Genomic DNA, 123,156 nt, shown 5'->3' on the forward strand with positions numbered 1-123,156 from the left:
ACTCACCAGTTTACAAAGGGCTTTCATATATATTCTCACAAGAACTCTATCATCCTGTGAGGGAAGTAATGGTACTAGGCTGTCCACCATTCCTAAAATTCACACCTTCCTCACACCCCACTCTCAGAATCCCTGCTTTGCTTAAAGACCCAGCCCAGAAACCTTAAGCTTTCAGGACCTCCCCAGATGCTTAGTGCTCTCTCCATCCAAAATCGCCCTGTGTCTATATTGTATATATTTGAAAGGCAATCTGGTATGTAGATAAGAAGCTGGGATGATCTGACATCAAGTCTTGCCTCATACATACATACATATATATATACATATATATACATACATACATATATATATATGGACTCAGGAGGAGAGAGTGAGGCTGACAACTTTGAGCAACTCTGCTTCACTTAAATTCAATTCACTCAAAAGTCAAGACCACCCTCATGATGTCATCAGTCCTCTTGGAGAATGAAGGATAAGTAATAGCACCATGATTAGTAAGTAGCAGAACCAATGATGGAAATTAGGTCTTAATTCTCCTCAAACAAGACACTCCATCTTTCAACATTGATTTTTCACTGGTTTTCCCCCTTCCTGAAATGTTCTTTCCTTGTTCTACTTCCTGGCTTCTTTTAAGTCTCAGCTAAATCCTACTTTATGCAAGAAGCCTTTCCCAGTACTCCTTAATGTCAGTGACTTCCCTCTGAAATTAGCTCCAGTTTTTTCTGTATATATCTTTTCTTTGTACATCATTATCTCTATTAGATTGGCAGCTCTTTGAGGTCAGGGATTATTTTTGCCGGCTTTTTTTGTATCCCCATTTCTTAGTTCCTGGCACACAGTGAGGGCTTAATAAATGTTTGCTGATGTGACTTGACATCTGTAGCAGCAAGCACCCTGACACATCCAGGACAGCCTGCTGGCACAGGTTCTTAGATCTGCTTTTTTAAAAGGAAAGCAACTTTTGAGGTGTCAACAATCTTATTTAATCACATGTACTGACAGAGAAAATACAAGCAAGAAATAAAGGCCAACAGACAGGGCTTCTAACTGTCTGACCATAAGCCATACATACATCACAGAACAACAGACAGATCCAACTGTCTGACCATTATATACAGACGTAGTTACCAGACAGAGAAGCACCAACATTTGGGCTTTCAAAGCAGGGGTGCTCCTTAACAGCTACCCAGAATCTATCTGGCACAGAACCTTTTTCCAAAGAGTAAACCCCCAAAGCAAAACCTCACCTCAGAGTATTTATACACTTTTCAAAGCTGGAGGGCATCACAACCCTCTGGACCGAGAGCCTCATTAACAATTAACATTAAGAGATGTGGGTCTTCCTACAAAACAAGCCTTCCCTGATCAGGCTTCCCTGAATGGGCTCCATCTGAGACCTATTAATAGGCAGAAAAGATCTTTAACTCTCATTAATATTACAACATACAACACCAGGTCCAGTGCTCTCTGTTCCAATGAGCTCCCCCTTCTCTCTTTGTGATATTTTGTGCTCCCCATTCTTCCTGACTTATCCCAGAATTTCAGAGTCACAAGAGACTTCAGAGCCCACCACCCAAGCTGTACCTGAAAAGAAGACTCATTACAATATACCCAACAAGGGGTCATCCAACCTTTGAAGCCATCCAGTGAGGGGTGACCTACTACTGAGGCCCACATCCTTCCAAAAATCATCTCGAGGGATTCACTCAATGTACTTCTTTTATTTCTTTTAATATCTTATAGATAATAGCAAAGCAGGCATTGTTATCCTTTATTCTCCCTACATGACCAGCCTACCACCTCTTCCCTCCACATATCACTTTGAAGACACTTTCGCATCACATTTTGGATACGATTCATCACTAATAATAAACTCCAACCTCTTTATGCCCACCAGGTGTTTTTCCATTGCTTTTTGGCGATACAGAATTTTGATTCTTTGGAGATTATGTTGTTTCATGATTTATTACCATATGAACGGTATCACGGGAAGAATGCTGGGTTTTTTAAAAGAATTCATTTTTGTTTCAGGGAACAGTGGTGTAACTGGGTAATTGCCTGAACATGTTTTCCCCTTTTTCTAGGTATCAAGCTTTAAAAATTAAAAATGTCTGCTTAGACACAGGGTGTCCCAAAAGTCTTAGTACAGGTTAAAAATTTTATAGTGTGAAACTGCACTAAGATTTTTTTGGACATCTATATTTGCACTAGTATAGAACTTCAGTGAAATGGTTTTGTTTTTATTCTTATCATTTTTAAGTACACACTTGGTAGCTTGGTAACCTGACCAACAAAATGTTGCATAATAAGATGATAATTGGATCTGTGTTCAAATGCTGGCTATGCCACTTACTTCTTTAATGACCTTGGGCAAGTTGGATGGCTGGATGGGAGGGGAAGCATAGTCTCATCTGGTATTCTGAAGCCTGCTAGATTTAGTAGGCTACTGGAGTTTGAGTTCATTCACTTGTCATTAAGATGGATCCAGTCAGAGCAGGAGTTCCAAAGAGGAGTAGATTAATTTCCCTAGGGCCTGGTAGTATTTTTTTTTTCAGTAGTTAAGACTGAATGAACAATTCCAGATAGAGAAAAGTAGGGAACTTTTGCAGGTACCTGGCAAGGTGGTTCAGGATGAAAGGCTCTCTATTAACCATAGCTCTGTGAGGGAAGTAGTATGAGTGTAGTTATACCCATTCTCCAGATATACAAACTGAGTCTCCAAAAAGTTAAGTGACATGCCCATAGTCACATTACTAACAAGTGTGAAAACCATTACTTGAACTTCTGACTCCAAGTTTAAAATTTACAGAACTAAAATCACAAAATCATTAAACAGAATTGGAAGAGACTTCAGTGGCCATCCAGCGTAACCCATTGTAATAGGAATCCTACTGCCTCTGATCGAAGGCCTCAAGCAATAAAGAGCCCTCCCTAGGAAGCAGTGCATTCTACTTTTGGACAGCGAAAACTGTTAGCAATTTTTCCCTGACATCAAGCGTCTGTTTTTCTCTTTGCTGTTCCCCAGCTCGGCTCTCCAAGGTCAGACAGAACAAATCAAATCCCTCTTCCATAACAGCCTTCCAAATATTCAAAAACAACCATATCCTTCCTGAGACTTCTCTAAATTAAAACATCTCAAGTTCCCACAACCAGTCCTCATACGCCATGAGCTCAACACTCTTCCCTTCTGACTCTGAGACCTAAATTTGAGTTCTTAATCTGACAGCCATGGCACTTCCTAGCAGTGACCCTATGTAAGTTACCTCATCCATCTATATATCAGTTTCCTGATCTGTAAAATGGGAATAGTAACACTTGTACCCTTTATATTACAAGGTGCTGTGGGCAGGGTCATAAAGTTGCATTATTAAAGGTGTAGAGTGCTTATGAGTGGTTTTTCTCAGTGGCAATTTTAAACATTCTCCTGACTGCTTTTGCTTATGCTATGTGTTAATGTAAATTACTTGGTACACTCTTCCTTTATGGATGATAGGAGGTAACCTTTAACTCAGTTTTTTTCTGATGGCTCACAGTGTGCCCATTAACAGAGTTTAAGCAAATGAGCTTTCTCTGTACTGAAGAATTTTACATTGTGTAATACATCTGGATATTCTAGGTATGTTTTTACCAAAGCAAAGGGAAGAGAAGGAGGAGAAAGAGAGGGGGAGAGAGAGAGAGAAAAGGGAGGGAGAGAGAAAGGGGAGGGAAAGGGAGAGAGAAAAGAGGAGAGAAAGCAGGAGAGAGGAAAGGGAGGGAGAGACAGAGAGAGCAAAAAGGGGGGAGGGCAGTAACAAACTTCCCATAAGAGCTTGAACATTTAAAGAGAACTGTCCATTTTTATTAGCTGTGCCTTGCTGGGTGATATATAATACAGGGTGTTGTATACCAGAGCTAGCTCCAAATTTCTCAAAACAGATTCTCCACTTAACGTATGCCTTGGTTTAAAGGGTTTTCATTTTGCTCTCCCATCACTGGGCTCATTCTGTCTCCCTTGCTGTATAAATCACTTGTCTAAGAACAGCCAGTTACTAAGAAGTCTCAGACCAAGTTAGAGATGGCAGAAAGTTAAGGTCATACACACGGTATTCTGTAACTGGGGATTTATGTGATGGAAAAAAATGATGACATGAAAAGTGGCCTTTTCACCTAACTTAGCTGTTAGAATTAGAAAGAGCTAGAGGACTCAAGATCCTTCACCAAGAAGAGGATCACAATAGTATCACAGGCCTGGTTTTGATCGTTTTTAGTCATGTCGGACTCTTATGACCTTATTTGGGATTTTCTTGGCAAAGATGCTGTTTGGAGTGGTTTGCCATTTCCTTCTCCAATTCATTTTACATATGAGGAAACTGAAGGAAACAGGGTTAAGTGACTTGCTCAGGGTCACACAGCTAATAAGTGTCTGAGGCCAGCTTTGAACTCAGGAAGATTTGTCTTCCTAACTCCAGGTCTGGCACTCTACCCATCATGCCACCTGGCTGCTCCATTGTATCATAGATTGAGGTCTAGAAGGGACCTGAGAGGTCATCTAATCAATGCCCCATTTTACAGATGAAGACACTGAAGTCCAAAGTGATCCAGTGACTTGTCCAAGACTACATAGCCTTTGTTTCAGAGTCAGGATTCAAACCCAAGCCCTCTGCCTCCCAATTCTGCCCCAACATCCACTGGGAGAAACTGGCTTCTATAACAAACAAGCCCTGTAGAAAGGGAAAGAAGAACAAGGAGACAAGGAGTTTCCCAAATTAGAACTGCAACCCAATGCCAGGCAAACAATTCAACACAGGTGAGAGCCAAGGTCACCAGCCCAAGTCAGCAACAAGATAACAAAAACAGGTTAGTCTAGAGACATCAGCAGTTTCTCACACTATCTCCTGGTGTGAGCAGCAGTGACCCACAGACGGTTCAGGAGGAAGGCCAGCCAAGAGCAGGGCCTACAGACCAGTCAGTGAGCCCAGAAGCCCAGTCAGGAAGTAAAGAGGTCAATAAAGGGAAGTAAAGACAGACGGACAGACAAATAGATGGACAAATCTTAAAAGAAAGAGCCCTTTGCATCTTTTCTTCATCAAGGGTCAGGGTTTTTTTTCACTACATATCCTCCAAAAGCTTATTGGAAAATTGTAGCTGTTTTCTCTCTCATTCCCCTGAGATTTGCTGACAACATTTCAATTCCCTTGCATCCACTATAAAAGCCCTGAGATATAAAAGTGTGGTAAGCAAAGTCTCCCTGTAATTACATAGCTGGCTAGGCCTTCTCATTACTCTGGTAACAGATCCTGAGATAAACTGCATTAGTTCAAACCCCCTTCTCTCCTAATCTTAATTTATTCTTTTCGGTTCTATTTTCTCTGCTCACCATGTATCAAGCCCATCCCTACTTAGGTTAGGAGTGATGAGAGTCTGGGGCCAGTGGAGGGGCCTAAGGTCTAGGTCCTTTGCCTGTCGAAGGGCTACACTTGAGGACCTAGAGGGCCATATGTGGCCTCGAGGCCCCACATTCCTCACCTCTGGCTCTGGACTAAGGCTGGGGAAAGATAGGCAGCCACCTAAAAGTATCACATTCAGGAAACACAAGTGGAATGCAGTTTATAAATGCCCATGTTTTCAGTGTTGTCATAGTGCACAGATATTTATTTTTTGATAAGTCAAATCTCATATGGCTTATAATAAAGCCTGAAGGCCTCCAATTGACAGTAACACACACAAAGTACAAATTTCAAGCCTCCCTGGACCCAGAAAAAAAAGGTTCACCCTGTGTCCAACCAAGGAGGTGACTAGAGTATCAAACATCTACAAGCAGCCACAAGTTCTTCCAGGTGGAAAACAGTGGTTTTATAAATAGCATGTTAAAGTACTTGCAAACCCCCAGGAATTTTCTCTAAGTTGCTGACCTTCTTGGGAATGACATTCCTAGGAAGTTCCAGGAACACTGGGCAACCCACACCAGTTCTGGGACCTGACATAAAGACCATTGAATGGAGAAAAATATTTCACTCAGAAGCAAAGGAGAAAAACAAGTCAAGCTGGGAAACAAGAAACGAAACTGGAATGAAGGAAAATGAAATTTAGAAACTAACTGTAGAAAATGAATAACGAAGACCAAACTGCTACAATTCTGTGGGAAGGGATAAGTGACCTCAGGCCAGTGTCACCCCAGGGTTTGGAAAGGGTGTGGAGAAGGTGATGGGTTAAAAGGAGCTAGATTATATCTCTGCATCCCTTTTCCTCCCAGAATTCCAAGTGGTTTATGGCCCTCTAAGTTTGTTTTCTGAACACTGCTGCCAAAATATTATGATAAAATATACAGAGCCATGTCAGATAACACATATAAAATATTCAAATCCATCTTTTTTCTATCCCATGGACTGCTGAATGGGCATGAGACAGCCATCTGGTCCATTGTAATGTAAAACAGAAAGGACAGCTAATGAGTTTCCTCCGATGGGCCCATAAGGGTTTCTGTAAATATCTCACTGCTACCCATTCCAGTCATTCTGGAGAACTAGAAAGTATGTGCTCCAGAACCAAGCAGGTTTCAATTTTGACCCTGAGATTAAAGCATAGCAATTACTCTTCCAGAGCTAAACTGGCTATATTTCCCCTTGAAGGTTCTAGAATTATCCATGAGGGGCTGGGGGAAGGGAGAGTCTTTGATGCTCTCAGCTCACATCTCCATTCTGGCATGTTTCTCCCATTTCCCAAACTGTTCACTGCCAATGATTAATACCCTGATTCAATATGACCAGTCTGTTATCGATTAGTTCTTTTTATAAAGGGGATATTTATTTGCAGATATAGTAAGAATAGAGGTACAAAGATCCCCCCCAAAAAAACCTGGCAAGGCACACTCTCCCTTATACCATTCTCTCCAGGAAAACACTATTTCCCAAGGGGAAATTGGGGAGGGGGGGCATTTCTGTTCTTGCTATCTTGTTGTTCAGCTGTTTCAGTTGTCTGATTCTTTGTGACCCCATTTGGGGTTTTCTTGGCAAAGATACTGGAATGGTTTGTCATTTCCTTCTCCAGCTCATTTTACAGATGACGAAACTGAAGCAAATAGGGTTAAGGGATTTGCCCAGGGTCACACAGCTAGTAAGTGTCTGAGATTAGATTTGAACTCAGGTCTATCCTGTATCCAGGCCTGGCACTCTATCCACTGTATCACCTACCTTCCCATTCTTGCTAGTTCTTCAAATAAATATCTCCTCTTTGAAAGTCAAGAAACAGTAATTGGTTAAATTGAAATAGAACACTAATCACTAACAGGTTAACAATTGGGAGTGGGGGAAATAATGAGAATGAAAGCTTGAGCTGATAGCATTAATATACCCCACAACCTCTCAGGAGTAGTTCTAGAACACTGAAGGGAAGACATAGCCAGCTTAGCTTGTATTTCTCTATTTGTTTTATATCTGTGAAGTAAATGTCCCTTTTGTAGCCCCATCGAGAATTGTTCTCATCATGCACCCTGCCCCTGCTCCTTTTGGTAGGACTGTACCTTGACCAGAGGTTGCAGAACCCTAGATCTGGTCCATTTCACAATGAGAAAAGCGAGGCCCTTGGTATATCAGCCTCAGAAGCATAACTTGAACTATCATTCTCTGACTTGAGAGACAGTTTGATTTTTGCTGTGCTAACCATTATTACAGGAAGAGCAGTGTCCCCTTCTTGATAGCTCAAGCAAGCAGAAACTGCTCATCAGTCCTTCTGCCCCGTGGGATGAAGAGCTTGACTAGGTTTCATGGCCAAATCAGGACATTCTCTGACCTCTCTGTTTCCCCTGAAACCCTAGAACACCTTGGCTCTCTTGGTGAATTCATTTCCTGAGAAGCAGTGTCATTTGTTTGCCCAACAAACATATTGAGTGTCTGCTCCATGCAATGAACTGCGTATTCTGAGAATGAATTAGCTCATCTGTAAAATACTTCCAAGATCCCCCATTTAGGAAAAGACCAAGGGGGATATAAGGAGCATCTTCATAAATCTGAAAAGTGACCATTTACAGGATGGTCCTCTATCATCAATAAGAGAAAACAGAGTTAAAGGTGCAGTATGGGGGGTGGGAAGGAGGATTTTGTTGAGAACGGAGGCTGTTACAACAGTGCTACAAGTTGTCAAGGTAGTTGTCCTTCCAGGGGGCGGGAAATGGGATATTTAAAAATATGATCTATTCTCTTGAGTCTAAGATGTGAAAACACACACACACACACACACACACACACACGCACACACGCACACACACTTTATAGCCCAGCATATAAAGTTAACTCTTGACAGTTTCCCAAGGTACTGATGTTTTTCCTGAGGGATTGCTGTCACCTAGTGGCCATTGCTGCCAATGAAAACCTAAGCTCTCGCCAAGTACAAAGAACCCCTATGCAAACAGCACCCCCCACACACATCTTTTCCCTTCTCTCCCACCTCCTCAAATCTGCATATGTCCCTTTATGATGCCCAAATATGGCAGTGTGAATGCTGCCTTCCCACGGGAGTGTGTGCCAAGGGTATGAGCCATCCAGAATGAGAATTCACTGCTTTTCCCTTGTACAGCAAAACAATGAGCCAGACTGTTTTCTGAGTTTTAAATTGTACTTTCTCCTAAGGTGATGACAACCCACCATCGCTAAAAGTGCCCACTTGGCAATCTTTTGGGTACTGCGCAAAACAATGTAAATTGAAGAGATCTTTGCTACATAGGAACAGGTATTTTGGTTAACTCTGAGAAACAGACCTGTTAAAAGCATTCGGGATAAGCCTTTGCTTTCTCTCTATCAGACTCAGAATCAGAGGCCTTACAGAGAGAAAGAACCTGAGAGATAATCTAACCCAAGGATTCTTAATCATTTTTTGTCAGAGACCCCAAAACCTGTAGGCTCCCCTCTCAGAAAAATAATTTTTAGTGCATAAAATAAAATACATAGGATTACAAAGAAACCAATTATATTGAAATATAATTACTCAAAAAATTAAAAGCGAGTTCACAGACCCCCAGGTTGAGAACCCTGATTTACAGCCGAATCTCATTTTATAGAGGGGGAAACTGAGGCCCAGAGAAGGTAGGTGATTTATCCAAGGACATATACATGATAAGCTGCAGAAATCAGAATTTGAACACAGGTGCTAGTGAAAAACAATTCACTGCATCTTAAGCCTTCCAAGGAAGCCCACAGATCTGCATTCTCTTTTAACAAAGTGAATGGCAGAAAGGAGGGGAGAAGGGAGAAAGAGAGCGAGAGTAACATCACTGTTTTCTATATTTAAGGATGATTCTGACTGTTGCATTTGCAAGGGTTTTAATGGTTCTTCACAGTGATTTCTAAGCTCACACAGCCTCCCGCTTTGTTTGCAACAATTATCTGCCAAGTATGGTATTTCTGACTGGCCAAGCTTCACTGTTCTCACATGAGAAAGCACATGGTGTGCAGTAATGAAGCCAAACTTGCATACAGATGTGCCACATCCCACATCCCTAATTGCTGTCCTTAAAAAGCATGGATTAAGGAAGGAAAGTCATTCGAGATGAGATCACAGAATCAGAGGTGGAAGAGACCCCAAAGGCCACCTGACCAAACCCACACCTGAGCCATTTTCCCCTCAGGAATGCACCTGGGTCCTCATCTAGACTTTTCTTGAAGACTTAAGGGGGGATGGGGTTTACTACCTCCTAAGGCCTCTAACCATTAATGAAGTTTTCCTTAGATCAAGCCTAATTTGTCTCTTCAATAACAATCACAGAATGAACTTTCAAATACTTGAATATTCTCAATCTTTCAAGTCTTCTTGTTTTTCAGCCATTTCCAATTCTCTGTGACCAAGTTTTCTTGGCAAAGATACTAGTGGTTTGCCATTTCCTTCTCCAGCTCATTTTACAGATGAGGAAACTAAGGCAAACAGGGTTAAGTGACTTGCCCAGGGTCACACAGCTAGGATGTGTCTGAGGCCAGATTTGAACTCAGGAAGATTTGTCTTCCTTACTTCAGGTCAGACATGCTATCCACTGTACCACCTATCTGCCCTTTTCAGGGTCTATAAATTCTTATTTCATACCAACATCAACTTAATCTTTATGTACAGGTCTAAAGGGAATAGTCTGTGCTTGGTCTAGTTACATGCCCTTCTGCCCTAAGCCCTGACTGACTGCCTAAATAGATAATGTGGAGAGAGTCTCAAGATACAGAAATCTTCAATAATATGGTTACATAAACTTTAATAGTAACATTGACATGTTCCATAGGAGAATTTATACCAAACAATATAGTGAAATTTCATATTAAAAGAATCATTCATTAATTATATTATGTAATAATCTACAGTGTTTAACTCATGTGTTTGCTGCTTAGTTAATTAAGTACAGAGATTATCATCAGTGTAAATAGGTGTTGAGTTCCTCAGCCATAAAAAAAAGAAAAACAGAGGACTTGGCTCAGCTAGTTTTTCTGCTCCTGGACTGATTGTGGCAAAATGTTAGGAGATGGTGCAAAGATGCTAAGAACTACACGGTTTTGAGAATTTAATTGAACTGTTAGTGTTCTAAATGAGACATCCTTGTCCACTGACCGTCAACTTGATATACCCATGACTGGAGGAATTAAATCATATTAATATTGACATTCTATCTATGCAACCAGAAAATGTATAAGAGGAAGCTTATATGGTTCAAGGATAGGATGGTTTATAGGCTCCACTGGGAGACACAGGCAAAAGAAACAAACAGCAAACATTCTTAAATTTATTGTTTATTTTTAACATTCTTTTTTTTAAACTTGGCATTCCAAAAACTTTCTCCCTTCTACCCCTCTACCACCCACTGAGAAGGCAAACAATGTGACATCAATTATACATGTGAAATCATGCAAAACATATTTCCATATTAGCCATGCTGCAAAAAAAAGGAAGGAAAATAGGAGCAAAAAAATTATACTTCAATGTGTTCATCATCATTTGTTCTCTCTTGGAGGTGGATGGCATGTTTCATCATGAGTCCTTTGGAATTACCTTGGATCACCGCATTGATCAGAGCAGCCAAGTCTTTCCTTTTTGATTATTTGCTGTTACTGTGTACAAAGATCTCCTGGTTCTGTTCACTTCACTCTGCATCACTTCGTATTTTCCCAGGTTTTTCTGAAACCATCCTGCTGCTCATTTCTTATAGTACAATAGTATTCCAACACTGGGCAACTAGGTGATGCAGTAGATAGAGTGCTGGGCTTGGAGTCAGGAAGACTCTCTCAGAGTTCAAATGCGGCCTCACACTTACTATCTGTATGACGCTGGGCAAGTCACTTAATCATTTGCCTCAGTTTTCTCATTTATAAAATGAGAGCTGGAGAAAGAAATGACAAATCACTCCAGTATCTTTTGCCAAGAAAACTCCAAAGGGGGACATGAAGAACTGGACATGACTGAATGACAAAACTTGAAAGACTGGAAATATTTGAAAATCTGTTCTTTGAGTCTTAGGTTGAATTCAAGAGGCAAATGGGGTCACGAAGAGTTGGACATGACTGAAATGACTGAACCACAAAAAACAACCAGAAAGCTGGTTACAGTAGTCTAGGTGTGAGGTCACAAGGACCTGCTTTTCCAGATGAGGAAACGGATTTGCCTCCGAGCACACTGCTAGTGTGAGTTCAGATTTGAACTCATGAAGATAAGTCTTCCTGACTCCTAGACCCAGGACTCTAATTGCTACACTTAAGGAACTATTGGAATGAGGATCCTTAGTAGAAGAAGGCTTAAAGAAGGCCAACATGGTGGCATATCTGCTGTACTTTTTCCTGGTTGTTATCAGGAAGGCCACACATTATGGACATGAACAGTGAGTTGTCAGTCTGAGGTTGCTGGGTGACAGTCAAAGTTCCCTTGAGGCTTGGGGTGTTCTAGCTACAGGATTCTAGGGGAACCGGAAGCTATATGGCTGAGAATTTGGGGTTTGGAAAGGGGAAGGAGTGTTACCTATAGCCAGGTAACATCAGGGGACCCTTCAGTACTCTATAAGAGTGCTCCAATTTCCAGAAAAGTGAAAAGACCAGTGAGTGAAGGTGTATCCTTGCTTAGGAGGAAGTGGGCGGAAGACCCCAGTTTAGGTCTTGGTTGTGGAAGTTAGTCAGGGAAAGGGAATTGTAGACATGGACATTATGAGTTCCTGACTTACAGTAAGTGGCTCGTGTTTTTGGTTATTGTGCAGGGCTAAATGGAAGCCCTTGGAGGTAGCTAAATGAACTCATATAGTTAATATTTAAATGCTACGGAGGAAAGGCAGCAATATTTTCTCCATAGCAATGGAGATGGAGGGTGGAGTATTACACTATATAAACTCCCCTTTATAACAACCCTACATAAACACAGTAAATTATCAGGAGTTATTATTCTAATTGGTGTGACCATTCCCGACCTTATCAACATAAGAAAGGGCCCTAGGTCAGCGAGATGAGGGTTACTGATTTCATCAGTCTTTTCTCTGATCTCATGACTGACACAAATCAGCAGTTTGCTATTGCCCAGATCTCCATCATGTTGGATAGATCCTTTAGTTTTTTAAGAAGACAAAAATCACACAAGATTACGTGTGGATGGGCTGTAGCATATAGAACTGTCGCTGAAAGGAGTGCCAGCGTCCTTATCGTGGACCCACTGAAATGACATACAACCTAGGGCACATTTGTCATGTGGATCTCTGGCATTTCATGAGATGTGAATATAGTAGGTTGTGAGAAAATTTTAGTGCTGCCGGCACCTGATGGCTTAACCCTTTCATCTCCCCAGCCGTTCTGACTGCTAAATGCCTGCCCAGAGCTCACTACTCCAGGTAGGCCCCAGCCATGTTTTATTCTTTGCTATATTCCAGCTGTCTTGCCTTGGCATTCACCACCCACCTACCCCAACTCCTTCCACACTCCAGTTCTGGAATCACATCAAATTATACTGTCACTTCTCCTGAAAGGGGTACACCAATCTGCTCCCCCTATGGTTCCACTCAGAAACCCAGTTAATTTTCCAAACTCATTTCCCCTCCTGGAATGGAAGGTCCTTGAGGTAAGGACTACCTTCACTTTTTATGTCAGCCAGCCTCTGCCCATAGCACTTAATGTCTTTCTTCAATCGTTCCAGGGATGCTTTTTGCCTCCAAAATATTAACTGAACCTGACAACTTTTAGGACAAGAATGTTGGTTTGACTTTCTTCAATAATTTCACCAGCTTCTCCTTCATCCCACCCAGGGACCTTCCCCTCCACCAGGATGGATGAGTTTCATCAACATATTCCATGCTTATGTCAGAGAGCTGACACAAAATGCTTGAAACCTCTTAGGCTTCACTGATGCATCTTGTGTCTCTACATGACTACTGCTGCTGTTGCAGTTAAGAAATACGGCCAGCTGATAGACTTAGCTCTTCTCAGCAATGCAATGCTCTAAGACAATGCCAGGACTAAAGATGGAAAACGCCACACGCATCCACAGGAAGAATGGAGTCTGAATGCAGATCAAAGCATACTATTTTTTTTCTCTTGTGGTTTTTCTCTTTGGTTCTGATTCTTTACGTGACTAATGTGGAAATGTCTAATGATTGTACATGTATAGCCTATATCAGATTGCATGCCATGGCGGGGAGGGAAGAGAGGGAGAAAACTTCAAAACTCAAAATCTTATAAAAGAAATGGTGCTAAAAAGAGAACCTAGCTGTCTCGTTGCTCAAATGGAGGATTAGTGAGGTCTTCCACTTTGGTGAGGTTACCATGGACCTAAAATCAGGTCTTAAATCTGCAAGTTCAGAGGTTCAATTGAGTCTTATCGATTTAACCAGGGGTGATCAAGGCAAGGGTGAAACGATTTGCATTAATAACCAAACTCAAGAGTGGTAATTTATTCATTTACAATGAGACATCTAGCATGATAACTGATACTGAACATTTGCACAGAACAGTTACGCTCTTCCTCAGAATTCAGACCAAATGATATATCAATAGGTGAACAAGGGCTATGTCCATCAAGCTGCAGTTACCTGATGAACTCTCCTCTACTTCTTTTTTAAAAGAATCAATACTCACTGTTTAGAATCAGAACATTTCCCTCCCCAGGAAGCACTTGAGACCATATGGGATGAAATTTTTTTTTGGTCACAGCAACTCCAAATCCAACTACTTTAAAGCAGAATCTGGAGATAACTGAAGTGGCATATCAACCCAATTCAAATCAACTCTTGTTAAAAATTTACTTTTATAATTACTTAGAAGACCATCTGAGCTCATCACCATCCCACTTACAAGCGCAGCTACTTCTGTAACTGGATAAGTGGATCCACTTTTATTTAGCATGGTCAGTACAAAGGACACTGGATTAGGAATTCAAAGACCTGGATTCTGGTCCTCTTTCTTTCCATTACTGGCTGGGACAAGTAAAAATCATCTCTGCACTATATGCTGAAGAAACCCATTTTGTCTCTCTCAAATAAGACTGTATATGAAAGTGTTTCATAGGTCAAAACATCAAGCTGGGTTTTGCTGGTTGTTCTATTTCAGAAGGTCACTTTTTCTGACCAGGTTCCTAAATTCTAAGGTTGTATCTAGTTTGGGGCCTTTGGCCTCTGTACGCTGGCAGTTATATTTGTTATTGCCACATAATTTGTTATTTAACATATATAACTCATTTATCCAAGAAGATAAGCATTTGTCTTATATCTCCATTTTCTAGTATAGTGCTAAACAAATAGGCACATAGGTAGGGCTTATTACTGATTCCACTAATAGAAGGAAGAAAAATGGGTCCTTTCATCTATCATTTCTTTTTAACAGGAGGAAGATATTTGTTTAGCGAATATCAATTGTCCTTTCACAGTTCCTTAATGACAATAAACAGTCCTTTTTAAGCTATTTTCCCAGAGTGGTCATGGATGCATCTAGTCTCTTCTCCACAATGCTCCCTTCTCTTTTCCCCTACCTACTCATGACTAGTCATGGCAGATGGTCAGATGGTTGTCTGAAGATGAAGCTAAGGGAACTAATTCTGGCAGTGAACTTTCCAGGTGATCTCATTAGCTCTAATCACTTAGGAACTGAGGCAATAGGCAAAGTGTCTTAAATAATTTGTACCTTAACATATAACATCACAGGACGATTTGGGTTTTAATTTACTGTGACAATATTCAGTTACAAAACATCTAGTGAGGGTCAAATCATTACTTTGGTTGGATACAAATATATTCAGGGAATTGTGTAGGGCATGCAGAGATAGAAATTAAGAGTGTTATTGGTTCAAGATCCTAATGAAATACCATACTAATGCTATGCCCTTTCCCTATTACTTGCCCCTCCCTCCCACCACCCAATAGGCATTTATTACCATTTTCTATTGCAGAAACTAAATCTGCATAAACATGTACAAATATTTAAACATGCAAGATAAAAACAAATTCCAAACTGGAAGCCTGATCTCGTCCTAAGCCTCTGAAGCAACAGCAGAAGACAGCTAAGGGCATATAGTCTGGGGGAAAGGAGGATGGGAGCAGGCTGGCACTGGAAGCAGAGGAAAAGTTAATTTGTGACCCATCTGTTTCTCCTCAAGTGCAAAGTGGCAGATGTTCTTTCTAAGCATCATTAGTATACAGAAGCAGGAGTTCTCAGTAAATTTACTCCTTATCTCCTGCCTAATATTTCCTGGGCAGCATTAAACTGCAATTAAGCATATAACAACATGGCTTATAGAATATCTTTGTAACTTCAAAGTATCTTAAAATTTGGCTATCAACTTGCTGAGGTAGGTAACTCTTCTATATACATCTATGGCTTTGAGAAAAATCTGAAGCTGCACAAGGCACAGGAAGATTGAGTGACTCCCAAGCACTCATGTTGGTCCGTCAGGCCTGGGGAAAGGCCATACAAACTCAAGTTTTAGCTACCGCTTGGACTATGATCCAACTCATTTTTCCATAAGCAGGTTGAACCTTGAAACAAGATAGCAGCCATAAATTTGTCATGGTTTTCTTCTCCATGGCTAAGGTAGTTATAAGTTCTCGCTCCAAATCAGCAGTTACATTACACAAAGGGACACTTTTGTGTCCCACAAGGGTATATTATGTACAAAGACTCAAACTGAGAAGTCTCTTTTTTACAGTAATTACATGCACACTAGACTAGTCATATGGACTAAAAAGCTCTTCAAGCACAGCATCCTGTTCCTTTGACAGAAAACTACAGCTTTCAATAATTTCTAAGTAAATAATATACAGAACAAGAAATCGGAATACTAATAATAACTTTAGTTATGCAGGCCAGAATTTAAATATTTTAAAGGAAAAGGCAAGGGATGGAAATCAATACCACCAAGTAATGTAAACATATGACATGATGAGTTAGCATTTCGTTCATTTACATAATACAATATGATAGATTTTTAGCTTGCTTTTTCACACAATTTCACATGACATACAGTGGAGGGCAAAAAACTTAAATTGTGTGGCTTTGCTTGCTATGTTCTCTTTGGCAATATTTGTACCTTGCTGTCATTATGAAATGGCACTTATATATCAATAATTATTCTAGCAAATCGATACTGCAGAGAAGCCGGTGTTCTTAATAAAACTAGCCCCCTCTTGTCTGTCGGCTGACTTGAGAGCATCTCCAGTAGGCCGGTCAAACTAACAAACCCCAATGCTTCTCCACAGCCAGCAGCCAGGGAGAAATCTCCTTGTGTTACAAATCCAAGGAGGGTCCGGGAGCAATGGCCAGTGACTTCAGGGAGAGGACCTGGCCACAAACCAGGAATTCCCTCTGTACACACTATGGCTCGACGCTGTTCTCCTGCCACATCTTGGGCAGCCCCTCCTTTCCGTATCTGCTCATTCTCCATTTTCTTCTTTTTTTTTTGTTTCTGTGCTTGGGCCTTGAATGGGTCGCTGTGTCTGGACTCCTGAGGGCCACAATAAAGCCGATCTTCATTTAGATGCAAGATGTCATCTTTTGATGGGATGCAGATCATGGTGTGTAACTCTGGGTTTCCCTTTTTGAGCAAAGATAAGCCGACCCACACCAGGGATCTTGGATGGTCACGTAAGATGGACAGGCACGTAGCCCTCGTCAGCTCCTGCTGATACATCCTGGAAGCTCGGAGGGCTGCTCGATTTCTTCTAGCAATAGGCTGGCACCAGGGTGCTAACAACTTCAATAATTTCCTACTCCTAAATGAAGTCAAAAACATGTTGCAGAATATTTTATTCAAAAAAAATTAAACAAAAAATTCAAGTGTTGCCATAGATAGCTAAATTTTTTTAAAGTTATCTGTAGGAAAATATTGGTAATTCTAAGCCTGGAAAACAGTATACATGTATTATCTTATCAATAATTGAATTATTTCAATTAAAAATGTGGAAGGAGACACTTACCACTTTAAGAAAGAAAAGAAGCTGGAGGGAAGGAGGGATTCAGGGTGTAGTGCAGGAATTCTTAACCTTGGGTTCATAAACTTAAAAAAATATATTTCTGAGAACTGTATTTTAACATGGCTGTTTTCCTTTGCAACCTTCTATTTTTTATTTTATGCATTTGAAACCCTCATTGACAGAAGGGGTCCAAAGGCCTCACCAGACTGCCAAAGGAGCCCACAATACAGAAAAGGTTAGGATCTAGGAGGTGGTGGTAGACGTAGTAATAATTAGAGAGGAATAAGGGTTAGAGGAAGAAGGAGAAAGGAACGTGGGAAGTGTGGAATGCCTGCAAGAGGAAAGGAGTGACTGTGATAGAAAACAAGTGAGGTATCAATGGAAAACTGTCCTCCATAATAAACATTTAACATTTTTGCCTGCTGAGTAGAGAACAGGCAGAAAGCTTACAAGTACTGTCTGAAGATATGTTATGTCATAAGTAACAAACAGCTATCCTAAAACCACAAGGATAAAGAAAAGTCATGGTTTTGTAAGATATCCTTTGTAATATAAAGACAATGTGGAGTTACAAGGACACTACCTTAAACCCAGAGTCACAAGAATCAGAGGATTTGCTTAACCTAGTGATTTAGAGCAAAGCATGGACAAAGCCCATAGCTCTTCTTCACTGGCAGGTACTGTTACGTGTGAAAACAGGATAAGACATGTCTCTCACCTCAATTGTACCTATTACTTAGCAGAAACTATGTTTGTTAATGTTTATTTACATCAATATTTTCATTACTAAAGTGCTATCAAGCAAAAAACTAGGACTTGCTAAATGATTTCACTTTGCGCTCAGGCTCTGGACAGATACAACTTATAAAACGAATTAAGACAATTAAAAATTGACTTGTGTGAATGCTCAATTCATAATCTAGATAAGTTTTTAAATCTGAATGGATCATCAAAATCCCATCTGCAAGTAAAAAAATTATATAAAATTACAAGGTCACTTACCTAAGAACACAAAAGGTGCTCTCTGTTCCACCACTGTTACTTCCACATACTCCTTCAACTGTTGTGTCTTTTGCCACTGCAGCACCTGGAGAATCAGTGTCCATCATCTCTTCTGGCTCTCCTGGCTTGTCTTCCAAAGTCTCAGGATCACAAGACAGCTGTGGCCCCTGCTCATCCTCCGCATCACAGAGGTCTTCTCTCCCGGGATCACTCTCGGTATTTGCCAATGAACAAGAAGGAGATACAGGAGACTCTGCCTGAGCTGTACTTCTTGATTCCCAATCGCGAACTAACTGTTCCCAAGGACATCGGAAAGGTGACAAAGTACCATGTTTGATGTAGTTGGGCCGCTTTGCTGGTGGGTGTCTAATTAAAAATAAAGTTAAACCAATTTGCACAAGGTGGGATTGTCCCAATGTCACAGGAACCACTCAAATAAAAATCATCTTCATGATAACAATTCACCACCTAGTCTGTGTGCTGAGCACCATACTAGGAAATTAAATAGCCCCTGCACTAACCGAGCATATTCTACTGGGGTAACCAATATTTACAAAGTCAATATGAAATAACAGATGGGGGTGGGGCAGATGGGGGGGTGGGGGGAAGCTCTTATCCGAACTGATGCTTGAGCTGAGCTTTGAAGGAAGTTGGATATTTTGAGAAGTAGAGGTGAGGAGGGAGTGCAGTTCAGGTATCTGTCTACCTCTGCAAAGGCAGAGGAGGGAAACGGAACACCCGGAACAAGGAGCAGCAAAGCAAGTCAGTTTGGCTGAGAGAAAGCAATGTGTATGTTAAGGGTCTGGAAGGGTAAGCTCAGAACAGACTGTGAATGACAGTCAATGCCAAGCAGGGGAGTTTACAGTTTATACTAAAGGGCGGTAGGAAGCCACTAAAACATGATCAGACCTATGCTTCAAGAATGGATTTGGGGGGGGAGAGAGAGAAGAAAGAGACAAGGCAAGGAGGATCAACTGGAATTGGGAAACATTTGCTGAAAGGTGATAGAGTCTTGGATCCAGGCACTCTCTTTGCAGAGATGGGGATGAAGGAAAGCTACAGCAATGGTTTAAAATGAGAAGAACTACATCCATGAACTTACATGCTAAAGACTAACTGATTAAAACTGTTAGAATCTTTGAACCATCTAAGTTCAGCCCAGCTGTTGGTTACCATAGCCTAACAGGCATTCTGGAAAACATGCCTGGCTCCTGGGCTGACCTAAGGGATGGGATCTGAAACCACTTACAGCCCCTGGATGCATCATAGAGATTAAACTGGTCTTAGAACTAGATGGACCTCTCCAGGGTCCCCTGAACTAAAGCAAAACAAGTCTAATCTTTGGCTTTTCCAAATCTGAACAGATTAAAAGCAATCAACAATATGTACTAGCAAAGATATTTCACACTTTTGTTTGGACCCACAACCCATTGGCCAGACTAAAACCATGATGACCTTCAAAGGTCAAATGATGAAACACCTTTTATTATGGAGCACATTTGCCTGACTGCTAGGTTAGGATTTACTACTAGGCTAAAGATACTATCTGTGTCTATTTCTATCTTCAAATAGAATTTTAACTTTTAGCTAACCTCTCAAAGCAATAAAAAAAATGTTCTCCCTCAGCCCAGAACAAACTGATCTAGCTGAAATATCCCCAAACTCATTTCCTATCATTACAAGAGAAAAAAAAGCTGAGATGTACAAATATACACACCCTTCAAGGTCAAGACACTTTAAAATTCTCCATTTGAGTTAACAATTATTCATCTGAAAGCTGAATTTCTTTTATCACTGTGGGTCTTTTTTCCATGTTTCAAGCTGACTTTTACAATTTCTCTGCTTAATACAATGGAAAATGACTACGTAGGGCATGATGATGATGAACATCACCAGTACAACCAAGGAACCCAGGGAAAGGGCTCTGAACTACTCACATATACATATAAAAGTAGATGAGAAATTTGCTGTACTCAATTATATATTTTAGAATTTACTTTTGGGTAGCATTTACCTCAAAACAAACAAAACACATACACCAATTAACAACTAAGTGCCTTCAGTGTTAGCTGACCAATGAGTAAATCCATTCCTTAATTAAATGTGAACTACATCTAAAGTTAAGAAATTTTCTACCTTTTGTATTTTTCCAGAAGATTATTTTCTTGTTCTATGGCAAACAAAACTCCAGCAGGGCAGTCTGGGAAATCATCAGGGATGCTAGGTGCTCCCTTATACCGAGAGTGCATAAGAGCTTCCTTTAATCCTCCAACTCGTGCACCATGATAGATCTAAAAAGAATATCCAGAAAAAACTGTCACTTTACCCACCTAACAAACTGAAACATCATGCTACATATAATTGCTTCCAAAATGTTCCTACTCTTACTTGGTCAGGTGAATCTCTCTTGCTCTAAAGCTGCAACATTTTGAAACTAATGATCAGTCTAAAGGTACAAATTTCAAAATGACTTTCATTTTTTCCTAAGCATGATCAGAATGATAATTAAAACCAGCTCATCAGATAAAAGATAGTTGTAGCTTTTGTACATATTTTAGCTGTGGATGCAAGTAAAAAAGACACAGTCAATAATTTTTTTAAAATTAGCTTCTATGCCAGCTAACATTTTTGAGGCTGTATTGCCAGAGTTTCAAAAGTATGACATCTCTAATTTATAAAAGGCCAATTTGGAAAATTTGCCATATTTATAGAGAAGAGGGTCCTGATCACCTCAACTTACTAATCAGAGACTGGCTCCATGAAATAAGGACACTGTCATTACCACAAAATCCTTAGAGCCAAGAGCAAAAAGACTGCATACAATGCCTACCACATTTTCAGCATTCAATTTTTACTACAAAGACATGTTCAAATATTTTCAAATAACCCTAAAATTCAGATTCAGAAAATAACTTACAAAAGGAATCCAGAAAGCCATTCCCCAACCTTTGGGAAGTAAAATATCCCAGCCACTTCCCCATCCTAGTCGATCTTCACCAGTTACTTTCCCTGGTTGTTGGATCAATAGTATGGGTATCTTGGATTCACGGTGGCCTAAATTAAGTTGTGACCCAGGCACCATCAATTCACTTCTCATCTGGTTTAACTCCTGAGATGAAAGAAAAGAATTCAAGGCAAGGACTCGGCACTCCTTTAAAGAATCAACAGGATGATCTGATAGTCAAACAATATTTATTAAGTACCTACTACGTGCGAGGCACTGGAGATATAAGTACAAAGAACTAAAGAATCTCTACTGACCAGAAGCTTACATTTACTCTAAGGAGATACAATACATATGCAAATATACAAATCATAAAATTAATAAATAAAAATATATGGAAAGTAAAATTTAAACACGAGGTAGTTTGGGAGGGAAGGCATTAACAGTTGGAGATATAGGGGAAAAGGGTAAACTTCATGCAAAAGATGGCACTTGAGCCAGGTTTTGAGACAGACTCTTCAAGGTAGAGGCTGAAAGAAGACATTTTGGGCATAGGGACAGAAAGGGCAAAGGCAAGAAGTCATGACATCAGTCATGACGAACAGAGAAGGCCAATCTGTTTGGAAAAGGGTGAGGAGAGAAGAATCATTCATGGAGATGGAAAGATAGGTTAGGACCAGAGTGTGTAGGACTTTAAAAATCTAAACGAGAGTTTCTATTTGACCCAACAAGCAATAGGAAGCTACTGCAATTTGTTCAGTAGAGAAGTCATACAGTCAGATCTATCTACACTTGAGGAAAATTACTTTGGCAGCAGAGTGTAGGACATACTGGAGTAGAAAGAGATTTAAAGCAAGGAAATCAAGTAGGAGACTTATAATAATCTAGGCAAAAGATAATGAGAGTCTAAGGTGATAGTTTGTTTGAGTAAAGAGGTTTCAGGAAAGTAGTTGTTTGAGTAAAGAGGTAAAACATATGGTATAACAAAGACAGAAATAGTAATTTTTGATAATTGACTCAATTATTGTGGGGTGAAGCAAAGTGAGGAATCCAGGATAATAGTAAGGCTACCAACCTGGGAAAATGGAAGGATTTCATTCCATGTCTGCTTCTGACAAAAACGAGAGAAGTCTGGGAGATGGGATGGTTATGACAGAAAGACAGAGTTAAGTTTTAGACATTTTGAATTTAAGATGTCTCTGGGACATCCTGTGTGAAATGTTACAGGACTGGGGACAGATACAGGTATCTGTGAGTTATATGCAAAGAAACAGGAGCTGAATCTATGGAAGCTGATAAAGTTGCCAAGAGAGAATGTGAAGAGAGAACAGAACAGAATCTGGGACAAAATCTTGGGGTTAGTCATTAAAAGAGACTGAGACAGGGAAGAGAATCAAGAGAGAAGAAAGACTATCCAGGAGAAAAAGGCAGTCAACAGAGTCAAATGAAGCAGACAGGGTAAGAAGAATGAAGACTGGAAAATGACCAACATATCTGACGATTAAGAATCACTGGCCCCTTCAGAGAGAGCAATGTCCACTAGGTTAGTCAAGGAGTGAGAGAAGGTGGAGGTTGTGAAAGCAAACAGCATTTTCAGAGAATTTGACTAGGGAAAAGAAATATTACACAATAACTGGAGGGTGTGGCAGAGTCTAGGGAAAGCTCAAGTTGCTTCTTCTGGAATAGGAATTTGTTATTTGACAATATCAGAGTGATAGCATAAAATTATCTAGATGAATTAGGTAAGAAAACTCCCCAGAAAATTAAGGGGCAGAGGGAAATGAAAAAGAAAAAAAAAATAATTTTAGTTATCTTTGGATACCCTATTACTTCATTTTATATAGCTAAAGTAATTACTTCTGTAAAACTACATGAAAGACCAAAAAAGTCACAGGTCCAAATTATTAACACTCTTTCTAGATTCTAAATATCGTAGCCAAGATAAAAGATATTATAAACTTTACAGGTAATGTCATCCAAACAGCAGTGCCTCTAGATGGTGCAGTGGACAAAGTGCCAACCAAACCTTGGAATCAGAAAGACTTGCCTCTGAGTTCAAATACTACCACAGACACTTAGACCCTGGATGAATCACTTAATCCAAATAGCAATCACCGCATTTTTGTTCTACACTGAAATTCTATTTTTTGGGGAGGCATGGAAGGGGGAAAGAGGTCACAGTGTAGACAGGACTGCTTTCAGATCTACCATTTCATAGGTTTTAGGAACTTCTTGTTCAGTCATTCCAGTGACCCCATTTGGGTTTTCTTGGCAAAGATACTGAAGTGATTTACCATTTCCTTCTCCAGCTCATTTATAGATGAGGAAACTGAACCAAACAGGGTTAAGTGACTTGCCCAAGGTCATATAGTTAGTAAGTGTCTAAAGCCAGATACGAACTCAGGTCTTCCTGACTCCAGGCACAGGGCTCTATATCCACTGTGCCCTCAGCTGTCCTCTTACCTAAGCAAAACTGGCAACTTTTTTGCAATTTATAGTCAGAAGAGTTGAGAGACACTAAGAGATTTAAACCATTAGCCTAGAGGGTCACAAAGCCAGCACCTGTCAGAAGCAGGTAGAAGGTGGCTTTCTATCTACTGTCATGCTATTTCCAGATGATAATGAGCTAATAAAATATAGGGTGGGCTGCCTCAGAAGATGGCAGGTTCTCCCTCAAAGGAGATCTTCAAGTAGAAGCTGTATGACCACAGGCTGAGCCAGGAAGTATACTTTTCTAGGGCATGGATCACACTAGATGCTGCGTAGGGTCAAAACTACCTTACACTTTTTAAACTTAAGTAGTTATTATTCTAGAAAATTAACAATTTGTAACTCAAAGAAATAAGTAAAAGATCTCTAAATAAACTAGAACTTAATCTTTGAAAAATGCTTTAGTTTCTAAAAAAAAAAAATCTATTACTTTAAAGATCATTTATAGAAGTAAATTAAAATTTACATACCACTTCCTTTACAACAAGCCCATGACATAGATAATAAAAATTAATTACACTTATGGAAAATTAATTGAAGTTTGCAAAGAATTTTGCATACACATTGCATGTGCTCCTCTGTATTTCCCTAAATGAAAAAAAGGAGGAACCAGGCCCATGCATAATAATGGAGTCTCCTATTACCATGGCAAGTCATTCCAACCTGTTAATTTGCTAAAAGCCTCTAAGCACATTATTTACCTTTTCTGAGATTTGATTCTCTGTGACATTCTTACATATATCCTGGTTCCAGATATAACTATGTGCACACTCCACAGGCACACCCTCTAGGCGCAGTTGTCTAACTTTTTCATTATCTATGGAGGGAAAAAAACACACCTTTCAAACCACACATTTTCAATAAATATAACAAAGTGAAATAAATGTTCAAATTCTACAGTTGCTTATAAATGACAAACTACTTAAAGTGTTGTGTTTCTGAAAATGCCTTCATTTTAGAAAAATTTTGTCAACAAGAGCAGCTAGCTACCACTAAGACTGTTCATTTATTATCAGGATTGACTATTTGTGGAACGGCAGATGACTCTGAATTTTCTACCCCACCACCAAATCAGGAGGTCAAATAATACAATAACTCAACCCTAAGTTACTTCTAGGTAGTTATTTGGCTCTGCATTCATGAAGGCCAAATGCAACATGAATCTATTTTTCTAGTCGTTCCTATTTTGCTAAGGTGGCATGATCCAATAACTAGTATTCTGTGCTTTTTAAATCTTTCCTAGGAAAAGTATAGTAAGTCAGCAGGCATGGGAGAAGGAAAAGAGGAATGACCTATTTCATGTCTTTAGAAAACAAATTTTTTACTAAGTTTAACATCTATACTCAGCATATTCCCTGTGAAACACTTTAAAAGAGCTCAATAGAAAGCTATGTACCTATAACCCTAAAATGAAAAGTACCCCAAGGGAGAGGTTGGAGAAAGGTAAGAAAGACTACTTGGGACTTTTTCAGCAACACAAACACACAGAGACTGTTACTCTTCCAACTCTTTCTCTATAAAATGGTGAGAAAAAACACAAAAAACTTGTTCTCAAGTATTCTTTTTTTAAAAGAAGGAAAATTTCTTAAGTTTTGCTTCACTGGGCTGAGAAACTGAAAAAATGATCCACAGTTGATGTTTGTTTCAAGCTGTAGTGCTGAAATGTTGGCACAGAGGGAAATCATTCAAAGCTATGGATATGGGAGGCTTCTCGGAGCTCTGGTGGCTGGAAAAAAAATAAATTGGAAGCAAAATTGAAATATATTTCATAATGGAAGGCAATGAGAGAAAGACTGATGAAAAGCCTACTAGATGTCTAAGTTCCCTGCAGGCAAGAACGGTTCTAGTGCAATGTAAACACTCAAAACATTAACTATTCAATTTTAGGTAACGGGGCTTACTTAAATTCAAGAAGTTCCGCTCTAAAAGGTAACAAAACACATTTCAAAATCTTCCTAGTCTCCCTGAATTTCTATGTACTGGTGCTATAAAGATAAAGTTAGACTTCATTTGGTCCAGGCTACCCATAAGATATGGTTACTCCTTGGTTTGTGAGAATCATAGGAGACCATTCAAACCATTTTCAAACACTAAAGACAACTGAAATCAATCATTCTTAAAAGAAGTCTTTTAAAACTTCCTTTTAAAAAGGTCTGTAGGTCCTTTAAGCTAGTTACGATGGCTATATTACTAAATTAATCAAATTTAGTAAATTCAAGGCCTATACTTGCCCTCCTATAAGGTCACAAACTATAGTATGTCCAACTAAAAACTTAACTTAGGCCTCTTCTCTCTTAAATTATACTCAAGAATCTTCTGGTTAACTGGAAAATCAAAACTGTGACTTACAGACAAGCAACCAAGAGTAGAAAACAAATTTTTATTTTAAAAGAAAACTAAATTAAGTTATTTCAATTAAAATGATTTTTTAAAAAAATCTAAACTATTAGTCTGGAGAAGAAAATGGATTTAGATAAAATAAGAAAAGTAAAAGGAAAATAAGGAATTTTTTATTTCAGGGCCAAAAGACAAGCAAGATTGGGTTCTTAACACTCATTCTACTTTTAATATACAATGAAGTTAAAATAGTCTGCCTGATAAAGTAAGTTTTTTGCAATGGAATTTAGCCAAACTGCAAGATGGGGTGTATAAGCTCAGATGTCCCTCAAAGGGTCAGTAAATTCATGCTCTGAAAAGTATTTGCAAAAGTAAAAAAAAAAAAAAAGTGACTTCTCTAACATTCTGACAAGAACCCCTTCCATGGTTTGTGGGGAAAAAAACAAGAACAAGAGGGACAAATAAAGAGATCATAATCTATCAGTACAGCTTAAGTTGAATTTTTAAAAGATAAATTCACCAGTAATTTGTAAATCTGCATTCTAAACACCAGCAAGAACCTAAAAAAATTCTAACATTAAAAAACTCAGCAAATACAAAGAAAGGTGCTAACATAACACAAGCCTACTTCATCATATTTAAAAAAAAATTCAATTGGAAAACTAATTACCTTAAATGACGAAAGCGGTCTTTAAAGACTGTAACATTATATAGATATGCACAGCCAAGGATCAGATGCATTACGCAAACACTTGTGAAGCATCTCAGGACACAAACAAACAATGACTTCAAGCATTCGTGTTACCTTCTATTTGACATGTCTATTTTTGACAAGGCCTGATTCTTGTCTGGATCAAGATCTAAGAATCCAGCCGAGACAGTCAGGTGATAAGGATTTCAAGTTCTGGACAATCATGAAGCTGCTCAAACTTCAGGAAGCTATCTCACAGACAAAGACCAACATTCTAGATTTCTAATACTGATTCAGCAAATTCCTCTTGCTAGAGTCTTACTGATCTTTCTTCCTAGAAGATAAAGTGTTGGAATAAAATCTTTACTCTTTAAAAAATTTCAAGTACTGCAGATAATTTGTGGAAAAACTGCTTCAATGAAGTAACACCTTAAATTAGGTCTTGCCAAGTTGAAAGTCCATGGCAATGTAGCAGGATGGAGATAATTATATTTGATATAGGCTTGGGGTTTTTGTAATTACTTTTTTGTAATCATTTTTTTGCAGATATATAGGCAGGATAAGTCAGTCAGTCAACAATCAACATGCATTCAGTAAGTGCCTACTGGGTGCCACGTACCGTACAAAATTCTGGGGGTACAAAGAAAGGTAAAAACTATCCCTGCTCTCAAGGAGTCCACAGACTAATGGGCGAGACAATATGGAAACAACTATGTATATCCAACTTAAATACAGGATACATTAGACATAATCAATAAAGGAAAGGCACCAACTGCAATAAGGAAAGGCTTCTTATAGAAGGAAAACTTTTATTAGGTACTTGAATGAAACCAGGGAAGGCAGGAGTTAGAGATGAGAGAAAGAATTCTAGGCATGGGGAACAGCCAGTGAAAAATCCCAGAGTTGGGAGATAGAATGTCATGATTCAGGAAAAGCCAGGAGTCCAGGGTTTCTGCATCTCTGAGAAGATGGAGGAGCAAGGTGTAAGAAGACTGGAAAAATACAAGGTCCAAGTCATGAAGGAGTTTGAACATCAGGCAGAGGATTTTATATTTGATATTATAGGCAATAGGGAGTTACTAGAGTATATTTGGTAAGGAGATGAGACCTGAAGCAGAAAGTGACCTGTAGATTCTTGCAACAGTCCAAGAAGGAGGAGATGAAGTCAGAGGAAAGAACAGGGAGTATATAAGAAATGTCATGAAAGTAAAATGGACAGGCCTTGACAACAAATTGGATATGGGGAAGGGAAATGGTAAGGGTGGTGTGGGTGTGTGTCTCTGAGCCTGTGGTTCCTCAAAAAAGACCATAGTAACTGTCAGCAAAACTTCACATTTTGATTCAAGCCTTAAAAAAAATCATGAGAAATGGATAAAGTTATCCTTCATGAATAGATAGATGAATTGTCATTCCAGACCACTGTCTTTCAAAGAAACAACTTACATTCACTGACTCATCAATCACGATCTGATCCTAAAACTCTTCTTTTCCAAAGAGCACATCTTTTCTTATTCAGTTGTGACAGAAAGGAGAAACAGAAGCAATAAAATATTCCTCTGAAAATTTCATTCAACACACCTGTTTTAATTCAACCACTTAGACATTAATTTTCATTAATCTAAGAATAAATTTGATTAAATTACAGTCTGAATAAATGAGATAGCAAATTTTGGCAAGTAATGATAAATTTCTCTAGACAGGCTTCGGTTAGTATAAAATTGAAGTTAATTTACAAAACAAACCCCTCACAACTCTTTCGTGCCAAAATACTATAAAGGAAAACATTAAACCTCAGCACCTGGGTTGGCCTTGCCAGGATTCGAACCTGGATCATCTGTATGTCTAAACAGAGGCTTCCACTGAGCACAAGACCAGCTGCGGGTGCAAATCCCTTCCTTACAACTAAAACCACTGACAATGCTATAAGTGAGGTTTTCTTTTTTAAGGACAAGTATTACTTGACACTAAAAATATAGACAAATCAGGAAGAATGCACACAAGCAATAAAATAGGTCTAAGTTGACCAACAAGGCTTTGTATTCTAAGGAAAACTGGGGCATATTACCTTGGCATTTTTCTAGACTGGGCAAAGCCTTGGACTTCTTCTGAGGTAAATTTACTCGAGGATCTCCAACGGTCAGACCCAGAATAGTACCTGCTGGAATTTCTGCTGGAGATGCTATTCCTTTAATGAAAAGGATAAACTTAACAGAAAGTTATTCATATCTATGTTCATTTTGATCTTTTAAGACTTTCTTATGGGCTTCCTTTCTCTAGGTCTGACAGATGAACAACTCTTGTTCTTTCACTTTCCCACAGACATTTTGCAAAACTAAAGTATTATGTGCAAAGCATCACAAATACTATGAAAGAAAATGTTTAAAAAAATTTCACAATGCAATATAAAAACATTTTACACTGAGACCTAGTATGGGCAAAATAAGAGAATGCAGCGCTTGTACCCAACATAATATCCAGGTAGGTTTGAATTACTTAGTGCCTAATTGCATAAATCTTAGTTACAATTTCACAATGACAGTCACTTGGAAATAATTATTAACTACACCTCACTCATGTTTACAGACCTCTAGAGTTCTCTCCATACAGCACAACCAATAGCTAATTAAGACAAAAATCAAAAAAACCTCACAACTTCAACTCTGAAGTACCTATATTTTTATATATGTACAATTTCAAAGAGCTAATTATATCTCTTAAATAAGGAAAGTAGCATAAAAATCAACTTAAATTTGCTGAACTTTCTAATTTTAAATTAACAAAGAAATATTTAAATTAACAATGAAATAGGTCCTTAGGACACAGAACCAGCCTAAAAGTAACGTGTATGTGTAAACTCTAGAAGCAGCCCCACTCCCCCTCCCTCATTTCCCCTCTCATATACCTCCCAACAATTCAAAAATGGCTTCTTGACGATGATGGACAGAAACACTATCAGGATTCTTACAGGTCTCAACCCACCAACTGTGAGGTACTGTCTCTGCATCTTCTACCTCCTAAAAAATAATAAATTCTATTATCAGGAATGATAACATAAAGCAGATCTTTAACTTCCGTGTTGATTATGAGGACCAAATTTGTTATTTTTTCTCTTTTTTGTATTGGCCAGTAAATTGACACCATTCCTCTAAATAACCACTAATTAATGCTCAATTACTAATGAAACTTAATTTCACAATTTCAAAAGATAACAAATACAGCTAATTAAACAAGGAACTGGTGCTATATCCTTTTCAAGATTTCACATGAGGAAAAATGTGTTAGTTTTTACACTGAATTCATTAAACCATTTTGGCAACTGATAGAAATCAACTTTCATTTTTTACATATATATGTATAAAAGCATATATATATTTTTTAAAACAAGGTATTAAAAAGTAGTCATCCTTTTCTCAACCTCTCAAACTTTTATAGAATATTCTTCTTAAAGCTGAAACATTAGTTAAAACAACTCATTACTGTTTTAAGAAATCTTAAGTCTAAAAAAGTTTACTATAACACTAACAAATTTCAAGTATAACACAGAGACACTTCAATGAGAGTATGATAGAATTCAAAGTTCAGCACAATTATTTGACAGAGAAACATGACAGGACGGTAGAAAGAACACTGGATTCAGAGTCCAGAGAGACTTGGGTTTATAATCCTGCCTCCAGTTGTCTCTGCATAGTTATGGAATAATCCTTCACCTGATCATTTTTAATATGGGGATAATAAGCCATATATTCTCTTACAGGACTGTAGTATCATAAAAGATAACATATGCAAAATGTATTGCTTTACAAAGTTTACGGTTATGTAAAAACCAAATATATTAAGCTCATCAAAGGTTCTAAAAGCACCTCAGATAATGGGTTGACCTCCCAAGAATAAAGAGCCTGAGCCTACATTATCATCTCAATCTGATCTTTATGTAAGATCTATCCTTTCAGTCCCTCTCACCTCTCAGTGCTTCTTTAAAATTCTCTGTAACGGTAACCTTGTCCTTGCCAATCCGATTCAGAACCATTGTCAAGTCAGATCAATCAATCGGTGACTTTTATATACACCTCATGGTTTAGAGCAGTACAATGTGTACTGTTGTATTTATATTCTAGCTGGAATAATAGGATCAGCTATAAGCTAGTAGCTTTTTTATCTGCCTGTAGGTTAAAAAGTACAACTTATCTGTTCTAACCATAACTGAGTTCAGAACAGCAGGAAAAACCAAGGCATTAAGAAGTTATCCGACTTACCAAATTTATGCACTGAGTCACTGAGAGACGTGACTCAAAAACTAATTTCCTGACCATACCTACCAAGAAAAATAAGCCAAACTAATCAATAATAAAACACAAGGCCCAAACACTTATGATGTTATTTTTCTAGATTTACTTCACTAGGAGAAAAGGATGGTAAATAATAAAATGCAGAATGAGAAGTTTTATTAATTTTTAATACACTATCTTTAATTTACTACGATGATCATAAGAATTATGAATGCATATATTCTTACAGTATAGACAGAAGCAGTCTTCAGTGTCTCAGTAAGAATACTGTGAGACAGTGGACCAATTAGTCGATATCTGTTCATCTCCATTGTCAGATCACTAAAAATAGAAAAGAGGATAAGGCTTTAAATATGAATTGCTATCATAAACAAATTGGAAAACAAACAAACCTGGAGAACTCTTTGCTGAGAATGTCCTAAGAGTCTGGAAAAAAGCAGCTATATACCTGATCACAATGCCAGTAGTTGAGGATGTCCAAGAATATGGTTGAAATGGATTTCTAGTTCCATCACCCACAATTTTTTTCACTAGATTAGTATGTTTTTCTCCATCTTCCCTCTTTCTTTTCTTGCAATTCTCAGTCTGTTTAATGTGGCTTTTCTCCTCATGTGGTGTCAAAACTACTTCAGGAATAGAGGCAGCTGCTTCTGGAGGCTGTACACACTGACATACTATTTTTAGTTCAGTTAATATGTCCTAAGGATAGAATTTAGAACATTTCAGTGTTAATTTAAAATTAGAAAGTTGGGCAAACTGAAGTTGATTTTTATGTAATCTTTCTGTCAAAAATTTACATAAACATTTACTATGCATCCCTTAGGCAATTTATCAAAAGTATTTTTATGAAAGTATCAATAATCTGAACAGATAAAAATCAGTCAATAAACTAGCTTGAATAAATAATGCAATTTTAAATTGGGAACACGAGAATATGGAAGAAAAGATAACAGTCAAACCACGAAGAAACTCAACAAACAAAATCACCAACATTCCTGAAATGGTTTTTCACCAAACAGCACATATTCAGCACCCAAATACTATAGTGATTTTGTTAAATCAGTGCTTGTGTTATTTTTAAAGATAAATCTCCAAAATAGACATGTTTTAGCCATCTTCTTTAAAGCTTATTACTGGAAAAACCAGTTCTTACTTCTCAGTCAATATTTACGATTCTATGAAATATCTTTGGTTTCTGTGTATAGACTCAAATACAGGACATTCAGCCAGGAGTGTTTAAATATCCCAAGTTTTTGTAGTATCTATTGCCAATGGATGCTATTCTAAATCATCTACTAGAGATTAAAAAAAAAAAACCCACATCATTTTAAGCTGATAAAAAAATGAAAACTTACCTGTTTGAGAGTTGGATGCGTCCATAACCACAATTTTCTATTTACAGGAATGGTACTAGTGCCACCCTCAGATTTCCAAATAAACGTGATGGGACCAAGCATTTCTCCAGGATATTTATCAGCCCGATAAAGGACTGAAGAACCTTGCCGTTTCCCAGACAGACAATGAACTGCTGCAAAAGTAAGTCCTGAAACAATAAGATGTACAGAATCCTCATTATTGCCATTTGAGAAGATAACTTTCAGTATAGTCTCCTTGCCTAAGCTCATTCTGGTAAAAGCACCAGAAATAATTTGATAGCTGTCATAGCTTTCTTTAGACTATAAATTCTCTTAGAATTTACCAGATGCCAAGTTTTTTCACATCTTTGTAACCCCTACAGTTGTGTGTACATCTAAAATATGTGAGCCTTAAAAACATTTTTATCTACAATGACTACACTCGCCTTTAAAGAGTGGGGTAAAATTTTTCCAAAAAGATCTTTGTAGGTACTGGCTGTTCATTAAAATTCTGTTAGAGAAAAAACTAATTTTTTCTATTAACTCTTCAAAACAGTGAAGTAGCTCTACCCTATATAAGCTAAATGTAGCTATATAACAATTATTACCTGTGTCTACGCTACACATTCGAGACAGTGCCTTTAGTATTTCTTCCTCTTTGCCATTTAACTCCAGACAACAGTAGTATGATAAATCCTGCACACAAAAGTGAGAGTTCAGTTAAAAAGATAGGTTTACGATTTTTTGATGAAGTAGGACTCAATGGAAAGTAAAAGCATCTTAAAGTCTTAAACCTCTAAAATTCCAAGAAGATGAATTGCTTTCATTACCTTTGTAGATTAATTATCACTCTGAAAAGATTTCAACTTAAGACCAGTAAATGTTTTTGTACAATGAGAGCAAATAATTCACATTTATAAAATTCCAATTTACTATTTAAAAAGTGATTTATATTGTGTTATAAACCACAATACTGCCTACTTCACATGGTTATTTTAAGAATCAGATGAGATAATAGATGTGAAGGAAAGCAATTAAACTAAATTGATCTCTATGCAGGGTATTAGAAGGCTGCTGCTTCAAAGTAGATTCCTCCCCCCAACCTCCCAGAATGTATTCCATGTAAATAAAAATGATTAGGCAATTCCTTGGTAGATACTCAAAATCATTTATTCAAAATTTGGGAATTTGAGAAGACTTTTTTTGAGGTGATCAATGATTTTTACCCCATACTCCCTGTTTTTTACAACCATAACAATAGATAATATTTATTGATACAAAGGATTTTAAAACTTCAAGTTGGTTAAAAATTAACCAACTGATTGGTTAAACACCAACCCCCACACATTCACTTAGACACACACACAGACACACACAGAGACACACACACACACACTTCTCGAAATCTTATATGTACAATTAATCTACTTTAAAAAAATAAATCAAGCCAAAATATAAAATTGATTTTGACTTGCTCCAAATTTGCAGAGTCCAAACTAATTAGGTTTTTGTTGTTCAGCTGTCTGACTCTTCATGACCCTATTTAGGATTTTCTTAGTAAAGATACTGGAGTGCTTTGCTATTTCCTTCTCCAGCTCATTTTATAGACTAGAAAACAGATGCAAACAGGGTTAAGTGACTTGCCCAGGGTCCCACAGCTATTAAGTATCTAAGGTCACATTTGAACTCAGGTCTTCCTGATGCTAGACCTGGCATTCTATCCATTGTACCACCTAACTGCCCAATGAGGTTTTGCCATACTCCCTTAATTCCCTAAAAAGTCTCAGACAATACTAAATAAAAACAAAAGCAAAGGAAATGAAAACCCAGCATCATACCTGGAGGAGGCAATGCTTCGTCATGGCTCTATAGGAAGCTCTATAACTCTTAACGGTGGGACTCTCCCCTAAGCAGTATCCCCATTTCTTCACCATATGGAATCTTTTGGCATGCCAGATGTGAGTTTCTAACCACACATTCTTTTTTTGTCTCCGGTTGAATTCCAAGAGCAGGTTTAAATGACATCTCCGAGCCTTACGACATTTATTTTTTGAATGTTCCTTCTTCAGATGCTCTGTTTTCTCTGCCTATGTTATCAAAAACATTCATTTTTTTTTCAGAGGTAGTTTTTAAATCCCAGTATAAGATGATGACTCCCACAATCTTATAACAATGTTAAACTACACAATTTCAAAACGACTAGGTTTGAGATTAAAATTTTACTTTTATATGTCATATCAGCCAAAGCTTTTTGTCTGCTTCTTAATTTGTGGCATTCTTTGGAAAATTTGATAAGTAAAAATCATGTTCTCTTTCTCTAAGACTTTATTTCTAGTAAAACAAAAAACATCACAATGATTAGTCCCCCCAAGGGGGAAATAAGGGATTACTCACTGACAATCTAATGCTATCCACTTTGAATCATAATGCTTACAGCACAAAACCACAATTTAGGTTGACACCTGGGGCTACATCAGGTTAAAGAACTTTGGTGATAAAAAACAAAACCATTTTTATAATCGCAAAAAGCTCAAACCTAAGACTATGAGCAAAAAACTAATCAAACTTGTACAAGCTTAAAACATTCAGCCTTTGAACTTGAAAGTAAACTAGGCTCTCCCCATGGACCTCCTCTGCCATATCTAGAAAAGAACAGTAGAGTTCAAAAAAGCTTTAAAGATCAATCAGTCCAATCTCTTTATCTAACAGATGAGAACACTAAGAGGTAAGTAACTTTCCTAAAGTCATATGGCTAGCTGGTGGTAAGGTTGAGATTTGGCTCTAGTTCTATACTTTAACGTAAAAATTTAATGTAAAAAAAAAAAGAGGTAAAATCAGCCCGGCCACCAGCTAGTTAATAAAGCAGCAGCACTAAGTACCTAAATATATATATATATTACACATCCATACAATAAACACTTGAACAGTACTTACGGCCTCAACACACAAGTATAAAAACTCTGCAAGAGCTGCAAAAACATCTACCAATTGGAATTTCTATTCCAATCTTACAATGCCCAATTCTTTCCTAGTTAAATCAGAGTTGTTTTAAGGCTGTCCGGAAGCTTCACTAACCTCCAAGGCCACTTAGGACTCTTCCACAAACTACTCCTTAGTGCCCTACATCACGGCACTAAACTAACTGGGCTACGCTTGGCAGTGTACTACCTGTATGACCTAGTATTTCATTTCTTATGTTCTGACACCATATTTACCTACTGCCAAATAGGTTCAAAATTTGGCCACAAATATAAATTTCCACTAAGGGGTGAAGGGTAGAAAATCAAGTATCACCTAAAAGGCAAGGCAGAAAAGTCAAGCTTCAATATGAGCAATAAACATTTATTAGGCATCTTTTCTGTGTGCCAAAGATACAAAGAAGAAAAACAGTCTCTCGCTTCAAGGAACTTAGGATGGGAAGACATCATACAAAAGGTAGCTGAAAAGCAGGGAAGAGGTAGACAAAGGTACCCTATACCATGGCACAACGATGGTCAAGTCCACAGCAAGCAATGTAGTCAGGAGGAAATGAAGAGTGAGCTGGGTTTCTGGGCCCACATTAAATGAAGGCTTTGGGGGGAGTTTTTTGCTCTGTCCTCCAACCCTCCACAGAGGGGCAGAGGCAATGGGTACTGGTGAGGTGTGAGTACCAAAGCTGAAGCAATTTTAGAGACAATGAGTTTCCTGGGGGAGGGATGATGAGGGAAAAGTGGAATCAAAGCAGCCCAGCTGGTGGAAAATGAAGGAAGCCCGTAGGCCCACACTTCCTGGTACTTTAAACCAGGGTTTCTTAAACTTTTTCCACTTGCAACCCCTTTTTACCCAACAAATTTTTACGTGACCCTAGGTATATAAAATTGATATACAAATTAAACATTTACTGATAATAAATCAAAAAGAAATTTATTTTAAAATAATTCTTTGGTATACATATAAACTTTACATTTATAAAAGATCAAAGTAAATTTACATATTAATGAGACAGATGTGCTTGTTTATTTTTACATAAATGAAATTATGGTGAAATATTTGATACTGCAGGACATAGAGTATCTTCGATGTTTTTCAGAGTTGATAGATAGTTTGATTTTATAATCGTCGATGCTATGTTTGGAACCACGGCTGCAATGAAGTCTTGTGATGCATTACGGGCAAGCATGATGAGAAACACCTTGGATTCATTACACATTTGATTTTGAATTAATTTTTGAATTAATTTGCAAGTTCAGAAACCTTATTCTGTTACCAAATGTTTCAAGACCTCCACCACATTCAGTTATGTGGCCCCATATGGGGTCACAAACCATGGTGCTTTAAACCCCTCTTCTGTGAACATCAACAACTGTATTAAAATCATACCTCTTTCTGAGCAATCTCTCGAAGTCTTCTGGGAAGGCGTTTCACATTATGGCTCATGGCCCTTCTTCTCATATGTCGGGGCAGAGTTTGAAACACTAGTGAATTGGAAGATTTCTGTGTCACTGCCTTCAACATGGCATTAATTTCAGCAGCTCGGGCTTGTGCAAAAGTAGATGCTGCAAAGAAAATCGCACTCTTAGAAAGTAAAAAGGTAATACAGGAAATACCCACAAAATGGTTTATTTGCTTGATTCTTTAAGACAAAAGGAAAGGTAAAGTTTCCAGCAGTAGAACTAAACTTCCCTAAGCCGTGCTGCCTAGGACAGACATGCTGTATTCCACTTCCCTAAAAGTACCTACCAGTTATATATTTAGGGATTTCCCGAGTAGCACCTTGGTGTCCTCCTCTCCATCCTGCTTGTCCTTTGCCTTTCTCTCCTCTGCACTGACTCTTGGAAGGCTGTTCATTCATACAAGATTCAGAAGGTACGTGTGTCAATTTTGGCTGCTGATGCTGAGGAGCTCCAGAATCAGACTCTTTAAGATTGTCAAAAAGGAAAAAATGTAACATAATTTAGTATGAAACTAAATATCTCAGGCATAAAAGCTATCAATCACTCAACAATATTTACTGAGTATTTATTAGGTACAAAACACCATTCCAGGCACTGTAAGGGATCAGAGACAAAGGAGACAAGATCTCTGCCCCTACAGTCCCACAGGAGCATTTACAGTTAGGGCACAGGAAGCATGTACAAATAATCATAACAAGTATATGACTGCCTTCAAACACGGGGAGGCTATCATGTAGAAGAGGAATGATGCTCATTCTGTTGGACCCCCGATGACAGACCTAGGAACACAGGGTCAAAGCTTCAGAGAAGCAGATTGAGGCTTGCTGCGAGGACAGATTCCTTAACAATTGCTTTACAAGCTGTCCAAATGTGGTAAGTCCCTGCATTCTTGAGGTCTTTCAGGGAGGCTGCCTGATCACTGCTAATCACAAGGTGCTCTTCATAGAACTGTGAGGAATGACTCATTTGAAGCCCTAGTCTATTCCAATCAGGATTAATCAGTTTGATACTTTACATAAATCATACAGGGATAATTAGATAAGACAGATTCTTATAATAGGTCTCAAACTTTAATCCAACACTCATCACTTGTTTACTAGTTGTGAAGCTCACTTGTGCAACCACAAGAATGCTGACAAAGATATCTCCATCATGTTTTGCTCAAATTCCATGTCCAAACCCAACCACAGTGTGATGCTTGTTTCTTTGGAAACTTCCCCAATTTATTTTCATACCTCCAGACTGCTCTCTCATCCAATATGAGCAGGTGACCATCTTGTGACTACTTAGTCACTGAAGATGACTCTTGCCTTATCCATCTTATGACCACAGAGATGTCCTGTGCTTCGCCCAACCTGTGACCTCCCCCTTCTCCCCTTTCTGATATACCATTTTTTGACTGATACATCATTTCTGATCCTCAAAACAAGGTTTATCAGCCAATGGGACTTTGTATTTTGTGTTGCCTCTCCAGAGTGTGCAGGTATCGAACCTAGTTTCAAACACTAAAAAAAACAAGGTGCTGGGAACCAGGGACATCTCAGATTGTGAGCAAGATCTGAGGTCCACTTCGTTAGAGGGGGCCGTGGACCCATGCAGTGCTATTAGTTTAGAGTTCTACTTTGTGATGAAGAAAAACAAAGAAAGCTCAAGAGCACAGCAGAGTTTAGGGGAAAAAAAGATCTAAATAAGTGAGATGAAAATGTCTGTAGGTCAAAGAAATCAATGGAAGCTAAAGCTACCAATAGTCAAGAACTATCTGATGAGTCAATGATCTAGAGAAGACAAGAGAGGATGAGATCCTTTGCCTTCATACTCTTCATTTCCCTCACTCCGGCCCCTTGGGTCCTACTTCTCCCTTCTTCCCTTAAGATTCTACTCTCTTGAGTTATAACCCTAGATTGGTACTAAGTAATATTTACAACTGCTAGTAATAACATTAAAATTTTATGATCATCTTTACTAGTGAAAGAAATAAGTATCTGTGTCTACAGTATGTACTATGGCTACAAAGAAAAATATTAAAGAGTCTCTGTCCTGAAAGAGGTTACATTCTACAGGATAAAAACAATATATAGCAGTTTAAAAATGCACATTATACTTACAATTTAAGCAATTTGTTATTTATATAACACCTACCAAAACAGTCTGGCATAAACAACTCAATCTAAATGGAAATATACAAATAATACCTTGTTTTTGATATTGGAAAGACTTTTCATTTCCTTTATGATGTTTCACTCCTCTCTCTTCCACAGTTCCAAAACCTGAAGATAAGGTCACATTGACTGGTTGGTTTCTCATTTTCTTGGCATGTTTCTTTTCTCTTGCATTAGACATTTCTATAAAAGAAACATCCATACACTACCGTAAGATCAAGTGAGAATTTACATAAAAAATCAACACATGTTAGAATAATTTTACTTAGAATGACCAATAAAACTTGATTTAACAATACAAATATTATAATGGACAGATTAATGATTTACCCAAAGTGATGCCAGAGAAAATATTTAGATTCTTAATATTTCTTTCGGCAAAATAGCAATATTGTATTTACTGAGTGCAATAAGGTTATACAAAGAACTGGAACTTCCAGCAAACATTCCATGTTATCTACATACCACTGTTTGCAAAGTGCAGTGAAGTATTAACTAAAGGTTAACTACATTTAAATTACATTTCCTTTATTATTCCAAACATGAAGGAAAAAAACTGTATATGACATTACGAACCTCTATTATGTAAGTACAATGTCTTCTAAGTATAAATGTTTTATGGAATCTCTATCTTTCTTTTCTCCTTTTTCTGGTATATAATTATCACTATTCCCACCAATCCCCCATCATCTCCTCATTCCACCTTCCCCAAATCCCTTCCTTGTCTTTCAGCTGTTTTCCTTTACAACACCGTAGTCAATGTATAAATTGCTTTTCTAGTTCTACTCACTTCATTCTGTATCAGTTCATGTAAGTGCTTCTAGGTTTCTCTGAAAATGTTTTTTAAAAAAATCATTTTGTACAATACTAACATTTGTGTACTATTATTTGTTCAACTATCCCTCAACTAATGGGCACCCTCTTTGTTCCTGGTTCTTTGCTACAACAAAAAGCACTGTTACAAATATTTTTATGTAGAGGATCCTTTCCCTCTGATTTCTTTGGACTATATAGCTTTATATAGCATAGTGTTATTGCTGAGTCAAAAGCTATGTAGTTTAGTAACTTTAGGGTATATAGGTTCAAAACTGTCTTTCAAGAATGGTGATACCAATTCACAGTTCTGCCAACTGAGCACAGTTCCTCCAACAGCTGTCATTAATCTTTTTTTCATCACTGCCAGTCTAATTGATGGAAATGAGGTAGACTCTCAGAAGTGTTTTTGCATCTCCTATTGGTGATTTAGAGTATTTTTAATTTGGTTGCCAAGAGTTTGCATTTCTTCTTGAAAATTCCGTTTGAATGATCTGACCATTTATCTCTTGGGGAAGTGCCCTTGTTCTTATACATTTGCATCAAATCCTTCTAAAACATAAAGGGTCTTTATCAGAGAAATTAGCTGCAAAGATTTTTTTCTGTAGTTGACTTTAAAATTTAGCTGCACTGATTTTATGTAAATAATTTTCAATTTTATGCAATCAAAATTGTTCATTTTATTCTCTCTATCCCCTACTGGATCAAGAACTCTTTCCCTAACCAAAGCTACAGTAAGTATTTCCTTTCCTCCTACTGTAATATCTGACATGACTTTTCATATCTGGATTGTCCTCCTTTTGGAGATTATTGTGGTAAATATCTAAGCTGTCAGTCTAAGCCTAATTTCTGCCAGATTGTTTTCCAGCTTGTCTAGCAGTTTTTGTTGAATATTTCATTCCCGTAAGTGAATGTTCTTGAATTTATTCATCACATTCTATTTACTCCTCTTCCATTGCTTCTGGGTTCTGTGTACTTCATCTCTCCCAGGGATCAAATTTTCTATGTTTTAACCTGCACCAAGTAGTTTTAATGATAATTGCTTTGTAGGTTATAGTCTGAGATGTGGTACTACAACTCCCCCACAACTCCTTTTTCTTTCCCATTCCCCTTCCCCATTATTTCCCTTGCTTGAGGTTCTTGGCTTAGTGTTATCCCCTGTAAGGTTAACTTCTGTATACTGTATCTTTATCTTCTAGCTACAGATTTATATATACTGTCTCTAGAAGTTTTTGCTTTTTCTTTGTATCCCCAGGGCTTCAACACAGTATATAATGTTTAATAAATGTTTACTGATTTTTTTTCCAGATTAATTTTAGTATTTTGTCAAGTTCTATAAAGTAATTATTTGTTAGTGTGACTGGTATAGCACTAAATCCGTAAATTACTTTGGTTAGTAATCTTGTGTTTTTATTATACTGACAATCCAATCATGAGCATCTGATATCTCTAATTTTTTAAGTCTGTTTTTAAAGTGTTTTACAACTCTCTTCATAGAATTCCCATGTGACTTAGTAAGAGGACTTCTGGATACTTTAAACATTTGCATTTTCAATCAGCTTCTCTGTTTGGTTTCAACTCTCAAATACCATGCCTTTCTCCAGGATAAACTCATCACCAGAAATCTCATCACCATGGAGATTAACTCAGTTTTTATATTCAGCACCTTCTCCACTGTCTTTCTCCTCTGATGGAAGGCTGGAGGGCAGTGCAATAAATGCCTCCCAAAGCCTTCCTTCATAAAGGGCTCAGAACTTTCCAGCTAACTTCTCATTTCCCATCAGTTGAATTATGTCCCCATTCTAGGTTCTTTTTTGTATCCTCTGTACTCAGAAAGGTGCCTGGCATGTAGAAGGGACTCTGATTAAGACATTCTGCAGTTACTCTGAAAGGAATTTCTTTTTCTATCTCTTCCTGTCGGGTTTAATTGGAGATATACAGAAAGGCTACTGATTTTTATGGGCTTGCTTCATATCCTACCTCTGTGATTAACTATTTAACCTGAATCTTTAGGATTCTCTAAAACATTATAACATCTACAAAATGTAGTAATTCTGCTTCTTCTTTGAGTGTACATATTCCTTCAATGTTTTCTTATTGCTGATAATTTGTGTAGAACTGTATCAAATAACTGCATTCAGCATGGACATCTTTGCTTCATCTGTGATCTCACTGGAGATTACTACTTACCAATTAAAAACAATGCTTGTTCTTCAGCTTCAACTTGCTGTATTAACAGTCCCTTTATTACTAATGTCTTAAAAAAGTTTTAAAACAAAAATGAATGCTGTTCTGTAAAAAGCTTTTTCTGCATCTATTTATATAACTGTGATTGTCTTGGTTTTGCTATTCTTATGTTTACAATTTTCATAACGCTGAACCAACCCTGATTTATACCGCAAGTATAAATTCAAGCTGGTTCTAGTATACAATCTTTTTTAATATGTTCCTATAGTCTCTTTGCTAATATTTTACTCAAGAGTTTTATAATGAGATTCATTAGTAAGACTGGGCTATAATTTTCTTTCTCTGATCTCTCATTTAGATATGAGGTCCATATTCATCTCAGGAAAGGAATTTGATAGGATTTCTTTATTTTTGCAAATAATTTATGTAGTATCAGAACAATCTGTTCTTTAAATAAACTTTAAGATTCACTTTTATGGCTGTACAATTTATTTTTCTGAATTGGGTTAAATTCTTCATTTCTTGCTCTACTAATTTGGGTGCTTTACATTTCTATAAACATTATTAGTTTTGTTGCTACATAGTCAGGCAAAAAAACTTTCTAATAACATCTTTTATTTCCTCTTCATTTGTGATTAATTATTCATTTTTTTCCATATTCATGATCTGGTCTTCCATTCCTTTTAAAAAAAAATCTGATTATGGCAAAGATATGGGAGAGATGGAATACTAATTCATTGCTGGTGGAATTGTGAGCTGATCCAACCATTCTGGAGAGCATTTTGGAACTATGCCCAAAGGGCTACAAAAATGTGCATACCCTTTGACCTAGCAATATCGCTTCTAAGACTGCATCCCCAAGAGATCATAAAAATGGGAAAGGGTCCCACACGTACAAAAATAGTTATTAGCAGCATTGTTTGTGGTGGCCAAAAACTGGAAATCAAGGGGATGCCCATCAATTGGGGAATGGCTGAATAAATTGCTGTATATGAATGTAATGGAATACTATTGCACTATAAGAAATAATGAACAGGAAGGCTTCAGAGAGGCCTGGAAAAACTTATATGATCTGATGCTGAGTGAAAGGAGCAAAACCAGGAGAACTTTGTGCACAGCAACAACCATAGTACGTGAGGATTTTTTCTGGTAGACTTAGAACTTCACTGCAGTGCGAGGACTTAAAAAAATTTCTAATGGTCTTTTAAAGCAAAATGCCTTCCACATCCAGAGAAAGAACTATGGAATTCAATTGCAGAATGTAGCAGATCATTTTCTTTTGTATTATGTTTTGGTTTGTTATATGATTTCTCCTATTCATTTTAATTCTTCTATACAACATGACTAAGGTGAAAATGTATTTAATAGCAAAGTATGTGTAGAACCTATATAAAATTGTATGCCGTCTCAGGAAGGAAAGGGAGATGTAGGGGGGAAGGAGGAGGAGGGAGGGAAAAAAAATCTAAGTTATATAGTAGTGATTGTAGAACACTGAAAATAAAAAAAAAATTTTTTAAATCTGATTAGCTAAGCTTACCTATTTGAATAATCTTCTTTTTAAGTTACTTTCTAAGTTTTACCAATGCAATGGTGTTTTTTTTTGCTTTCAATTGTGTTTTTCTCTTTCTTGATTTGTAAAATTTCCATTTTTCCATTCAGCTGGGTTTTACTTGGTGCTTTTCTAACTTTTACTAGTTATACAAATAATTTAATTGATCTGTTCTTTTTTGCTCATGAATGTTTAATATAAAAAAATCTTCCCTACAGACTACTTTGAGTACATCCCTCAAGTTTTGGTATGCTGTCTCAATGTGGTCATTTTTTTAATGAAATTATCTCATTTTTATGACTGGTCTTGGACCAACCAGTTCTTTAGTATTGGTCTACACTTGGGTTTGAATGCTTTCTTTAACTGGACATCACTGTAATTTTCATTGTGTTGGAAGTCAGTAAAGGATAAGTTTAAAATTTCTTTCTCTGAGTTTGCTTATGCCTTAGCTCACAAAAAATTTTTGTAAAGATGCCACACACACCACAATCATGATCAATGATCACCAGAGACACTACTTATTTATCTTTCTGTTAGGTCTATTTAGCTATAAAAATGGTACACTGAAGTTCTCTATTTAGTTTTACTGTCTATTCTTGTCATTCAATTAACTTTTCCTTCAAATATTTAGACACTATATCATTCAGTGCATATGCATAGTATGCAATAATACCATGATTTCATTATCTATGGAGTCTTTTAAGTAGAATAGTTTCCCTGTTGATCTTTTATCCATATTAATTTTTACTGTAATTGTTCTCTGAGATGAGCACTACCCTGCTTTTTAAAAATTTACCTGAACAAAGTAAATTGTGCTAGCCCCTCATTTTTAACTTAATATGAATCTTTATATTTCAAGTGTGTTTTCTGTAAAGAATATATTGTTGAATTACACTAACCACTTTTAAAACTGACCTATTTAGGCTGTCAAAAGAATTCAATTTACGTATATGATAGGGAAGAGGTAAAAATGGACTATTTCAATTCTTTATCATTTATCTATGTACAATAAAAAGAGAAAAAATATTGGACTATTCTTGACTATTGAAATATACCTAAATTTTGAGGTTGTAAAACAAGAATGGAAGAATGGAAAATATTTACATTTAACTGTGATAGTAACATTTCATATTTATACAGAATTTGATTGTGAAAAACTTTATATATACAAAAAAATCTCATTTGATTCTTACAACAGCCCTTGGATGTAGGTGCTACTGTTATCCTCATTTTACAGATGAGGAAGGTTAAATGATTTACCCAGAGTAATACTACTTAGTGTCAGAGGTGAAATTTGAACCCAGGCCTTCCTGACCAATTCCAACATTATCTACTACATTATGATACCTCTCATGAAATGAAACTACACTGTCATGAAAAAGTAAACTTGGCTAGAACTTATTTTATCTGAGGTAAAGAGCCACTTTATCAAAAAACAGAAAAAACTGCTTATCTAATATTATGACACTAATGCAGCCTCCCTTTAAAAATAGACTGAAGGTGGCCAGGGAGCATTAGGATCTGTTTGGAGTGGGGATGGGTATGAGGGTGGGGGTAGGGGTGGTGTGGTTGGTTATGAACAACTGAGGACTGGGTGACAGGGCACAATTCCAGACTGTTCTCCAGAATGGCCACACTAAGTCAGAGCTCCACCAGCAGTGCATTGATGTGTGCCAGTTTTCACATAGTCCCTTCCCCTTTTTGGTAAACTTTGCTGATCTGATGGATGTGAAATGGCACTTCAGAGTTGCTTTATTTGCATTTTTCTAATTATAACTGATTTCAAACATGGAGAAATTGCCTTGTTTGGTAGTTTTAGGAGGAAGACATTCAAATGCTCTAAATCATTAATAATTAGAGAAATTCAATTTAAAAGAACTCTGAGGTACAACCTTACACTCATCAGACTGACTAACATGACAAAAAAGGAAATGACAGATACTAGAGGCAATGAGAGAAAACTGGGACACTAATATACTGCTGGTGGAATTGTGAACTGGCTCAACGATTTGGAACTACACCCAAAAGGCTATACATCAATACCATTACTAGGTCTGTATCCCAAGGAGATCAAAGAAAGAGAAGAAGGACATATATGTATAATAATATTCATAGCAGCTCTTTTTGTGGTGGCAAAGAATTGGAAACTGAGGGGATGCTCATCCATGGGGGAATGGCTAAACAAGTTGTGGGATATGATTGTGAGGTAATACTATTGTGCTATAACAAACGATGAAGGGGAGAGTTTTAGAAAAAGCTGGGTAGACTTGTATGAACTGATGCAAAGCACAGGGACAGAACCAGAACAATTTACAAAGCAACAGCAATGCTGTAAAGATAATGAATTATGAAAGACTTCCTCCAACAGTGACCCAGCAGTTCCAAAGGACTCATGATTAAAAAAAAAAACAGGCTGTCTACTTCCAGAGAGAAAGCTGGTAAACTCTGAGCACAGACTGAAGCTTCTTTTTTGTTTTTAAAATACAGCTAATGCAGAAATTTGCTTTTCATGTCTTCCTATTTGTAATGGGTTTTGTATTTCTTGACCTCTCAAAGGGGCGATGGAAGGGAAGAATCTGGAATTGAAAATAAAACTGAATTTTTAAAAACGTGTACGCATATTTTGCCCATTTTTTGAATGAAGAATGGCTCTTATATTACTAGAGTTTTACAAACTCACTCCTGCTCAACAGTAAAACCAGGCGGCAAAGTACAGAGAAAGCTAGTCCTGGAGTCGGAAACACCTAAGTTCCAATTCGGCTTCAGATATTTCCTGCGTGACCCTGACCACCTGTAAAATGGGCATAATAACAGAGCCTAAGTCCCAGGGTTGTTGTGATCGTATTGGTCAAGTTTGGCAGATCCTAAAACATTCTCTAACTCAGGAGCTGTTTGAACGGTGCCTGGGGATGGGGTCTGGGGGGCCTCAGTTGGTCCGGGCAGTCTGAAGTAGAATCAATCAACGTTTAGCGCACACCTACTACGTGCCGCTTGGAAGCGCCGAGGAGGACAGACAGCGGTACGTAACGAGCTACACGCAGAACCACGAGGGGCCGACTGGGAGAGGGAGGGGAAGGAGGTGGTGACGACGGGGACGGTGCGGGCGCTGTCCGAGGCTGAGGAGACCAAGCGCACAGGGTGGGATCCGGAGTCGGTCAGCTAGCTGACCGGGGCTGCCGTCGGCACCAAACGAGACGGCATCCGTAAAGAGCGCGGCCAAGCCCCTGCCGGCCGCAGTCAGGGCTACGCAGACACGCACTATCGTTGGGAGTGCCGCGGGGCAGGCTGGGGAGGCGGTCCTGGGGGCGCGGCAGTCTGAGGCCGGGGGGATGCGCGGGCCGCCGGGCCGCTCAGATCTCAGACCGGGGGCTGAGAGGTCATGCAGCGCCCCCGGCCCGTTCTAGCGAGGGGGATGCGGAGGCCCACGGGGTCACTTAGAAATGCACACGGGGCACGTGGTGGGTGTCCCACAGAGGCTCCGCCGCAGTGCGCTCGAGCGCCGGAAGGGCCCCCGCCTCCACGCACCACGGCTCCGGCCCTGAGCCCGTTTGGGGTCGGAGCCGCGCAGCGCGCGCAGGGTGTGGGGGGCAGTGCCGGGCTGCGGGGTCCCAGCCTGTAGCCACAGCCCGAGCCTGACATGACCTCGCGCTGTTCCTCCTCCTCGCTAGCCCAATCTGCCCGTGGGGCCCAACCCCTACCTGGAGCCAGCGTTCCGCGAACCACCCTGGGCCCAAACGCAGCAGCTTCGGGTCTCGGGAGCCGGCGCCTCCCCAGCAGCGTGCACGGCAGGTAAGATGCAGAGCGCATGCGCCCGCAGAAGGGCTTCCTCGCGAGGCTCGGCGTTCCTGGGTGACTACAACTCCCAGAAGGCTCGGAGACTCCGCCTGTGGGGCGTGTTCTTTCGGACAAAAAGTTGATTTTGCTTGATCTGGGTGGTCTGGCCAAGGAGAAGAACCTGCCGTTAGCGAATCTTCTCCACTTTCCGTGCTCGTTTCACCTGGAAGAAGCTACAGAAGATACAATTCAGACATGTCGTCCCTGATTAAGAAAGTGATCAGCACAACGAGAGCACCGGGTGCAATCGGACCCTACAGGTAACCACGTGTAGGGAGGGGCTTGTGTGCCCTCCGCGGGGGCGGTTGGAGCTGAACAGGACCCTTTTTACAGATGAGGAAACTGAGGCCCAGGGAGGGCGTGTTACACCGCTGCTCCGTGGCGTAGCTGGGCTTGGAAGGCAGGTCCCTGCTGTCCAGCGCCATCCTCTGTGGCATCAAATGCGGAATATAATTTTAAACCTGCTCACTAACCGTTATATTTAGAGAAGTTAACAGAAAACAAAGCCTCTGGAAATCTTGATTACATTACTGTTAAAGGATTTTGCATACTATTAATGTGCTTCCCGCATCCAGAAAGGAAAGGTACTACTACTACCACTACCCCCACACTTCCCACCCTAGCATGACCACCAACGAGGATTTCTGCGGGCTAGCCGCGGGTATTTAGGCAAATTCGGATGCACAGAACATTAGGGCTGAAAGGTAACTTAAAGATCTTCCTGGCTTGAAAGCACAGGCTTGTAAATAAAGAGGTGTAGGAACCAGAACTCCTATCTGGTCGTTTAGACTTCACGTTCAAGCCATCTCCCACAGTGCTGCGAACTTTGACCGATTTCCCTGTGTCTCTTTTTAAGCCAAGGGTTCTTAATCTTTTTGTGTGTCAAAGACCTTTTTGGCAGTCTGCTGGACCCTTTCTCAAAGTAATTTTTTTTTAAATAATTGAAAGAAATGTTAAATGTTAGTTAAGAGTTTAGTGGGGCAAAAATATGGTTTTTTTCCCCATACAACTTCACAGATTCCCAGAAATCTATCCTTGGAACTGAACCTGTTGGCTTGCCTTGGGCTTTTCCGCTACCTGACCAAAACAGTTCTATGCAAACTGAGCAAGCCTCTGTTGGGCAAACTGCTGCAGGACAAGCTAGGCAAATAAGGGTGACAAGTTTCAAAAATTTAGTAAACCTAACAGTATAATAAAAATGATTTATTTAGTTTTTAAAATCAGAAGAATTTCTACTTTAAATAAACATTAATTGTTTTTTCAAGACCAGCAACTGTGCTAGGCACCTTGATAAACTGTTTTTAAACATGCAGATATGTGGTGCTCACTCTTACAGATTGTTATCTAAAATTGTAGTAATCAAGTTTTATAATTATCAGTCCATAATCAGTTGTTGCTGACCACAAGATGTTGAATTTTCAATTGGTCACTGCAGCTCATGCAACCCACTAATGTGTTGAGTGTTAACTAGATTTTATGGAGCCAGTCTCTAACCTGAGAAAGATGAAAACTGTAGGCCAGAGACTGTGCCAGTAGTTAGGTAGTCATTTAATAAATTAGTTTCTTATAAGGAATGGATTTGCAAATCAGCAATTCTCCTGATGAGAATTCTACCTTTCTGAAGTGAAAATAGAGATTATATACATAAATCACAAGTAGGAAGAGAGGCAAAATGCAGATTACAAACAATCAGTTCTGGAGTCCTGTCAGGGTAATGCTGCTCAAGTCCTTGGGCATCTGTTACTTAGCGTATCATAGGATCAGAGTTTTGTGACAGGAATAGGTTCCACAGTCTTTGACTCCCTTTACTTCAGGTATGCAAGCAGAAGGATGCCAATGATTGTGAGCTTTGTCAAGGTTTGATTGATCAATTAAAGCTGTATTGTGAGTCTGACCCACAACCTGGAAAATCAGCTCTGGAGAAAATTAAATTATTAGTATATTTATTACACATATCATATAGACCAATATGAAAATTATAAATTCTTTCTTCATCCCTCTTTTCTGCCAAAAAAGGTCAGAATGACCCTTGAAGGCTGATAATATTCACGAAACATGATTTTTGAAAACTTTCTTGGTTATAGAAATTTGCTATAAAAGGAAAAAAAAGAGAGACAAAGTTATTATATAACAGGAAAATTCCCTTAACTCTGTTTGATTCCAGACCAGTGTGATGTTCACAGTGCCTAAAGAGGCCATGAATATCCAGGTGCAATTCTGAATCACAAAATACAGACAGAACCAAAACATTTATTCAGATACCATAAAGCCAAATCCACTGTAGTGACAAAAATCTATACACAATAACAATGCAGAGAACAACACTGGCCTCAAGCCTTCCTTCCCCCTGCCAGGCTTCCCACAAATCAGCTCTCTTAAACAAATCACAAACAAGCTCTCTCACTCACACTAGCCAGCTGCCTGCTTGCCTGCATCCTTCCTAGCTCTGGCTGCTCTCATGACTAACTTCCTCTCAGCTCTGCTCTAGCTCCACCTCTTCCTGTTCTACACCTTCCTGTTCCACAATTCAACAAGCTCCTCCCACCACAGGCACCATGTGTGACCCAGGCAGGTCTCATGGGCCTATTATTGAATGGGAAAGATCTTCCATTTAAACTACCTTACAAATGGGGAAGTAAAGTCAGGAGGGTCCTATCTAGGCTGTGTCCTAAATCCTCACCACCTTTCCCAGGTACAGACATCTATCTTGGCAGTCCTCAGACTGCAGCACATGCCATTTTCTATCATTGGCTTTGGGACAATTCAGACAACTCTTCCTGAAATCAAAACTCAAAAACAAATTACAGTCCAAGGAATTTTTCCCTTAGATAACACAATTTTCATTAATCACAACTTAAATCACAACTTAAAGAGTTAAGTACAACATACAAGTGAAAGAAAAAAACCTGCTACTTCCATGAACATAAAGAGATTAAGTGGACATTAGCAAGGGGGAAAAAAGGCTTAGTTCATACATGGAGTAACTGTAAACCTTAGCTCACATGTGGTTTCTGAAGTTGGTGGTCTACATCAACTGTGGTCGTCTTCTCATCCTGGGCATCTTGGAACAGCTGTCCACCTCAGAAGTCAGCTGCTTCAGATCCGTTTAATCTTTAATGTCAGATCACCTGTGGGTTCTGAAATCCAAGTGAGCGGTACTGCCTTTTTAAGTTTTCCCAGATGGATCCAGAACTCCACTTCCCAGAGGTTGGCTGCAGTGGGGATTTGTGAGCAGGACTTCCAAGGGGCCTTCTACCATGGTTCCAAGGAGTGTTTTTGGAGATGGTGTTTCCCAGTAAACTCAGTCACCAGGTTGGATGAGGGGCGGAGACTCGGTTGGAATTTTTTAAGAATGGGACTGTGAGACAGGTTGGTAAGTCTCTGATATTATCTGAGTCAACCCAATGCAATATTATAGGAGGGAATCTTTGGCTGCTATACTTACCACCCACGGGTACAGTGTCATTGGGTGTCCTGTTACTGTCTCATAGGGACTGAGTTTATGGGAACCAAATGGTCTAGACCTAAGGTTTCACAGGGAAAAAGGTAGGGCATTGGGTCTGGGGATACCTAACTCCTCAGAGAATTTAGCAAGGGAGGTTTTAAGTATTCCATTAACTCTTTCAGCCATTCCTGATGCCTGGGGGTGATAGGCACAATGGAAGTGCTGAGTAATTGGCAGTCTCTAACTTGAGAATGATGAAACAGCAGGTCAGAGACAAAGTGCCAGTAACCAGGTAGCCATTTAATTAATTAGTCTGATTATGAGGAATAGATTTGCAAATCAGGAATTCTCCTGATCAGAACTCCACCTTGGTGAAGTGAAGAAAGATTATATACATAAATCACAAGTAGGAAGGGAGAAGGGAGGGGGGAAGGTGGATTACAAACAGTCAAGTCTGGAGTCCCGTGGGGGTAATGCTGCTCAAGTCCTTGGGGGTCTGTTATTTAGTGGGCCATAGGACCAGAGTTCTGTGGCAGGAACAGGTTCTACAATCTTGGTACGTAGGCAGAAGGATGCCAGTGATTGTGAGCCTTATCAAGGTTTGATTGATCAGTTAAAGCTGCATTGTGAGTGACTCACAATGTGAAAAAAGCAGCTCTTGAGAAAACTAAATTATTAGTATATTCATTAGTATGTCATATTAATTAATATGAAAATTATAAATTCCTTTCTCATGAAGCAGCATTGATCTTCCATAAGGAAAGGAGTATCCACACTGCTGTAATGAATCTTTTGACTTAAACTGTTAGGGCTTTACATGTTATCTCATTTGACAGAAATCACTTTTAACTATTAACATATTCATCAGACTGCACCAGCCAAAATTCATTCTTGAATTTTTTAAAAGTATACTTCAAAAATCAAGACAAGTTGTCAGGTCACTCCATTATATGGAATCCTGAGGCTGGGTTTCATGTCACCCATATTCCTTTTTTTGTCCTCTCAAGTTTATTATATCATTCTTAGATACAAGGTTTAGATAGAAATTTTCCAGAGAATTTGGGTTTGGAATATGACCCATACCGTTAATAGAGTATATATAAGAAAAATCATTTGAACGCACCTATACGCAGTGGCCAAGAAGTGACAATTTATGTTTACTATTACAGATTAGGTAGACTGCTAAATCACTGCTTCACTTCTGAGCCACTTAAGACTTAAGTGGTCAAGCTAATTATTAACCAGATTATTCACTAGGCCTGTTATTAACCCACTTACACTTTTTTGGAGTTTTCCTGTGGCATTGCTTCTGTTTACCATGTTCCAGTGACATTGGCCTACTTACCATTCCTTGCATTGATGCAGCAGAGGCTGGCCTTGCACTCAGAAGACCAGAGTACAAATGCTGCCACATTTATTAACTAGCTTTAAGATCCTGGTAAGTTACTGAACTCCTCTCAGCCTCAGTTTTATCATCTCTAAAATGGTATATGGGTCTCGATGCTCCCTACCCCCAAACCTTTCATATACTTTGCCCTGGCTTCCGAAAAGCCTTAGTTCAAATCTCACTTAAAGCAGGAAGTCAATTTGCCACCCCCGCCACTTCCCTCTGGGATTGTCTTCTATTTACACTGTAGCTATCTTGCACATGAATAGTTATTTGCATGTCGGGTCTCCTTACCACACTGCATGGCACCTACTAATCACTTATTCAGTGTTTTTTGACTGACCTGGTATGGATCTGCTAAAAGCACACGTGTTTCTGCATCAATACATGTAAGTGTATAAGGTGTGCACGAAAATGATCATCTTTTAAAGAAGTACTAAGATCTGGACCTGGGTCTTCATCTAACAGCAGGCATTGAGAAACCATGCAAACCACAACAGCCACCCAGGTTTCCCATCAATTCCGTGGAGATGCTTGCAGTTGGTTGTCTTGGGAAAGTCAGTTCACCAAAACACCTTCTTGCCTATGCCACTGTCTACAAATTCAAAACAAAAGTGTAAGGCAGAATCATACTGTTGTACTCTGCTGAATTGCTCCCAAAATGTAACTGGTAGTTTAACATCAATACCTTAGTCAATGAGCCTCAAGGGGCTAGTTTGTGCCAGGCACTGTGACACTTAACCAACACTTCCTGAAGGAGTCTCACAAATCCCAGCATTTTAAGGACAGTTCTAAAGATTAAGGCAGTGCAAATATGCTTCTCACTTCAAAAGTTTGAAAATACACAAAGGGATTAAATGATTTGCCCAAGGTCATAAAGCAGTAAGATATGATACATAATGTAAACATTTGACTTAAGTTGTAAACAGCCTGCTGTGCAAGCTCCATGCGAAGTCACCATAATATTTCTAAGGTTAATGTAAACTTATGAGCTGACTGTTGACAAGATGTCTTCTTTGTGTGCCCCTCTATAAATTAAGTGAGCAGTGGTCAGTGAGGTGGGGGGATGGGAATGCCGTGCTTCCCTCTAGCAGCCCCCATCTAGGCTTAGGGAGCATTTGTGGAATGTATATGCTGGTCTCAACTTGCCCCTATGGAGAATTAGGGAAGTGTTGGAGGAGTTGGTGCTCTTACTTCTACTCTGGGGGGAAGGGGAAAGCATAATAATACAGTAAGAATATAACGAGTACTCCTCTGTGTGGTAAAAACTATTTTCTTAGTAAGCTTTCAGACTTTAAAGTATAATATTTGATTGTTTCCATTACAGTCAAGCAGTACTGGTAGACAAAACCATGTACATCTCAGGACAGATAGGCATGGATGCTTCAAGTGGACAGCTTGTATCAGGAGGGGTTGTAGAGGAGGCAAAACAGGTAAGTTACTTTTTATATTTGATTTTTCTTTTCCTTTTTAATACTGAGCAGATCAGAATCAGTCTCAGTGACATCATTTTCCATGTTTTGGAAATATCCTTAGCTAAAACTGGCTTAGGTTTTCCACTAAAGACCTGCTCTTATGCTAGCAAAGTGATGCTGAGTTCTCAGGGCTATGAGGGCAGAAGAGCCAGTTCAAAAACAGTTGTGACAGATCAAAACAGACTGGATGAACTGGATGTGTATCCCAAAACTAGCCTATCTAGATTCAGAGCCTCAAAGAAATGACTCAAGGCCTAGTGAAAATTGACTGAGTGTAGTGACAATCTTTGCAGGGAGAGAGTGGCTCAGTACAAGACTCTAATAAGGAGTCCAGAACCTAACAACAAGACCTAAGAGAATGTGACTTCTCATTGGTTTGTAGTAGACAATTAAATGGGATGCTAATAACTCATTTTCTGGAAAGAGTCTGAAGTTCAGACTAAATAGTTCTACCATGTAAAGTCCTTGAATAGCAAGTCAGTAAAAGATTTAAGTTAGTGGCAACTTTTCTGCATGGCATCAACACCTTGCACCCTTCTGCCTTGTCTTACAGGCCATTATAAACATGGGGGAAATTCTGAAAGCTGCTGGCTGTGATTACACTAATGGTGAGTTTACTGATATTACTTTGTAAGTGGCTCAAGGGCAGAAAATTAGGAGTTGCACATAGGGAGACCATATTACTATTGAAAGATCCAGTTTTAGACCTTCCTGATTGAGGTTCATCACCCTGGGAATTCCAGCTCACCTTGGTGTTGATCTAACAGTGCTTCTTAAGCTGTAGGTCTTTATTCCATATGGGGTTTAAAGAGTGCTTACACCTCCCAGGTGGAAAAGTTCAAGAAGCCCTGAATTCTAAAGAACCTCTGTAGCTAAAGAGTTTTTACTTTCTTCTTTCTACACTATCACTGATCCTAATTCCTGAATCCCAGGAACTGAGCTGTACCCTAAGCTTTCTTGGTTCTCTGGGTTCAATTGTGTTGTACCACTTAGTCTTTAGTTCTACTTTCCCTGTTTTTCTGCCTATTTCAGACATAAACTCCCTCTTTCCCTTCTGCTCCAAATCCCATTAACTACAGATGACTAAAATGGGTTTCTGGAGGCTGTTTACAGAGAATATACAAACTGAACATTAACACATCGAGGTGAGATAATTAAAAGTGGGTATTGACACCCAGTCTCAGACTAGATGATATTTAAACTTTCTAAGCTGTTCTCTGAAGCTCCAGTTGCCCAAGTCAGTCACCCTCTACCTACCATATTGTCTGCCTTCTGTGGAGCCTCCTTCTTTGATGCTGACTTGGAGTGCTCTGGATCAGATTTATTGGATCATTGCACAATTCACAACTCAGATGATCAGAAAACCTCTTGAATTCATGACAGACTCATGTGTGTTCCAGACATAGTCTTAATTAACTGCCAGTCCCTCCTGGTTAAAAGCAAGGAGATAAAAGAAAAGATATGACAGTTTTTTCTCCAGAATTTTAATAGAGTTCCACCCTGAAAGTATACAATAATAAACTTATGGGTTGAAAGAATTTCCTAACAATTAGAGAGGTCCAAAAGAAGAAAATGGGCTGCCTCACAAGGCATTGAGTTCCCTGTCACTTGAGATTTTCAACCAAGGGCTGTCATTGGACCTTTTTGTTCCTTTGAGTTGCTCTAGCATGCTGTATAAATTCCCTTATTAAAATCATTTTTCTCTATGAAGCATTAATGTTACTTTTTAATGGTTAGTCTATTCATATTTCAACATCGGAAGGGGCAGAAAAACATTTTTCTGTTTCCAGAGTAAGTTCTGGGTCAGATTAAATATCTTATAATAACAACTATGTCTTCTAGTGGTAAAGACTACTGTTTTGCTGGCTGACATGAATGACTTCAGTGCTGTTAATGAAGTCTACAAGCAGTGTAAGTAACTTCTTTATTTCTCTTTTATGTGCAGTATAGTAATGGATCATGTTTAATTAACATTTATTGACCAATATGTATTCAGCACAGCAAAGGACAATTAGGAGACTATTAACAACTATCAAAACTGAACTATGTCTGTTTCATTTATAAAATCTTTGTAAGAATGATCTATACACGTATCAAAGATGTTCTTGATGAAAATATGAGAAGAGAACATGTAGGCTTTTGCCAATAATTCTCTATAGCAAACTTAATGTTATAATCTCAATTTTGACTAAAAAGCAAAACAAAGAACATACAACCTGCTATGATTGTTGGTTACACAGAGAAATAGTTACAACTGACTTGGTAGAAAAAATACAGTCTTCAAAGTTTTATGAATATGTTAAGATATTCAAGATCCCTTTGTCATTGTAACCTCAGAGACAACTAACTTCCATAAGCCTCCAATAATTAACATCAAGCAAGTCATAAAATAGGCAGGTGTATCTTCCTCAAAGGAATTAGACGTTTTCACATCTAATGGGTACAAGTACCTACATGGAAGAGAATTTCCCTCCATGAGTGGAGGGCCTTGTAACCACAAACAAGGTGGAATTTTTCTTGTTTTTATTTTGAAATTCATTTCCCCAGCCTCAGGCTAAATTGTAAACATCTGAAAGATTAATCTCCTTTGACTTTAGGTATTGAGGCTCTGGGGCTCTCTTGCCTTTGGGCCCTGAGGCAATGAGATGCTGAGTCTTGGAGCTGCACTTGCTGTGCATGTGGGCTCTCTGCTCTGAGCCAGTCAGATGCCAACCAAAACCTTATGTGAGCTGGGAGACTGATGTTGCCTTGGGGCACACTCCTGAGAACTCTTGATGTCCTGAAGGAGACTCTGGGTAGCCATTGTTAAGGGGCCCCAAGGCTATGAATGTGAACCTAGAAGAGGAAAAGGAAGAGAGGAGACAGTGAAGATGAAAAAGAAAACTGGAAGGCTAGCAGTGGCCCCAGCAGCAGAAGCAGCAGCAGACTTGCTGATGGAGCCTCCCAGTTGTGAAAGTGAATTGAGCTGAAGGCCAGAGACCCACACACTGGAAAGAGGCTTAGCTTAAGCCCCTTTTAAGAGCTGTTTCAAGAAGCCTCGGTGCTTTGGTGCTGGTGATGTGTGTAAATATTGTTCTTGCCCTGTTAAGGTTTGTTTTCCCAGAGGCAGAAGCTGGGAGCAGGAGCCCCTGGAGCCTGCTGTCAGGCAGGAGCAGGGAGAGCTTGGAATGGAGCAGTCCCTTCCCAGTGAGCTGAGACAAGGAGCAGGAATGGAGGATCCAGGCAGGAACCAGAGCTTTGGGCCCTCAGATGTGGAGGAGGAGCCACAGGCTCTGAAGTAAGCCCTGAGTCAAAATGAAAACTTTGCAGCAAGACAGGAGCAGTGAGAGAACCAGGTGGAAGCCTGCAACAGCAGAGTGAGGAAAAGAATACACACTCAAGAGGACTTTACTTGGGCACTCTCTTTTGATTGAAGGGATTGTAAACTATTGTGACCTAGGGTTGGAGTGTGTGGTATTCTCTGCTACCCCTAGGGATGTGTTGTGCTAAGGAAGACCCTTGCCTGGGACCCCCTGATTGTGTAAAAAGCATAAGGTGGGGGGCATGCTATGTTCTATACTGAAGGCTATAATATATGCTGTCTACCATGTTACAGACTGAGTGCTATGTTTTGTACTGAATGATAGGTTTTGTTTAAAGTTATCTGGCCACCCTGGTGATAAGTTACTATGCTGGTACTGATTGTGAATGTTATGCTTTAGTTTCTTGAATAAGGTTTAGTTTTGAATGAATAGAGTACTTATTATACCATACAATTAGCCATCAAGTGTGCTGTGTAATTGGCATTACAGTCCTACAGAATAGTCTTTGCAGAGGCTGTCATGCTGATTGCATGAAACCTTATAACACTACAGAGGTTCTTAAGTGAGATTCCTGATTGTTCAAAAGACAGCAGTCTAACAATTAGTTTAGAAACAACTAAGCTAATGAAGAATGTCCATGAAATGCATTGGATAGCTAATGCTTTGAATTAGTACATCAGCAAATACACTAGAAATGGACCCTGTATATGGAAAGTAAGTTGGATGCACAATTAAATATGAGGAAGAAAGTGTGCTTTTTTATATTTGGGGAAATTATGTGGTACTACTTTTAACACAAGCTACTATCCAGTGGAAAAAAAATCTTTTAAATCCAAATGTTCTCCTGAAGAAGCTATATGATTGTGAATCTTCAAATACTCAATCTCTAAAGAATCAAAGTTATAGTGATCTATAAAGGTATTGGAGAGGGACATGATGAGCACAGATTGACTATGGCCAGTTTGTAGTGATAATCCAAGAAGTAATATAAGGAATGTATTATCAAGGAAATGTGTGCTCTGAAAATGGAGTGGCCTGGTCATTGCCAAGAGCAAGGGATAACAAATAATTAGAGTATAATACAGCATCCCACGAAAAACAAAAAGACCTAGAAAAAGAACTCCAGCATATTTGATGGATCATTTATGGAAGATCTGCATGGGAAATAGGATAAGAAGACATGGACAGGTTACCACCTGCACCAAAAGAACTTCAATTCGGTGAGATCAAAAATCCACTAAACATATTAAAGAATTTAATAGTAAGCTGTGTCCGACCTAATTGCCATGGGCTGCCTGGGTCATCTTACCGATATCAGGTCTTCGGTGGCCAGCCAGATAAATGAATGAGAGAAAAGACCTCCAGAGTCAAACAGAGGTGTAGGCTTTATTCCGGATCTTAGCTGCATGTCAGCATGCAGGGTGAGTTCTCCCCATGAAGCCCCCTTCTCCTTCTGGAGGAGAGAGGAACCCTCCCCATCTCAGTATGTAGGGCTAGTGCTCCCCGCGGGAGCCCCCCACAGGAGCCCCCTTCTCCCTCCCGAGGAGCAAGGAAAAAGGGAACCTCAGGCTTTCTTGTCCCCATTTAAGCTCTCCCAGCCGCATAGTTCACTTGTGGACACTGTGCATGCTCTCAGCCCCTTAGCCAATTAACAGGTGTGCTGAGACCACGGACCAATCTCAAGGGTGGGATGCTCTCCCCAGCAAGTTTCCACTGAGAAGAGGTGGAAAAACGAGATAGCTCGTGTCTCACTCCTCAATTCCCAGATGTTCCCTGGGGGGCCTCGTGAGAGCTCAGCGGTTTCAAGAGCCCTCACCTTTACCTGACCCGAGGCCATTCACGTGAGAACCGAGCTTACCCTAATAAAGCTGGAAGTGATGAAGAGCAAGGGAAGGGTGGGATAGCATAGAAAGAGTAGACTTGGTAGGCAGTGGTCAGTAAGACTTACTGAGTTTACAGTACTAGGGGGCACATCCTAAGGATGGATCTGGAAGTCAGAACAGTCGTCAGGATTAGACTTACAGATTTGGGAGTCATCTGCATAAAGGTACTGACTGAATGAGATTTCTAATACAAAGCATTCAGACAAAGGAAGCCAATGTTAGACTCTTAAAAGAACATCCACTTTAAGGAGTTGGCCAGAGGATGAGAAGGGAACAAGAGAGAGAAGTGTTAGAGAAAAAGTTAGGGAAAAAGCAAGCAAAGCAGAAGAGGAATGTTACTGAAGCTAAGTGAGAAAAGAGTATGCAGGATGAGGGGGCAGTTGACAGTATCTCATGTTACAGGGAGGTCACAATGTAAGGACTAGAAAAAGGCAATTGTAAATTATTAAGTCATTCATGACCTTGACAGAGCAGTTTCAGTAGTGGTGGCAGCAGAAACTAAAATTGAAGGGATTTGAGGAAAGAGAGGATATTGAATAAAAGCATTGTATATGGATAGCTGCTTCAATAAAATTGTTAGAGAAGGAAATGCAAGAGGCAGGATTATGAGCTGCATAACATAGAACAGTCCACCAAAGGTATTTTGGGGTTGGAAAACCTAAGCATATTAGTAAAGTTTGTGGGAAGGAGCCAGTGAAGGTGAATGAACAGGAGAAAGTAACTGTTGTTCAAGTACAGTGCTGAAGACCTGAGGGAGCATTAGGGTCAAGGGCATAAACTGAAGGATTTGTCCCAGCTAATGGAGATAGCTCCCATCTATGTCCAGATGAGAGAGTGAATGATGCCAAGAGGAAAAAAGGGAGGTGGAGCTCTTTTGGGCTACTTCAGTCTTGTCAGCAGAGCAGGGATCTATGTCATCTTTGTGGCAGGCTTTGAAGTTGTGGCTCATGAGTTGAGGAAAGAGAGCTTTGGAACATTGGCAGGAAGAAAGTGTCATGTGGAGGTAGTGTGGCACGGAGGACTTGATTGGAAATAAGACCACCTGGATTGGAGTCCCATTTCACATTCTTAACAACTCTGTGACCATGAATTAGTAGTCACTTAACCTCAGAGCTTCAATTTCCTCATCTCTGAACAAGAAATAGTAATACTTCTACTATCTGCAAGGCTGCTGTCAAGTAAATACTTTGGGAACCCTAAAGCACTAGATAAGCATGGGCTACTATTATTCTGCAAACCTTCAAGTGCTATACAAATATTTGGTGGTGAAATAGAACCCTAGACTTGGAGATAGGAAGATAATCCAGTCTCAGACACTTACTATGTGAACCTGGTCAAGTCCCTTAACCTCTTTATAGCTCTGTTTCCTCATGTGTAAAATAGGGATGAAAAATAGCACCTACCTCATAGGGTTGATCAAATGAGATAGCACACTTTGCAAACTTTAATAATGCTAATTATTATTATAAATATCAGCTATCATTGTTATTAGTAAGAATTGTTAAGCAAGCCTGGCTGAATTTATGAATTTTAATGGATGAAATTAGCCCAATTTCTAGCACTGTTCAGCACCCCAGAGGAGAAACAGAGAAATTTGAGAATAAGAGTTGCAAAGGAATGAGGATTAGCAGGTTAGGAACAATAAGTAAAGTGAAGGGATTATAGAGTAGTGATAATGAAACATTAAAAGTTGTAAACCACAGGGTAAAGGCAAGTGAAGCCAGAGTAGAAAGATTAGAAAAACAGGGAGAAGTCAAGGGATCAAAGCTCATTACAGAGGCAAAGATTAATTTTAAAGTGACAGAGTTGTTTAAAAAAATGCTAGGTACTCAGGATTAGAAAGCAGAATTTCAAAGTTAAGCTTTTTAGAGGTAAAGTGATTCTATAAGTCATTTCCATGTTCCTATGTAACTGAAGTGGGGTAGGAAAGTAAAGCATTGGAGGTAAAGTTGAAGAAACTGGGAGGTCAACGTGTTACTTTTAAATTTTATGTCTTACACAGTTACAGTGTACAGGTCTTATTTCCCTTTATTAAACTATAACCTCCTTAGGGAAAAGAAAAATGCCTCATTGACCACTGCATACCAGAGTATCCAGCACAATGTCTTGCACATAGTAGGGACTCAAATTATTTTTTTTTAGCTAGGGGGAAAGGGGAAATGAATGTCAAACTCAAAGATCAGTTTCATTAAAAAAAATATAATGTCACAGGGTTCAAAATCAAAAAAACTTTTTATCTTTTTATCAGTATGTTGAAACATTTATAATAGAAAAACACTGAATCACAGTAATCATGATGCAAAGTATTTTATGTAATGTTCTGTATCTGAAAAACAGTCTTGTTTTTCCTGTGATATACTTAATAAGATTCTTTATGTTTAACTAGTGGGTTTTTTTTTAAATGTGTCCTAGAGATATCATCTGTAATTGTTTTTAATCCAGATTTCAAGAATAATTTTCCAGCCAGAGCTGCTTACCAGGTTGCTGCTTTGCCAAAAGTAAGTTATTTTTAACATGAGACATTATTTTACAAATGAATTTCTACATTATATTCTGAGTACTCACATAATATTAATTGATAATTTAAAAGAAAAAGGCAATTCATGCCCTTTGGGGGAGTGTATTACCCACTTGATGATATATAACATATAGAGAGAGGGAGCACTGGATTTTATTTCAAGGATATAGGGAACTCATAGTAAAGTCAGGTCCTTCTACCAAGGTATTTTAGCACTTCTCTGAAATTTAAGTCTTAGAGACTTATTGTGTCATTTGAATATTACCCCTTATTCCCATATTTTCTAAACCAGCAGTTCTCAGAGCATGGTCCAGGGACCCTGGCAGTCCCTGAAAGCATTTCAGGGGGGCCATGAGGTCAAAATTAAGACATTTTCATTTCTAGTATGGTAAATATCAATAGATATAACCACAGAAACCAAAAGCTCTTTGGGAGTGGGGGCTTCTCAGTTTTTGAGTATTAAGGGGTCCTTAAACCAAAAATTTGAGAACTTTTGCATTTCACTCCTTATGCTTATATAAATGATAATACCTATCTCAAGTTGGTTGTGAAGTTCAAATGAGGTATTTGATATTTTAAAGTGTTATTTTCATTTTAATAAGGTATTGCCTAATGAATGACACAACTGGCACTAGATTTCACACTAGATTGAGGCCCAGAATAACCACTTCAATCTAAAACAGTGAACTTTGTTTGGATAAAAGTGACCTACAAGTATAATATATCCAATCTCACTCCTAAGAGCTTTTTATCATCTTATGTGTCTTTGATTTTCAGAGTACATTTTATCTTACATCTCTCAGTCTGGATGTGTTTTCTCCTTGTTGGGTCAGTCCTTGGATGGTTCTGTCCTTGTTCATATATGTTTATTTGCTCTTTAGTCTGTACATAGAATCACAATATTCATTTCCCTTCAAGGATGGTCTTCTCACTGAATTTACTTAAACCCATCTCCAGCTTAATATCTATTTTCTGTCAAGAATTTTACTGCTTTTCTTTTTCTGATTATTGGGCATATTAAATGCCATTACACTTGAGACAGAGAATACTGGAATACCACTGTAATTTTTTTAGAATGATGAACTTTATTCATTGGTACATAATCTCCTATAAGTTGTTTCGTTATTTTTCCCACAGGGAGCACGTATTGAAATTGAAGCCATAGCTGTCACAGGACTTTCCACGTCAGTACTATAAGTCATGTTCTCCACTGTTTTGCCAGTTACATTTGGTGTGGGATAAATGACTAATTTACTTCTAATTCTTGAAATTAATGTTGGAAATTATAAGCCTTAATGAAATGCTATGGAGGAATTTCTGTTATAGGAATAACATATGAAGTGAATATGAATGTAAACTAAGGATTTGATGGAGAATACTGTTATAATGCAACATTTACAATATATATGTCCATACTATTGAAAGTGAAAGGTGAAGTAGAGAAATTACAGCATCTCTCTACAAAATTAATAAAAGCAAAGGGCAGCAAGAAATGAAAAAAAAAAAAGCTTTTCCCCAGGAATTGTGGATTGTTGTATCTGAGAGGGAATAAATAACATTTTTGGAATTAAATTCTACTAAATTCATTATCTGAGAAATGTTTGACAGAAATTTTATAATTAACTAATTTTATAAGCAAAATTAAACAAAAATCATTTTATACGTTAGTCCAATTTGTTGCATGGAATGCCAAGGATTTAAAAGTTGCAAATTCCTCAAAACACTCTTTACTTCCTGTTAAAGAATTTCCCCTTTTGAGCTAATTGAAATTCCAGGGTATGTAGCAGAGATAATGGAAAGAAAAAAGTTAGAAGTTAACGGACCAAAAATTTTTAGATGACAAAATGCATTTTTCTAATGGAAATAAAATGAAAACATGAACATTTGCTGTGTTGTAACATTCATTTTGGAAACATCATTATTAAAAATAGCTCAGCAAACAGAATTTTGGTATGAAAGGTTTCCATGAGGTTTCTTCATCATCGTTACCATTTACCAAATACATATAGTGACACTGTGCCACAGATTTAAAAAGCCAAGTAATAGGAGTGGTTCTTTCTATACAGATCATGGAAGCTATCAAGATAAAAAGAGAGCAGATAATTTAGGAACTGGCAGAGAATGAGATCAATCAGTAGACGTTTACTTGACACCTAAGCGCTCAGCTGTGCTGGGGATAAAAAAAAAGGCACAAACAAAACACTCTTTGCCCTCATGGAGCTGGGCAGTCTAGCTGGGGAGGAAAACATGTACATTTATGGGTAAATAAAAAATACGCAAGGTAATTTGGGAAGGAAGGTGCTAATAGCTACAAAGAACTGGAAAGACTTCACAGTGGGGCCCCATCTGGGCCTTGAAGGAAATCCAGAGAATCTGAGAGGTTGAAAAAGGGGTGAATTGTAGGTATGTGTTTGCCAGTACAAGGCATAGAACCAGCAGATGGGAGTGTTGTGTAGGGGAAACAAACAGTTCATATTTGATCCTAGAGACAAAAAGGAACCACTGGAGTTTATTGAGCAGGGTGAGGAAATGATTAGATCAGTACTTTAAAAAAAACACTTTGACAGCTGGGTGAAGAATGGACTGGAGTGAGAGAGGACTAGAAAAAATGTTCCTAACACTTCGGCTCTGTTTACATCAGCAAACAACAACAAAACAAATGGAATTTACAGTTGCTGAAAGGGAAAGATTTATATTTCAAGGATAAACTATTTTTTTTCCAAACGTTTCTTTTTCTTTAATTTTTTAAAACATTTTTAAAGTTTTGGGTTCCAAAATCTATCCCTCCCTCCTTGTCCTCTGAGATAGTAAGCAATCAGATATAGCCTGTACATGTACAATTATGTAAAACGTTTCCATATTAGTAATTTTTTACAAAAACACTCAAAAGGAAAAAATATAAAAGAATGAAAGTGAAAAGTAGTATGCTTCGATCAATATCTGTTCTTTCTCTGGAGGGAGATAGCATGCTTCATCATTAGTTCTTTGGGATTGTCTTGGATCACTGTATTACTGAGAATAGCTAAGTCATTCACAGGTATTCATTGCACAGTATTGCTGTTACTGTGTACAATGCTCTATTAGTTCTGTTCACTGTGCATCAGTTCATGGAAGTCTTTCCAAGTTTTTCTGGAATCCTCCTGCTTATCATTTCTTACAGCACAATAATATTCCATTAAAACCATATACCACAACTTCTCACCCCCCAGTTGAGTCTCTGCAGCACAGGTGGATCTGGCATTCTTTGCCAGCAAAGGTTCCCTAGATCTTCCTCTGCTCAGACACCCAACTCCCCTCACTTTCCTGGGGGTACAAGTTCCTGTGGCTGGGGCCAAGACAGCCTTCCAACCCAGCCAAACCCAGGCTTGCCTTGTTGTTTAAGGGGTTCTAGCTTGGAGGTTTTTTCTCTTCAGAGCAACCAAACACTTCCTGGGATTTTCCTTCAGATCTTCTCAGATTGTCCCAGGAGAACCTCTGTTCTGCCCCTCCTGTTATTTATTTCTACAGCTCTATGTTTGCCCTGAGATGCTATTATTATCTCATTTCTGCTGGAAATCTAGATAGCTTGGAATTTTTTGACCTAATCCATCATCTTCCCCAGAATCCTCTCCAAAATTTCCTGTTTTCTGCTTTCCTTATAACTTTGTTTGCATTGGTTTTGTTTGTGCAAAAACTTTTTAATTTTATATAATCAAAATTATTTTACATTTTGTAATGCTCTCTATGTCTTCTTTGGTCTAAAATCTTCCCTTATCTATAAAAAAAAGAGAAACTTGTAAACAGCAATCTAATATAGAGGGAAGAAGTTCACATGTCAAAGAAGGCAGAAGGGGAAAAACTATATTAGGTCAGGTTGCAAATAAATCAGCCAGCACAGCAGTTTCTCATACATTTAAAACTATCCAGGTCATGCTTATCATAAAGTTAAGCCAGAAATTCTTTAACCCTTTAACTGTTAATCATCTGGGTTAAATTATTGGAGGTTTCAGCTAAATTCTACACTTATAAGGAAAGCCTCAGCCAGTGAGGTTAATTTTCAATACAAATAAAATGGCTACAGTGGAGCCAACAGAAAGCAAATCGACAACTCTCATGACACAGAACATAGCCTTGAGGTACAGGTAGGATACATTATGCAGGCAGTAACCAAAGCTAACATTTATATACTGCTTTCAGGTTTGCAAAGCACTTTACATATATTATTTCATTTAACCCTGACAATAGTCCTGTTAAGTCAAGGATGACTGGTATGATCACCCTCATTTCACAAAAACATGGGAAAACTGAGGACCTAATTGGTTTGCCCAGGGTCATACAACTAGTAACTATTTGAGACAAGACTGAAAGTTAGGTCTTCTTACTTCCAAATCCAACACTTTCCACTATACCACCTAGCTGTCTCTGAACCAACAAAGAACCTGAGGAATGTCCAGATGGGAAGCACCAACAGAGAGAAAGAAGTATCACAAAAACTCAAAAAGTATCTAGGAGGAGGATAAGGTGATCCACAGTACTGAATGCTGCCAAAAATGTCAAGAAAGATGCCATCAGATTTGGCAATTGAGAGATCAGTGGTAACTCTGGAGGAGGCAATCAAACGATGAGGCTAAAACCAGACTGAAAAAGGTTGAGAAGTGAGAGGAGAAGTAAAAACAAGAAGTATAAAACTGCTTTTTCAAGGAACAGAGGTGAGAAAGTGAGGAAAGATATAGGCTAATTACTTGCAAGAGCACTGGACCTGGAGTCAGGAAGACATGAGTTCAAATCTAGCCTCAGACACTTAATAGCTGTGTGACCTGGAGCATGTCACTTAGTCTCTGTTTGCCTCAGTTTCCTCATCTGCAAAATGGGGGTGATAACAACACCTACCTCCCAGGGTTGTTGTGAGGATCAAATGAGATAACATCAGTGTATCAGTAAGCACCCTAACATACATAGGGGAGCCTGCTGTCACAGGTTCTTACATCTGCATTTGTTAAAGGAGAGGCATCTTCTGAGGGGTTAACAATCACTTTAATCAAGCACATACATCATTCACCTAGTTCAAGGGAGTCAGCACCCTGAACTTCAAAGAAAATACAGAGAAATCAAAGATCAATGGACATTGCTTCCTCTACCTGAATTCAACAGACAGGTCCAACTATCTGACCATAGTTACCAGAGAAGGAAGCACCAACCTCTAGGTTTTCAAAGCCAGAGGAATCCTTTAGGTGCTTCCCAGAATCCTCATCTGGCCAAACAAAAACTTCCAGTCAGTAAGCACCAAAAAAGTAATCAAAGATCAACAGACATGGTTTCCTCTGCCTGAATTCAACAGACAGTCCAACTGTCTGATCATAATTACCAGACAGGAAAGTATTGACATCTGGATTTTCAAAGTGGGGAGTGGGAGGTGGAGAGGGGTGGAGCAGGTTCCTTAAAACAGCTACTCAGAGTCCTCATCTGGTACTCAAACCTTCTTACAAAAACTAAGCCCCAAAGTAAAACCTCACCCTCAGAGTATTTATACACTTTTTAGAGCCAGAGGACATAACCCTCTGACCCAGTGCTTCAATAGAAAAAACAAAAGGTACTTGGGACCCTACAAAACAACTTGCCTAATCAAGCTTTTCACAATGGCAGACCCATCAATGGGTAGGAAAAATCTTCTTTAATCACATTATTCAAGGCACTTTTAGTAAAACAAAAACAGTAAAACATTCTAGTTTGATTGCCATCACAATCTGTAAAGTACTTAGCCCACTACCTAGTACCGTAGTAAGTGTTGTATAAATCTTAGCTAGTATTCTAAGTGAATTTATAGATAACTGAAGCTTTATCCTTTAAGTACTAAAATTTAGCTGGATAAGCTATAATTATAATTATAATTCTATAACACTGGATAAGTGTTATGGAAATCTTTGTGAAATATTTTACCTATGTCCTTGCCACAGTAAAAATTATGAATACATTTTAAGTTTTTCTCAGCAACTGTTGCCACTATTAACATCCTAGAATGATAAATCTGAGCAGGAAGGAACTATTCCAAGTCATTGAGTCCAACCAGTGGAAACTAAGATCCAGAGAGGGGCAGTGATTTGCCCAATTTCACAGAGATAGCAGAGCCAGGATTGGAATCCAGGTCCTCAGACTCTAAATCTGGCACTCTATATTATGCCATACTGCCTCAGTTATTGTTAAGGACTTTAATAGTAATTAATAATAACAGCTAACGTTCATATGCAGCTTACTATGTGCCATGTACTGTGCTACGTGCTTTACAAATATTATCACCTGATCTTCACAACAACCCTGGCAAGTAGCTATTGTTATTACACCCATTTACAGATGAGGAAATTGAGGCAAAAGAGTTGTGTTTTAAATTCACAATTGAATTTAAACTAAAGTCTTCCTGACTCCAGGCCCATGTTTGTGCATCTGTACATCTGATACACTGTATCACCTAACTCAGGGGTAATGATCATCATTAACAAGGCTTTATTATCCACTATGTTCCAGGCAGTGTGCTAGGCACTATGGATACAAACAATGGCAAACCATGGTCCCTGCCCTCAAAGAACTCAGTTCAAATGGGGAGATGACACACAAACCACTTTGAACATACAAGACATATATCTGTAACATAATGGCTCACACTGACATAGTCACATAGAAAGCCAAGAACTCTACTTATGACATTTTCAGGGGTGCTGAAAGATCTCCTACCCAAAATATCTTTATAGGGGCTTGTTCCATCAGAAGTTTCACCCAGTTAAAGCATTACCCCTTTAAAAATGTAAATTTTTAATTAAGCTCTACAGCAATCTAAGCCCCATTTAAAAGATGCTAAAATTCAACCCTGGGCCATTAAGGTTATCGATTCTTTGTCAATTCTCAAGGTACTAGCCCTTCTTTAGACTCAGCAGCTTGTCTTCAGCTCCAGGCATTTCACCATGTAAAATGTTCTTTACCACTGAATTTCAATGATCAATCAACTCCAATTTGAGACCTTCTGGAACTCCCTGGGTCCCTAAACCAGGCTGGCTCCTTAGGCTGAAAGACCCTATTTATCTGACCACCATCTCTTTCCTGTGTACTCAGTGCATCTATATGTCACTGCATCTATATTTCCAGGCCACAAAATGCTTTTTCTAGGGCTTATTTAAAAGCGAACAGAATAAAAATATGTATAAGTACACATATACATATATACACACATATATACATGTATATATGCATATAGATACATATGTATGTATAAATAACATAATGGAGTAAAGTGGTTAGAATTATGTCCAAATGCAACCCATTACCAGCCAATAAAGCTTGCAGTGTTCCTAATCTATTCTATACATATACAAAAGTTTCCCTTGGGCCTAGGCTAACTCTAGGCATCTTGATTCCTCTGTCATGTATACTCCACTCTTGGTCCCAGAAATAAAAGTGTCTAGTTTTCAAACACCAAATTTGGTGTTTGTCCAGAAGTGTCTCTGGACCAATCCCCTTGTCCATTCTTTCAGTTCCATAGTCATCATCAGCCAACTGGGAATCCTCCTTGCATCATGAAACTTTCAGTTGCAATTCTTTAACCCCACCCTTATTTCCTCCTTTAAATCCCACTCCCCTTACAATCTGTCTCATACTGTCTAATAGTTGTATTATATATTATCTCCCATTGTTTCCTAATGTGTGCATGGTAGACAATTTTTCCAGAGTTTTTAAGTTCCCAGAAAGTAGAAAACACAAACAAGCAAATTAAAACACTTCTCATCTCTCCAACCATCAAAATTCAAGACATATATATGTATATAATGTGTATATATGCATCTGTAAACACACACATATCTCCAAAAGGATTAGTATCATAGGGTATATGGGAGGAGGAGGGGAGAAAATCCGAGGCCAATTCTGTCCTTAACACTGTGCCTGTAGATGATGACACAGGCACAGCAGATAAGACGCTGGACCCTGGGGTCAGGAGGACTCCTTCCCCTGAGTTTAGATCCAGCCTGCCTTACTAGCTGTGGGTTCCCTACATCTTTAACTCCGGGGCTGATCCGTGGCAGGGGAAAGAAGGAAGGGGGAGGGGGGAAGACGGCTCGCGCATGCCCAGTGTGTCCAAACAACTTTCTCCCCCCTCACGCACCAGTCTGTTAAATAGCCCTCGTTGAACAACCAATGCATATATAACGTTGTATTAGGCAGCAGATGGAATACTTCCTTCTGAATATGCGAGGGGGAACCGGGGAAGATAACAGACCCACCCGCTCCAGCGCTCCACTTGGGCAGAGCTGTGACAGCCGCCGCGAGCAATTGCGCATGTGCAAACTGAACGCCATGAGACTACAATTCCCAGAATGCCGTGCGAGGCACGCTTCTAGTGCAAGGGTAGTCATCAAGGCTACTTAACAGAACCACAAAAATTCGAAGTCTCTGTTTCTTTGTTCTGTGGCTGCTGTCCTGTTTATGTTGTGAGGATTATTGTCTACATCACTTTCCTTGGTTCACATACTTCCTTGTACCATAATTTGCTTTTTTCCTAGTTTTCAATGTTTACTTATTTTTAGTTTTCAACACTCCTTTCCACAAAATTTTGAGTACCAGATTTTCTTCCCATCTCTCCCCTCTCCTCACACTCTGAGTACCCCTTCCCCCAGTCTGCCCTCCCTTCCCTTGTCCCCATCTTCTCTCCTGTCTTGTAGGGCAACATAGATTTCTATACCCCATTACCTGTATTTCTCTTTTCCCAGTTGTATGCAAAAACAGTTCTCAGCATTTGTTCCTAAAACTTTGGAATTCCAGCTTCTCTCCCTTCCTCCCTGCCCACCCATCCCCGCTGAGAAGACAAGCAATTCAAAATAGACTAAATATGTGTCGTTTTGCAAAAGACTTCCATAATAGGCATGTTGTGTAAGACCAACTGTGTTTCCTTCCATCCTATTCCTGCCCCCCATTTATTCTGTTCTCTCTTTTGGCCTTGTCCCTCCCCAAGAGTGTTGACTTGTAGTTACTCCCTTCCATTTGTCCTCTCTTCTATCATCCCCCTCATTCCACTTGTCCCTTTCTTCCCTACTTCCTTGTAGTGTAAGATAGATTTTCATACCAAATTGAGTGTGCCCATTGTTCCCTCCTTAAGCCAAATGTGATGAGAGTAAGCTTCACTTTTTCCCTCTCACCTCCCCCCTTTTCATCTCCATTGAAAAAGCTTTTTTTTGCCTCTTTTATGAGAGATAATTTGCCCCATTCAATTTCTTTCTTTCTCCACCCAATATATTCCTCTCTCACCTCTTAACTTTATTTTTTTAGATATGATCCCTTACTATTCAACTCATCTTGTGCTCTCTGTCTATGTGTGTGTGTGTGTGTGTGTGTGTGTGTGTGTGTGTATAATCCCTCCAACTAGCCAAATACTGAGAAAAGTTTCAAGAGTTACAAATATTATCTTTCCATGTAGGAATGTAAACAGTTCAACTTTAGTAAGTCCCTTATGATCTTTATTTCCCGTTTACCTTTTCATGCTTCTCTTGATTCTTGTGTTTGAAAGTCAAATATTCTCTTTAGCTCTGGTCTTTTCATCAAGAATGCTTGAAAGTCCTCTATTTCATTGAATGACGACATTTTCCCCTGAAGTATTATACTCACTTTTTGCTGGGGTAAGTGATTCTTGGTTTTAATCCTAATTCCTTTGACATCTGGAGTATCATATTCCAAGCCCTGTGATCTCTTAATATAGAAGCTGCTAGATCTTGTGTTATCTTGATTATATTTCCAAAATACCCAAATTGTTTCTTTCTAGCTGCTTGAAATATTTTCTCCTCAACTCTGAACTCTGGAATTCTGGAACTCTAGAATTTCTCATTATCTTCCATTTTTTTGTTCTTTTGATTTTGTTTTGTAATTCCTTGGTTTCTCATAAAGTCATTAGCTTCCATCTGCTCCATTCTGATTTTTAAAGAACTATTTTCTTCAGTGAGATTTTGAACCTCCTTTTCCATTTGATTAATTCTGCTTTTAAAGCATTCTTCTCCTCATTGGCCTTATGGACCTCTTTTGCCAATTGGGTTAGCCTATTTTTAAAGGTGCTATTTTCTTCAGCATTTTTTTGGGTGTCTATTAGCAAGGGGTTGACTCGCTTTTCATGATTTTCTTGCATTGCTCTCATTTCTCTTCCCAATTTTTCCTCCACCTCTCTTACTTGATGTTCAAAATCCTTTTTGAGCTCTTCCATGGCCTAAGACCATTACATATTGAATTTGGAGGCCTCTGGTGGTAAGCATTGTTCTTTCTGAAAAAAATACCTATTCACAAGGAAGTAACCTTTATAGTCTTATTTTTTTCTGTTTTTTGAGCATTTTCCCAGTCAGTTACTTGACTTTTGAGTCCTTTGTCAAGAGTGGGGTATACTCTGGGGACCTGTAAGTTCTCAGTTCCTCCAAGGTGGCACAGTCAAGGGAGAGGAGGTATTTTATGGGCTGTGGGAGAAGAGCTAGAGTATGTGGGTCTTTCTACTCTGCCATTTTGGCTCCGGCCCCCCTCCCCCCCATAATTTGTTTAATTATTCCCCAGTGAGTGGACATCTACTTTGCACACTTCCTTTGCTTTAGTTATACTCCAGAATGCAAATATTCTGATGAATCTGTGAGCTCATTAATTTGACATTTCCTTCAACAATGCAGATGCAAGCCATCCATGTCTTCCCATCAGTTCTCTAAAGTAAGTTCACCCATTTTTCTTGAGACCTTTTTCCTGACATATCATAGATAGCAGTGGAGCCTTCTGGCCATTCATCTGTCATCCCTCGTCATAACGATGTCTTTTCTACCACTTATTGCATCCAAATCATTGTTGGTATATGCTACAACTTTATACCTACCATGTGTCTCCTCATTGCTTTTGAGTTTCCCTTAATTTGATTCTTTGTAAATTATGCTGTTCTGTGACCCATATAACAATAATAATACTTGCCTCAGAATTACTGTGAGGAAAGTGCCTTAAAACAGTGGTATTAAACTGAAATAGAAATGGGGCCACTAAACTGGACCAAAAGATCCTTGTAGGCCATATACTAATTTCAAAAACCACCCATTAACATTATCTGTGCTCAATTTTACTTTAATTCATTTCATTGAATAATTTCTTAATTATAATTTAATTTGGTTTAACTTTACTCAGAACAGTTATGAGCAGTGTTTACTTCTGCTTTAAGTGATTAAGCTACATAAATGGAGCTGTCATCATATTATTACTCTTATGACTAGTTAGAAATAACAAGGAAACCAATGAAATCACAAGACTAGTTAGGAAAAAAAATCTCACTGGATGTCTTACCTGCATGTCACTGACCATTGTCAAGATTAGGGATGGGGGGGAGGGGCAGAGCCAAGATGGCAGAGTAGAAAGATGCACATACTGCTAGCTCTTCCCCCACAGCCCATAAAATACCTGTAAAGAAAGACTCTCAACAAATTCTATAGCAGCAGAAGCCACAGAACAACAGAGTGGAAGAGATTTCCAGCCCAGGGTGATTTGAAAGGCCGATGGGAAATGTCTGTTGTACCTGAGGTGGAGCCCAGCCCAGCCCAGCCCAGCCCAGCCTTGGCCACGTGGTAGGCTCAGGCAGGATGTGAGCATGCCTGGGGGCAGAATCCCCAGTCATGGAATCCCCAGTGGCAGTAGCAGCAGTTGGCAGATCCCTCAACCCACAGGTGCCCAAGGTCAGTGAGAGGGTTTTTTTAGCTGTCCAAGAAGGGAGAAGGGTCTTCCCATAGCCCTGGCCAGAGGCCGCATCAGGTGGGTGGCAGCAGCTTTTACAGCAGTCCCTACAGCAGCCTGCATCCATTGTTGGATTGTAAAAGCCCTGAGGGCACTGAGCAGCTGACTCTTACCTCAGCCCTGTGTAGTGGCCCTGCTCCCACCTGATACTCCTGAGGGATTTGAGCAGCTGATCTTTATCTCACACTGAATGGTGGCTCTGCCCCCAACTTTATCTGAATCCCAACCCCCAGTGCTGGCTTAGTGGAACTGGAGGCGAGGTGGTTGTGAAGACAAAACTCTATTACTCAGATTCTGGGCACAAAAATTTCTGATTGCTCCCAGACCAGGGTACACACTTGACTGTGACACCTTGGAGGAACTGAGATCTTCCAGACCCTCAGAGTGTACCCTACTCTTGACAGGGGACCCAGAGGTAGAATAACTGGCTGGGAAAATGACCAAAAAAGGGGGAAAAAAATAAGACTATGGAAGGTTGCTTTCTTGGTGAACAGATGTCTTCTCCCATCCTTTCAGATGAGGAAGAACAATGCTTACCATCAGAGAAAGACATAAAAGTTAAGGCTTCTGTATCCCAAACATCCAAAATAAATATTCAATGGTCTTAGGCCATGGAAGAGCTCAAAAAGGATTTTGAAAATCAAGTAGGAGAGGTGGAGGAAAAATTGGGAAGAGAAATAAGAGAGATGCAAAAAAATCATGAAAAGTGGGTCAACAACTTGGTAGAGGAGACCCAAAAAGGTGCTGAAGAAAATAACACCTTTGAGAATGGGCTGACTTAGTTGGCAAAAGAGGTTCAAGAAGCCAATGGGGAGAAGAATGCTTTGAAAAGCAGAGTTGGCCAAATGGAAAAGGAGGTTCAAAAGCTCACTGAGGTTCAAAAGCTCACTGAGGAAAGTGGTTCTTTAAAAATTAGAATGGAACAGATGGAGGCTAATGAATTATGAGAAACCAAGAGATTGCAAAACCAAAAGAATGAAAAAATGGAAGATGATGTGAAATATCTCATTGGAAAAACAATTGACCTGGAAAATAGATCCAGGAGAGACAGTTTGAAAATTGTGAGACTGCCTGAAAGCCGTGATCAAAAAAAGAGCCTAGACTCATCTTTCATGAAATTATCAAGGAAGGCTGCCCTAACATTCTAGAACCAGGGGGCAAAATAAATATTGAAAGAATTCACCAATCACCTCCTGAAAGACACCCAAAAAAAGAAACTCCTAGGAACATTGTAGCCAGGTTCCAGAGTTCCCGGGACAAGGAGAGAATGTTGCAAGCAGCTGGAAAGAAACAATATGAGTGTTGTGGAGATACAATCAGGATAACACAGGATCTGGCAGCTTCTGCATTGGGGGATCGAGGGGCATGGAATATGATGTTCCAGAGGTCAAAGGAACTAGGACTAAAACCAAGAATCACCTATCCAGCAAAACTGAGTGTAATACTTCAGGAGAAAAAGTGGTCTTTCAATGAAATAGAGGACTTTCAAGCATTCTTGATGAAAAGACCAGAGCTGAAAAGAAAATTTGACTTTCAAACACAAGAATCAAGAGAAGCATGAAAAGGTAAACAGCAAAGAGAAATCATAAGGGACTTACTAAAGTTGAACTGTTCACATTCCTACATGAAAAGACAATATTTGTAACTCTTGAAACTTTTTTCAGTATCTGGGTAGTTGGTGGGATTACACACACACACACACACACACACACACACACACACACACACACACATAGGGAGAGACAGAGACAGAGAGACAGAGAGTACAGGGTGAGTTGAATAGGATGGGATCATATCAAAAAAATGAAATTAAGGGATGAGAGAGGAATATATTCGAAGGAGAAAGGGAGAAATGGAATAGGGAAAATTATCTCTCATAAAAGAGGCAAGTAAAAGGCTTTCCAGTGGAGAGAAAAAGGGGGGAGGTGAGAGAAAAAACATGAAACTTACTCTCATTACATTCGACTCAAGGAAGAAATAAAATGCATGCTCATTTTGGTATGAAAACCTACCTTACAATATAGGAAAGTGGGGGAGAAGGGGATAAACAGGGTAGGATGGGATGATGGAAGGGAGGGCAATGAGAGGACAGAGCAATTAGAAGTCAACACTCTTGGGAGGGACAAGGTCAAAAGAGAGAATAGAAGAAATGGGGGGCAGGATAGGATGGAGGGAAATATAGTTAGTCTTACACAACACGACTATTATGGAAGTCATTTGCAAAACTACACAGATGTGGCCTATATTGAATTCCTTGCCTTCCCAGTGAGGATAGGTGGGGAGGGAGGGAAGGAGGGAAGGAGGAAGAGAAGTTGGAACTCAAAGTTTTAGGAACAACTGTTGAGTATTGTTCTTGCATACAACTAGGAAATAAGAAATACAGGTAATGGGGTATAGAAATTTATCTTGCCCTACAGGACAAAAGAGAAGATGGGGATAAGGGAAGGGAAGGATGTTAGAAGGAAGGGCAGATTGGTGATAGGGGTAATTAGAATGCTCGGCATTTTGGGGTGGGGGGAGGGGAGAAATGGGGAGAAATTTTGAAACTCAAAATTTTGTGGAAATGAATGTTGAAAACTTAATTAAAAAAAAGATTAGGTATCAGGGTCAGTTGGGGGCAAATATGTTAGCTTTTCCTGTTGCAAACACATTTTCTGTACACTCAGCACTTCTATCCAAAAGTTTTTGCCAGTCTGAACATTGGACTGAGCCCTCTGCTTTCCAGTCCATTTGCCTCATCTCACAGCTAGGGACAATTTCCCCCAACCCCTTTCCAAACTAGCTGCACTAGGGAAGATGGTACTGGAGGTATACATCATTCATTTGTGCATTCATCCACATATAACCATCTAGCTAATCAGGAACTGATAGCATACTCTGAGAAGCAGTCCCAGCACTGCTGATAAACTTGTTAGAAGTGTTATTAGCATTCTTAGCATTCTGTTTTGTTGGAATTTGTAGTCAGCATTTGGAGTCATGCTGATAGGGAATCTAAATTCAGTTAGTTTTCATACCTAGTAATGAAATGCATCTGGGTGGAGTTTGAGTGCTGAGCCTGGAGTCAGGAAAACCTAAGTTCAAAAGTGGCCTCAAAAGTTTCCTAACTGTGTGACCTTAGACAAGTCATTTAACCCTGTGTGCCTCAATTTCTGCATCTATAAAATGAGCTAGAGAAGGAAATGGCAAACTGTGAAATTGATTATTGATGACTGATTGATTAGTTGTTCAGAATTTTTAGTTAATCACTGTAACTGATATGTATGGATCAATGAAAGCCTTAGTAGTAGAGTTTATGTACCCAAATCTTAAGGGCTACAAGCTGACCCTGTCCCTTGAGAGAGATAAGGAAGGTGAGTGGTGGATAAATCAACCTAGTCAGGAGATGTTTTGCTAAGTACTTGGTCTCCCTGATATTGTAGTACCTTTTACAGGACTTTCTGTGTTTTCCCTGTTGCTATAGGCTCTAAAGACCCCTTTTGCCAGTCAATGTGCCCACCCTTCAGCTTTTTTATAGACCAATCACAGTCTTGATTTAGTTTATATCTATGGAACTTATGTAACCACCAAACTGTATAAAAAGCTGCGCTGATTGTAAGGTGTGTCTCTGGTCCCTGAGGGGCCATTGACTTCTATTATTGGCAACTGTTAGCCTTGCTAATAAATAGATTATGCTCAAACCTTTGTGCCTCAGATTCTCTTCATAACAGATTTTTGTCTGACAAAACCTCTCCAGTATCTTTGCTAAGAAAGCCAGAATGGGATCACTTGTAGTCAGACACAACATCAACATTGAAATGAAGGCACTGCTTTTTATCAATCAACCAGTTAGCACTGTGTCACAAGTGCTGTGGGACTGGGTCTTTCTATACACTTTCTTCTCTAAGTGGCAAGCCTTGTTTATGAAAAGAAATGCTAAAACTTTTTAAAATATTTCAACAAATATTTATTAAGCACCCATTGTGTATACAGCATTCATTCTTTCATATATTTATTTGGACCCTTTTTGAAAAAAAAATTATTGCTTTCTTTTGTTGTTATATCACCTTTATTTCCAAATAGATCTCTCTTATCTCCACCCAGATCTGGATCCATTCCTTGTAACAAAGAATAAAAAAGAATGAGAAAAAGTTTTGCATAACCAATATACCAAGAGAGTCTAGCAATGCATGAAGTGTTTTATACCAATGGTGTCAAACTCAAATAGAAACAGATCCTAGAGAGCCATGTGTTGACTTAGAAAACCACAAATCCACATTATCTAGGTTATATTGTATTTTTGTTTATTATGTTAAACATTTTCCAATTACATTTTAATCTGGTGGGGCAGTCCTGAGGCCAAATTTGACAGCAATGTTCTATACCCATAGTTCTCCCACTTCTGTATGGAGAGAGATGAATTGTCTGTTTCCTTTCTTCTCTGGGCCAAGCTGGATATTTTAATTACATGACTTTCAATTTTGTTTTTTAATCATTTAAAAATATGTAATTAATGTGTATCCTCACATAAAAATGGAATTTTTCTTTACAATTTTCTCAGCACTGATTTAACATTTTCCCCAACATTTCTCTAAATTTTAGGTAAGGTTTGCTGACCAATCGGACACTGTATGTCACTGGACAGGTTTGTAGAGATGCCAATGGAAAGCTTGTGTCAGGAGGGCTGGCAGAAGAATTTAAACAGGTAAGAAAATCATTTTCCTCTGCCCAGTTGGAAGCCCTTCTTTGCATACTTTATATGAAGTATGCCATCAGACTCAATTATATTGAGTGGTCCCAAGTTTGATAATTATGACCAGCTGATATAATTAAATGTAACAGGTTATGGCTAATTTCCCTTTTAGATATGTGTTAAGAAATCCCCAAAAAGGGACTGCCAGTGTCCAGGAATCATATAAGTATATGGGATTTGAGGGATGAATTTATATGACTGTATAGGGTAACAGAAAGAGATCTGAGCATTCTTGGAGTAAGGAAGACTTGGGTTCAAGGTCTCAGCCACTGCCCTATGCCAGTTGTAGGATTCTGGGGAAGTCACTGTTGAAAATTCCATTACACCAAACATTAGTACAAAGGTGGATTCAGTATCTCCAAGCTTCTTGCCTGCCCTGGCAACAGCCCATGCTTGCCACAGTGTGTTTGTTTTGCTTCATTTTTTGGCTTAGACTTTAGTGAATCTGTTACTGTAAGTCCTTTTCCTCTCCTTATAGCGGCTGCCCCTTCTTGAGAAAGGGACCTGATGATGGACTGGAGGCATTGGTGGGGGCAGTAGGAGAGGAAGAGCAAAGATGAACCCCAGTTGAATTCTTCACACAGTTCTGGCACTCAAATGACCACTGGCCCTTCTAGCAACACCTAAATCAGCATAGTGTCCCTTAAAATCATTCCAGACCTCAGAAGATTGGTGGTAGCTAGTGCTTAATACAACCCTCAAGTTTTATTTAAGCAGCTCAGCCCAGATGCTGCCTCCGACAAAAAGCCTTCCAGCTCTCAGGAATTTTTTCTCTCTCCAAATTATCATATCTCTCTCTGTCTCTCTCTGTCTCTCTGTCTCTCATCTATCTAACATTATCACAGAGAAATGTATGTGTGTGTATATATATATATACACACACACATATACACATATATACATATATATAGTTCTCTGTGAAAAAAATATTTGTCTGTGAAAATGTTCTATCCCCCAGGCAAGAAGAGTTTTCTTTTTCTTTTTTATCTCTAGCTCATAGCACAGTGCCTTATACATAGTAAGTTCTTAATAAGTGCTTGTTGGATTTAATTTTTAGCAATAGTTGGCTTTTTCAAAGCACCTTACATAAATTTTCTCACTAGATCCTCACAACAATCCTGTAAGTTAAATCCTACACATATTATTATTCTCATTTTACAAATGAGTAAAGGGAGACCTAGAGAGGTCATAAGATCACAGATTTAGAGCTGTAAGGGAATTTAGAGAGCATTGAGCCCAACCTTCTTCATTTTACACATTAGAAAACTGAGACTCAGAGAGTTTAATTATTTTGCCCAACGGCATACAACCACCAAGTGTTTGAGATGGGATTTTAACCCGTCTGCTGTTCAGTTGTTTCAATCCTGTCCAACTATTTGTGACCCCATTTGGGGTTTTCTTGGCAAAGATACAGGAATGGTTTGCCATTTCTTTCTCCAGCTTCTTTTACAGATGAGGAAACTGAAGCCAGTAGGGTTAAAAGACTTGCCCAGGGTCACACAGCTAGTAAGTATCTGAGGCCAGATTTGAACTCAGGAAGATGAATCTTCCTGACTCCACACCCTGCTCTTGGGGTCTTCCTGAATCCATCTTAGTTGCCCAAGTTCACATAACTGGTCAAGTGTCAGGCAGGTTTAGAATCCAGATCCTTCCTGAGTCCAGGGCAGCACTTTTTCCACATTACACAATCTCCACATAGGTGATAAATTTTCCCTAATGAGAAAGTACATTTCTTTTCAACCACTTCACAGGGTTGTTGTGAGAAGCACTTGGTAAACTTTAAAGCTCTACCTAAATGTAAGCTGTTATGATTCACTCTCCTCCAGAAGCTGTGTTGGCTGTTACCTTGCTGGACCCAGCAGATGAGGACTAGGCTTTTTAGCTGTATAGTCCTCTTGAGAGAATCCTACAACAGCAAAACAACTTGGATGTCCAGTGAGGTTCACTGTAGCTATTCACTCACTCTCTAAGTATTGTTCAGCACCTACTATGTGCTAAGTGTTGGAGTTAACAAAGAAAGGCAAAAGACAAATAACATACCCTGTCCTCAAGAAGCCCACATTTCACTGGAAGAGATAATGTATAAATAGCTAGGTACAGACAAGAAATATACAGAGTAGATGGAAAGTTGTCTGAGAGGGGAAGGGATTAGCAGATTTGGCCTGTTAGTAAAAGGGTCTTTTGGCTCTGAGAGAAAAAACAGTTCAATGAATGCAGTAAAACTGCAGTGTTTACCTTCAATGGACAGGAAACCAGTCATAGAATGTAAAGCAGAAATGAATTGTAGATATCATCCATTCCAAGGTATCTTAACCTTTCTTTTGGTGTCCTGGTCCCCCTTCTCCAAATAATGTTCTTTAAAATAATAATTTTAAAATAGTATCTTTAAGTAATTAAAGGGAATGCTAAATTTCAGTTGAAGGTGAGTGAAAGTAGTATTGACTCTAAATATGATGTCTTTTCACTGTAACAGACATGTCAATCAGAATCTCAGAGTTGGAAGATCATGAAGTCCAACCCTCACCAAAACCAGAATCCCATAATTAGACTAGCCAACCTTTGTTTGAAGACCTCTGATGAGTTTCCTACCTCCTGAAGCAAATCATTCCATTTTCAGAGAGCTCTGATATGCTAGAAAGCTTTTTCTCACATTGCATGAATCTGCCTCTCTGCTTCCTCCATCTTTTGCTGTTGGTTCTACCCAATTCCCTTAAGCCCTCAGAACAAGTCAATCCCTCTTTCTTGTATTAACTTTTCAAATATTTGAGGATAGCTCTCTTGTCCTCTCCAAGTCTTCCATTATCTGACTAAAGATCACAGCTTCCACCCCTTTGGACCATATGCAAATCAGTTAAGCAGATTTTGCTTTGCTTTTACTAAGTCGCAGCCAAGGTCAGCACTTCAGGAGATTTCATTAGAGTTCTTCCAAGTTGACATAGAATTATTAATGGCCATTTGGCCAGTTTTGAGTCTCCCTATCAGCTGTACCATCAGCTAAGCAGCAGCTCTCTGTCTTCTCCATCAGAGAAACATGAAGGAGTTTGTTGAAGACTTTGCCAAAATTTGAGGTCTATGCTCTCTCCAGTACTCATCTGATCCATCACAATCTGATATTTTGCTGATTAGTTGCATCCTGACTATCAGTGAAAGGGAGATACATTTTTTATGTCCCTGAAGGAAGCCTGGAATTTTTTTTTTGGAGAGGGGGAAGCCTCTCCCAGGGTTCTGCATCGCTTGCATCAGTACATATTGAGACACCAATGAGCATATTTATGAACCTAGAAACAAGGCCAGAACCCGATGCTAAACTTCTACACAAGACGTAACAGTGATAGGGTGAGGATAGTGTGGGACACACTATTACATGTGTGTGGTCAGGCTCATGCATTTCTTTCCTCTGGGCTACTGTTAGAAGAGGAGGAAAATTCAATGAATTCCACAAATTCTGGATTAAACAGATATTACTAGAATTGTATTGCTTTCCTTAGGCCCTGAGCGCAAGCACAAAGTATTGCAATGAGTAAGTTGAACTTGAGATCCCAAAGCAAGAGAGCGAATTTAACTTCATACATGTCACTAAGATGTAGCTAGAAGAGAACAATGACTAGCACATAGCACTGGAAGGATATACTTGATTCAGAGGAAACAAGAAATATGAGTGGTGCCTCTGAATTGTATAGTATATGCTTGTATGTATATACATGCATATTGTACAGATTGTATAGCATTTTATGTTAGGAAGACACATTGGTGTGAGCACCTGTAAGAACTACAGTGAAAGAAGGGGTAACTCTGGAGTGAAAACTAACAGTAAAGGCAGAAACAATAGATGTTTTCGTTAGTCTCTGCCATGAACCATCTGATTGGAAAGTCTAGGGCAAGTGAGGAAACAGATCACATACCTCCTATGGCAGTGTGATAGTAGTAAAGGCAGATCTTTAGTTATTCAAACATCTGCTGAAAATCCATCTTTGGCAACTAGATTCATGATAATTTTGCCCTTCAAAAGGTAAACTAGTGGGGGAAATTGTTTTTCTTGAGTTGATCATTAAAATAATGAGAAATTTGGGGAAAGTGACCCTTCCATCTTAAAATTAAATGGACATAGGTGAGGAAAGCTATATAGAATCTAACATGTACCTTAAATTTTAGGGGAGCAGATTTCAAAATGTTCAGAGAAAGGATGTCATAATAATGCTAAAATGGCTTAATTTCTAATATGATCAATGTCAATATATATAACCCATATAAACAAGAGGTCTTTGGGGTAAGGTAGGCGTTCCTCATTAATTTTTAAGAGTCTAAAGAGGTACTCAGAGGCAAAAGTTTGAAAACCACTGGTTTAGATAAAGTCCCTTATCCTATTCTTATGGAAGAAAAACAGACAAGAAGTAGACAAGTGCATTCAGAAGTAGTTGACCGGACCTAAAGAATAATTATTAAGGAATCAGTCAAATTGGAGTGGAGTAACCCAGGTATCTGTGCTATTAAAAATTTTATCAATGACTTGGATAAAAGGGTGGCATGTTATTGAATTGTCAAATGACAGAGAAATAACCAATTTGTTGCATGATGAGATCCAAAAAAACTAAATCAAGTCGGTGACCATTTATCAGCCTGTGCTAAGTGGTAGGGAAACAAAGAAAGGCAAAAATAGGTCCTTTTCTCAGGGAACTCAAAGTTTAATTGGGGAGGCAACATGTGTAGAGGGCTAAGGGGAGTGCGAGTCCCGTGATCAAGGCCATAGCTGAGGCAAAGCCTGTTCCTGTGGGACTTGTGCTTACACAAACCTTGGCAAAAGCTCTCCATGACCCTGGAACCTGATGTTCCTGCAGATACTGACGTTCTTTGCAGAAAGTTGCAGTTGGGTCTGGGAACTCAGGAACTAGCTTCAGGAACAAGATAAGCTTCATTACTTGCTTCGGGTACAAGGACGTGGGTAAGTCATGGGATGGTGAAGTAATGGGATGAGCTCAGCCTGAACGTGATTGTGGTTACAGCCCTTAAATGCCTTGTCCCTCAGTTGAATAAATGGATTGCTCTCTTGCTTTCCCACCTGCCCCGGATCTTTCTTTTCACTGCTCATCAAAGCACTCAGTGGACGCTGGTGGTCAGCGGCAAACATGCAAACAACTATTCACAAACAAGATATATAGGTCCTAAATTGGGGGTAATTCTAGAGGGAAGACACTAAGATCAAAGAGGATTGGGAAAGGCTTCTTTCAGGATTTTAGCTTAAGCTTGAAGAAATCCAGAGAAGCTGGGAGGGAAAAGAATTCCCAGAATGGGGGATGGCCAGTGAAAGACCCAGGAACTGGGAAATGGTGTGTCATAGATGTAAGGAGTAGTAAGGAGGCCAGTGTTAACTGGATCACCGAATATTTGAATAAAAGTAAAGTATAAGAACACCAAAAAGTTAGGAAGGGGCCAGGTTTTGAAGAACTTAACAGGTTAGGACAGATCTAACAACATGAAATTTAATAGGGATAAAAATAGTCTTATCAGTTGGATTTCTTTCAAATCAACTTTACAAGTAGGAAATGGGAGAGTCATGAATAGACAGAAATTCATCTGAAAGAGACTTTTGGGGTTCAGCGTCTTGCAAAACTCACTGTGACTCAACAGTATAATATGTCAGCCAAAAATGTGATCATTGATTTTGTTGTAAGATCCATAGTGTCCAAGACTAGAAAGGTGATAGTTTGCTACCCAGATGAGACTACATCTGAAGTAATGTGTGCAAGTCTGGACACCAAATTTTAAGAAGGATATTGATAACCTGGAGAGTATCCAGAGGAGGCCAACCATGGTAGTGAAGGGCTTTGACCCATGCCATCTGAGAAGAATGGGTTCAAGGAATTAAGAATGCTTTAGGTGGAGAAGAAAATCCTTAAGGGGAACATAATTTGTTGTCTTCAAGCATTTGAAGATGTGGAAAATGGATTAGACATTTTTCTTGAAGGAACAACTGTTTCTTCAATCTCTCCAATCTATAAAACTTAACAACTTGGAGCATTTATGTTGAAATGGAAACAGAAATTGTCAGTGCCTCCAGCTTTGTGCTTTGTCCCAACAGGATCTTGTAAATGGAGAAATTTTCAAGGCTGGAGGCTGTGATTTCAGTAAGGGTGAGTGATTTGATTTCAAGTGTTTTATTATAAACTGAAATTTGTTTGAAAGTAGGAAAGGATTCTTAGTAGGAGAACATCATTAGTCCTTCGATTTATTCTAAGTATGCTGGATCTATCCCATTGACTTCTAGAGTCTAATGAGATTGTGCCTATTGGTCGTTAGTGGTAAAGAGTACTGTTCAACTGGCTGACGTAAATGACTTCAGTCTTTTTAATGATGTCTACAAGCAACGTAGGTTGTTATTTTTCATTTACATCTACTTGTTCTCATCTACTTTCCTAAGAAATGGATTGCAGCATTGAAGACTCCTTAATTCCTAAACTTTCTCTGAAAATCTTGATCTTCCTTTTCAAAATTTATCTGAACCTCATTAATTTAAAATATTATTAATTAAATTAAAATGATTAATTCTGTGATATGAACCATTTACCTGCTTGCTTTTAATTTCTAGAGGTTTCTCTTTATATCCTTGACTCCAGGCTCATGGGTTTAATGAAAATAATTCTAAATAGAAGCAAAATGATGAGAATATAAGTTGATCAAAAGACCTGAAATCAGTATCAGAATAATATCAGTTTAGAGGAGAATTAGATGAATCTTCATTGTTGCCAAGGATTGTGCATCAAAAAATAATCAAAGATAAAAAGATGAAATTTTCTACTATATATAGTATATATGATATGTTGTATATATTATATATAGTGTACATATGTATTATATATAATATATAGTATACATAGTATATGTGTATTACATATACTATAATACACATTTTATATATATATATATGTAAAATGTAATCTTCAAATGGGGCTGTTTCCATAGTCCTTGCTCTCTGAGGCCCTTGTTACCTTCCTCACTGTACGTTAAATATTTAGTCTTGTTTCATCAGAGTTCTTTTCATGCAGAATTATTTTACTTCTAGTTTTTAAAGGTAGTTTTCCAGCCAGATCTACCTACCAAGTTGCTGCGTTGCCTCTCGTAAGTAACAATTCTTATTTCTTCCATCAAAACTGCTTTTGGATTGATTTGTAACTCAGTAAGGGTTTGAGTACTGGATTGAGAAAGGAGGATGTGTGTGTGTGTACGTGCATGTGTTTTGCTCGATACTTTGAGTTTTTGAAATTCAGTTGCCTAAACTTTAGCCCAAGGTAGTCTTCTAAAATTTTGCCTCATTTTCATACAATAGGACTCCAGCTTTTGGTACACTGTGAAACTAGAACCCAGAGGTGCCAAAACAGACACAAGTTCAGGATGACCAGCATTACCACACTTTCTCTTCCCTGGATTAGGACTCAGAGTAGTCCTGTGCCTACCACTAACTTGATATAAAACCTTATACAAAGTTACCTAAATTCTCTGGGCCTCATTTCTTCATTTGAAGAAGGAGGAGATTATGCCAAATCAGTGATTGTCAATAAGAATGGTATACTGTACCACAAGTTTCTTGCATGTAACACCAGAAAATGAGATGTGTGGTCCAATGCCCCTACTATATAATGTGGCAGATGACATTCAATGAGACCAATGAAGTGGAGTATTCGTGCTCTTTCTCTGAATTTGGCTTGCTCCTCTAATTTGTTCTTACTTTAACAGATCTAAGTTCCCAGAAAGAGACTAGCACCACACAGTTACATTCAAATTCTTTCAGGATTCAAGGGGTGACTCTTGATGGAACACTTCTCCCACAGACCACTCTAGTTCTTGAGCCCCTATTCAATGTGTTTTGTATCTATACAGCCAGGAAGTAAATATATAGTAATAATACTTCTAAGTTTTAAACATAACTATTTAATAAGTGAAAGAAATAATATTTTGGATACTAATATATTAAAGAAAATATGCATACATCATGATACACATATAAACGTAGATCACACTCTCCCACAAATGCATTCAATAACACACTTATGGGAACCTGTCATGGAAACACATGAGGAGAGAAAACCCACATATTTAGGGTAACTCATAACTCTAGTACACAGGCTTCCATATATTTTGTCCATTCTGAAACATCTACACCACCCACCAAGTGGCTTCTTCACTTGCTACTTAACTGTTGATCATTATTAGCTAGGCAAATACCTTTCTCTACTCAAACATAACCTTTATCAGATCTTTCAATGAACCACAGCCCTTTAAAGAATATTTAGGTGTTAGTTCTTCATGAGAATGACTAACAGTTCTGTTTGAGCCATGCTTAGAATAGCTGGCCATCTCTGGGTTATATGGATCAGCAAGTCCAGTTATTTACAAACCAGGATGCTGGGATTTCCAGTGAGAATAGAATTCACAGCATCACTACTGAGATTCATTCATTCTTTAAGCCAACTCACCACCAGGAGGCTCACCACAGCAGAGAAACCCCTCTGCTTTTCCTTTTCAAGCCAGAGGTAGTGGCAGAGAGCAAGAAGCTCTCATGAAAAGCTTTGCCTTTCCCAAACTCTAAGGGGTGCTAAAGAGCAATTTTTGTCACTGGAACACTGCTGATGAAATCCGTTCTTTCTCTGACCAATCAGGTATCTGTAGTGGATATCTCCCAGCTGATTGCTCCTAACTGCTGCCTCTTTGATGATCCAGTGGAGCATTGCTTCAGTCCTCCTTGTGTCTTCAAGTTTCCTTCCTCTCCTACTTCTGTCTTGAGTGATTCCTCTTGTTCTTCCCAACAGCTTAGATGAGAACCTCTTAACTCTGGTACTCATTTTTTACTTCAAAAGCCTCAAACCACTCCCCCCCCCCCAATTTCTGCTGTTAAATGAACAGTGCTTTTTCAATCGAAATTTATAGAATTATTTTCTTAGTTTTACCCTTTTTTGTTATAAAGCATGTCCATGCAAATTGACAGGCATACCATCATGCTTTGCAGCTCCTCAAAGGTCCTCACAACGTAGTCTTTTTGATACCCTTGAAACTGTATTCTTCAAACTCACATTCTTCTAGTTTTAATTTTAGTTTTTCTACTTTCCTAGATTTTCTAGTTTTATTAAATACAGTCTTTCTCTTCCTCTTTGTGATATTAAACTATTCCCACATAAATGAGACATCAGTCCACATCTGACAACTTTCTGAGTCCTCACTTCTACACTACTTTCCAAAACTGTCTATAAATTCTGTATGAAAGCTGTGCTTCTTAAAATAGTTCTTTTTCTGCTCTTCATAGGCATGAAACTTTCATCTGTAACAGCAGCATATACCAGATCCTTTGCCTTCCTTTACACAAAAACACTTTCTACCGTTTTCCTCATTAACTGATCTGTAGGAAAAGGGTCGTAAATAGACATATGCCTTATACTAGATAGGCCTGGAAATTTCCCCGGCCCCACCCCAGCTGCTCTTTGCTGCTATTTATCTGTGTCTTCAGATGCTTTCTTCACTGCAAGTCCTGGGGAAATAAAGAAAGAGGAAGGGTAAGGAGCAGAGGGAAGGAAGAGAGGACAAGAATTTCAAGGCCCAGATAGAGGGCCCAACATTGTTGCCAACTTAAAAACTCAATGCACCTCAATTCCTGAAGGCAAAGGATACTCTGCCATGAGTATTGGGTTAGAGGATCCCTACATTTTCTTCTAGTTCTCAAAGTCTGTCATTCTGTCAATGGGAGAAGACAGGTGGTCCATTTTGCTCTTCCAAAGGAGTCCACAAACTAGAAAACTTGTTTCTCACTACTCCAAAGGAAATAGTTTCTATTTCATTCTTCTTGTTTGTTTGTTTTTGTAGTCATCATTTGCAGTTGGTGGCAGCAGGTAGTAGAAAGAGCTCAGAGTTTGGAGTCAGGCAAGACCTGGGTGCAGATCCTGACTATGATATGTGGAATGGTATGACCAATAGCAAGTCATTTAACCTCTCCCACCTTCAGTTTCCTCATCTATAAAATGTGGGTGTTTTATATTTGCCTCACAGGGAATGTTGTAAGAATCAAATAAAATATTGTGTACAAAACTGAAATTCAGAAATGATATATAAATGTTAGTTACCAGTCTTATTCTCATACTTAGACTTTTTTCCTGTTCCCTGGAAGACTTTCTATGCTATAATATCTTCGTTATTGGTTTTTCCTTGGCTTTTCCTCTAGCATCTGGTTTTAGGTGGAATTTTACAACCCACTTTTTCCTTCTTTCCATAAAAGTATAGCTTCCACTGACCTTAGTTTATGACTACCCACTGCCAAGTATTTATTTTCTACAGGTGGCATTGATAGGGAGGGAGGTTATTATGGTGGTTTAACTGGAGTATGAAATGCCCTAAGCAAACTTTATAAAGGGCTGCTTTGCAATACCACCCCCAGGTCCATATCTCAGAGACATCTGAAAAAGGGGGGAAAGGACCTATTCGTACAAAAATATTTATAGCAGCTCTTTTTGTGGTGGCTAAGAACTGGACCTCAAAGGAATGCCCATCAATTAGGGAATGGCCAAACAAGGTGTGGTATATGATTATAGTGGAATATTATTATGTTGTAAGAAATGACAACCTGGATGATCTCAGAAAAACCTGGGAAGACTTACATGAACTGATGCAAAATGAAGTCAGCAGAACTAGGAAAACATTGTACAAAGTAACAACAATATTGTTCAATGAAGAACTGTGAACGACTTAACTATTCTCAGCAATACAATGATCCAAGAAAATCCCAAAAATCTAATGATGAAGCATACTATCTGCCTCCAAAGAAACAGTTGATGTTAATTAAAAACAGACTGAAGCATGTTATTTTTCACTTTCTTTCATTTTTGTTTTGTTTGTCTTATACAAAATGACTAATGTGGAAATGTTTTACATAATTGCACATGTATAACCTGTATCTGATTGCTTACTATCTCGGGGGGGGGGGGGGGGGGGGTCGGATGGGCAGGGAGGGAAGAAGGTGTAAAATTTGGAACTCCAAAGTTTAAATTAAAATGTAAAAATTAAAGACCCATCAGAACAATGGGGGAGCTGCTTTGGAAAAGACCAGCACATGGTACATTTTTAGGAGCTTGGAAATTGTTTTCATTTCTTACAGAATTTGCTTCCTTTTTTTTTTAATCACAGGGAACTCATATGGAAATTGAAGTGATACCTATGCAGGGGCCACTCACTTGTGTCTTACTATGAAAAGAAGGCTCATCCATGCTGATAGTGGCATTTGAGCTGGGACTACTGTGGCTCTTCATCTTCTAATTTTAGCTGTTTCGGTTGAAAATCCTCAACTTTAACGAAATAGCATTTCAATGATTAACTTTAGAAGTTGTCCCAGGTCAGGGGTAAAAACAGAATTAAAGTTATCACAACTTTGAATTGGAAAACAGAGAGCCAAACAAAAATAAGAAGTCAGCCATCAAAGATGTTTAAGGTATTATGAAAGTTACAGATTAGGAGGAGATGGGGGTGGGGAGCCTTGGAATAGTATTTAAATAGCTTCACTCACACACCCTGCCACCTATCCTGATGGACAAGGAGTTGTCATGGTACCACTGATACAATGCTTCTTAGCTTTTTTGGGGTCATGGACCCCTTTGGGACTCTAGTGATGCCTGTGGACCCCTTCTTTGAGTAAAGAGGGTTGTTTATGTTAATAATAAAGAAATGTTAAATTAGAATAAAGGTTAGTGAAAATAAAGATATAATTTCTTTCCCCAGTCATTTGCAAAGACTTTCTGAAATCTGTCCAGGAATCTCTTAAGAGTCCATGGACATATGTGGTATGGGTCTTGAAACCCCCAAAAATAATCTATCAGAGACTTGTCTTAAAAAAAGGCAAAAAGTTTATTGCTTTCTCATGAGAAAGGGTACCCACCCCCCAACCCCCACCCCCGTTGCCCTTAATAGTGCTGGCCAGGGAGCACAAGGTGATTACAGAAAGCAAGGTCTATTATACCTGAACACAAGCTCCCCCTTCCCCTTATCCTCTTGGCTGGGCTTCAGGGGGTACAATCTATTCATGGAAATCTTCCGCAGCAACAAAGAACACACAAACTTGGTGGGAAGTTTTGCAAGGGTAAGCACTTTAGGTTGGGGGGGGTGGGTAGGGCATATGCTATTCTTTCTTCTATGTGCCTAAAAATAAGGTTGGAATGAAGGGGAATTTGGGCACAGTACAAGATATGTTACATAGCATGCTTCTCTACAAGGTCAGCTAGTTACAGATGTAGTTTTTCAAGAGAGTGTGTTTCAACAGTACAAGAAAAAATTAACTCTTTAAGGAGGCTTCACTTCTGAGAGAACATCTCTCACAATCCCCCCTCTTATTTGAAGACTCCTCACACCATTGTTGGAATACTTCTTCCACTATAACCTGGTGCATAGCAACAGAAATGGCTAAGGCCTAGAGGACAGAGGCAAAAGAAAATACCTGCAGCAAAGCAAAGAAAAGGTATAGCAACTAACAAGAACAATAAAACCATAACAAATCTTTTCAGTCATGAATAGATTGGTCCCTTTTTCAAAGTTAATTTTAAGGTTCCAGGATCTTGTGACACCACAGTCCACTGGGTTGGAACTGGCACCAGTCCCTTCACTCAGGTGTGAGGCTGATTGATGCATTCACAAATTACAATGGAGCAGTCCCCTTCATACGTACAGAAACAGAGACCCAAAAGAAAAAGGTAAATCAATAAATTGACAACTTAAAAGTTTTGTCTCACAGCAGTGGGGATGAAGGGAGTATCATCATCTGTTGTATCTTTCTGGTCTGAATGCTCATTCAAGCTGTCTTCAGCACAACATCTCAGCATCTTCTTCCCTTTATCTTCTTGTAGAAATCCAAATGGCCCCCCTCCTGCAAAACTGACCTTAATACAATTTTAGATTACCATTCCTATCACTCTTGCAAAAGCAAAATTGGAACTTTGGCCAATTGTCATGTTGGAGAAATCCACATTAGAACCTAGGTTTTGTTTTGTTTTGTTTTTTATGTTTTACATTAATTAACTATCCCTTTCCCCATTAGGAAGATGAGAATTCACTAAGGAGTCAATAACAGGCTCTAGTACTTACATAAATATAATAAATAATCATTTTTGACAGAGTACATATCTCATTATAAAACAATTCCAACTTCTGGTCATGATACTTCTTTTAAAGCATTTACAATATAGACCACAAACAATTTTACTTTTAACATTAACCAACTGAGACAAAAATAATAATGACTGTGTATGCTAACCTCGCAGGCCCTTGACGTGATGATCTCCATACTATTACTAAGAATTAAAGGACCCTAATTTATTGTGGTTGGTCTAAAATCCTAAGCCTAATAGCTTAATTTTTGGACTTAACCTCAGATGTTCCCCTCCCATGTGAACAATCTATTATTTAATAGATCTGGTATTATACTTACAGAACTTTTGATTATAGGATATTGTCGTTAAGAGTAGGGACATTTCAGGGGAACATCTCCTTAACTTCATGTCAGTTCCAGGCAGAAGTAGATTGTCAACTGGCACTTAGCCAGGCTTAAAGTTTGCCTGGTGTCAGTGGGGAAATTGAGTCAGGAGAATCTTACCTTAGCCTAGGCTGAACAACTATTCTCCCAACCTTCCCATGACATCACCATTTTGCAGTTCATACGAGCATCTCACAGGCTCACTGGCATCATGGATCAATAGCTCAGACAGTCTTTCTTGCTCTCCATACCTGGGGTTATGCTCAGAAGAGCAGTCAGTTAATAGTTCCATAAAATCTTAAAATAGCAAGCTCCAATAATCAGTTTCAGATACGACTATAATTTCATATTGGCTAAGGAACATCTTTTGAAGCAAGTCTTAAGTAGCTTGCATGCCTTTCTTTACGTGTTCTAGTTTCTGATTAAATAGCAATCATTAAATCAAATTTACCATTAAAACCATACCTTATTGCTCTAATAGATTTAAGTTTCCCAAACTACTCTGTCCCTTTCTAACCATACTCAACCTAAAAGAATGAGCTACACGCATGATAAGTTCAAACACTGACTTCTGCTTATGTTCATGAAATGAATTCAAATCAAAACAGAAACATTTAACTTTTCCATCAATGCAAAATATTACCAGAAGTTACCTGCCTCTGAGAAAGTACACTGAAATTCTTTTCCCCAAATTGAAGATGTCTCTGATTTAGTCTCAGTAATTTGATTCGGTCAATTGTTTTAATACTAATTGCTTTTACATCATTTTGTAATAGGTAAAGATTTTATTCCAAGTTGGGACCTTTGTCCCTTACTCCAAAAGAGTTTTAGTCCAATTTGCCTAAAAGGGCCCTGGAAAACCTCACTTTGAAAGCTCCTTGGATTTCTCTATTTGATCTGACTCTCTGGAGGCCCATAAACTTTTCTTTATCATCATGCCCAAATTTGTTCTATTTCCCATCTTTGATCCTGTCAATCCAAATCTCCAGGTTACTGGCCACTCCCATCAAGACCATCCTTGGAACCCCCAGACCACCTGGGGCCACCCCCAAACTCCTTCCTCAGTCCCTCTGTAGATAGGATAACAAACTTTGACCTTCTTTAGCTGTAAGAAGACAGGTTGAATTCATTTGAGCAGGACCCAGTGTGTCACTATTTTGGGGTCCCAAGTCCCCCCAACCTCAACAATTCCATACAATTACAGTTAACTTTAAATCCCAGTCTTGCTCTATGGAACAATGACACAACATTACATTTGTACTTTGGTTTCGTTTCCTTTATTTAATTATTCCTATAACATTCAGAAAGAATTCTCTATTTTAGGGATTTTATCTTTTAATACCAGAGTACCTATCTGCCCAAGATTCCACTACTTGCCTTGTACTTACATCTTAAACTATCTGCTTTGATTATAGAAACATGCCATGAAGATGAAAAGCAAGGACATAATTAGATATCATCTCCATTTTATAGTCAGACTTAGAAATAGTCAAGTGGGAAAACATTCCTTTTCAAAGGAACACAATGGGGAAACTGAGCCAGAAGGATCCCATCCCAGGCTTAGGACAGGAGTATCTCCTGAGGCAGACTTCTGCCTATAATAGTCAAATTCCTCTCTGAGTATGGTCACAGAGGGTTATACATTAGATTCCACATTTCACTAATCAAAAATTTTACCAGGACTCACACCTTAAATTTTAAATTTGTCCTAAAAACTAATCCCTAGAGATTATCACCAACACAAATTCCTTGTTTAGGAACTCCATATACAGTTTACACTTTACATAATAGATTATAACTTTAACAAAGAGAGGTGCCACACCACTTGGGTGATGATTTTAGACTTTTCAAGTCTTGGGGCCCCAGAATGGGGCTGGCACTCCTACTTTCCTTTGACAATGGGAAAGAGTTACATCTTTTCTCTGAGCAGTTCTGAGTTCAGTCTGAGTTCAGGACTTCTTAAGAAGTCCTTCTGTAATGACTGGACTTCAAAAGGAAAGGGGAATGGGGCCAGGAGGCTTTTTGTCTTAAAATTAGAACAGAACTTCCTGGAGCCATAAAATTCCTGGTCTCCCTTATCTTGTCCTTTATCTTCTAACCTCCATAAAACCTTTAGTTATTATAATAAATTAGCTTAAAAAATAAATTTGGTAGGTAGGTCTTTCAAAAAGACCTACAAGATCATGCAAAAGATTTTACAAAACATTTCTTCATACAGCTAATATCTTTCTCTTTTAAAAACAGTTTACAATTTATCACAAAACCCTCATGAACCTAATTGACAAAGATCTAAAACCAAGGCCTTTGCACATTTGCCCATAAGTTTCCTTTCACAAACATACTTTTGTAAATGCATGATTCATAGCAAAAGCAATTTTAGTTAAAATTTACTTCTTAACAGCAGAAAAAAACTTTTCAATATACTTAATATATCCTTAGAACAGGCTTTAAAATCATACCCATATATAAAAATATATATGTACTTTTTTAAAGGATTCTCATTTTCTCAATAGGAATTCTACAACACAGAAACTCTTACACACAATTCCTGACAGCCTTTTTTTTTTAACGAATTCATCATTAATTTAACAATGCAATTCCTAATATAACAACATTTAGAATTACTTAAAATTTTAAACTATTAAAATTTACTTAAAACTTAAAGTAAGCCATTACTCATTCAAGTGAATGGATTTCCACATCACCTTGCACAGTAATTCACCTCTTTACCACCATGTGGGCATACTCTATCACCTGATAAGTTAGAGTCATCTCAAATTTGATTGTTATTAATTATCAAATCAAGTTACATGATTTTTCTATCTTCTTAAAATACTTCCTCACACCCTCCCCACTTACTGAAACCATCTGAAACTGACACCAAGGTCCAGAATAACTATCTAGGGACAGGAGGGGTTTGAGTAACCCCCATTTGTTCCCAAACCTTATCTGCCTTCCATATTTTCAATCACATCTTTACTCATCTTTCCAAATCTCTGTCCTAAATTACTTAGATTATCCAGCTTTCCTTTACATTTTAATCATAAGATAAGATAGCTTACAAGTTATCATTTTTTATTTAAGTTCAATCTAAATAACCTTTCTCCTTTAGGAGAAGCAGGAAATGGTTAAATACTGGTTAGCCTGCCTTTCTTTGGTCTGAGAGAAAAAGAGAAATTCCCTCCCTCCTTTTCTCCCCACTTCTTTCAAGTCTTCTGATCACACAGTACCCATGCTCGTCTCATTTCTACCTGCTTACACTTTCTCACCTTTCCCTCTGGTGGGCTTTGATTAAAGCCTCTTTAAAACTGCACATAACATTTCTTTCTACTCCTGACCTGACACTTTTCCTACATTCTTTTACTTGCTCTTACCAATCATATAAAATAAACGGTAAAATAATTTTTCTCTCCCTTTCTCTCCCTCCCTGTCCCTCCACTCCTCTGAAACTGGTCTGGGAGGGTTGAAGAAGGGCTCAGCCTTTTTGCTCTTGCTGGCTAGTTAGGTAAATTTACAACTATACAAAGTGTCAGATAAAACAGAATCACAGATTTTCATTCATGAAGAAATATCAACACAACATATATGACAAAACATTAGAGAGTGTACATATAGGTTTAAATTTTTGGCAAACCCAGTCCTCGGAGGACCTGTACTTTGGTCAGAAGACATTTCCTCTGAGATGAGTACCCAAACTAAACGATAATACTTAATCATTTTCTTCTTATCTGTTCTGTGATACTTTGGTAATTCCCACTTACTAAGCCTATAACCTAAAGGACTGTCTTTCAGGACTTTTGGAAGACTATTATCTAGAGTTTTTGGAAGGAGACTGTAAAAGGGATTTGGATTATGTGACCTCTGAGATCCCTTTAAATTCCAAATCAATAAGCCATGAAATGGAAATAATAATTCCTATCATTCTTCTGTCATAATGTAGTCATGGGGATCAAGTTCTATGACATTTAAATTGCCTTGTAAACTGTGATGTTCCTTGAGTCAACTGTTAGTGTTAGGAGACAGGAAGGAAGTCAGTGCTTTCCTCTGGACAAAAATATAGAATGGGTGGCCAAAGTGGGACTCCCAGAGAGGTATATCAAAAGTAGGAGATACTGTCCAAATACCCACTTAACCAATACTCTATGTGTTCTGGGAGACTTTATTGTTTATCAGCCTTGTTCATCAGATAATTCAGATAATGATATTTACATACACTATAAAGTCTGGGATAAAAGTGTAAATTTCATCATATTATATAGCATTTATATCACATCACTTATGGTACCTACTTCTGACTTAATTCAATGCTAAATAAAAAGCAAAGAAAAGTATAAAATGTGAATACTTTTTTCCCAAGGAAGTTTATGAGGATTTGTACGGATGTCCAAATTTTGGGGAACAAAAACTAGCACATATTGAGTTGTATCCTGTTGGGTCCTAGGTAATTAAAATTTTGAAGATGTTCTCATCATTAACCTTTTTTACTTCTCTGCAGCCTTTGACACTGTTGATTATCCTCTTCTTCTTGTAGGTTTTCATGGCACTGCTGTCTCCTGGTTTTCTTCCTGTTTATCTGTCCATTCCTTCTCAGTCTCCTTTGCTGGGTTTTCATCTACAAACCATGTGTGTCCTCCAAGGCACTCTTCTCTTTTCCCTCTATACTTGATGATCTTATCAGATCCCAGGAGTTGAACAATCCTTTCTATGCAGATGAGACCCAGATTCCTAATCTTTCTCCCAGTTTTCAGTTCTGAATTACTAATTGAATTTTGGACCTCTCAAATTAAACATCTATGTCTAGACCATAATTCATTATCCTTTCCCTCAAACTCTCTCCTCTTCCCAACTTTCTTATTGCTATGGAGAACTCTCCCTACTTGGGCATCATCTTTGACTTCTTACCCCACGTATCTAATCCCTGCCTTCAAAATATCATGTGTGCATGTATATATATGTATATACATATATATGTATATATGTACATACCTGTGTGTGTATCCCTTCATATTCACTCATATATCAACCACCCAAATTCATAGTCTCATTACCTCTTACCTAAATAATTTCGGTTGTCTTCTAATTGGTCTTCCTGCCACAAATCTCCTACACTCAACTGCCAAAGTGATCTTCCTAAATTGCAGTTCTCACCTTTCCAGTGTTCTTAAAGCCCTTTATTCCCCTCCATATAATGTTCGATGAAACAACACTGGCCTCTGTGCTGCTCCTCAAACATAATACATCTGTCTCCCAACTTCATAACATTTGCATGCCAGAATTGTTCTCCCTCTTCAGTTCTGCCTCCTTTCTTCTCCACCTTCTTCAAAATTCAGCTCAAATTCCACCTTTTCTTCATGGGCCTTTCCTAGTTCTTCCTACTGCTAAAGCTTCCCTCCTTTCATTTGCACTCCTTCTTGTATGTAGGAGAAGGGTACAAACATTTATTAAGTGCTGACTACGTGCCAGGCACTGTGCTAAGCACTTTACCAAAGTCATCTCATTTGATCCTCACAAAACCCCAGGAGGTAGGTATTATTATTTTCCTGTTTTACAGTTGAGGAAACTGGAGCAGACAGATGTTAAGTGATTTGCCCAGGTTCACACAACTAGTAAGTATCTGAAACTGGATTTAAATTCAAGTATGTACCTAGTCATTGCCATGTTTTCTCCCCCATTAGTATGTAAGATCTTTGAGGGGCAGAGACCATGGTCTTGAATGTTTTCCCCCTTATTTAAATGAATGATTAATGATAAAGTATTTATTAAGCACTTTCTATGTGCCAGGCACTGTATTAAGTGTTAGGGATACAAATACAAGTAAAGAATGCTGTCCCTACCCTTAAGGAGCTTTGTAATAGTAATTTAAATGGGAAGATCTTTCCCATTCATTAATAGGCCCATATAACCTGGTTAAATCACATGGAAGCATAAGTCACATATGGTGGGAGCTCGCTGAATGACAGGAAGGGTAGAGCAGAACTTAGAGGAAGTTGGTGAGAGTGGTTAGGGTGAAGGAGAGAGGACACAGGCAGGCATAGCTAGTCTTGTGAGTGTTTGTCTGTGGCAAGACCCCATAGGGAGGAAGGCTTGGGCATGTCTTTGTCCCCTGCAGTGCTAATACGTATTGACTTCTTCATTACAGTGATGAATTTGGCTTTCTGGTGTCTGAATAAATGTTTTTCTTCTCCCTTCTATAAGGAGAGTCTGTTATACTTCGTGATTGAGAACTACTTCCACATATTCATAGTTACCACCAGTGCTGTGAATATTGCCTTGGTGATACAAGCTTATATTTTAATGGGGGAGGAAGAGGCATAAAGTTGGGAGTGGGAAAAGGTGGTTGTGGGATGACTTGGCTTTAAAATGGCCAGAAAGGAAAATGGAGGCCCAAATCTAGGCAAAAATAAGTGAAAGCTCACCTATCAGAACCCATGCCAATGTCAGGGGCAGAGTCCATGGTTCAGGTGGTTCAGGAAGACAATGGCTGGAGTACAGGTGGAATAATTTTGAATTTCATACCTTACATTCAAATGGCCACCCAGGAAAAGTCGAACCAGCCCCAAAAGTCAAGAGGACCTTTCCTTTCACCCTTATGGTAGCTATCTCCACTTTCTGCCTACTGCTGTCCAGGAGAATCCTACTATCCCCTCCACTCTCCTCTCCTCATCCCAGGGCTGGTCAGCATTAAAGTCTGATGGTAAAACTGGTGAAGGTGAGGCAGGCACAGAGGATAAAGCCCTGTGGACCCCGCAACTCCCTCTCTCCCCAGCAAAGTTGCTCTGCTTCCTCATGACCACAGCTGCTGCTTCCCCAGCTCCCAATCTTGACTTTTCTTGGTCTCAGAGTCCTGCACCAAGCCTAACCTACAACAAAATGCCCAGGACAGTCTGAATGTGGATGGGTCTTACAGAATTTCTTCTGTTCCCATACTGATGTTTTATAAACCAGACCAATGATTTTACTAAGTAAAGAAAATTCTCAATGAAGACACTATCTTTACCAATGCAGTTCACCAACTGTTCTTCAGCTTGGTCTTGGAGAGATGTATGGGACACTGAGAGGGAAGGAGACTTGTCCAGGTAGATGATCAGAAGCAGTACTTAAACCCAGATTTTCCTGACTGAACTCTGGCTCTCTCTCCACCATTGCCATATATGTGCCTCTTTGCCTTTGTCTCCAGGGTATACACAGAAAAAAAAAATAAAAAGGGGGGCAACTAGGTGGCAAAGTGAGCAGAGCACCAGCCCTGGAGACAGTTCAAATCTGGCCTCAGACACTTGACATACTTACTAGCTATGTGACCTTGGGCAAGTCACCTAACCTCAATTGCCTTGCTTTCCCTCCTCCAAAAATAAAAATAAAAAAGATCAGGCAGAAGAAGGAACCATATCACCTCCTCCCTGTATCTCTGATTTTTACACAGAGTAAAAGTCATCAGAAAACCTCAGAAGGACTGTTATGTGCTTGCTTTTAAAAATAAAAGCAGCTAGATAGCACTTTAGGGTTTGTAAAGCCCTTTATAAATATTATCTCGTTTTATCCTCATAACAACCCTGGGAGGTGGGTGTTATTATTATCCCTGTTTTACAGATGAGGAAACTGAGACAGACAGAAGTTAAGTGACGTCCAGGATCACACAGCTAATAAGTGTCTGAGGTCACATTTAAATCTAGGTTTTGACTCTAGGTTCAGCACTTTAATTATCCACCATGGCATCTGTTTGTCTCATGGGATAGAAAAGGGAGAGGGAAAAGTCATTCCACTCTGCCTTGAAAGAAACTCTGGTAGGAAACTCCAGATGGTGACAATGGGAATAGAAACAGGCCACTGGTCTGAAAAACAATGGGGACTGATCCAGCTGGCTATCTACTGGCAAGATGTCCATCCCACCCACAGAGGGGAGACCTTTCTCCCCTCTTCCAAGCCTTGCTCCTTAGGCACACACGCTCTCACTCCCCCTTAGATATGAATGGATCTCTGCTCCCACTAGGTAGCAGGGGAGGAATGAGACAGGGACGTGACCCAAATTATAATCTTGAAGAATTTTGCTAGAGAAACATTGATATAAAAGGTGATTTGCTTCTCTTAAGTACCATTAATATATAAGATACATTTTAGGTTAATATATGAGCACATCAGGCTGCCCTAGGAAACATCATTTGTAACATTATTTCTATAGGAAATAACCCAGAATACCATAAAACTAACTCAAAAGCCTCTTAAATTGGTTGTGGACAACGTAAGAATAATCCTAATCTATCCAAATACATGCAGTCTTAAACATGCTTTTAACAGGCACTTCCCATGCCTTCTTTGAAAAGATGGGGAGATATAGATGTGGAACACTGAATATGACAACAGACTTTTTTGATGTGTTGCTTACTTTTGCTGATCTTACCCTGTTCCCATTTTTCTTTATTAAAAGGGTGGGGGTTTTTTGGAGGGTAGGGTGAGGGAAATATAGACTGGGAAATGCAGTGATATAAAAATATAATATAGCAGTGACATTTTAATTATTTTTAAATAGCCTCCCCCAAAACTAGTAATTTTATGACACAGAATGCTGACATTTTCTGAGGCACTGCATAAGCCCAAAAGAAAACATTCTTTTGAAATGTATCCTCAGGTCAGACAAAGAAGTTAACTCAGGTTAATATAAAATTAGGGAACTTCCATTTTAAATGGTAATGGCTTCAAATTCAATTGAAATAGACATACCTTTCCAAACACTGAAAAAACAAAGCATTTTCTAATTCAAAACCAACATGTGAGATCTGTTGGGATGGCCTATTGTTACTTTAGAAGCAAATATACCTTTCCTATCAGTATGATAACTTGCTCAATCAACAAGTATTTATTAAGCGCTTTCTTTGGACCAGGCCCTGGATCTCCAAATACAAAATTGAGAAAAAGCTTTGATCTCAAGATGCCCATTCTCCTGAGCATGGTCACAGATAAATAAAATATAGCATAAATCCAAAGCAGTAGAGGCGGGGTTTGGTGGAAACAAACACTTGAAGAAATCAGGAAGGGCTTCTAGAAGGTGTTACTGTGAGCTCAACTTTGAATGAAGCTAGGTATTCCATGAGGTAGAGGGGTGGAGAGAGAGCATTCCAAGGGTGGGGCCAGGGAGAAGCTAGTGGGGGGAGTCAATAAGTATGGGGGAGGGGAGGAGGACAGTCTATGCAAAGGCATAAGGGAGGGAGAAAGAATTTGTATACAGGAACCAGCAGGGAAGTCAAGTGTGGCTAAAGCACAAAGTGTGTGAAGAGAAGTTGTGTAATTAGCCTGGAAAGATAGCCTGGAGTCAAACTATGAAGGACTTCAAATGAAAAACAGAATTTATATTTTAACCTAAAAACCATGTGGAACAACATAAATTTATTGATAAGTGATAAGTGACAGTGTCATGTGATATAGGAATATTTGGCAGCTGGTAGATGAATGAGAGTGGGGAGAGAATGGATTCAGAGAACAGACTGCCTCAACTAGTGACTAACCCAGTACCTAGGACATAGTAAGAGTTTTGTTGCTGGATTTATGAATTTAGCAAAGCAATGAGATGGCATGTTGTTGTTCAGCTGTTTCAGCCCTATCTGACTCTTTGTGACCTCATTTGGGGTTTTCTTGGCAGAGATGCTGGAATTCTTTGCCATTTTATTCTCCAGCTCATTTTACAGATGAGGAAACTGAGGCAAATAGGATTAAGGGATTTGCCTAGGGTCACACAACTACTAAGTGTCTGAGGTCAGACTTGAACAGGCCTTGCACTCTATCTACTGCCCCACCTACCTGCCCATAGGTATAAGAGACTTCCCTCTAAAAGATTTTCCCCAATCTCAGAACTAGGAAGGGCATTTGGACTTGGGGGAGACAGAGCCCCTAAGACATTGGTGTGAGATTGTAAGGTAGGGAACAAGTAGAGAAGAGTTTGCTTCTATGGATCATCTTATAGTTCTCAATCCACTCTTTATCATTATTGTTAAAATTTAGTTTAATTCAATTTTCAGTTCTGAATTCTTTCATTTTCACCTTTTCCTCCCATCTCTACCTGTTGAGAAAGCAAGGAGGGAAATACCAATATAAATATGTATAGTCAAGCAAGGCCAGTTCCCACACTGGGAATGTCCAAAAAACCAAAACATAACATTCTCAGTCAGAACTCTGAGTCCATCATTTCTCCCTGCAGGTGGGTAGTGTGCTTCATCATGAGTTCCTTGGAACTGTGATTGGTAATTGTGCTGATCAGAGTTCTCAAGGCTTCATAGATGTTCGTCTTTACAATGTTGTTGTGATTGCATAACTTGTTATGATTCTAGTCACCTCACAGATCAGTTCATAACTATAATCATTTATTTTTCAGGTACTTTTTCTTTTTTGGGGGGGGAGGTTTCTACACATACATTCTTATTAAACATATTTTCACATTAGTCATGTTGCATAGAAGAGTGAAAAGGAATAGAAGAATCCATGAGAAAAACCAAAACAAAATGTAACAAAAGAGAAAACAGTCTGCTTCATTTCTGCGTTTTGATTCCATCGTTCTTTCTCTGGATGTCGATGGCATTTTTCATCAAGAGTCTTTTGGGATTGTTTTAGGTCCTTGCATTACTGTGAAGGGCTAAGTCTATCAGAAACAGTCCTTGTACCCTGTGGCTGTTACTGTATATAATGTTCCTGTAACAATTTCTTATGGCACAATTGTATGCCACCATATTTCTATACCATAACTTGTTCAACCTTTCCCCAACTGATGGTCACTCCTTCAGTTTCCAATTCTTCACATCACAAAAAGAGCTGCTATAAATATTTTTGTACATATAGGACCTTTTCATCTTCTTTGGGGGTATAGACCTAATATTAGTCTCAATTCAATGTAAGTGCACTTATTAGGCACTTGTTGTATTCAAGGCACTTTGCTAAGCACTGGGGATACAAAAACAAAATGAAAGCTATGTCCTGCAACCCTGAACATGAGCTTTTCACGAATAGGGATTGTTTCACTCTTTGTAACTTGTAGCTTCCCTTTCCATTTGGCTACTCACCTGGAATTCATTACGATCTCCAGAGACTCATCTTCCTGCAAGATCAAATCACCTCCGAAGCTCACATCTTCTCAGCAGTCCTGGGCAGTGGCCATGGCAGTCCTCTTTACCCTGGATCCCCACCCCTTTGTGACTGGGTACAAAAGAAACTTCCATGGTGGTTTTCTATTTTGAGTGGTGCCGAACATAGATGGTACATGTGGAAGGGTAGACATCAGAGAGCTGCTCCCAGATATCTAAGGAGAGGGATTAGGGTAGGCATCTCACCATTTCTCAGAAGGCTATAGGTCTATTATCATGCCCTCTGCCTGGTTACCCTCCTCCACCTTTCAGCTTCATGTCTTGTTTTCCCCAATTAGACAGAGAGCTCCTGGAGGGCAGGGACTGGTGTTTGCTTTTCATTGTATCCCTTGTGCTTAGCATAGTGCCTGGCACATAGCAGGAGTTTTGTCCATTGACTTATGGATAGAGCAAAGCAATGATATAATTAGGCTTGTGCTTAAGATCATTTTGATAATAGTACATAGGACTCATTTAGAATGGCTGGGTCGGATGTGTAAAAAATGGGGGTGAGGCAGTGAATGCAAAACTGGACTGGAATCAGTGAGCTCAATTAGAAGGCAGTTGACACTGAACCATCTAAGTTGGTTGTACCCTCAACCAAAATAGCAATGTTTGGAGGAGGAGTACATTTTGGAGGAAGAAATGAGTTTAATCTGGAGACATTGAATTTGAGATGCTTACAAATGAAAGATACTAGGGTTGAATATATAGATATGGAAGATGGTAGAGATTACCCATTAGAACTTATGAGGTCACAGAGAAAAAATAGAAGAGAGTTCAGGAAAGGACCTTGGGGATACCCACAGTTAAGTGACAGGACATAAATAATGATCCAGCAAAAGAGATGGATAAGGAGTAAATGGGCAATAGAACCTGGGCAAAAAAGCCATCTCTCGTTGGGGTACAGGACCTAAACAGGCAGAGTAACAGATAGCTGAGACCCCACTGGAACCTATGACTTGGTAAAAGCAAGAATCCTACACTTCTTTTTCCTCTGACCAGATACCAAGTTCATCCCCAGCAAGGGAATTTAAAGATTCCTCCCAACTATCTCAGACTTAATTAGTGTGTACGGCAGCCAGGGCCTTGATATCCTGTGGAGAGAGATGTTTGGCTCCCACTTTTGGGAAATTCTAATTGGGGGGAAATAGATAAACCAGAAGAGTTCTGAGTGTTACAACACTCAGTCCTCCTCCCTTTATCTCTCTTGTAGCCATTTCTGATGAGCCAGACCATGGTTCAAGATCTGGGAAATGTGGTTGTTAAACTGGAGAAGAGAAAACTGGTAGGGATCATGATAGCTGTGCTAAAATATTCAAAGGATTATCTTACAAAAGAGGAATCAGATCTAGACAATAGAATTAGACTAATAGGTGGGAAACAAAATTGCTAAATGCATTCTTTATTTTAACCATAACCTCTGTGTAACATGTGACAGAGAGCAAACTGCCACAAATATAGATGTAAACATGTGGAAAGAGAATTTATTCACTTCACAGATAGTTACTGAGCACTTTTCTGTATGAGGTACTTTACCAGGTGCCACGGGGAGGGATATGAAGATATAGTCCCTACCCTCCAAATGTTTCTAATCCATCGGTAAATAAAGAAAATAAAAAGCAAACACTGTTGAAAGATACAAAGATTCTGTATATAAAAAAAAATTATTTAAAAAAAATCTGCCCTTCTTAAGCCATGTGGAACAAAACGTAATATTTTAGGCTTGGTTGTTGCCTTATACAATGCAATGATGCTTACACATACATTAAAAATTGTTGGAACCTCTTCCATAATATAATATCCCTAAATTCTCCATGAAAAAATGAATTTCACAAAAAAAGTGGTTTTTAAATGAGTATGTTTAGTGTTTACTTGCCAGAGTCTAAAGTGTTCGGCAAGACTAAATTACTTTTTATCTTTTTAACTGTCTCATTCACATTTTATTGCAATATTTTTTTAAAAGTAAGAAAACTTCCTGTTTCATTCATTACTATTGAAACTACTATAAATGAACAACTATTCTGAGTGTAACTATAATGCAGGAAAATCCATGGTTCCCATTACCAGGCCAGAAAACAAGGATCATGGGATTTAAAGCAGAAAAGGTCCGAAGAGATCATCTAGTCCAACTCCCCTCATTTTACTGATAGGGAAATTCATGGCCCAGATTAAGTGACTTGCCAAAGATTCCATAGGCATTAAATGGCACAGTAAGAATTAAACCCCAGACCTTCAGGCTCCAAAACCAGTCTACTAGCAGGACACTACGTTATTTCCCAAGACTTTTCCCCAGAATCACTAAAAAATACATCTCAGAAATCCAGATTACCTACAACTTTCCTACTGACCCCAAAGAAGGCAAAAACATACAGACCCTTAGCCTGTAGACCAAGGCTGCCTTCCAGTTTCCTCTCCTACCAGGTTTGCCATTAGTTCTTTGGTCAAATTTGCAGTAGACATTTGGCCCTTGAGTTCCTGCTCGGTAAAAAGCACTGAGTGATGAGACCTAGGTGCTAGTCCCCTCTCTGCCTCGGTGTGACCTCAGTAAGTCACTTAATGGAATGAGGAGTTACATAGGATGTCCTCTAAAGTCTCTTCTAGCCTTTATTTATTCAGTACATCTGTGGTGGGAGTGGTGGGGAGTAGGGGTAAAGTCTCCAACAACTCCAAAAACTCCTATTACTTAAGAATGTCTTAAGGAAAGCAGGTGAAAGCTCTTTCCTTCACCTTCCTTTAATTACTCTAAAGAAAACGGGACTCTTTGGGGTCAACATATTTAAGAAAAAAAACATTTTACTTTCCACTGTTTTTTTCCCATAATGATAAAACAGTACATTGTACTTTTTTTGCTACAATTATTTGTGCTCTATTTAAGAGAAAATTCTGAAATGTATCTACACTCTAAGATTAATGAAACAAATTTTTTTCAATGTAAAAAATGTTTCCCATGAAATGGATTTCTTTAACTAACGATACTTTCTAATCTCTAGGCAGGGTCATGTGCAGGATGACATGCTTATGAATGTCAACAGTATAGTGTATTTACAGGGGAAAATAAGAGGAGGAAAAGTCATTAGTAATTTCACACTAATAAATGGCTGGTAGCTTTTATAAGTCATTTAAAACTGGCTCCACAACACCTGGGAATTTGAAACATTTACAAGACACAGGAGACTCCCTAGTTGTTAGGTGGTTAACAGCTTGTAAGAACTGATTTAAACGCTTCCCAATAAAGAAAAAGCAGAGACATTCACAAAACCAAACACTTCCCTTTGACTAGATTAGTTCTGCCTTATAATCAGTCTTTCTTTCTTTTTGCCTTGAGAATGTTAAGAGATAAATGTTGTAACTTTGTATAAACACAGAAAGGGAAGGGTAGGCTGCAGAGTGGGATTAAAGTAGACCTCCCTCATCAAGAAAAGTGCTCTGGCAGCTTCAGCACGATGGTATCCCAAGTTGATGGGGATGAACAGGAGAGAGGGAAGAACATGTTCCCTTGTATCCAATCCTCAGTGTTTAATTAACTTGCCATGGTATGCCAACATAAATGGGTGCAGGAGTGGGGAACCTGCAGCCTCAAAGTCACATGTGGCTGTCTAGGTCCTTGAGTGCAGCCCTTTGACTGAATCCAAACTTCACAGAACAAATCCTCTTAATAAAAGGAATTGTTCTGTAAAACTTGGACTTGGTCAAAAGGCCCTACTTGAAGATCTAGAGGGCTATGTGTGGCCTCGAGGTTGCAGGTTCCCCACCCCTGGGAAGAATTTCCAAACTGCTGCCTTTTATGAAAGAGAATCCAGAATCCATGTTTTGCCCACCAAACCAAACCAAACCAAACCAACTTATTAAATCTGAGCAAAGCAGAATCCTTGCAATAATGGCTAAAACAGGTTATTCCAAAATGGATTATTTTTCACAAACAGAAACCCTCTCATTGCTATGTGCTTCAAAATGAAGTTTAACTGACTATGAACCTAAGTAACTCCATTCTGGTTTTAACCAGACGGCTTACGGTTTATTTAACTTTCATTAGTACTAAGTTCTATAAAGTACATTAAAAAATATTTGAAAGCAGATTTTAAGTATGTGCCAAGTACAGAACAGTGCTACAGAAATGGTAAGAGTACCCATGCCTGTTTTGACTATTCCAAGGATATTAGCACAGTCCAGAGTATCTTTGCAATAAAAACGCAATATGGGGTCAGAGAATTCAACTCCACCCCACCCTCAACAGTTTACTTCTAGAGCCAAATAGGAAGGAGAGGATGAAATGCTTTTTTCCCAAACTACTCAAAGGGACATTGAGTCCAGTGTAAGGAGCAGCTGGCACATCAAAGGGCTATTTGGGGCTAAAACTCCCAAGCAAACTGAGGTCTGACGTGGATGCTTCCAGGTTTGCATTTGGCATCTGCTACAGACATCTCTCTCTTAGGACATCTTCAACTCATGATTCCCCCTATAACCAGTAGAAGAAAATTTAGTAATGATAACATACTGGGTAGGCTACTATGAAAAAGGATGTGCGCAAGGGCTGGAAAACTCAGTTCTGATCCCAGTTTTGCTAGTGATTCCTTAGGAAACCTTGAATGAGAAAGACATTTTGGAAACATTTATATATTTGCTCAAGACACATCTTTTGCAAAGTGGAAATAGAATGCTGATGTCCCTTCATGATATGGAGAACTCTGAAATATTCAGTGTTCCATAAGTTATAAGGAACAAAAATAATTCTGTTTAAGGAAGTAATTGGTAGTTTTAAAAAATGCTTTCTTGCAAGGCAAAGTGAAGCATGTGTTGAATTTTGTCATTCATGTGACAGGTCATTAAATAAAAGGTAAATCTTTTGAACCTCAATGAAAAAATGACTTGGAAACTAGTATCCAGAAAATACCAGAAATCCCTGTACACTTTTGGTGTATTTTGGTGTATCTATAAATGATTGCAGTCATCCTTTGTAAACAAAGGAACTAGACTACTTAATTTCCAGGTTTGTTTGGGTTTTTTTAGTTGATTGTAGATTTGCTAAAGAAATTATGCCATATGAAGGTAATGGAATATTGTTACTTCACTGGTAAGAAATGACAGATATGAGAACTTAAGAGAAACTTAGAAATACTTGCATGAACTGACTCATGGTGAAATAAACAGAACTATGAGAACAACATGCCCAGTTACTAAAGTAAAGTAAATGAGCAAAACACCCAAAGCTCACAGGTACTCAAATTAACTGCACTGACTAATCTTGGACCTGGAGAGTAGATAATTAAACATACTTCCTTCCTCTTGGTAGAAAGATGGGAGACTGTGAGCACAGAATGTTGTCAGGCTAGATTTCCTCCCTATCTTTTTGCTTTTCTTTGTCATAGGTGGAATGTGAAGGGGGAATATTGGGAAATAACTGTGTTATAAAAGAAAAAAGGCATCCACAAAACTTTTAAAAACTCATATCACTGATAAGTTTAATAAAGAAATACAGTCATTGGTTCCAAAATATTAAATTTTAAAGTTACAAAAATGCATTTTGTTAATAAGCTATGGCATAATTTTCAGCAGTCTTGACATTAAAAAAAGATTTTCTTAGCTTTTACTGTTATTTTTCTACATAGTCATGTTTAAAAATTACATTTCTAAATAGGTTACTATGGATAGATGGGGATTCTATCATGATGTTGATTTTTAAAAATTTACTTTTTATAGCTGCGTAAAGTATACAAGTTAAAAATCATATTCTATGTTTCCTTTCCTGGAAGGGTAACTATTCTGGTAACTTCTTATCATCTAACTTACAGGTTAGCATTTTAAAATTTGAGTCATAAGCTAGTACTAATGTTTAAATAAGAAAAAATAAGACAATGTCTTTGATTATCTTGTATCCCTGTGGATTAAATACTTAAACAGAAAGTTTCAGTAGTTATTATTTTAATGTAAAAAATGAATTTAGATTAACCCCAAATTTGAAAAGGTACAAAATATATTTACATTCCCAACAAAAATGTTTCAAAAACATAATTCTGATTGGATATTAACATACACAAGGCACTCTGTGGCAGATAAGTGAAAATGTACATACATAACTACTTGTCAAAGTCTCTTGGCAACTTTTGAAGAATTCTTGAAAGGTGACTTGTTTATGCCAATTTTTTTTAACATTGACAAAAACTTCTAAATTCTTTATAAAGTCCTGATGTTATATTCCCCATCCCAACCCCAAAAGTCAAGACTGTAAAATGACGTTCACTTAAACAGCTGAACAAGATGAAGAGAGTAGAATCTGCATAGGAAGCATCTGGATCTTATTTCTTGTTATTTGTTAACTCTGAAATATATTTAAAACAAAATTAAAGATATAACAGGATTTTGGGACATGGGGTATGTCTTTTAAAAGATACAACCAAATGGAACACCTGTGCTACAAACACGAAATCAGCAATTAGTTAAAAACGGCAACTTGAAAAACATGAATAATTTGGTTATGGAAAATTCTTAACCTTCCACAAATAATATGCTTTGCAGTTATTGGCAATAACTTTTATTTTACATACAATGATAAATGAGCAAATCATTACTAAAACTGAAATTTATTTTTAGAGTCACAAATGTATTTAAGACAAGGGAACATGTTGGCCTCAATGATCTCTAAGGTTCTTTCTTTGCAGCACATTTAGGATTCTTTGAGTGATGGGACATTTGTGAACTGCATATGGCCATCACAGCTATGTGACTCCATTAACAAATACATGTATGTGTGTATACACACACACACACAAACACACACACACTCTCAGATTGGTCCACAGCATGCTACTCTTTCTTCTACTTCTTCTCTACTCACTTGTAATTAAAGGTTTACATTTCCTTCTTTCAGTCTCTCTGTTTTTTTCCCCCTTTACATTCGATGAATGAGCACTGATTGCCAAAATTAGATAGGTAAATTTGTGGAGAAAATAATATTAATAATAGCTAACATTTACATAGCCCTTTATAGTTTGCAAAGTGCTTTATGCACACACTCACAAACATATAATATCTCATTTAATCCTCACAACACCCCTGTGAGGTAGGTGCTGTTATCTCCATTTTATAGGTGAGGAAACTGAAGCTGGAAAGTTAAGCAACTTGCTTCCAGTGTCACACATGTAACAGGCACATCTAGGGTAGGAGATGAACTCGGGTCTTCCTAACTCCAAGTCCAGTACTCCCTTCACCATGCCACCTAGCTGCCTCAATAAATAATTAACAAGGATTCTTTGTTCAGGATTAAATCCTTTCTTTGCCATCTACTAGCTGTGTGACCTGGGGTAAGTACCAGTTTTCTGAGTCTCAGAATCAGAGCTCTCTCAGGCTACCTCTAGTTCTAAAGCTTTATGATCCTATGGTCCACTTGTGAATTTTTTGTTATTTCTAAATAGTTTAAATTGCCTTGGCAGTTTTGTGAATAAGTCTTAAACAAGACTGCACAAAAAGATGTGATAGCACCATTCTCACTGTTGTAAAAACAAGGTGAAGGGACTAGACCCACTGGGTCAAGAATTAGGACATCAAAGACCAGGAGTTAATACCTGTGTGACTGTGTGTTAGTCACTTCGCCTCCCTAGGCCTCAGAATTCTTATCTATAAAATGAAGGGGCTGGACTCCAGTTTGAATAAAATATCAGACTTTATAGAACCTATGATTGGACAAAATATGCAATAAAAGCAAAAGTCAGGAGAGGTTGATAAGAAATTTGCTAATAAACCTCACTAAGGTTCTCCTGTGGTCTAAGGTAGAGTGGGGTGTAGCCTTTCACCCTTCTGTCAACGTACCTATCTCTGTGGCTGCAGTAGTATCCACAGCTTCTCCCGTTTCCTCTTCTTTTGTTTCAGACCCCTCACTTACTATCTCACTGTGCGTCTCAGTTTCCACCCTTTCTCCCGTCTCACCTGGAAACAGTAACCATAGAAATCATGATAGGATACCATTATTCAACATTAACTGATGACCCAATAGCTTGTGTTCTGACAGCTTACTCTTTCAGTCTCAAGAATAAGGATGAGGCAGAGTGGGTAAGTTAGCAGCTTGAGAGAAGAGAGACAGAGACTGGAACCCAAGCATTAATCTTGTTCTAATCTGAAGAAATATTTGCCAAGTGGCAAATCACTTCCCAATAAACTCAGCATATAGAATTAAGGCTAAAAAAAGACAGTAGAAAAAAATAAAAATGACAACAGATATGATAAACAGGTAGAAAATCCCATGTAAATATTAAGAAATAGTTAAGGTTTCAAATATTCATAAAAGAAGGCGATTTACTGTGAAACTGAAACATTGGCAAATCAGTCTTACTCTCTGCCCCAGAGCAATCTGGGTCCAACGGAAAGAGATGGATCAGGATGACTGGAGATGGCCCCCCAGAAGCAGTGGTAATGATTTTTCTGATGCCAAGTTGCTCCTCCACGTCTCCCCCAACCTATGACATTTTTTTTTCTCAGCTGTCTATTCTGATACTCTCCTATACCATATATAAGCTATGATCAAAGGTAAACCAGAAAAGTACCCAAATTCTAAACATTATTTATTTGCTTTTCTGGTTTAAATATGGTACACACAGATTGTGTTTAGAAAATTTTCACCAAGGAACTAGATCTAATCATCGAACCAAGAAGATGGAACAGAAGTTCTGATGAGGAAAAGTAGTTTTGGTTCAAAGTACACCCACTTCCAGCAACCTAAGATATGGTTTTGGGTGATTATGTTACAACCTAGACACTTGGGCGTGACTCTCTAGATGGCTGTTCTTAAAGAATTCAGGCCTTACATAGTGTGAATTTTGAACAACACGACCATTACCTTCAATTGCTTGGTTTTCATCATTCATGTTAATTTCCCTGGTTACTTCCATCAACAGCTTTGTGTTTTCCTGTGTCCCTTTAGCTATTAAGGGAAGTTTAGTTCCTCCAACTGTTTCTACCAACTGAGTCTTCTCCACTCTTTCAGAAGGTTCACTGCCTCTAGCTGTTCTGGAGCAGTCATTCTTTCCAGGAGCTCCAAGAGACTGACTCTCCCTCAGTATTTCTGGAAATTTATTATCTTCAACTGTTCCCTGAAGATTGTTCTTTTCATCTGTTACCAGAGTCATCTTTTCTGATGTTCCTGAAGTTTTGGTCTCTCCAGCTGTTCCCTCATGCTCAGTCTCTTCCATCTTTCCTGAAGGTTTGGTCTCTCCAGCTGTTCCCTCATGTTCATTCTCTTCCACCTTTCCTGAAGGTTTGGTCTCTCCAGCTGTTCCCTCATGCTCATTCTCTTCCATCTTTCCTGAAGGTTTGGTCTCTTCAGCTGTTCCCTCTTGTTCAGACTCTTTGTGTGTTTCTGAAGGTTCATTCTCTCCAGTTCCTCCCTCATGCTCAATCTCTTCCAGTGTTCCTGAAGTTTCAGTCTCTCCAGTTGTTCCCACATAATCATTCTCCTCCAATATTCCTGACTTTCTATCAATATCTACATGCTGAATATCTTCCACTATTTCTTGAGGTTCATTCTCTTCAGATAGTACCAAGTGCTTATTCTCTTTCATCATTCTTTGGGGAGCAGCCTCTTCAGCCATTCCTAGAGGCTCATTACGTTCCCCTGTTTCTCTGGGTTCTACTTCACTAGCTGTTTTCAGTGGCTTAATCTCCTTTATAGTTCCAAATATTTCAATCTCAACAAAATTTCCTGTAGACTGAGTACCTTTTTCCCTGTCATCTTTTTCATCTGTTCCTGGAAGTTCATTTTTTCCAGCAGATATGGGTGGTACCAACTCCTCAGATACCCCTGGATTCTTAACTTTATCTGTTGATTTAAGATATTCTCCTTGAGCTCTTTCCCCAGAACCTGGAGAGCCTGCCTTCCCAGGGTATCCTTCTTCACAGGTGGAACTAGCACCATCAATTGCTAATGGCATCACAACCCTGGGTTCCCCTGCTAGAAGGTTATTGGTTGGTCCTCTTTTGTCATGAGCATTGACTTTAGCTTCCACCACACTCTGTTTTGTCTTGTCAAGGCAAATTTCATTTTCATATGGGATTGAAGAGTTTCCATCTGAAGCTTCTTTGGGTCATTTATTTTCCATGAAAAAGAAAACAAATAATTATTATTAATCTAATACTGTAGAAAAGCAGATCAGGATTACAAGTACTTAATAATTCAAATTGGTTTAGTTGCAGGTAATGTTTGGGACAACTGATTTATATCCACTACTTCAAATATCCTGTGCATCAAACTTAACTTTCTTATCCTAAATTTGAGATTTCTTTATGCCTACCTGTTAATCTTGTCTTCCTTCCTCTCTCTGCCTCACGTTCTTTCTTATGACTCTTGCCCTTCTTTTGTGATTTGGCACATTTTTCTAACTCTTACCTTCTGCAGGTTTTTCTCCCCCTATCTCTTTAGGAATACAATAGGATTTCACAAAGTCTGATTCTAGGAAGGATTCTTAGGAACTCTTTTATCTTTTGTGAGAGGTCCTCAGTGACAGATGATGCCATCAGGCACTATGATGGCACAGAAATTTTCAGGAATAGAGATTAAATAGGGCACAAAATTCTGAAAGGAAGGGAGAAGAAGCTATTACCTTCACTGTACTTTTCTACCATATTCTTACCAATCCACCTTATCTCAGGGGTTAGAAACCATGCCCTTGAAGATTTAAACTTTTCATCTTTGGAACGCCCAACCTGGGGCCCTTGCTGTCTTTATGGATAAGTGCTTCCTGTAGCATGCTCACTATAGCTAAGCAGGCTGAAGCCATACTTTACTTTACTCCCCCAACTTCATGCCAGTCATATTACTACTCTTACTGTAGTCTTTTCAGATCAATATTGCTGTTGCTACTGGAATAGCCTGTCAATCTATTCTGTTATAGCTTCACACAAAAGTGTCTTTTTGGTTGTTATTCATTCATTCAAACTCAAATTTCCATATGGGGGACTATATGACATGTGGTGTGATAGAAAAAGAACTGAAATTCTAGATTTTATTCCTGGTCATTCTACTAACTAGCTGTGTAACCTTGGACAAGTCACTTGACCCTCACCAAATCTCAGTTTCCTCATCTGTAAAACAGGAATCACGATTCCCCTACACACACACATAAATCAAAGTTGTTTAATAATTTTATAAGAGGTGGAAGTTGAAGTGTTTGGGAAAGAACAGAATGAGATATACAACTCCTGGGGGGAAATTATGACTCCTCTCTTTTTGAGGCCCTTAACGTCTCTCCCAGCTCTCCCGAACATTTTGCTTCTCTTCTGGGAATCACAGACTACATCCCCATAATACCCAAAATACTTGGGACGTTTTGCCCCAATTTCAAGTATATATGAGAAATAATGTTTTAGAAGATTTCCAACTTTCATTTATTCATCAAAAAAATGCTTATTATGGCAACAGCAATAGACTAGGTACTGTGGAGGACCCAGAGATGAAGAAAATATGGTCTGTACTTTGGAGGAGTTCACAGTATTGTAGGGGGAGGTAAGGCAAATTCACAAAAACTACAGGACAAGGCAAATTGTATAACTTCCATTAACAAACTGGTCTGTTGGAATACTATTGTGCCATAAGAAATGACAAGTAAGATTATTTCAGAAAAACCTGGAAAGACTTACATGAACTGATGCAGAGTGAAGTGAGCAGAACCAAGACAACATTGTGCATAGTAACAGCAACATTGTACAATGAATAGCTCTGAAAGACTTAGCTATTCTAAGCAATACAATGGTCCAAAGGAATAATGATGAAATATGCTATCTGTTTCCAGAGAAAGAACTTAAGGAGTTTGAATGCAGACTGAAATATGCTCTTTTTTCTTCCTTCCTTCCTTTCTTTCTCTTCTCTCTCTCTTTTTCAAGTTTTTTCTACATAATAACTAATATAGAAATATGTTTTACATGATTGTACATGTAAAACCTATATCAGATTCCTTGCCGTCTCAAAGAGGAGGGAGGGGAGGAAGAGAAGGAGAAAATTTGGAACTCAAAATTAAAAAAAAACACAAATGTCAAAAATTGCTTTTTACATGTAATTAGGGAAAATACAAAATGTTATTTAAAAAAAACAAAAAAAATTAAAAAATAAAATCAAAGTATATAGTGACCACAATCTCAAGCAGGGGTTCTTAACCTGGGATCTATGAACTTTTAAAAAATATTTGGATAACTGTATTTCAATATAATTGACTTCCTTTTTAATCATTTGTATTTTATTTTATGCATTTAAAAAACATTATTCTGAGAAATCCCATAGGCTTCACCAGACAGACAAATGGGTCCATGATACAAAAAAAAGGTGAAGAATTCTTGATTTAGATGTTCACCATAGTATACACATATAGCATGCTCAAAAATGATAGAAATTAGAGTCAAGGGCTTTCTTTCTTTAAAAATAAATCAGGCCAGTGTGCAAATTTAGGAGCAAAAGGTGGAGCAAAGATTTTTTTGAAACATCCCTTAAGCTTTTAGCATAAAAGCGAAAAACTATCTGATTAAGCATCAAATTATCAGCAATGGAGGAAGTGAATGAAATAGTTTCATGAGTTTGTGAAGAAATTCATTCTGACAGGAAAATAAGACTCAGATCTCTCACAAAGGATTTGTGGGTTTTTTTTTTATAAGTGCCTTGGGGAATTAACAAGGAAATGAGTTTAAATGACTCCTGTCAAATGATATTTTCTGGTCAAATGTTTGCTACAATGATGAATACTGTCAGCAAAAAGAGATAATATTCACCATCAACTTCAAAACATCTAAATTATTTAAAGCAGAAACTCCACAGTGGAAGAGTGGGTCAACAAGTATTAATGCCATCAAAATAGAAGCATAAAGTCATATATCTTTAAAAAATGTTTGTGATACCAGAGACCAGAGCATTAGGGAACAGGACCACCCATTGTCTGCCTGCCCCCTCTGTGGTGCTTCCTCCACTGGGGGCCAGCCAGTTCACCTTAGTCTTCTCCTGGCATCTAGAAGCCACCGTTTCCCCTCTTTTCGATTGTTTCTCTCTCTGGAGAAAACATGGGTTTCTTCACTCTCCTGTTCTCCCAAGCAGCACACCACAATTCAAGGTGCTTTAAAAGCTGTTTGTAGTTATAGCCCTATGGAGGGCAAAGAGGGAAAGGAGATAATACTAGCTTACATATAATTTCTTTAATTCACCTCCCAGTGAGGAAGTCTTGCAATTTGGAGTCATCTTTGGCTCTTCTCTTTCCCTCAATCCCCATATCCAAACAATAGCCAAGTTCTATTAGTTCTAAATCCACAAGATCTCTCCCCTACCCAGCCCCTCCCTTACTGCTACTGGTTAGTTAACCCTTACCACCTATAACCTGGATTTCCAATAAAGCCTAACTGGCCTCCCTGTCTTCATTCTGTCCTTTTCCTGATCCTTCTCACAGCTAGCCGCATTACTTTCCTGCTCAAAACACTTTAGTAGTTCCCTACAGAATAAAAATATATGTTCCTTAGTCTAGTTCTGAAGGTCTTACATAACGTGGCTCATCCTACATTTCTAGTATGATTTCATTATCCTATGCTGACACAACTAGGGAGCACAGTGGGATAATGCTCTGGACCTGGAGTCAGAAAGTCTTGAGTTCAAATTTGAGCTTGGACATTTACTAGGTGTGAGACCCTGAGTAAGTCATTTAACCTCTGTCTCCCTCAGTTTCCACAATTGTAAATGGGGATAATATTAACACCTATCTCGAAGGGCTGTTGTGATGATCAGTTGAGAGTATATGTGCCCAACACATAGTAGGAACTTAATAAATGCTTATTCCTTTCCCCTTTACTGATTCTATATTCCAGGCAAATATTTTTCAAAAATGACAATTTTACAGTTGTATTTTGATGGTCTTAAGACAAGTTCACATGTGCTGCCTATCCCTCCTGCTTGGGATGTACTTCCTTTTCACAAATTACTTAAGCCGCTATGGGTCTGCCTACCTTTAAATTTATTATCATCATTCCTAAATAGAACTGAGTGTGGCTTTCAAGTTGAAGGGGAAGTCATACCACAATATATTAATCACTGGATGACACTAAATTATATGATTTCACTAAAAAACACATGGATATTTTCTTCAACTATGGGAAATTGTCATGAAAATGAGTAGTTTCTTAATGTAGGCAAAGGAAGAATAGAGATCAAAGGCTTTGAGCTTACATCTGGAGGTCAAAAGAACCAATGGGTAAAGGTAACATTTTGGGCTGTTCCATGCAAGATGCACCTAACATAAAGTTATCAAGATGCTGGGGCTTGTGTACTAAGAGAACTGTTGGCATCCTAAAGTCAAAGCTTAATGGGATATCAATTAACACCTATGTAATGCCAGTCTTAAGGGCATGGTAAAGCCACTCTTTTGGCATGGTAAAATGGACAAGAATGGATTTAGAAGATATTCAAACCAAAACCCATGCAACGTTAGTGAAACACAGGGGTAGTGATCCCAAGGCTGGTATAGAAACATTTCCTCTCCAATAAGAGGAAGAGGATTGCTGGATGTCCTCAGAGCACATAGTAAAGAGGTCCACACTTATTAATTAATACAAATTATTCAGTACAATGTTGGAAACTGCAATGTGGCATTGAAGGTTGAAGAAATTTGGCAAATACCAGATACCTAGGAAGGCATGATCTCTTATCTGGAATTATGTACCCGAAGCTTGTTTTTCCTTATAAACTAACAGATAACACATCTCTATACTGAAAATTAAAACATCAAAATATTTTGAAAATTCAACAAATTGTGCTGGAACTGGACCATCTTTTTATTAATTACCTCTGCAGCCCTTGCCTGGTACATATTAGATGCTTAATAATGTTTATTGGAGTGGATTGAATGTACCAGTCAGATGCTTTCTGCCACTATCTCTTCTTTTGCCCTTCTCTGATACAAAGAGGTGGCCCTTTTCCCTGCCAAAGAAAACCCACTGACCTGCACTAAAAAGATCCCATTCAAATCTCATCACCTCCAGCAGACTGCTCTCTCTATCATCCCCTCTCTCATCTCCCTGACTGCTTCCCTACTGCTTAAAAACATGTTTTTGTCTCCTCCAACTTCAAAAAAACTTCCCTTGTTCTCATCTCATATGGCTTCTGCTCTTTGTGGCTAAACTCCTTGAGAAGGCCATATTCAGATAGTTCCTCCACTTGCACTTCTCTCAGTCTCTTCTTAACTACAGTCTGCTTTCTTATTTCATCATTCACCCAAAACTGTTCTTTCCTAAGTTACCAATGATCTCTTGATTGCCAAATCCAGTGGCCTCTTCTCAGTCCTCATCCTTTCTGACATTTCTCTCTATAGCCTTTGACACTATTGGTTAACCTCTTCTCCTTGGCTGTTCTCTCTAGGTTTTCACTCCCCTTACTCAGTAAACTCTAGTGGCTTCCTCTCAGTCCTAGGAACAAATACGAAATGCTCTGTTTGGTATTAAAATCCTTTCATAGTCCAGCCTTCTTCAACCTTCCTCTCCTCCATTTACTCTTTGATCCAGTAACACTGTTCCTGATATAAGATGCTCCATCTCATAGCTCTGGGCATTTTCTCTGGCTGTCACCCGTGCCTAGAATGCTCTCACCTCTCCTCTCCATTTCATGGTTTCTCTGTCTTCCCTTCAAGTCCCAGCTAAAATCCTACCTTCTACAGGAAGCCTGTCCTAATTGCTCTTAATCCTAGTGCCTTGCCTCTGTTCATTACTTCCTATTTATTCCCTCTCCCACCTGTTTGTGTAGTTTTTTGCATATTGTCTCTCCCTTTAGATTGTGAGCTCCTGGAGGTCAGGGACTTTCTTTTGCTTTTCTTTGCATCTCCAGGGCTTTGCATATAGCAGGCACTCAGTAAATGCTTATTGACAGATCAACTCATTTTTTAAAAATCCAAACATGGCTTCTTGTGCCAGCATTACAATACTACCACTTTGTATTTATTTGTATACAACTCTTCTCTCAAGGATTTCCATGCAAAGGTCTAGAGTCAGCATAAATGGTAGAATTTCTGCCACCATCCTGATCTATGTTACAAAGGAAGGGCTCTCATATGGAAAGTGTTTTAAGTTTTGCACTCAATCCTTCTTGTTACGTAATGTTTACTAAGTACATTATTTATAATCCAAAGCTATTTCTTAAAGACTGGGGGAAGGGAGGGAGAAAAGGATTTTGCTTTATTTCCTCCCCATGCCACATTCCACCTAAATTGTACACTATCTGTGGGTCAGAGGCTTGTCTAATCTATTCTGGACTCTTTATCCCTCTAGATTGTATAATAAATCTATCCTACCATGCACACATTTTCTGTGACAGCTGAACTAACAAAACTGGTGTTGTACGCCCTGATGTGATAGACATACAAAGAAACAAAACACTAGGCAACACCACTTAGGGATTAAAATTATAAACAAACACACCTGGGAACACATTATGGTAATAGAGCTTGAAAACATGGTTTATTGCCCAAAGTAGAAAGAGCAAACTTCTACTAAGCACAGGACTAGGGTCAATGTCTCCTAATCTGTGATCTACTATACAATAGCGTGTGTGTGTGTGTGTGTGTGTGTGTGTGTGTGTGTTCCTAATAAAGTAGAAGACAGGGCATCAGCTGGTAAAGAAGGGGAAGGGTTAGAGCAAGGTGATTATAAAGTGACAAGACTGACTGCTTTTTCTAAGCAAATATACCAGAACTTACACATCACAATGAGTGTCTGCCACAAGTCACCTGAAGAAACCATACTCTCATTTTATCAATGCCACCACCTATCAAATCATTTTTGGAACTCCTCTTGTGAATTTCCTTCAAGGCCAGCTTGTAAATTTGTTAGGTGATGGAAGATCAAAGTTAGAGACGTGCAAGAAAATCAGTTTCATTGCTTTTTAATTACTGCTGTTCAACTAGAGCCCTGAGTCCAGGGAGAAGTCAGGGTCAGAAGCCTGAGACTTGCTGGGAACCAAACAGAAGTTAGCAACATTGAATATAGAGGTGTAGAAAAGAAAAAGAGCAGATTTTTGCTTCTGAACCCTTTTCTTATCTCTGACATGGGAACATTCTGTCACATGGTGGGGCTGAACCATCCAGTGTAGTAATCTCATACAATCCTTCTTTTAGGGCAAAAAGAGATTTCTGAGGCATGCATTGGGCAGGTTATTTGATCTTAGAGGCCTCTTTAGGTTGTTCTTTTGACCCATCAGAGAAGGTCAGGAACAGGACAGAAGGGAGACTAAAGGGACAGCTTTGAACATGGCCTTAAGGAACAGTTTGAACTTTATACTGAGAAACAGGGACCCAGCCAGTAAGGCCACCCACATCTAAGACATTCTTATCAGCAACCAGAGAGTGTTTCAGTATCTGTGTGTAAACTCCAGTGACCCAGGGGTGAGGGAGGAAAATGTCAACTCAATAAACAAAAATAAAATTAATCACCTCTTATTCCCTTATTCTTCATTTTTAGAAAATATCACCCAGTTTGACTATCTATTTATTGATCAGATTTGTCTCTGAGTGACTTTAGACTACTTCTCAAAATCAAAGCTCTGATATCTGGCTTCGAATAATGACCCTTCACCTTTGAGGTAAACATGATGCATCATGTTCTGAGGACAATTCCAAAGGATCATAGATAGAAAAGCCTTCAGAGGTCAATCCTCTCATTTACCATTTGAGAAAATTGAGTCCTGGGGATGCTAATGGTTAAATAGGCAGCATCAGGAGCATGATTTGAATCCAAGGCTTCTGACTTTAAAGCCAGTGCTCACTTACAGTACACAGAATTCTACAAGTGTTGAAGCATCAAATAAAATGAGTAGCTCCTTAAGATGGCTGTTTTGGAGGGAACAAACCTCATTTGGATATAAAAGTTCTGATGTATACACACACACACATATATAATATGTGTGTATATGTACATGTGTGTATGTATATATGTGTATATGTATGTATGTGTATAATATACATATTGTATATTATGTATGCATATGTATATATATGTATAATATATACATACACAGATATATACATACAGATGATACACACACACACATACACTTCAGATGAGATAATATTTATAAAGTACCTAGCACAATGTCTGGTAAATAGTAGGTGCTTAATAAATGCTTGTAAAATTATATCGTAAATTTTATATATTGTAAAATTATATGTCATAAATTTATAAATTGTAACATTATATATTATACAAATATTTTTAAATTAATTTTAAACTCATAGTCACACCTATACTCCTAAATCCCAAGATCTAAATTTTGATCCACTTAATACTGTATATTAGTCTGGTGAATTTAAAATTTCTTTGTGGGGGGTAGAAGAAGAATGGCCTCAGGGGAAAAAGTTCTAGGTTTTTGAACCAGAGGTTGTAAAACATTAACATGAAAGTCAAACTTAACATAGAAGCTGAAACTTTTGGCCACCTTACAGAACAATGATTTTCATTTGGTTACATGATAGTGTTAGAACAAGGATTCATTGTTCTACATTCCTCCTTCTCTGCCCTTCGGTAAGAGATATCTGCTGAGCCCTCTCTGTCCAACCTGGCCCAGGCAGAGTTGGGCTTCTCCTTCTTGAGCCAGCATCCTCTCTTTAGTTCATTCTGATCTTCCCTTCCTAAGATACCCTTGTATTTCCAGATGTCCAAACTCATATTCTTTCATGGTCTACAGGTGTAAGAGGGATAGTTAGGTGATGCAGTGTTTAGAGCATTAGGGCTAGAACAAGGAAGACAAAGTCCAATCTGACCTTAGACACTTGCTAGCTGTGTAACTCTGGGCAGGACACAACCTCTGTCTAACTCAGTTTCCTCAACTATAAAACAGGGATCATAATAGCACCTATCTCCTAGGATTGTTATGAAGATTTGTAAAGCACTTAGCACAGATCTTGGCATATAGTAGGTACTTAATAAATGCTTGCTTACTTTCTTCCTTCCCAACTTGTCAATATCAAGAATAATTGCCATTTAGATAATTTCTTTAAGATTTGCAAAGCAAAATTCAACACATTTATTATGTCCCCTACAATATGTAAAACACTTTATATCAATCAATCCATCAATATTTGTTAAGTGCCTATTATGTGCTAGACATTGTGCTAAGGCTTTCCAAATATTATTACACTTTATTGGATCCTCACAATGACCTGGTGCTGTGGGCATTATGATCCTCATTTTACAGATGAGAAAACAAGAGTCAGATTAAGTTGCACAAGGATGGTCAGGGGATTTCAGGCTGGGATTTGAAACCAGAGTTTACTTATATCCAAATCCAGTGGTATTCCCACTATCCCATGCTGCTACAGTCCTCCAAAGTCTCATTTTTATCCTTCTACTCATCTAAAGTGTTTTGCAAACCTTAAAGCAATATGCACAAGCTTATTATGATGATTATTTTTCACCTTTTACTGGAAGCAGTAGATATGTATACCGTTTTTAGTGGCCCAGTCTGTTTTACATGTCATTTTGAGGTAGACCATCCATAGAGAAAGAGAATCATGGGATTACAGTATCCTAAAGTTTAGAGGATCACAGATTTTGAGCTGAAGGAACTTCAGAGGCCACATTTAAGCCAATACCTTAATTTTAGAGATGAGAAATGCCTCAGATACTTGCTAGCTGTGTGATCCTAGACAAATCACTTAAATTCTGTCTACCTCAGTTTCCTCATTTGTAAAATGGGAATAAAAATAGCACTCACTTACCAAGGTTGTTAGAAGAATAAATGAGATACCTGTAGTGCTATGCAGACCTTAAAATGCTATATAAATGCTACCTGTCATTATTATTATTATTTGAAAAATTAAATTCCAGGTTCAGTGCTTTGCCCAAGGTTACAAAGTTGGTAAAAATCAGGGGTGAGGATCTGAACTTAGATCCTCTAACTCTGAAGTCGGTGTTGTTTTTATTGTACCATGCATGGTACCCAGAAAAAGTTGGTTAAATGGTAATATGTCACAAGGAAAGAGAACTGAATCCTATTCTTTAATGAAATACAATAAATATGAGAAATTTCCAATATAGAGAGAAAATAAAAGTATTTGGGTTCTCTTTTAAAGCTCATTTTAAAGGAAACTTTCCTGATATGCTATAGGGGAATGAACATTGAATTTGGAGTCAGAGAACATAGATTAGAATGTTGGCCCTGTTATTTATCATCCATGTCCATGATCAAGTTACTCTGGGCCTCAAGTTTCCTCATCTGTTAAATCAGGGGGTTACATTAGATGGCCCTCTGGAGTTCCTTCTAACTCTCCATCTAGAGTAGGAGTTCTTAACCTGGGAACCATGAACTTCTTTTTATTTTTAATCTTTTGACAACTCCATTTCAATATAAAAGGTTTCCTTTGCAAGACTGTATATTTTATTTCATGCATTTAAAACCACTCTTCCAAGAAGGGGTTCTATGGGCTTCACCAGACTGCCAAAGGAGTCTGGGACACACAAAAAAAGGTTAGAGAACCCCTGATCTAGATCTTCTGACCCTTTAAGTTCATCTCAGTTTACTATCTTACCTCTGCTCTAAGAAAAAATACATTATAGGTATATCTGGAAGAAACCTAAGAAGTCATCTAGGCCAATCCCTTCAGGGAACTAAAGCCCAGGTTAAA

General features: G+C 38.6%; 4 protein-coding genes across 5 annotated transcripts in view; 2 read left to right on the forward strand and 2 right to left on the reverse strand.

The window, feature by feature from the left end:
* Positions 1-13,830: 13,830 nt before the first annotated feature.
* On the reverse strand, positions 13,831-47,427 carry POP1 (POP1 homolog, ribonuclease P/MRP subunit). Its single transcript, XM_072603429.1, has 16 exons — positions 47,319-47,427; positions 39,105-39,254; positions 37,199-37,375; positions 36,839-37,014; positions 34,318-34,566; positions 33,088-33,175; positions 32,480-32,667; positions 31,573-31,823; positions 31,352-31,445; positions 29,741-29,852; positions 28,904-29,023; positions 24,512-24,627; positions 21,294-21,485; positions 20,513-20,667; positions 18,377-18,742; positions 13,831-17,173 (listed from the first exon to the last, which is right to left on the reverse strand). The coding sequence occupies exons 1-16, from the start codon at positions 47,425-47,427 to the stop codon at positions 16,516-16,518; spliced, it is 3,201 nt and encodes a 1,066-aa protein (XP_072459530.1). The 3' UTR covers positions 13,831-16,515.
* A 157-nt stretch (positions 47,428-47,584) lies between these two features.
* Positions 47,585-63,350, forward strand: RIDA (reactive intermediate imine deaminase A). Its single transcript, XM_072603430.1, has 6 exons — positions 47,585-47,714; positions 53,614-53,719; positions 54,315-54,369; positions 55,604-55,672; positions 61,389-61,444; positions 62,602-63,350. The coding sequence occupies exons 1-6, from the start codon at positions 47,650-47,652 to the stop codon at positions 62,659-62,661; spliced, it is 411 nt and encodes a 136-aa protein (XP_072459531.1). The 5' UTR covers positions 47,585-47,649; the 3' UTR covers positions 62,662-63,350.
* A 6,322-nt stretch (positions 63,351-69,672) lies between these two features.
* Positions 69,673-89,264, forward strand: LOC140502362 (2-iminobutanoate/2-iminopropanoate deaminase-like). The gene is made up of 5 exons (XM_072606580.1): positions 69,673-69,805; positions 77,799-77,896; positions 84,021-84,072; positions 85,002-85,057; positions 89,105-89,264. Exons 1-5 carry the CDS (start codon positions 69,673-69,675, stop codon positions 89,165-89,167), a joined length of 402 nt encoding a protein of 133 aa, XP_072462681.1. The 3' UTR covers positions 89,168-89,264.
* An 18,709-nt stretch (positions 89,265-107,973) lies between these two features.
* The window catches only part of ERICH5 (glutamate rich 5), a 23,585-nt gene continuing 8,402 nt past the window's right edge, over positions 107,974-123,156 (reverse strand). The window contains exons 2-4 of one of the 2 annotated variants that reach the window (XM_072603431.1): positions 111,369-112,604; positions 110,345-110,461; positions 107,974-108,857 (exon numbers count right to left, since the gene is read on the reverse strand). In XM_072603431.1, the coding sequence (XP_072459532.1) occupies positions 108,835-108,857; positions 110,345-110,461; positions 111,369-112,604 (1,376 nt within the window). In that variant the 3' untranslated portion in view covers positions 107,974-108,834. The remainder of the gene's footprint in view (positions 108,858-110,344; positions 110,462-111,368; positions 112,605-123,156) is intronic. The other variant, XM_072603432.1, reaches the window with a different exon arrangement.

The sequence above is a fragment of the Notamacropus eugenii genome, chromosome 4 (genome assembly GCF_028372415.1).
Source record: "Notamacropus eugenii isolate mMacEug1 chromosome 4, mMacEug1.pri_v2, whole genome shotgun sequence".
NCBI classification, from domain to species: Eukaryota; Metazoa; Chordata; class Mammalia; order Diprotodontia; family Macropodidae; genus Notamacropus; species Notamacropus eugenii.

What these genes read in the sequence shown, in the direction of transcription:
- POP1 (XM_072603429.1), bottom strand. Translation starts at nt 47,427, where the DNA reads ATGCGCTCTGCATCTTACCTGCCGTGCACGCTGCTGGGGAGGCGCCGG. An exon ending in AGAATCAAATCTCAGAAAAG is followed by an intron (nt 21,486 to 24,511) that starts GTAAATAATGTG and finishes CTTTCATCTCAG; the next exon opens with GAGTTAAACCAGATGAGAAG. An exon ending in CTTCTGGAAAAATACAAAAG is followed by an intron (nt 18,743 to 20,512) that starts GTAGAAAATTTC and finishes ATTTTTAATTAG; the next exon opens with ACACCCACCAGCAAAGCGGC.
- LOC140502362 (XM_072606580.1), top strand. Translation starts at nt 69,673, where the DNA reads ATGCGAGGGGGAACCGGGGAAGATAACAGACCCACCCGCTCCAGCGCT. An exon ending in ACTACAATTCCCAGAATGCC is followed by an intron (nt 69,806 to 77,798) that starts GTGCGAGGCACG and finishes ATTTTAGGTAAG; the next exon opens with GTTTGCTGACCAATCGGACA. An exon ending in AGGCTGTGATTTCAGTAAGG is followed by an intron (nt 84,073 to 85,001) that starts GTGAGTGATTTG and finishes TTTTACTTCTAG; the next exon opens with TTTTTAAAGGTAGTTTTCCA.
- RIDA (XM_072603430.1), top strand. Translation starts at nt 47,650, where the DNA reads ATGTCGTCCCTGATTAAGAAAGTGATCAGCACAACGAGAGCACCGGGT. An exon ending in GGTGCAATCGGACCCTACAG is followed by an intron (nt 47,715 to 53,613) that starts GTAACCACGTGT and finishes TTTCCATTACAG; the next exon opens with TCAAGCAGTACTGGTAGACA. An exon ending in TTGTAGAGGAGGCAAAACAG is followed by an intron (nt 53,720 to 54,314) that starts GTAAGTTACTTT and finishes CTTGTCTTACAG; the next exon opens with GCCATTATAAACATGGGGGA.